Source organism: Hyaena hyaena, unplaced genomic scaffold, assembly GCF_003009895.1.
Source record: "Hyaena hyaena isolate Hyena2069 unplaced genomic scaffold, ASM300989v1 scaffold_4, whole genome shotgun sequence".
NCBI lineage: Eukaryota > Metazoa > Chordata > Mammalia > Carnivora > Hyaenidae > Hyaena > Hyaena hyaena.
The window spans coordinates 1,771,749-1,915,927 of NW_024080636.1; the positions used below are offsets into that span (position 1 = coordinate 1,771,749).

Sequence of the window (144,179 nt, forward strand, 5' to 3'; positions counted from 1 at the left end):
TTATTGAGTAGTGCCACCTTCACTTTAACCACCTGAGGTAATCCTTGGTACATCCGATCAAATCCTAAGACTCAATCCATTTTTCCGTTCTGTCCTCAACAACCAGTTGCTATAAACTACCCTATATGTTCACAAGCATTCATTTCCTCCAACCCTTAACATGTTTCCCTGGCCTATTGATTTTTGGATTTTGCCACATGATACATTCTGGCCAACGGGATGTTGAGTATTTGTGACCTTTGTCACGCTCAACGAGAGCTTTAAATGCAATTGTGGAACTTGGCCGGAACTTTTGCTCCAGCCAGCCCTTCACCATGAAAAATGTCCCAGAAAGTGGGTATTCCTTCAATCTGGATTCCAGAATGAAAAGATATGTGTAGCTGAGTCTAGCAGAGAGATAGCCAACCTAAAACCTTCTTATTATATGAGCAAAAATATAAGTATACGTTGCCATATGCCATGAGACTTTAAAGCTGTTCATTATACAGCCTAATTTAGAGAAAGCTGAGTAATACATAGACATCAATTCAGGTCCTTAATATTACCGCCTGGATCACTGCAAACATTCTTTCCTTACTCTCCCTGCAACATCCTCCTAGCCACCCTCCTAGCTCGTCGTCTGGTCACCTCCTGCCCGTGCTCCACACTCCGGTCACAGGGATCTTTCTAATGGGCAAGTCTGATCACATGATTTCCCTGCCTACTTCGAAAGTCTCACCACTCTTTTCAGGATAAAATTCAAACTCCTTGTTTAAGAACGCTTCTTTTCAGGGGCGCCTGGGTGGCTTAGTTGGTTGAGCGTCCGACTTTCGCTTAGGCCATGATCTCGCGGTTCGTGGGTTCGAGCCCCGCGTCGGGCTCTGTGCTGACTGCCAGCTCAGAGCCTGGAACCTGTTTCAGTCTGTGACTCCCTCTCTCTCTGACCCTCCCCTGCTCATGCTGTCTCTCTCTCTCTCTCCTAGAAATAAAAGTAAAAAAAAAAAAAAAATTAAAAAAAAAAAGAATGCTTCTTTTCAGCAGCTTATCTAGATCCCCAACCGTTATCTCTTTCCCTTCCCCACACATCCACCCAATGCACCAGTCTCACTGAACCCCTTTGCAGTTACTGAAGGTGTGATTTTTTTTAATTAAATATTTTTATTTATTTCTAGGAGAGAGAGAGAGACAGAGTGAGCAGGGGAGGGTCAGAGAGAGAGGGAAACACAGACTCTGAAATAGGCTCCAGGCTCCGAGCTGGCTGCATCAGCACAGAGCCCGACGCGGGGCTCGAACCCACGAACCGCGAGATCATGACCTAAGTGAAAGTCAGATGCTTAACTGACTAAGCCACCCAGGCGCCCCTGAAGGTGTGATTTTAAGTTAGCAGTACCTTCACCCATGCTGCTGGCTCTGACTGCAATGCTCTGCCTGTTACTCATTTAGGGAACATTTAGTTTTTCACCAAGACTTACCTCGAGGGGTGACGCCTGGGTGGCTCAGTTGCCTGAGCATCCAACTCTTGATTTTAGCTCATGGCCATGAGATCAAGACCCGTGTTGGGCTCAGCAAGGAGCATGGAGCCTGCTTGGGATCCTCTCTGTCTCCCCCTCTTTCTCTGCCCCTCCCTCTCTCATTCTCTTTCTCAATACATAAACTTAAAAAAAAAAAAAAAAAAGACTTACCTCCAGCCACATCTTCTACTGAGGAACCTCCTGCCCACGATGGATTTAAGTCTCCTCTCCTTCCTCTGTGTTCTCCCAGTACCCTGTGCCCATCTATCCTTCTGATAAGTCTGACTAATCTTACTCCTCCCTGGCCCTACAGTTCCACAAGTTCAAGAACAGGATCTGATTTGTCTCTGTGTTCCCTGGGCTCAGTGGTAACTCACACAAACACACAAGTATTGGTGATGCTCCAAATCAGCCAACCTTCCACACTGTTGCCAGGCTTCTCCCGCTAGGAACAAGATTCGATCATGTGACTTCCCTGCTAAGAAAGCCTCTGTTGGCTCCTCTTAGTTTGTCACTGTCTAGCTTCATCCACTCCTTTGGCCTCAGGCATTATATGCATGCTGATGATACCCAAATGCCAGCCCAGAACTTTCTCTAGTTTTAGATATAAAACTGCCTATTTTGCTTACTTAGTCCTGTGTCTTGAAGGGACCTGAAACTAGAAGAATCAGATGCGTGCTTTCCTCCGTGAGCTGTCTTCTTCTTGTGTTTTCTCTCAATAAATACTATCATCCACCACTTGGTTGCCCTAACCTGGAAGCTGGGAGTCACCTTTAAGAAACGGGCTAAGGACACCTGGGTGACTTATTCAGTTAAGCCTCCAACTCTTGATTTCAGCTCAGGTCATGATCTCATGGTTCATGGGATCAAGCCCCACATTGGGCTCTGCACTGACAGTTGGAGCCTGCTTGGGATTCTCTCTCTCCTCTCTTTACTATTCTGGCCTGCTCTCTCTCTCTCTACCATTCTCTCTCTCTCTCTCAAAATAAATAAACATTAAAAAAGTGAGACAGACAGGTTAAGAGTATGAATGTGGTAGCCAGATAAATGTCTTCAAATAGTGGCTCTGCCACATAATACCTGTGTGACCTGCACCCTCGTAGACTTTAAATCTGTACTCTTATCACGGCAGTATCTACCTCCCCAGGTCATTGAATGATAGATAGAATCACATCAAGTGTTGGGGAGGCACTTCCACCTAGAAAATACTTACCAAATATCAGTCTTTATTATTCTAAGGACCCTGTCCCCCCTTTACCTCACCATCCAACCACTGAGTCTGTAGATTCTACGTTCTCAATGTCTCTTGAATCTGTCCCACCCTTTCTGTCCCCACTGCCACTCTCTTCATCCAGCCTCTGGTCCTCTAATGAGTACAGAAGCTCCCTAACCAGTCGTCCTGACTCCGCTCTTGTCCTCTTTCAATCCTTTCTCCAGATTTCTAGTGTGGCTTTTTCTAAAAACCGACTCAGCTCATGTCAACTTCCGGCTGAGCTGAACTTCTTTCAGTTCCTCAAATGGACAGAACTCTACTCTCCCTCCACAAATGGCGTTTCCTCTGCCGGGGCCTCTGCTCTCTGTGAGCTACCTCCATGGCCTGGCTCCTTCTTCTTTCTACTCCCCATGTAAACGTCACACTAGCTTCCCACCTCCAAGACTCTGACAGATGTCCCTGCTATGCGTCACCTTCCTCCAAAGTGCCTCAATGTCCCCTGTTCTAGCACCATCACATGTCACCACAATGGTTCTAGTGACTGTCTCTCATCCCTGGACTGGGAGCTCCATAAGGCAAAGTCTTTATTTTGTTCACTACTGTGTCTCTAGGAATTAGCATAGGTCTGCCCCATTATAGGAGCTCAAAACATTTTTAAATTACTTAATTTACTTTTAATACGTAATACATGCAACTAGTAGAAAATCCAAAAGTTGCAAAGGAACGTACAATAAAAAATGTCTCCCTCCACCTTGATTCCCCAAACATCCACTATAACTATTTTCTTGAGGATTCTTCCAAGATATTCTATACAAATACAAGTATATATGCATATTCACCATGGGTGTGCTAGCATATTTTACACAGTATGCGACACCTGCCTATTCTCTCACTTAACAATATATCTTGGACGATATTCCTTTTCAGCCTGTATAGAACTTAAAAAAAAAATCTGGGGTGCCTGGGTGGCTCAGTTGGTTAAGTGTCTGACTTTGGCTCAGGTCATGATCATCTCACAGTTTGTGGGTTCAAGCCCCGTGTCAGGCTCTGTGCTGACAGCTAGCTCAGAGCCTGGAGCCTGTTTCAGATTCTGTGTCTCCCTCTCTCTCTGACCCTCCCCTGCTCATGCTATTTCTTTCTCTCAGAAATTTAAAAAAAAATTTTTTTTACTCTCTTGAAAAAAAACAACCTACGTTAGTGTTCCCTTGTAAATTTGTATCATAAATTACTTAAGCAGTCTTCAGCCACTGAGTATATAGTTGTTTTCAACCTTTTGCTATTATAAACAATGTTGCCCTGATTATCCTTAAACACGTCATTTCACATACAAGGGAATATATCTCTACAATAAATACACAGAAATGAGATGGTTGAATCAAAGTGTTATGTGCATTTCATAGTGAGTTAGACATGCCAATCTGATCTCCGTAGAAGCTCACCCACTTATACACCCATGTATAATGTACAGTATAGTACATATACTGTACTATAGTACATATACTAATACATACATATATCCACATATATACCACATAGTACATATAGTACATATACTAATGTATACTACTATACATTCTTCACATGCTCACCAACACAGTATCATCAAGCTCTTTGATTTTTGGACAATCGAATAGCGATTTAAAAATGCCATCAGTGTTTTGTCACCTCTTTGAATTGAGGCTGAGCATCTTATATACTTTTTGCAAAGTTAAAGGACAGGTGACAAAGTGGGAAATTATAAATCCTATCAGTCAGACAAAGATAAACAAACCGATGGAAAGTTGAAACAAAAACTTTAACTGACACTTCATAAGAATTCCAAATGGATATTGAGGGAAACACAAATTAAAATCACACTAAGACTAACACATACCACTGGAGTGGTTAAAATGAAGAAATCTGAGGTCTTGGGATGCGCACTAGGGGTTATATGTAAGTGATGAATCACTAAATTCTACTCCTGAAACCAGTATTACACTATATGCTAACTAACTTCAGAATTTAAATAAATTTAAAACATTTTTTTAATTAAAAAAAAAATCTGGTGGTGCCTGGGTGGCTCAGTTGGTTAAGCGTCTGACTCTTGGTTTCAGCTCAGGTCATGATCTCATGGTTCATGGAATCAAACCTTGCACTGGGCTCTGTGCTGACAGTGTGGAGCCTCCTTGGGATTGTCCGTCTCCCTGTATCTCTATGTCCCTCTCCCACTCACATGCAAGAGTTCTCTCTCTCTCTCTGAATAAATAAATAAACTTAAAAAAAAAAAAAGGTAAGAAATCTGACAATACCAAATGGTGTCAACCAAGCAGAATGATAGGAGCTCTCATCCACTGCTGGCAGGAACATACATTGGGTAACTGCTCAGCGAAACTGAATTTATGAACACTCTGTAGCCCAGCAATTCCAGTCCTCAGACCTATACTCCTTGAGAAAGCCTTGCCCATGTGCACCAGTTCAGAGCAGAACTTTCTTTCTTTCTTTCTTTCTTTCTTTCTTTCTTTCTTTCTTTCTTTCTTTCTTTCTTCTTTCTTTCTTTCAAGACACAGAGAGACAGAGCACAAGTGGGGGAGGGGCAGAGAGAGAAGGAGACACAGAATCTGAAGCAGGCTCCAAGCTCCGAGCTGTCAGCACAGAGCCTGACTCAGGGCTCAAACTCACAAACTGTGAGATCCTGACTTGAGCCTAAGTCAGAGGCTTAACCAACTGAGCCACCTCAGAGCCCCCAGGGCAGAACTGTTTCTAATAGAATGAAAATGAAAAGCCTTAAATGTCCATCCACAGTAAAATGAAAAAATAAATTGTGATTTATTAATAGAGTAGAAAACCACTTAAGCAATAGAATAGACAAATCACAAGTTCATGCATCAGCGTGGCTGGATCGCATAAGAATGTTCAGCTAAATAAGTACATCACAAAAGAAGAGTATGATTTCTTTTATATAAAGGTAAAAAATGAGCAAAACTATGCTACAGTGTCTGATGGTGCATACAATGGAGGGAAAACTATATTAAAAAGACAAGGGAATGGTGATGGCTGAAATCAGTGTAGTGGTTATGCTTCTGGGAAGCAAGGGGTATGTGATAGGAGAGGCCACACAGCCATGGGCAGGGCTGCTAAACACTGGCTATATTTTATTACGTGGTCTGGATGATGATTACACAAGGGTTAGCTTTGCCTTTAAACTGTACATGTATGTTTCACACACTCTTCTGTATGTATGATGTATACCAAAATTAAAAAAAAATAATTTGAAAGTTCAGAAGAACATACACATACCATTTACATGCAAAGAAAAAAGTTGGGGCCCTGGGTGGCTCATAGGTTAAGTGAGTCTTGATTTTGGCTCAGGTCAGGATCTCAGGGTTCGTGGGATGGAGTCCCACATTGGGCTAGCAAAGACAGCTTGGAGCCTGCTTGTGATTCTCTCTCTCTCTCTCTCTCTCTCTCTCTTTCTGCTCCTCCCCCACTCTCTCTTTCTCCCTCTCTCAAAGAAACATTTAAAAGAAAATTTAAGGAAAATATAAAGAAATATAAACATACTTGCTCAAATATATACTCCTTAGGTCTGGAAGCATATGGGAGAAAGTGGTAAAAAGATTGTCACTGGGGCGTGGCACTGACTAGGAGACAGAGTAGGAGAAAAAAAATACTTTTTTTTTTTTTTAGCATTTTACTTATTTACTTTAAGTAATCCCTACAGCCAACATGGGTCTCAAACTCATGACCCCTGAGATCAAGAGTAGCATGCTCCATCAACCGAGTCAGCCAGGTGCCCCAAAATACACCTTTTAAAGTGTTAAAATCTTGTTAGGGGCGCCTGGGTGGCTTAGTCGGTTAAGCGTCCAACTTTCACGTAGGTCATGATCTCACGGTTCGTGGGTTCGAGCCCCGCGTCAGGCTCTGTGCTGACTGCCAGCTCAGAGCCTGAAGCCTGTTTCGGTCTGTGACTCCCTCTCTCTCTGACCCTTCCCTGCTCACGCTGTCTCTCTCTCTCTCTCCTGGAAATAAATAAAACATTTAAAAAAAAATTTAAAAAAAAAGTGTTAAAATCTTGTTAGTATATTACCTACTTAGAAATACATTTGCATTTTTGAAAAAGTAGTCCCATTTGTATTATTTTTCTATGGCTATATAACACGTTACCACCAATTTAGTGGCTTAAAGCAATAGACATTTATTATTTCACAGGTTATGCAGGTTAGGAGTCCAGGCATAGCTTAGCTGGGTCCTCAGCTCAGGTTCCCCCAGGGCTGCCATCAATGTGTTGACTGGTCTCTGTTTCATCTGGAGGCTTGAATGAGGAAGGAACTGCTTCCATGTGTGTTCAGATGGTTGGCAGAATTCACTTCCTTGTGGCTGTATGACTGATGGCCACAGCTTTGCTGCTGCTGGCTATTGGCCTCCTATAGTTCCTAGGGACCACTCACAGTTTCTTGCCACTTGGCTTCCTCAAGGTGAAGGAAGAAGAGAATCTTCTCCTTCTTACCAGCAAGGAGAATCTCTTCTTCTGATTCTCCAATCTGCTAAATCTTGGTGCAGTCTTATAGAACACAATATGATCGGGAGGTGGTATCTCATCACCTTTGCATGTTCTCTTGGTTAGATGCAAGTCACAGATTCTGCCCACACTTAAGGGGTAGGGATTACACAGAGGCATGGACATCAGGAAGTGGGAATTTGGGGGAGTCACCTTATGGTTTGTCAGCCATGACTGTGCTGTTTTGTGAGGGGTTTTGTCCAATTTCTTTTCTATTTTTTTCCCTTATCCACATTCAAGAGCTTGTGGATTAAATACATTAACCCTTTGTTTGCCAAAGTGCTGATTCTTTTAAAAAATTTTTAAAGTTTATTTATTTATTCATTTATTTAGAGAGTGGGAGGAGCAGAGAGAGAGAATCCTAAGCAGGCTCCACACTGTCAGCACACAGCCTGATGCAGGGCTTGAATTCACAAACCATGGGATCATGACCTGGGCCAAAACCAACAGTTGGACGCTTAACCAACTGAGCCACCCAAGTGTCCCCTTAAACTTATTTTAAGCAATCTCTACAGGCAACGTGGGGCTCGAACTCGTGATCCTGAGATCAAGAGTTGCATGCTCCACTGACTGAGCCAGCCAGGTGCCCCTTTCTCATTTTTGACAAATTAAAAAATGACTTCATGAATCTCCTACCAGCTTTTCCACACGCTTTTAGCTACAGCAACAGTGACTTCATCAAACCTTTGTATAGTCTGTTTACCTTACGTGGAAAGCTGATCTGGGTCAAAACACAGAATTTAATCGAGGTTCAAGGATGGGTAAGAATGTTGATTTGGACTTGACATGAAACTGCTCTGATTTTGATTTATGCCAAGATGAGTCAAGGTAGTAGTGCAAAGAAGCCTGTAATGAAGCTGCAGGTAGGAAGACAAGGCAGATATTCCTCCTGTGTCTCACGGAGAGGCACCTGAAGTCCTGTGGAAGGAGAGATGCTTTTCAGGGTGGCAGAGTGTGGATCGCTAGTTTTGCTGCTTTGTATGCCTCTAATGATCTCAGCACCCCAAGATATCTCTTGTCACCAGGTGATGCCATACAGCTAGCTGCCCAGTAAACCACAGTGTCCATAGTCCAGGGTTCAGGCTTTATGGTATTTGCTGTGCCATCTCTGGGCACTCTCCCCTTACCTGTGCCTGGACTGCAGAGCCAAAGAGTTGTTTGATTATTTCCTATAGGGTTTTTTGTTTGATTGTTTGTTTGTTTTGTTTTGTTTTACCAGGATAGACACTTCGATTCATTCAACACTCAGCTCCTAGGCTGTCTCCTAAAGAGACATCAACACTTCCAGGCCAAGGTAGTTGTACCATCATCTTTGTGTGAATTATGACTATTGTAATTGATCTTTGTATTTACATTTCTGTCTATTTCACTCAATACCAAGACCCTCCAGGGCGGGGACTGAGTCTGATTTCCATATAGATCCGTATATCCATCTGTCCACGGGAGATGTCCATCTGGGTGTCCCAGAAGCACATTACCATGTCCAAAGCTGAACCCATCTAAAGCATCCATCTGAGTATTCATATAGCACCCAGGATTCTATTATTGCATCTTTTTTTAAAGTTTATTTATTTATTTTGAAGGGGAGAGAGAGAGAGAGCACAAGCGGGGACGGGGCAGAGAGAGGGAGAGAGAATCCCAAGCAGGCTCCATGCTATCAGCACAGAGCCCAGTGTGGGGCTTGATCTCACAAACCACGAGATCATGACCTGAGCCAAAATCAAGAGTTGGACACTTAACTGATTGAGCAACCCAGGCACCCCTCTATCTATCTAATAGATCATAGTTTCCTGTTTATAAGACTATCTCTACTAGTAGATAGTGATAAACTGAGGGCAGAAACTCGGTGAATTTTATTTATCTTTACATTGCTGGAGCCCAGCCAAACACCTCCATACAGGAACTATTCAGTAAATGTTCAGTGATCTGAACTGGATATCTGTATCTTCAGGACCAGGTACCATGAGAGCACCTAGGAAATTCTCAGAACACATTTGTTACATTAGATTCTAGGAAAGATGCTTCTCCCAAAGCCCTCTGCCCGCCCTCCTTCTCTGGCAGGCTTAGATTAACAGTGAGAGCCAATAGTTTGTCACATAGCAACAATAGTAAAGAATGAGCTACTGCCGAATAGAGCAGACGCTTGCCTGCCGCAGAGAGCAGAGCAGAGCTATTTTGAGATTCTTTAGGTAAAGTCACAGTCTGATAGGCCCACACATTGTGGCGATAGTTACCATCAGCTTAGGGGTACAAGGCATTGAAAACATCTTATTTGCATGTCTGTCTTTTTTGCCATCCTTTGGAGAACCCTTTTAGAATACAAAGGACCAAATTTTAAGTCATGGTTTTCTTATTTTGAAGTCAACCAGATCTTTATTTATAATACTGCTAACATATTTTAATATCCCACTGAATTACTGTACAGATGTTCTAATTTGTAGATCAAATGACCAAGTATTAAAAAAAAAAACAAAAAAAAAAGACCAGTCTCAGTCCAAATTTCCCAGTATGGCACACATGGTCCTTTGTGGCCTGGCCAGGCCACTTTTGCAGCATCCTCTCCTGCCCGGGGCTCTCTCATTAGCATACGCTCCAGCCTTAGTAACCAATGTAACAAGTGTTTCGCTTATGAATTATCCATCCTTGTTTGCCTTAAGAGAGCCTTCATCACTCTGTCGGGTAACTATTTATCAGTATGGGTTTCTCTCCAACTGGATGGTGTGCTCAGAGGACAGGATTACTGTCTTCTCCATCTTGGACTCCATAATACCTACCAAAATGCTGGGCACAGAGAAGATGCTCAGGAAAGGTTGGCTCAGGGTGTAAAAATGACAAGTTCCTGCTTGCTGGCAGTTAGGCTCTACTAGTCCACTTCAGTCCTTATGGTGGGACACCATGCCTAACATCGTGGAAAGGCACAAGTTCTGTGGCTGCTTTGGTGGTTTTCGCACTGTGTGTTCAAATTTTATAGAAGAGGTTTTGTGAATGTATGTGTTTGAGTATATGTTTATGAGTATAACTTTCTTCTTCCTTCCTTCCTTCCTTCCTTGCTTCCTTCATTCAACAGACACCATTGGCTATGAATCCTGCAGCAATTCCTGTACTAGGTCCCAGAGGCATGAGGAAGCATAAGACCCACTTGCTACCCTCCCTGAGGATTCAGTGGTAAGAGACCTGTATGTGATGTTGGAAAACCTGAGTTCAATCCTTCATTTTGCCTCAGTTTGGGATCTCATGAAGGACATTTTGTTTGCTTTACAGTCTCAGTTTCCCAGATCATTAATGAACACAAACACTTATTCTCCTTCTGTTATAAAGAACCTGGGTCAAGATATTCAAGAATCCAGGAGAGAGGAAGATTGGCTATACCTGATGGACAGGTAAGACAGACCTTGTCCTTTTCAGGGCCAGATAGACTGTGTCCTTGTCGCTGCAGTTGAATAAAAGGATGGGCAAGGAGGCCCACTCACTCAGACCAGACTGACAGATTGATGGTATTTATTAGTTTGTTCAAGAAGTTTGAGTTGAGGGGCACCTGGGTGGCTCAATCAGTTCAGTGTTCGACTCTTGACTTCTGCTCAGGTCATGATCTCACAGCTTGTGAGTTCGAGCCCCACATTGGGCTACAGATCCTGCCAGGGATTCTCTCTCTCTGCTCCTCCTCTGTTTGTGTGTGTTCTAAACAAACAAACAAACTTAAAAAAAGAAGTTTGAGTTGAGCTCCTACCATGCATCAGGTCCTGAGTTAGGAGCTGGGAGAGAGAGATGAACAGCACGGTCACCCTTCCTGATATCACCCGAAAAGGCCAACAAGGACTAGAACACAGTGCAAAATGGAGGCAATTCAGAAGTGTAGGGGGCTTGCCATGGAGGGCAGGGGAGAAGTCTGCAACCAGGATTTGAGGAGATCAGGAAGGGCTTTACAGGAAAAGGGTGCATCAGCTGAGACCTGAAGTGTGATTGGTAATTAGGTGGATAAAACAGGTGGGGTTTGTGGGTGTTTTCAGACAGAAGGACTCTATGTGAAGGTCCCAAAGACAGAGAGCATGGCACAAGAAGCACAGAAATAATTCCACTTTGCTTCAAGGAGGGAAGTTGAAAGAAATGAGACAGGCTCAGTTGGTTGAGCGTCTGACTTCGGCTCAGGTCATGATCTCATGGTTTGTGAGTTGGAAACCAGTGTCAGGCTCTGTGCTGAAAGCTCAGAGCTTGGAGCCCACTTTGGATTCTGTGTGTGTCTCTCTCTGCTTCTTCCCCCACCCTCAAGAATAAATAAACGTTTAAAAAAAAGAAAGAAAATATCCAAAAAAAATAGTGGGATTTTCAAAATCTATAAGCATTTGGTATGAATCTAAGTATTTGTTCCATATTCTATTCCCACTAACAGTATGAATATGCCAATTCTCCACGTTCTTGCCAACATGGGCTACTAAAATTTTTTTCAAGAACAGATTTTATTAAATGTAGAACAGAAATAAAAATGTTTTCTTGTAAACACTGACAACATTTTAGAAGAGTATATAAATCAATAATTCCTTGCCACAGATATGCAGCCACTTTCAAAACCCCATCCACATTCACATTTGCAGGAGCAACCCAAGTTTGTGAAGCCTTCTTCCCTCATTGACAAGTGTTTGGGAAAAACTTTGTTGAGGCCACACCTAGAAGAGCTCTTTTCCATTTAATTTTAGAACAAATTAAATACAGCTAAGCTGTATTGGGTATTGAGTGCTACTATGTGCCAAACGCTATGGTAAGCGTTATCCACAAATTGTCACGTTTAATCTTTGCAATAAAGTAGGTCTAATCAAGAAATCCATTGTACAGGGGGCGCCTGGGCGGCTTAGTCGGTTAAGCGTCTGACTTTCACTTAGGTCATGATCTCGCAGTTCGTGGGTTCGAGCCCCGTGTCAGGCTCTGTGCTGACTGCTAGCTCAGAGCCTGGAGCCTATTTCGGAGTCTGTGTCTCCCTCTCTCTCTGACCCTCCCCTGCTCACGCTGTCTCTTTCTCTCTCTCCTAGAAATAAATAAAAAAATATTAAAAAAAAAAAAATCCATTGTACAGATTAGGAGCCGGCCCGCCTCACACAGTTGGTAAGTGACAAGGGCCAGAATTTAAACCCTGGTAGTCTTCAGTGCCTCTGTTCTTACCTGCCAGTCAGTCTCTGTTCTCTCCTGTGTCTCCCCGTCCCACCTGTCCCCCTCCCACCTACCAGCTAGTGACTGACAATTCCTCCTTCATGAACACACTCCCTAGCACTGCACAATTGGTTAGATTTTCATTTGATTAGGCTAGATATAATCCAGCTGACGATTCAATTCTGCTTTTTTGAAACAATGAAGTCTCATCTTGATTGTATTTATGTGATCTGTATTTCTCCAGCCACTATCAACGTGACTGACTTCCGGGTCCTGGGCAAAGACCCCGAGGAACAAATTCCAGGAAGGAGAAGCAGCAGGCATTAGAACCCCAGGTTTACTGTGGAGCCTTCCCTTCTGGGCAGGTCCATGGCCCCTGATTCTTGTTTTTGCAGAATCTTCTCTTGAGATGGTCCTCCAATCTTCTTGGACAGGCTTTCTGTACCTAGTCCTCAAATAGTTTGGGCCAGGCAGGCTGGGTTAGTCTGAATGCAGCATAGACTCAAGTTGGCTTCTCTGCAAAAGGAGGCAAATCTTTTTCCAAAGGTCAGAAAGCTTCAAAAAGTTGGGTGAGCAACCTCCCAGAAGGAGACCACACGCCAAGTTTCCAGGTCTTGTCCACATATCTTTCTTACGTCTTTACTGCGAATGTGGGTATTAACCATTAAAAATACCTGAATCATTCCCAAAGGCCCGTTTTGACCTTACTCCCACAGGCTGAATCCCTCACAAACAATGCTAAGAAAAGACTGTCCTTCCCAATTTGCCTGCTTCTCCACTGCAGTTGGGGTGAATTAGGCCCGAACATCATAGGACAGAAGTCATCCCTGTTGGCAGCCTCGATTGCTCCTCTAACACCTGACTCCTGGCTTATTGATCCTCTTCCTCATTCGTTTGAAAGAACGTACAACAACAACAACAACAACAAAAACTAAACTCAACCATAAGCAAACACCAACTAAGGAGCATGAGATTTGAAATGAGTGAAAAAGCTTTTAACTATCTCCATAGATACTGGTTTGGGGGTTTCCTTGGGGAAACACTAACCACCTTGCCACCTCCTCAGGTACCGATTTACCCAGGGCCAAACAGCGGGATCCTGTGGTGTGTAGGAACGTGAAAGCGTGCTGGAGAGGCCCTCCTCTGCAAAACTGTGTTGTCACACACACGTTAGTTATATTCAAGAATTTTCCTGTAGTTACATTTTTGCTTTTGTCGGTGCTTACATTGTCTTGAGCACATTACTATGGTCCTTGTCCATATCTACATGATCTTTAAAGTACTACCTAGACGTGGGCTTTTATTAAGCTAGCCTACTGGAGGGGGGCGGAAAGAAGTACCATAAAATGTCCTCAGGTCTCAGATGTGTTCAGAAAAAGAATTCACGTCTCCTTTGGTGAGAGTGCAACCCTGTAGGGGCGAGTAGACACGTGGTGGGCAAGAAACACATTTAGGTCTGGTCCTAAAGCATCTTCCCACTGCTGCGATGTTTTCTGATTACCAAAATAACATAGGCTTATTGTAAAACAAATTGTAAAATTCGGAGAAAGAGGAAACAACTCATCATCAGTGTGATTTTTGGATGTGAGACGTTCCCTCTGAAAAGCGACGGAGGAGAGAGGATGCACTGGGTCTCTGGCCCTCAACACTGGCGGACGACAGAGCACCCCCTGCCCGGTTGATTCAACCGGGATTCTGAAGACCGCCCAAGGGCCCGGGACACAGGGCCATCCCCACGGCACTCCCGTTCGGCCACCTGCGCGGTGACTTGGCGCCTTCCCCGGCGTAGCGCCCGGACTCCGTCACCCCCAGTTCCCACCGCTCCCCTAAGCAGAGACCCAACCCAGGAACCTTCCCCCGCAAGTGTCCACCGACTGAAAATAGATCCCGAGTCGGCTCCCGAACCGCCTCCCCCCCACCTCCAAGTCCTCCCCTTTAAAGGGAGCCACCGGGTGACGCCGGGGGAGTTTGCGGAAGCGCCAAGCGCGTTGGGGCCTTGGGCGGATCCCGTGATTGGAACTGGCCCCGCCCCCGGGTCCTCTTCCCCCATTGTGTGAGCGGCTCGGGCCAAAGCCCCGCCCCCTCGCCACCTCCCTCCGGAGGCCCAACCCCTCCCCTTTTTTTCACCCCCCCTTGGCTCATTTCCGGCCGCCGCTGCTACCGCTAGCCTGTAAGGAGGATTCGGCAGAGGGAAGAAACAACAGCCGCCATCTTGTTTGTGTGCTAGGCTGGGGGGGAGAGAGGGCGAGAGGGAGCGGGCGAGAGTGGGCAAGCGGGACGCCGGGCGGAGTGCGGACTGCGGGAGCCGGAGTGCGGAGGCGAGCCGGGCCGGAGACAGGCGGCAGGGGCCGAGACAGTGGCAGGGGGCCCGGGGCGCACGGGCTGAGGCGACCCCCAGCCCCCTTCCGTCCGCACACACCCCCACCGCGGCCCGGCAGCCGGGCCGGCGTCGACGCCTAGGGGGGACCATTACATAACCCCGCGCCCCGCGGCGCCTTCGCCCGCCGCCGAGGGCGGCCCCGAGCGGAGCCCCGGGGGGCGGGCGCTCCCGGCACCTGGCCGCCGGGGGTGGGGGCCTTAGCGGCGGCCGTATTTATTTCTGTGCCGCGGGAGAGGAGGGCGAAGGAGGAGAGCGCGGCGCGAGGAGAGGCCGCCTGCGCCGCCCGGCGGAGCGGGGCCTCCTCGGTGGGCTCGGCGTCGGCGCGGGCGGGCGGCGCTGCTCGGCCCGGCCCCCTCGGCCCTCTGGACCGGCGAGCTCCGCGCCCGGCGTCCTCGCCGCGCCTCCGCCGCCCGCCGCGCGATGTGAGGCGGCGGCGCCAGCCTGGCTCTCGGCTCGGGCGAGCTCTCTGCGGCCATTAGGGGCCGGTGCGGCGGCGGCGCGGAGCGCGGCGGCAGGAGGAGGGTTCGGAGGGTGGGGGCGCAGGTCCGGGAGGGGGCACCGGGAGGAGGTGAGTGTCTCTCGTCGCCTCCTCCTCTCCCCCCTTTTCGCCCCCGCCTCCTTGTGGCGATGAGAAGGAGGAGGACAGCGCCGAGGAGGAAGAGGCTGATGGCGGCGGCGGAGCTCCGAGAGACCTCGGCTGGGCAGGGGCCGGCCGTGGCGGGCCGGGGACTGCGCCTCTAGAGCCGCGAGTTCTCGGGAATTCGCCGCAGCGGACGCGCTCGGCGGATTTGTGCTCCTGTGGTCCTCCGGGCCTGGGCCCAGGCCCGGCCCCTCGCACTTGCCCCTACCTTTTCTATCGAGTCCGCATCCCTCTTCGGCCACCGCGACCCGGCGAAGAGAAAAAGGAACTTCCCCCCCACCCCCTCGGGGGCCGGCGGAGCCCCCCAAGCCCACCCCAGGGAGCGGGGCGGGGAGCCCCGGCCGAAGAAGAGATTTCCCGAGGATTCTCGTTTTCCTCGCCTGTATCTCCGAAAGAATTAAAAATGGCCGAGAATGTGGTGGAACCGGGGCCGCCTTCAGCCAAGCGGCCTAAACTCTCATCTCCGGCCCTCTCGGCGTCGGCCAGCGATGGCACAGGTTAGTCCCGGGAGCCCGGGCCTTCCACATCCCCCCCCTCTCCCCCCCGCTTCATCTTTTTTGCTCGGTGCACCTTTCCTCTTCCATATTTTCTCCCTTTTCCTCGTCTTAGTTCTCTGCCTTTTGGTTAATTTTAAAGGTGTTTGAATGAGCTGGTCGAAGACGTCCAGTAGCCCAACCATTTTCTTTGCTTCCTAATACATTCGTTGCAACACTATGTCATATCGATGTGTGTTCTGGAATTAGAGCCCTTGAGTGGTGCTATGGAAATAGCCTTTATTGTTGCCTCCGTGCAGTTTAATTTTTGAAATGCCAGTGCATTTGCGTGTAAGGGCTTTCTATGCAATTTTACTTTGAATTTTTTTTTGTTGTTGAGAAACGAGGAATTGCGAGTCCTTTCTCCTTGATTGCACTTAATTCTGTTTCCTCTACTTTCCACTTTTCCTTTTCAAGATTTTCTCCTTTTGGCCCAAGATTTTCTGTTGAGGATGAGGGTCTAACAAATCTTGGCTTTATTTGCGTGTGTGTGAGATCCAGGATTTCAGGTTTGGCGTGATAAGGTTTAACGTCAAAGCTGAAATTTGGTTCCGATTTTTACCTACCATTCCTAGCCGCCCCCCCTCCCTTTTTTTTGTTTTATTTGTCTTAAGAATCAATATGGAGCGCAGTTCATTTTACATCTCCCGTTTCTTTCGTGTGTGACCAAAATGTCTGAAACTGGGGTTTTAGGTTGGGAGAGAGCAGAGGCATTTTCTTTGCAGTTTGTAGTCACTTTCTCTTTGGTGGGGGGGAGGGGGGAAATAACCGATTGTGTGGAGTTATGTAGTTGGAAATCAAAATTAGAAGTTGTAAGCCTCCCAGTCATGAACTGCAAACATACAAAAGTTTAGGTTCTGTAATTGTGTGTTTTTGTCTTTTTATGCTTTAAATATACTTGGAGATCCATACTTCAGCGGGAAGAAGCTCTACAATTCTTAACTTTACTCAGTTGTGGACTAGCCCTTTTGTCAAGGGAAATTCAGGGAGACTTCTCTCCGTCATCCCCTTCTTATAATTAATTTGGTGCTGTCCTTATGGCCACCAACCTTCCCTTTGCTGTCGTAGTTGTTTGAGGTGCTAGGATAATGAAGAGGAAGAATGGCTGGCCATCTGACAGTCCACACGATGTTCCCCCTTACTCCAGAGCATCTCTTTAACTCAACGTCATCCCTCCATCTGCCAGTGAGAGTGCATAATGGAGTTAAATGTACCCTGTGAGTTTGTAGAGAACTTCTAAAGCAGGTTTCTAAGTAGACTTCGTTTCAGAAGGTGAAAATGTAAGGATATGGCAGATGCTTTGGGTGTTTTGCTTTGATGGGAGAAAATGTGTCCTGAGTTTCAGGATAACCTGCAGAGATTGAGGATTTTTGCACAGTTCTCTACTTCAGACTTGTAAAATTGGCAGTGCGAGAACTTTGATCTCTTCTTATTCCCTGGACTTTCTGTATAGTCTTCGTGGATTTTTTTTTCTCTTACTTGCCTTTTCCCCCCTCAGCATTATTACACATATCAAGTGTCGTATTCCTTTGCAGTTAGTGAAATGTACGGAAGGATTTTCTTATCACCTTTAGACATATTTCCACCTGTAGCTTTTGTGTTGTTTCTTTAGTTTTTGTCTCATGTGGTAATGGGTTTTACATTTGAGTTCATCAGAGGCTTGGGATGTTGTAGAGAAAACTTCTTTAAAATGTGTGTCATTTTGATGATTCCTGGTTTGAGCTGCTTAGTCTTGGAGTAGCACAAGGCCTGGAAGGCAGGCTGTGCTGTGTTGTTAGACACCTCTTTTGAGATGCAGTGTTGCGTTCTCCATATTTGATCTGCGCTAACTCATCTTGGTAGTAGCTCACCTGTCCAGTACACCAGAACAAAACAGTTTTGCTACTTGATATATCTTTGGATAATTATGAGTCCTAAATGTATCAAGTGGGTTTTTTAAAGTAAAAAACCCTTAACACTGAGATGAACTCAGTCAATTTTAGTACTAAGAGTTTATGTTAGTATTACCTTTCTCTAAATTTTGTGGGGAGGGTTGAAACCCCTTTCCCCCCAATTAAGGTACTCCAGGAATTCTTTGGTGTCCAGTTTTTAATCCTAATCAGTCTGGGTTTTTTGTTGGGGGGTGGAGGGAGGTGGTTATTAAGAAAATACTGTCACTGTTCCCTTGTGAACTTAATTCAGGTTGGTGACTTTTCTTTTTTTTCTTGTTTTTCCTCTGGCCAGCAGTGTGTAGTATAAGCTTGCAGGGAACTTTTAACAGAGACACTTCACTTTAAATTTTCAAACATGTAACTTTCAACATTTTGACTTTTGATTTATTACCTGGATATTTTATACATGTGAAAGTAAGTTCTTTGGTACTTGATTATGACTTTTATCTAGAACTGGGTCAAAATGATCCTGATATTCTAGAGACATTAAAAACCTTTTAATGATTAGGGCTTGCAGTTCTAGAAGCATAAGTGTATCTGACAGGAGTGTGTGCCAGTTTCATAGGAAAGAAAACTGGAGCCCAGTTGGGTTGACATCCTACAGTGTTAACAAAGCAAATTAGTGTTTGAATTTCAGCTTCCAAATTTTTTTTTAAAAATTTTTTAAATTTTTTTCCCCCTAGGGGGGAGAGAGAGAGACAGCGTGAGCAGGGGAGGGTCAGAGAGAGAGGGAGATACAGACTCTGAAATAGGCTCCAGGCTCTGAGCTGGCAGTCATCACAGAGCCCGACACGGGGCTCGAACCCATGAACCGCGAGATACGACCTAAGCGAAAGTCGGATGCTTAACTGACTAAGCCACCCAGGCGCCCCTCAGCTTCCAAATTTTTAAGGTTAGCCACTGATGCAGAATAAAAAAATGACTTCAGATTAGATAGTCAGAGATTCTTCTAAAGCATTTCCAGATTGATTCAAATATTTTGAATTAAGTTCAGGTTTTATGTGTTGGAATGAAGAGGAAGAGACTTACTTTTTAGCTTTTGCATTTTTATGTTCCTGTTTCAATATTTGTACTTGATCCATTGAAAATTTTATTTAAGTTGGTATAGTTATGTCAGAACTATTTGATAAATCAAATGACTTTATGACCCCCGCCCTCAAATGATAAGCCATTTGTAAAAATATTTTGCTAAAATTATTGAACAGGAACGTTGACAGGTAAGTCCTGAAAATATTTCTTGAACCTTTTCTAATACCCGAGGAATGGGCGTGATGAGGGTGATATGTTGCCTTCATTGTTCACTGGATATATTCTGTCACTGTTTTGTAACACTTGCTGCTATATGCTCTGAAAGATCAGACTCTGGGAAGAAGGACAGCATTAAGGTCTGACTGGCATTTAAGTGAAAATCCTTCTGGTCTTGATACAGTTTTGTGGCCCTACTGTGTACTCAGGTGTCAGAATTGGCTTGAATTTTATGCCTGTTCTTCGTTTCAAAGGCACAGGGCAGATAGTATATAAAATATATCATTTTGACCATTAGATTACTGTACATAATAGAAAAGTGGCAAGGATTTTCTTAAACGTCAGTTACACTTTCTCAAAAACACTCATGTGAATTGGTGGTTTATTATCCCGGACCACGATATTTTGGGTGGAGGCCATTTCTTTTCCAGCTCTTAAACCTGCGATACTATGTTTTAATTTTATTTTTTAGGCATGCATATTTACATTAGAGTTTGGCTTCTGGAGTTCTTCAGTTATGGCCCCTTGGTTCAACGAGGTATTGCTGACCTCGGTGTTAAGTTGCAAAACACTTTATTATGCGCCTTGAACTCTGGCAATTGCTTATTCTCAAGGCTTTGTAAGTTCATTTATAGGGCTTCAGGAAGGCTATCTGTGGTTGATAGTGAGATGAAGTGACTTTTGTTAAGTTGTAAATCTTGTGTTACATACAATATGGGTGCCCTTTTCCAGCAGAAATTCGTGTTCTCTCATGGAGCTGAGAAACGTATTGGCGTGTCCAGTGAGTGTATAAAGGAGGGAGAGGAAACGGTTTCTGCCTTGGTTGTCTTTTGGCATTATGCTCTGTTTTAGTTTTACTTTGCTTTTCCACCTTCTCCTTAGTCTATTCTATAAAAAGCGAGATAAGTTGAAACAAGAAGTTGAAAATTAGTGCCTCGTGGTGTTTTCAGGGACATTAAGCGGTAAATAGGAAAGGGAAAAAAAAGAGTAGGAAGAATGTTGCAGATACAAGTGGGAGTGTAAAATACCTCTTCCTGGTATATTTACAAAAACAGTTTAGGAGCTGTTCTGCCAATTCATCCACCCAGCAGTTAATAGAAAAATAAGACAGCTTCTTTGTGTTTTCTGATTTTAGTGTTTTGTCCTTTGAGAATTTCTGAAATTGAGATTTTTTTAGTGTGGCAAACATTAGAGAAATTAATGGGCAAGTTGAAACTGAAATCATACCAAGTGAGAAAATTTTAAAACAATTTTGCAGATGAGTTTTTATGTGATGGGTGGTAGATTTTTTTCGAAATTTTATTTTTTTTTTCATTTTTTTAAAGTTTGTTTTTGAGAGAGACAGAGTGTGAGTGGGGGAGGAGCAGAGAGAGAGAGGGAGACACAGAATCCGAAGCAGGCTCCAGGCTCTGAGCTGTCAGCACAGAGCCCAACATAGGGCTTAAACTCATGAATTGCTAGATCATCACCTGAACCGAAGTTGGCACTCAACTTACTGAGCCATCCAGGCACCCCTTTTCTGAAATTTTAGTAGGAAACGTTTTATTGCTCACTTCTCAAAGGTTTAAGAGAATAAATGTTGAGTTGTTAAGCCTTTTCTGAACAGTTTACATATAGATCTTATTTTATAAATGCTTCAAAAGGCAATTAAGAATAATTTAATTGAGAGAAAGGAAAGTTAAAACTACAGGGAAAAAAGTGACCGGTTAAGAAAAGGAGTTTTGGAGTCTGATTACTTTGGAGTTCAGATCCCAGACCTGCCTTTATTAAGTGTGAACCTTGGGCCAATTACTTAACTTCTTTTTCTCAGCTTTCTCACTTGTAGTACCCGCCTTCCAGGGTTGTGAGGGAGGAATAAATGAAAATTCTCTTTATCATAAATGCTTAGGATAGTGCGCGTTGCACCATAGTATGTGCTCATTGTATTCATGGTTTTTAACCTTACTACTAAATATACAACAACAAAGCAGGGGCAGATTTTTTAATGGATTTATAGATTGGATAAAGAGAAAGCCAAATCATGAAGTTCAGAGAGGAGTAGCCTTAGAAGTAAAGCTTGTGGCGCAGTTAGCCAATAAATCCACTCAAAGGTTAAATTTCTAAAGAGTATAAGAATATGGTAGCGGAGATTAAAATAAGAGTAGAAGCACTGTTATGTACTGTGTCATAGGGTGTCTTGTATATGTAAGTAAATGGAGATCAAGTATTTAAAGCATAATGAGAAATCAGTAAGTAGATTGTTCTTACTGGAAATGCTCAAGTTAAGAATGGCTTTTGCTAAAGAACTGTGTGATTGAGCACCATTTTTTTTCTGTTTTGGATTTGCTTATCTTAAAAGACTTTCTTAAAAAGGAAGAAGGAGAAGAGAAGAAGGGGGAGTGCAGTACTTTTCACATTTTTTGACCACCACCAGTAAGAACTGTTATTTTCCATGAGTATCAGAGACCCTGTCTCGGCAAGTGGACAAACTTACCCGTACTACTTGTAACATACCATGATCTTTCTGTTATATTTCTTTCTTTCTTTTCTTTTTTTAAGTGCTGGTTGTGATCCACGATTGATTTCATGACCCACTATTGGCATGTGACCCACAATTTGAAAAATACTGACAAGCTGGCACTTATCTGTATTGGACCAACACTTTTCTGTATACTAGGCGTTTATCCTCAGTGCAGGGAATGCTCTGGTAATCCAGACAGACATAGACTCTTCCTTCCGTAGCTCATAGATAAGGGGACGAGAGCCACATTCAAGACTGATGTGACCAGCATTATGTTTGGGAAGTCCTGTGTACAGTGGGAGAAACCAGAGGGCCTGTAACCTGTAACTGCTGTTCCTCTGGTGGCTGAGAGGAATTGGTGTCTAATCTTGAGATCTGAAGGATAGGTAGTAGGGTTAGTAAGAGTGTGCCCAGGCTGGGAACAAGAAGATGGCCTGTTCAGGGAACCTATTAAATTCCATCTGGCGGGGCGGGGGTGGGGGATAGCAAGAAATATGACCATAGAGGTGAATATGGGGCCACCTACGCTTGTCTTGTAATGCTTATTGGCGTTTAGACTTTACATTTTAGCACTTTTAAATGGTTGGGGCAGAATTATACCTTGATGATTGATTAAAGTGAGGAATGGCTTGGAAAGGAACAGGGAACATATGATGCAGGAACACCAGAGAGATGGCTGTTTTAGGATTCTGGCTGTGATGACGGTGGCCTGAGTTAGTAGATGGAAAGCAGTGAAAAGATTTGAGAAATGTGGGTGACCAACAGAAGTTGGTTGATTAATTACAGGTTAGGATATTGTGATAGAGAGGGATCGAGAATAATTCCCAAATTTCAAGTTTGGGTAGTTGGGTTGGTGAGGTTGCCATTTACTGAGATAGCAAACATACAAAGTAAAGTATTTGTGTGTGGATATAGCGGGGAGGGGTTGTGATGAGTTAAGTTTTGAATATTTTGAAGTTGTATGATTTTCATTTGGTGTGCCTTTCTCTCCTTTCAGCCAACAAACATTGAGGACCCACCAAGTTTTAGACACTTGGAAATGTAAAAATGAATCAAGGTGCATGCCCTAAAAGCATTTAGGATCTAGTGAGGTTGCCATACTTGTCCACATAATTTTCCTGAGTTCTATATACTCTGATAAATGTTTTAAAAAAAAAAAAGTTGTGGATAGGGATGGTTTCTGACAGGGTGGATTTAGAGGACTGGGGGAAAACTTAAGAGAATGCATATTTGAACAGAGGCAGGAGAACTTGAAGATAACTTCCCTTAGAAGAAGAGAAAGTTGGAAGAGTATTTCTGTTTCAGGCAGAACAAATACAGGTGGTTCTGGTGCGACCATAGACCGTGGTGGTATATTTTCAGGCAAGACAGGTGGAAGAGAATTTGGTGTCCTATTATGAAAAGACAGAAATGTGGTAAAAAGTCTGACATTTTTTACCATCGGGAAAAAAACGTATGAACGAGAGAGTGACACGGTCAGGGAAAGGGGAAAGATGAATTCTGGTGACACTACAGGACCCAGTAGCAGGGATGGCAGGAATTCTAGGGGTATGTTATTTATCTCTGAGTGCACTTCCATTTGCCTTGGAAGTTTTTTGATAGATTCTGATTATTGATGTGAATTGTTTACTTATGGTCCAAGTTTTGTTTACCAGTTGTCCTAAATGTAGAAAATACAGCAGATAACTCAAAATCCATTCACTCTTCCCTTTTTCTTTACAGATATACAATCTTTCAGAATTTTTTTGTTTTTGTTTTTTTGGAGAGATGGTAGGATAGCTCTGTCATCTAGGATCCCCTATAAGCATTTCATTCCGTTGGAAGCAAACCTCAGTCAAGCAAACAAATTCTAGCCTCACCACAAAGCTTCTCCCAAGATGTTACCACTACTCAAAATCAAGAAATGGTTAGGGGCTCAGTCAGTTAAGTGTCTGACTCAGGTCATGATCTCACGATCTCTCTACCGCTCCTCTGCTCCTGTGCACTCCCCTGCTTGCGCTCTTGCACGCTCTCGTGCGCGCGCTCTCTCTCTCTCAAAAATAAATAAACATTAAAAAAAAAAATCGATCAGAGGTAGTTAAGTGAGCATATGTGTTTAGGTTTAATATGAACATGTTGTTGATTTGATTCTTAAGGTAGGATTTTAATAAAAGCGTCTTCACCTTTGAGTTAATTTCACACCAGGAAGTGTCACTATATTAATAAATTGATAAAGAGCAAGGCAGGCCACACATCTGATCAGTCATAGCACTTCATCTCTGTTTAAATTTCGAGACCTAACTTAAATAAATGTGTTGGGGTTAAGAATCAACTTCAAGTCAGTCAGTCACTTGCCAAAGTATAGGTGTACCTTTTTTTTTTTTTTATTTCTACGAGAGAAAGAGAGAGAGAGAGAGAGAGAGAGAGAACATGAGCAGGGGAGGGTCAGAGAGAGAGGGAGACACAGACTCTGAAATAGGCTCCAGGCTCTGAGCCGGCAGTCAGCACAGAGCCCGATGCGGGGCTCNTCTGAAATAGGCTCCAGGCTCTGAGCCGGCAGTCAGCACAGAGCCCGATGCGGGGCTCGAACCCACGAACCGCGAGATCATGACCTAAGCGAAAGTCGGACGCTTAACCGACTAAGCCACCCAGGCGCCCCAATATAGGTGTACCTTTTGATGTCATAGTGGCAAGACAATGTTAAGAATGCATATTTTGAAATTTGCTTGCACTTCTGCCCTTTGAGTCTGTTGGATTTCAAAATTTAACAGTTGCTAACTTGCATGGCTTTGTGATCCTGTATAACCCAATATTATCATCTTCAATCCAGATTTGTATACAGCCCACATGTAGTTTTCAGTTGTTTTGAAAAGTATTAGAAGTCATATCTGTCTTTCCAGCATGGATATTTCATATAATTTTCTTAGTCTTTCAAAAGTAGTTTTAAGTGTTTCTGCATCTTTCTCAATAGGTGGGCTCTTTGTGATTAGGTTAAGTCTGCTGCATTTACAGAGTATCAAAATACTATTTTTAATAAAGTACCGAATAAAGGTTAGGAAAGTTGTTTCAACCTAATTAATTCATGAAGTTTGCAAATTTTCCTCATTTTAAAGACTGCAGTGTTTTAAAATGTCATGCTTCTTCAGCATCCAAAACAGCTGAGTTAATAATGTAGGAGTGTTCTAAACCAATAAGAATGAGATATCTTTATGAGCTTGTCAGTGTCTAGCCAGACCGTTACCACATTTTTTAAAGTTCTATAAAGTTCATTTCCATTCTTATTTTTAAAGTCCCAGGTCCCTCACCTGGAATAGTGGCTCTGAGCATTCTGATGTGTCCCCACCTCGTCATTTACTTTCCTTTCCCTACTTTGAGTTCTTTCAGTTACTGAACTGGCTGAGCTTTCCGTTGTTCACATCGTATTCTCTTTCTTTCCACAATTCACCTATCCATTTCCTTCTTATCCTCTGGCCTCACCAGTGGGTTAGAGGAAAGAAAGGTTTTGAGCTCTGGAATGTGCGTTTTTATTTATCGTTTTCTTAATGTTTGTTTATTTATTAATGGTTAGTTTTGAGAGAGTGCACGTGGGGACAGAGAGAAGGAGACAGCAGAATCCAAGTAGGCTCTAGGCTCTGAGCTGTTAGCACAGAGCCTGATGCAGGGCTTGAACCCACTAACCATGAGATCATAACCTGAGCTGAAGTCAGATGCCTAACCAACTGAGCCACCCAGGCGCCCCAAATGTTTATTTTTGAGGGGGGAAGTGAGAGAGAGCATGAGTGGGGAAGGGGCAGAGAGAGGGAGACAGTATCTCAAGCAGGCTCTGCTCTGTAGAGAGCCCTTTGTAGAGCTCCATCTCACCTGAGCTGAAGTTGGATGCTTAACCAACTGAGCCACCCAGCCACCCAAGGAATGTGCATTTTTAAAAAAGCATTTTAATGCTATAGAGAAAACAAAATGAGAGTCAGTGGATGAATTCTGTCTTCTACGCAGATACTTGAGAGTTGACTAGTTTCAGAACACTGTGGGTATTTTGCTTAATGTGTACAGTTTAAGAGCAGAACTGAGTTTTTATTTGACTTCAGTTTACCTAAAACACAAAAATGTGACTGTTTATTCAACAAATAATGTTTGAGCTTTCTAAATGGGGGAGGGGGACATATAACCAGGAAGAGGTGCTATTCAGTAGAATTAGATTTTGAGCCAAAATTATTTCAGTTTTAAGTTCCACATCCTAGTTAGTAACTTTTTTAAAAAAGCCTTTTATTTATGCTCACAGCGCAGTGTGTGGGATATTATTAATAATTCTAAATTTTTTAAATTTCTGAGAGAGAGAGAGAGAGAGACCATGTGAGCAGGGGAGGGTCAGAAAGAGGGAGATACAGAATCTGAAACAGGCTTCAGGTTCTGAGCTAGCTGTCAGCACAGAGCCTGACACGGGGCTCGAACCCATGAACCGTGAGATCATGACCTGAGCCAGAGTCAGATGGTCAACCAACTGAGCCACCCAGGTGCCCCTAGTAATTCTGATTTTGAAGACTATGTTTCATTTCTATATTTTGTGATGGGTAATAGTCTAATTTCTTATATAAGGGATCATCTTGATTTTTGGAAAGGCTAATAAGTAAGGTATTCATTTTACAAGAGATTATATGGCTAAATCCATATACCAATATAGAAAACACCAAGGGTGACCTACAAAATCAGTATGTAATAATGAAAGAATATTTTTACTCAACACCAGTTTCCCACATAATCAGTCCAAATTCATTTTTGTTTAGATTGTAGCATTTCTAATACGTGATCCATTGGATACACCTTATGTATTCTAAACTTTGCAAGTCAGATTTCAATATATCCTGTCAGTTACATTAGTATCACTGTGTTTGGATTGAATGTACACTGAAGCGAAGAAACATTTTACTCATTTTACTCTTACTCATTTTACTCGGAGTGCCTGGGTGGCTCAGTCAGTTAGGTTAAGTGACTTCTGCTCAGGTCATGATCTCACAGTTCCCCACATCGGGTTCTGTGCTGACAACTCAGAGCCTGGAGCCTGCTTCAGATTCTCTCCCTCTCTCTCTCCCTCTGTCCCCCCCTCTCTCCCCCTCTGTCTCCCACTCCTCCCCTCTCTCCCTCTCCCCCACACCCTCCCTCACTCCATCTCAAAAATGAATAAATGTTAAAAGAAAAAGAAACATTTTATGTTACAAAGTTATTTTGTATTTGAGCATCATTAAAGGTATATGGGAACTTGTCAACAAACTATTTGGTAGAAATAGCCCACTAATGATGTTGATTGGTTGATAATTTTTGTAAATAAGGAAATGTCTTACCAGAGATAGTGTGAGTTCATTCAACAGTTAGGATACTGTTTTGTAATATTTGCCTTAGGATAGTGTAAAAGGTAATAGAATAAAGTTCAGATTTATAAATTTCTAATCATAGAGAAAGGGGGAAATTAAGCAAATATTTACAAGCTTACTTTAATATCTAGAAAAGGTAATTGTTGTCTTTTACGTCTTTTACTTTCTTACTTGCTGCTTTACAACTGCACTGAACAGCTCTTACCTGGTTTCCAAGACCGTATTCCTGGTGGAAGGGCTGGGGAATGTTGGGTTTTAACGTCTTCTGGTGGTTAAGATCATGGTCCCTTAAATACTTGTGTATCTGATGACCCTGTTCATTAATGTCCATTGGGTCCACATTTCTCTCATATCACTGAGTGTTTCTCCGGATTGCCCATCTGGATAGCAGTACCTCTGTATCCTCTTAGGTTGTCTAACCCCAGAAACTTGGGAGTCATCCTTGTCTTTTTCCTCAACCCACTACCTGTAGTCCAGGAGTTCTTTGCCGCCTCTGCCCATTTAGTACTTCTGCCCCAGGATTAACTGCTGGGTTTTGTATGTATGTGGGGTTTTTTTTACATTTATTTATTTTTGAGAGAGAGAGAGAGAGAGAGAGTGAGAGACAGATCATGAGCAAGGGAGGGGCAGAGAGAGGGGTACATACAGAATTGGAAGCACAGAGCCTGATGCGGGGCTCGAACCCACAAACTGAGAAATCATGACCTGAGCCGAAGTCAGATGCTCAACCGACTGAGCCACCCAGGCGCCCCGTCTGCTAGTTTTTGTTACTTCTCCAGCAGCAGCCCCCTAACTAGTCTCTCTGACTCTAGCTTATTTGTCTAGTTCATTTTTCATTCTGTTTGCCTGAGTGGGCTTTAATAAATACAAATCTGTTCATAATCATATTTGTGCTTAAAAATTCTTCAGTAGCTCAATTTTCTCTTTAGAATAAAAATCCCAAACTCTTCTGTTAAAGGACTCTCTAAATTTCTTATGTTTGTTGAAAATCTAAATTTTATGCCACTAATCTGAACTAATCCATATAAAGGGCAAGTTGAGATGGGGGGTTGAGAAGATGATTTATTTGAACCTTTATATTTTCCCTTTCCTTAAAGGAAAAGAAAGAACTTGAAGAGCTCAGCAAGTGGCATGAAATTGAGGCTGGTCAGTACTAATCCTGCTGTTCAGTAGGATTTCTTTAAATCGTGACAGTAAATTTTTGATAATTTTCCCCCCTTGCATCTTCACACATACCACTTTTAGTTTGGAACTTGCTTTTCTACTAGCTTTAGGACTTAGGTTTCATTTGTTGTTTATGTGGCTAAGGATACACCCTGGAAGTTACCTTGACCCTTCCCTCTAGACAGAAGGTTCTGAAATCTCTCACCAGGCATTCAGATTTTGTATCACTCAGCTGGGGACACCAGAATCTTCTGTGTGAGTTCACGTTTCTCAGTAAACACTTGCTAGCCCTAAAATCAGAACAACAACAATAAAACTCCATGAGGGAGGTAGATGTTTTACTATCTTTTGATGTAACTGTAGCTCACAGTTGGTATATGAAGTCAGCTTATAGAATTGGGTTTAAATCCAGGTATTTGGACTCCTTGAGAAGTGCCAAGTTATTGAAACTAGTGATAGCTAATGGCATTTAGGAATCATTAATGACAGCTTTGAGGCACAGTCAAAATAGCTTAGGAATAATAATGATAGTCAATGATATTAGATGAAATAATAGGGTCTGTTTGATCAGAGGTCAAAGTATATATGACTTTTACATAGTATTGCACATTTAGTCAGTATAGCTGTTGAAAATGTTTTAAGTAGAAGTAAGAGAACTTTTTGTAAATACCTGGGGCACCTAGCTGACTCAGTGTGCGACTTTTGATGTCATGGTTGTGAGTTCGAGCCCCATGTTAGGGGTAGAGATTGCTTAAAAATAAAATACATATGTTTTTAAAAAGTTCTAAATACCCAGTCAGATATAAATAATTTAGGATGCAATTTTAGAATTGCTGGTCTGTGAGCATATGCTAGATCCTGTGGGAATGTAAATATTAAGTGCAACCCTTGTCCTTCAGTTAGTCATAATTTGGTAAAGAAGTAAGATGCACACAAATATTTAGCCTTAACAAAAGATAGAAGATAGGAAGTGCATAGTTGAGGTTGAGAGCTATCTTGGGAAACAGGAGTATTGGGATCAGTCTTTGAGTTGAAACCTGAGGAATCTCTTGTAGTAGTAACTACAGTTTAGGTCTGTTGGAAGTACAGGATTACCGTTAAAAAAAGAACAGTCGTAAACTTTTATTTTCAGATCCTACCAGTGTATAAAACCTATCTGATTTCACAGTGGAGTTTAATGTTTTATTTATTTCTGAGAGAGAGAGAGACAGTGTGAGCACAGGAGGGTCAGAGAGAGAGGGAGAATCTGAAACAGGCTTCAGGCTCTGAGCTGTCAACACAGAGCCCGACATGGGGCTTGAACCCAGAAACCGTGAGATCATGACCTGAGCCGAAGTGAGACGCTTAACCGACTGAGCCACCCAGGTGCCCCAGGAGAGAGAATCTTAAACAGACTCCGTGCTCAGTGAGGATTGATCCCACACCCTGGGTTCATGACCTGAGCCAAAATCAGGAGTTGGACGCTTAACCAACTGAGCCACCCAGGGGCCCTAAGACTTCTGTATTACTGAAGTTGATTTCTCCTCCATTAATCCTGTATATATGGCTATTATCTACTTCTGAGATGGCTGAGATGATTAGTGAAAATACACAATTAATAAGGTGCCAAGAAAAATGCTTGACATGTTGAAAGTGTGTGGTAGTTTGCTTTCATTATTAGAAGACTGCTGTGTCTTCTAATAGGGTAATGATTCCATTGAATAATAATAGATAAAACATTTTCATGGTGTTTACTGTGTCAGGTATTATTCTGAATACATACATTAACTCATTTAAACCTCACAAATAACCTATGAAATAGATACTTTCCTGCTATACAGAGGTGGAAACTAGGCTCTTTGGTATATACTTCAGAATTACCTTGTCTGGTTCCCTGAAAAGCTTTTATAATTTTGATTGACACTGTATTGACTGCAATTTGTCTTGTATTATTGCTTTTGCTAGATTCTCTAGGACAGCATTGAATTAGAAGTGTTTGTCGTGGGTTATCTTTGTCTTGTTCTGATGCTAGGGAGACTTCTCATGTTGGTTGTTTAGTGCATATTTGCTCTCAGTTTTTAGGTTTTGGAAGAAATCTCATCAATATAAGGAAGTTGCCATCACTTTCTCGATTGCTGTCATTTTTGTTGTTGGTGGTGGTTTGTTTTGGGTTTTTGGTGTGATTGGGCACTGAATTTATATATTGCTTTCCTTATAGCCCTTGAGATGAATCCTGTATTTTCATTCTCCTTTGTTAATATGATGACATTTATCGATACTCTAAGCTTCTAATGCAAACCTGTCCCCCCTAGATTCCTGACATTATTCCAACTTTATTATATTACATTAAAATTTTTTATTTCATTTATTTTTATTATTATTTTTTTTAGAGAGGGAGAGCGAGCACGAGTCAGGGAAGGGGCAGAGGGAGAGAAAGAGAACCTTCAGGCTCCATGCTCAGCACAGCCCAACATAGTGTCCGATCCTATGACTCTGGGATCATGACCTGAGCCAAAGTCAAGTGTCTGATGCTCAACTGACTGAGCCACCCAAGCACCCCCCATTACATTACATTACATTACATTACATTACATTACATTACATTACATTACATTTTAAAGACACTAATGAGTTTGATTTGTCTATGTGGTTTGTTGTTGTTTGACTCTTCTACGTTCATGATTTTCTTTTCTTATACTGGCCATAAATGACTTTTAGAGTATTCTATTTTCTAGAAGTGTTTGTAAAAGGTTGAATTGTCCTTCATTTGAAAGTTCAGTAGGACATGGTATAAAAACATTTAGATCTGGTGTTTTTTTATGGGAAGATTAACCAATGATTAAGACTGACTGTTTTCTTTAATAGTAGTAATAGGATTATTCAGGCTATGTCTCCTTCTTTTAAATTTACTTAAATGGGAAATTTCTTTTTTATTTTTAAATTTTTTTTAGTGTTTTATATGTTTCTGAGAGAGAGACAACGTGAGCAGCAGAGGGTGAGAGAGAGAGGGAGGTACAGAACCTGAACTAGGCTCCAGGCTCTGAGCTGTCAGCACAGAGCTCGACACGGGGCTCAAACCCATGAACCGTGAGATCATGACCTGAGCCAAAGTCAGATCCTCAGCCGACTGAGCCACCCAGGCACCTCTAAATGGGAAATTTCAACTTGATAGAATAGTGTAAAGGAACTCCCCCTGTGCCTTTTACTTTAAGTTACTCGTATTTTTGCACACACATTCATACTCCCTCCTTTCTTTTTTGCTGGAGAGTTTTATAGCAAATGCTAGACCAGTCATTTCACCAGAAATACTTCAATATGTATCTCTTAATTTAAAAGATTTGTTTTAACATAGTAACTATGCTGTTATCACACCCAGCAAAATTGATGATTTAATGTTACAACTCAGTCATATCTTTTTTAAAATGTGGGGGGGGGGGTATTTTTTATTTTTTGCTTATTTTTTACATTTGGTTTACAGGATCCAAATAAGGTATATCTTACTGCTGGATCTGATATTTTTCCTTTTGTGTCATTGATTGGTTGCAGAAACTGGGACATTTATCCTACTTAAAATTTTTTCAATTAAGGTTTGGTGAATACAGGAACATATCTATTTTGGGGTCTTTTCAGTTTTTTATTACTTTTCTTCAAAGAACCAACTTCTGGAGCACCTGGGTGTCTCAGTCAGTTAAGTGTCCGACCTCAGCTCAGGGATCGGGAGTTCAAGCCCCACAACGGGCTCTCTGCTGTCTGCACAGACCCAGCTTCAGATCCTGTCTCCCCTCTCTCTCTGTTGCTCCCCCGCTCTTTCTCTCCCTCTCAAAAAGAAATAAACATTAAAAAAATGGGTGCCTGGGTGGCTCAGTCAGTTGATTGACCATTCGATGTCAGCCCGAGTCATGATCTTGCAGCTGGCGAGTTAGAGCCTCGCATCTGGCTCTGTGCTGACAGCTCCAAGCCTGGAGCCTGCTTCAGCTTCTGTGTCTCAGTCTGTCTTTGCCTCCCCCCTCCCCCGCCCCCCAAGTTCCCTGCTCAGTCTCTTTGTCTCAAAAATAAACATTAAAAAAAAAAACACCAACCCACTTCAGGTTTTGTTGGTACCCTCTCAGCTGTCTTTCTCTTCTGTTGATAATTGCTTTTATCTTTGATCATCTTGCTGTTGATTTTTTTCTAACATAACTTACTTAGCTACTTAACTCATTAATTTTTAGCTTTGTTTTTATTTAAGCTTTGAAAAGTATTTTATTATTACTTTTTTTTGTGATTTCCTCTTTAACTTCCCACTACGTGTGTGTGTGTGTGTGTGTGTGTGTGTGTGTGTGTGTATGTTTAAATGAACAGGTATGTATTTTTTTAATGTTCAACACTAAAACTAAACTGATGACGGGCTATTTCCTTGTATACTCCAGGGGAAAAGTAGAATGCAAAATTGTTCATAAAATGTGTACGGTCTTAGTTTTGTGAATTATCTAAATGGAAACAAGGAACTATATCCATATATTAAGCAGTTGTCTTTTGGTAGTGCTATATTAGAGAAATTTTATTTGAAACTTTATTTGTATTCCAAAACACCTAAGATACATTGTGTTTTTATGATGGTGAAGAGCACAAAATGATTTTTCAGAAGGAAAGAATAATACTGTAGAAGTCTGGACTCTGAATCATGCCCTGAGATCCCGGGGTGTGATTCAGGGCAGTTAAAATATGACCAGATGCTTGAGTGTGTTGGACATTAGGCAGAGAGTTGAGTATAAGTGGTGAGACTGTCCTTCCCAGAGAGTTATAGTCTGGATGCTGGGGTAGGGTGGGGTAAGGGGTCCTGATAGGAAGAGATAGCGGGGCGGGGGGTGGGGGGGGAGAGAAAGAGATGGACACACAGCGAATTTCAGTGCCGTGATAGAATGCTGTAAGAACAAGAAGGGCACATAGAGGAAGAGTTGTGCTTAGGAACCAAGATTAATTGAACCAAGTAGGTCATTTTTAAGTGGTATCTTGTCTTCAAGGGATGGACTATTTTTTAAGAGTATAATCAATTGTAGATTTAAGTATATCTAATTATCAAATACTCAATGATGCCTTGTTAATGTGAAAACTACTTAGAGAATCAAGAGGAAAGAAAACTCAAAACACCTCATATATATATTGAGTTAATACTATTAGTCCACAAATCAGCCAAGGACAATTTTTTTCCTTTCGGGGGCCGTTTGGTAATTTCTGGAGACATTTTTGGTTGTCACAAAATGTAGGGGTACTCCTGGCATTGACGGAGACCACAGATCTGCTGAGTATCTTGCAACGCACAGGACAACTCCCCTTTCCCCCACAACAACGGTATCCAGCCCAAAAATGTTTAGTAGTTCCAAGATTGAGAAACCCTGGGTTAATCCATAATTTGCATCCTCTTTTTGGTGGGGGTGATTTTATGTTATTGAAGGAGCTAGAGGCACGGTTTTATATCCTATTCCAGCTAGATTTTGTTGGTTAAGGAAAAGTAATTTGTAGGCTCAGGTCAGGTGAAAGTGAATTCAGTCAGATCAAGGACTTGGATTATGGCAGGCACTGTGATAAGACACGGTAAAGAATGGCAGACAGCCTGTGTCCTTATGGAGCTCACTTTGTATACTCTGCAAATGGTGGGTCTTTTGTATCTGTTGTCTTTATTATTATAATATTTAAATTTTTTTCATTCTGAACTTAGTTTCTAGATAAGTTTGTTTCTAGATAAGTTATTTTAACCTCTTCTAAGGAATTCTAGAATATTAAATAATTGTACATCTTATTTTCATGGTTATCAGTACAAACTCAGGAACTCACATTAATGAGTGTTGTGCTAAGATTTAGTCCTTTTTCCTTGGCTTTACTTCAGGTACAGTTCATAAGTGTTTAAACTTATCGGCGTAATCAAATATTCTCTATAAATATATACGTAACAGTTTTTTTAGTGTAATAATGAAAAACGTCAATATAGGTAGTATCCCATGGAGTGAGGTTTGGAAATACTTAATGTTTATCAAGAAAAAAAATAGAGCAATTTGTAATTTTGATTCTGTCATACTTTAACCTTTACCTTTTTTCTTTGCTTTTAGATTTTGGCTCTCTATTTGACTTGGAGCATGACTTACCAGATGAATTAATCAACTCTACAGAATTGGGACTAACCAATGGTGGTGATATTAGTCAGCTTCAGACAAGTCTTGGCATAGTTCAAGATGCAGCCTCTAAACATAAACAACTATCAGAATTGCTACGGTCTGGCAGTTCCCCTAACCTCAATATGGGGGTTGGTGGCCCAGGCCAAGGCATGGCCAGCCAGGGCCAACAGAACAGTCCTGGATTAGGTTTGATAAATAGCATGGTCAAAAGCCCAATGGCGCAGGCTGGCTTGACTTCTCCCAACATGGGAATGGGCACTAGTGGACCAAATCAGGGTCCTACGCCATCTGCAGCAGGTATGATGAACAGTCCAGTAAATCAGCCTACCATGGGAATGAACACAGGGATGAATGCTGGCATGAATCCTGGAATGTTGAATACAGGCAATGGACAGGGGATGATGCCTAATCAAGTCATGAATGGTTCCATTGGAGCAGGCCGGGGGCGACCTAATATGCAGTACCCAAACCCAGGCATGGGAAATGCTGGTAATTTAATGACTGAACCACTGCAGCAGGGCTCTCCTCAGATGGGAGGACAGACCGGCTTGAGGGGCCCCCAGCCTCTCAAGGTAAGTAAATTTTGGTTTGTATGCACTGTCAGTATGTTTTTGATTGTCCCAATGATGCTTGAGGGGCTTGAGGTCAGTTAATCACTTATTCTGTACTATTCATGTTTAGTCTTCTTACATGGTATGCCATTTCCCACATATACGCTAAGGATCTACTTTGTTATGGATTTTATGAAGCTCTTAATTTTCAGTAAAACAATTCTTTGACAACTCAGGGGTATTGTATATAATACTTCACTGTTCCAAATGATAGCTAGATAATTCCTGTTTTCTCAATATTAGAATAAATTCTAGAATATTTTCACAAATACTAGAATATTTTCATATTTCTTTGTAATTATTTTATTTTATTTTGAGAGAGAGTGATCAAGCAAGCGTGAGCAGGATAGGGGCACAGAGAGAGGGAGAAAGAATCCCAAGCAGGCCCCATGCTGTCAGTGCAGAGCCAGACCTGAGCTTGAACCCACAAATTGTGAGATCGTGACCTGAGGTAAAACCAAGAGTCAGATGCTTAACTGACTGAGCCACCCAGGCATCCTGTATTTTCATCTCATTTCTAAGCCCACTTTAGCCTGCACAGCCTTCTTACAAAAATACAGTTTGGGGGCGCCTAGGTGGCTCAGTTGGTTAAGCATCTGATCCTTGATTTTGGCTCAGGTTATAATCTCTGAGTCGTGAGATGGACCCCCTTGTAGGACTCTGCTCTGAGTGTGGAACCTGCTTAAGATTCTTTGTTCTTCCACCACGTGCACATGCTCTCAAAAAACCAACCATCCAAACAAGCAAATAAATAAAAATAACAGTTTTGAGCTAGCTGGCCTTATACTGTTGTCAGATAGGCAGTACTTATTTCCACTGCTTAGAATGTGTGTCCCTGGTGCTCAAGAGATATTCTGAATGACTTATTAAATGTTACTTTTCCTTGCTAGTTGATGACTGTTAAGGTGCGTTTGTTTACTGTGAAGCCTCAACTGACATTTCAGGTGTCCAGTTAACCTGATTTTGGTCATTGTTTGAAAGGGTTTTCTTTAAAAAGCCTACTTTTTTATTTTTAGCTTTATTAAGTAGAGCAGGCTAAATGTATTTTGTAAAACTTTTTAAATGTTTTCTTTATAGAATTAATATACATAAGCATATATTTGATGCTTATTCCTTCATATTTTTCCTACATTTTTATTTATTTTTTTCTTGAAGTGGTATCACACTATAGTTGCCAGCACTTGGCATGTGGCTGGTAAATATTTGTTGAATGAAAGAAATGGCTTTGCTTGCAAGGGGATATTGAAGATAAGCAAGATTTTCACAATGAGTGAGGAGCAAGCTTTCACTGTAAAAGGAATAACTGAGCAGGCATTGGGACTTTTGTGTTCCTGAGAATTATGATGAGAAAGATGAGAGAGAGTTCAGGAGTGAATTGAGAGTGAGGAGACTGAGGTCATGTTAGATACATGAAAGCCTTTTTTTTTTTTTTTTTTTTTTTTTTTTTGCTATACAGCAAAGAATATCGACCTCTTACCTTAGGGAAAGATTCTGTTTGTCATTCCTACCTCCTCTGTAGATTCTCCCTTTTTGTTTTGTTTTTTATTTTTTTATAATGACTATTTTTTTTAATGTTTTATTTATTTTTGAGCGAGAGATAGAGACAGCGTGAACAGGGGAGGGTCAGAGAGAGAGGGAGACAGAGAATCTGAAGCAGGCTCCAGGCTCTGAACTAGCTGTCAGCACATAGCCAGACGCGGGGCTCGAACCCACAAACTGTGAGATCGTGACCTGAGCCGAAGTCGGATGCTTAACCGACTGAGACTTCAGGGGGTTAATATTCTCTAAGTTTGATGGAAGATTAACTTTCTTTGGAACTAAGGACTTTTTATTTAGGAAGTGTTCATTAATATTCTGGAGGGTTTTTTTGTTTTTGTTTTTGTTTTTTCCCTTAGCAAATAAAAAAAAAGTTCTATGAAAACACTTGTTATGATTAAGGAGACAAGATCCAGAATATTATCAAATAGCAACATCAGACAGTATGTTCGTACCTAAATTAGCATTAGGTTCCAAAAGCTAAGGAGCTATTACTGAATTTTAATAGGTATTTGATATATGTTAGAGTCATTAATTCCTAACATCAACCCTATGATTTTATTCCCATTATACAGGTTAGGAAACAAAGTCAGGGAGTGGGTATTACAGGGAACTCTCGTCTTTCTGAGTTAAAAGTGCATGTTGTGTATCACTGTAGTATAATGTCATTCAATTATTATGATTCCTGTATTGATAAAACATCCACAGCTAAAAACAAGTAGAATCAATGCTTTTATGTATCTTACAGCAATGGTCACCTCCTCACTTGACTTGTAACCTTACATAGGGGTGATCATTGCTAGACTAAGATCTCTGAGCACGGGAACTATGCCTATTTTCTCTAATTCTGCCTTAGTGACACAGATACAACATCAGAGCATCTTTATGTACTGCTTTTTAGTTCTTTTCTGTAGTCCTAGATCTGAGGGTAGCCTCCTTTCCTGTGACTCTGGTTACTTCACATACTAGGAAGAGTTATGTATTACTTGCTATCTGGATAGATTTGTATCCAAATTTTATATGCTTTGTGACTGATGAAATTCATATTAAAAAAAAAATTCTGAACTTCCTTCAAATAAATATTGGCCTTGGGAATAATTCCCTTTTTCCTTCTTTTCTCTTAAAAAAAAGACGCCTGGCTGGCTCAGTCAGAAGAGCATGCAACTCGTGATTTTGGGGTAATGAGTTCAAGCCCCACATTGGATGTAGAGATGACTGAAATAAAAAAAGAAAAATTTTTTAAAACAAATTTTTGAGGAGGTAGGAGCAGTAATGTCATTTTTAGAGCTCTTCATTTAAAATTAAGATCAGGGGCGCCTGGGTGGCTCAGTTGGTTGAGCGAAGCTCAGGTCATGATCTCGCAGTCTGTGGGTTCGAGCCCTGCATCGTGCTCTGTGCTGAAAGCTCAGAGCCTGGAGCCTGCTTTGGATTCTGTGATTCCCTCTTTCTCTGCCCCTTTCCTGCTCATGCTCTGTCTCTCAAAAATACATAAACATTAAAAAAAATTTTTTTAGGGGCGCCTGGATGGCTTAGTCGGTTAAGCGTCCGACTTTTGCTTAGGTCATGATCTCGCAGTTCGTGGGTTCGAGCCCCGCGTCGGGCTCTGTGCTGACTGCCAGCTCAGAGCCTGGAGGCTGTTTCAGTCTGTGACTCCCTCTCTCTCTGACCCTCCCCTGCTCACGCTGTCTCTCTCTCTTAGAAATAAATAAAACATTTAAAAAAAATTTTTTTTAATTAAGATCAGTTTGTGATGATCTTTGGCATATGATATTAAAGACTACTTAACCTATGAAGTTTCAGAGTAAGAGCAGTGATTGAACTGTCTTAGAACTTGGATTGGCAAGGAAGGAAGCAGGTAGGAAGGACCAGTTGGGCAGCACCTAGTAAGTGTAAGGCAAGGAAGAAAAGAATCCATGTTGAGAGGGAGACTGTCTTAAATGCTGTAGTCTGATGGGTTTTAAATAGAGCTTATACCCAAATTTACAGCCTAGGTGGATATGGTTTTAGGTATGCAATATGGTATAAGAGTAATGGGAAAAAATAATGAAAAATAATGTTTAGGATTTGGTGTAGGTTCTGAGAGATCCCCGTCCCCCCTGTTTATCATCCTACCCTCAGTGATTGACTAACTTAATGTCTGGCGTATAACATATACAGATATATAACATGGGCATTTATTAAATCCAGTAGATAATAGGAAGTGTCTGAATGTAGTCTGTTTTTATTATTTGGTGAATTTTGGAGTCCCCTTATTTGAGGTACCACTTTTTATTTTTCCTATTTGTCAATGATTGCCACTCTCAGGTGTTTTTTTTTTGTATTCCTGTGCTCTCTAAGTTTCTGCTTTTAATATACTGAAAACTTAGAAACAGCCTATAGAGTCAGATTTTTTTTTTTTTTTTTTTTAAAGAAAGAAAGAAAAGCTAATCCCCTCAGGTGCTTTGTGTTTTAGTTGCCTAGAGCTGTTATAGCTTCCTGATCTCCTGGTCCTCTGCCTTTTGTGGTTAGTTACCTGTTCCTTGTGTTGCAGGTAAGTTTTGGGTAGTTAGACATCTGGATCACTTTAGGTATAGAGAAGGGGAACTAGATCAAATAACGAACTACAGTGTAACAAAAATTAAGTACAGTATAGCCTCTTCTTGTTACATTTGGTGGGGGAGAACTGATGGTGGGGGGAGTGAAAGGGTAAGGGTAGGGAGGTTGGTTGTATGTTAGCCAGCACTGGCAGGACTCTGACGCGGACGGAAAAACCAAAAGACTGCAAGTCCTTGTTGGTCAGAGTGTCCAGAAGTGTCAGGAATGAATTGCTGCTAGCTGACCCGTAGTCAGTGCAGTCTGTTTGAGGCCACAGTCCATTTTGGAGTTCCTAGCTGATGCATTGTGGTTGAGAAAATAAGCAATGTCAGGAACTGGTTGAAACTCGGTTGATGTAAGCAGGTAGGGCAGTGTCTGTGTGAACAAACATGAAGGACCAGATTCTACTCTGATATATTTGAGTGGAGACATCATGCTTATTAAGAGACCTCAATAGAGCTTATAGATCCCCGTATTTTATTTCTTTATGTAAATAATGAACTCCTAAAAGCTTAGTTTATTGTCTTTTGGTCTTTTATGGTCTGTCATGCAGATTTTGTGTTAGAATGACTTTCATTTTATGTCTACCATGAATTTCCACGCTAATTGGAAACACAGTTAAGTGAACTGTAACTCCCCCAGATACAGACTCAGTGTATTATTGCAACTATATTCGTATAGTTGCAGTAAGTATATTGCAACTAAGTATAAATATTAGTACTTGAAAAGCATATGGAGTCCCTGCACCTGCAGCCACACTTGAAACTAACAAAAGAAACCTGAACTTGTGTTTAAGCCTGTTTCTGTATTTGATCGTTCCTGTAGTTTTATTGGCCAGATTCACTTAGGAAATTCAGTTACTGAAGACTCAGGCAGTAAATTTTTTACTCTGGGTACTTCCCATGCAGGCTGCCCCCTTTCTTTTATGCTTCTCCCCCAAACTTTGCTACTTTTTTTTTTTAATGTTTATTTCAGAGAGAGAGAGAGGCAGCGTGAGCAGGGGAGGGTCAGAGAGAGAGGGAGATACAGAATCTGAAACAGGCTCCAGGCTCTGAGCTGGCTGTCATCACAGAGCCCGACTTGGGGGCTCAAACCCATGAACCGCGGGATCATGACCTGAGCCGAAGTCGGACGCTTAACCGACTGAGCCACCCAGGCGCCCCAAACCTTGCCACTTCTTTCAGGCTCATTCCCTGAGTTACTGAACTCTTTCCTAGTCTCTGAAAAATTAAATGTTCTTTAATTTTTCTTCATTATTTTGCCTCTCTACTATAGGCAAACCTTTGAACTGATAAAGATGTTATGTTCTTATAAATTTGCCAGAGAATAGTTACTACATATGATTTAAAGAACAATTTTATTTACAGGGGCTTGCTGCTGTATTTTATGACTTTTATATTTCTGTTTTCCTGAGTCAAGGGGCTCTTTTTGTGGGTCAGATTTAGGACAATGGGGTTACAAAGATAAATGAACTAAGTTCTTTCCCTTACTGTGCAGAGTCTTGGGAGATAGAAGGGGCATGCATTTTATCTTACCATCTATGTTGTATTATAAATAAAGGCATTTTATTTATATAAACATTTATATCAGAGTAGAAAAAGAGCTCTTTAGCTGTCTAGGACTATAAACAGATGCTTCAAAGGATGGTAGCTTTTGAAATGTATCTTTAAGTAAGGCAACAAAAAGAAAACTTGGACTGCCTCTTTGTGAACTTAGTATTTTATTTCCTTCACAGGTTATCATGCAGGAATCAAATAGGAAGGGAGGGTGTGCCACTGTCTAGTTATAGGGAAAAGGAAAATCTTTAAGGCAAATGCTAGGGATTCAAGAAGCGAGTTGCTTCTCAGATTTGCAAGTCAATTGGTACAGGATCTAGTAGGAGACCATGGATAGATAAGGCCTCATGAAGATCATGAAGGCTCTGGGTAGAAAATAGACAGAAGGTGAGAAAACCTGTTGGACACAGTCTACACAATCTGTGATGAAGGGCTTGAATTAAGACAGTGACAGTGGACTGGGAACAGTTTCAGGGTGTGTGTGTGTGTGTGTGTGTGTGTGTGTTTAGAGATAGAATTTGAAGGCTCCTCTGATAGAATTGGATCTAGTTGAGAAGGATGAAAATCTAGTATGACTCCTTTTAATTGGGCAGTAGCGGTAGTCTCCCTACTTTTCTGAGAGCTTTGCTGTATGTTACAGTAGGTGGTGTTTGACTTACAGTGGGTTCTTACATGGAAGAAGAGGATTATAAGTTACATCATTGTGGGGTGCCTGGGTGGCTTAGTCGGTTAAGCGTCCGACTTTCGCTTAGGCCATGATCTCGCAGTTCGTGGGTTCGAGCCCCACGTTGGGCTCTGTGCTGACTGCCAGCTCAGAGCCTGGAGCCTGTTTCAGAGTCTGTATCTCCCTCTCTCTCTGACCCTCCCCTGCTCATGCTGTCTCTGTCTCTCTCTCTCTCCTAGAAATAAATAAAAATATTTAAAAAAAAATAAGTTACATCATTGCTATCTGTAAAAAATTTAGTTTCTGAATAATTAATAGTCTGTTCTTTAAATTGATAACTGTCCAGTACTCTAGGTTGACTTTCATAAATACAGACAAAAACCTACTTTTTTAAGTATGTAGGGATTGCAAAGAAATTCAAATTACTTTAAGATCCAAGTAGATAATTTAATGAGTAACGCAGCTAGGTTTTCTAAAAATTTTTTTCCTTTTATTTATTTATTTATTTATTTCTAGGAGAGAGAGAGAGACAGAGTGAGCAGGGGAGGGTCAGAGAGAGAGGGAGTGACAGACTCTGAAACAGGCTCCAGGCTCTGAGCTGGCTGTCAGCACAGAGCCCGACGCGGGGCTCGAACCCATGAACCGCAAGATCATGACCTAAGCGAAAGTCGGATGCTTAACCGACTGAGCCACCCAGACACCCCTTTTTTTCCTTTTTTGAGAGAGATGGGGAGAGCAGCAGAGGGAGGATGAGAGAGAATCTTAAGCAGGCTCCACACTCAGCATGGAGTCCAGCGCGGGGCTTGATCCCACTATCCTGGAATCATGACCTGAGCCAAAATCAAGAGTCAGACACTCAACCTACTGAGCCAGCCAGGTGCCCGAAAGCTGCTAAGTTTAAGACAGCAAGGAATGACAGCATGGGACTCTGAAGTTTACATGTTCTGTCTAAAGGATTCAGATTCCTTTTTGAAAATCACTCTGCTACTGTGTCCCTAAATGAAAAAGAACATATCCCCAAAAGTATCAGTTTTCTACCTTTTATGTAAACAAAATGTTGAAACAAGCATTCAGATGCTTTTGATATATCAAACTCTATCACACATTTAGGGATTAGGTCATTTATTGAATTAAATTTATTAAGCTATATTTTGTACATTAAATAAAAATATATTTAATGCATTAAAAGTGAAAATGAATGGCAAACCTTAGCAGATACAGATTAATGAAGGTGCTCATAAAATTTTATAAAACACATTAGATCAAGTATTTACAGAGAATATCTGTAAATTTACTCTACCTGAGCTGAAATCTTGAAAATGTGAGTATTTTCATAAACATACTTCTTTAATCTTGTTTATAATTGTGGAGGATTTCCTTTAAAATTGTTTTTATAAATTAGGAAGTGTAAAAGGAAAGAGGGTCTCCTGGGTGGCTCAGTCAGTTAAGTGCCTGACTTAGGCTCAGGTTGTGATCTTAAGGTTTGTGGGTTCGAGCCCTGCCTCGGGCTCTGGGCTGACAGCTCAGAGCCTAGAAACTGCTTCTGATTCTGGGTCTCTCTCTGTCTCAAAAATAGATTAAAAAGGAAAGGGAATGGTTATGTTCTGTTAATGTAAAGAATAAGATTTAATTTCTCATCTGTTTTTTTATTTTTAGATGGGAATGATGAACAACCCTAATCCTTACGGTTCACCGTACACACAGAATTCTGGACAGCAGATTGGAGGCAGTGGCCTTGGTCTCCAGATTCAGACAAAGTCTGTACTACCAAATAGCTTACCTCCATTTGCAATGGACAAAAAGGCAGTTCCTGGTGGAGGAATGCCCAACATGGTGGGTAGTAATCTGTCTACAGATTTGTCTCTAAACTGGCATTTTGACGAAAGAACTGTGTTAAACTTTAATGCTTTCTGCTGTACACACTAGGATGTCATGCATGGACCCTGTGATCCAGGACGCTTGTGCCTTCCTTTTATTTCCCATGGGTTCTTATTAGTAGTCAGTAAGGGTATTGGGCCAAATGGGAGCAAGTGGGGCTGCTATAGTGAAAATGTTGTGGCCTGCCATATTGCACATCTTCTTATGGGCAGTTCTATAGTATATGAGAGTAGAACTCTTCTCCTCTTGGGAAGTACTCTCTGGCAAAGGATGCCAACTCTCAGTGACCATATCTACACATTTGTATCTGATATTACCACACAAAAGTCATTTCCCTCTCAAAGTTAAACATTGTTTTAAACAGTGATTTTGTTTTGAGTAAATCTCCAAAGCTTCTAGCATTGCTATTTTTCTAAAAATAAAACTATTTCTACTTACAAATTTGTTAAGTAGTCTGTGTTTACCTTTGGGAAATACTGTCCTATAGAAATGGCATTTCTCTTTCAGATTTTTTATTTTTTGCCTGTATTTCAGGTACTTTAAGTACCCCAGATATAAAAATGAATAAAATTATGTCATCTGTGACCCCAGAAATATTTCCTTTTTTTTTTATTTAGGGAAGAGAAAGAGCTTTCTTCCATAATTACAAAAACTAACTTTTCACCCACCTAAACGACCCCTACTCAGTTTCCCGGGAAGTTCTTGTTACTGTGTTTCAGAACCTAACTTGGACTTGCTCTTCACTACAGATTCCACACCTTTCCCTCTCCCACCCGAACTTATCGTGTCCTCTTTATTTTGTTATCTGTATACTACATATACTTTGATTATATTATTTGGTAATGTAATTCTTACTGAATTTTTTTTTTGAGGTATTCTTTGTTTTAATCATCCCAATTAAAAGACATTATGGCCTATACAATTAAGGATGCAGAAATTTTCCTTGATAAGTTAGTTAAATAGCTGCATATAAACCTGGTACAAGAAATCATTTGCTTTTCTTAGGAATAGAAAAAAACCCTTCTTTTCAGATGAACAAATCTCTCTCTCTTTTTTTTTTTCTTATTGAATTTCTTGATGGTAGGACCATTGTTTATCTACCTTGGAATTGCCTGTGGCACATGGGAGATGTCCTTGAAGGTTTTAATTGAAATTGTCCAGGTCTGTGTTTCCTAAAGAGCACACCGCGACACCTAACGTTACATGTACCTTTGTTGTTGTCTCCTGTAGGGTCAGCAGCAGGCCCCACAGGTCCAGCAGCCAGGACTTGTGACTCCGGTAGCCCAAGGGATGGGTTCTGGAGCACACACAGCTGATCCGGAGAAGCGCAAGCTCATCCAGCAGCAGCTCGTTCTCCTGTTGCACGCTCACAAGTGCCAGCGCCGGGAGCAGGCTAATGGGGAGGTGAGGCAGTGCAACCTTCCCCACTGTCGCACGATGAAGAACGTCCTAAACCACATGACACACTGCCAGTCGGGCAAGTCCTGCCAAGGTGAGGGACCCAGAGAGTTTTTTCTGCTCAGCAATTAATGTTTACAGTCCGAGAGAAGAGCGAGAATGTGAACTACTACTCTGTTTTGAGACTTCTTTACCAATGACGTCTTACTCCAGATTAAGATGTGATAAAATTCAGTATCATTTTGTGATTATGTAGGGATATGGTAGAAATTTTAAAGGATTTTCCTTTTGTGATGATCCTTACTGACTTTGCCCCAGTGTAGCACAGTTTAAATATTACTGAGGATTTGCTAACTGTCATATAGGCAAACACTAAAACAATGTTACCCAACTTACTACAATTTATATATGGATGAAGTCATTAGAAATTTGTTTTTATAAAGTACATTGCATGTCTCGGTGAAAAATATGGGCTTTGGAGGCAGATTGCTTAAGTTTGAATCCCATTTTGTATGCTCTGACTTTATTATAAAATGTGAGTGCTAATGGCTACCCTATAGGGATATTCGAAGATGAAATGAGTGAACATTTGTAGCATTTGTTAAGTGATCGACAAGTTAGCTGATACTGACATAAAAAGTATAAGCTGCATTTGAAAAACCGTTGTTTTTTTTCTTTTAGTGGCACACTGTGCATCTTCTCGACAAATCATTTCACACTGGAAGAATTGTACAAGGCATGACTGTCCTGTGTGTCTCCCTCTTAAAAATGCTGGAGATAAAAGAAATCAACAGTGTAAGAGATTAAATCTTTTAAAGCTTTTATACCAAAAATACTCTGAAGACTCTTCACCAGTGCAGTTTGGTGGGATTTTGACTACATACTTCTTGGTTATGTGAAGTCCCTGTGACTGTCCTGTGCTGTCATCCTAGGTTGTTTCCACTCCCATTAACTTCATATTAATGAGGTTAGGATTGAACTGCTTATTACCTAAAGTAAGACCCAAAAACTTTTTAATAGTTATTCTGTATAAAAATGGGGAATTAATGCTCTATTTTTATATTCATGAAAACTTAAAAGATCATTGCTGTGACATTGGGTAAGTTACTGTTTTATTACCTGTGGTCTAAATATTTAGATACTTTGAAATTATTTAAAGAGAAAGGGGGAAAGTTTGGAATTATTTTTAGAAGCCTAGGATGGTGAGCTTTTCTGAGAGAAAGACAAAAGTGGAAAGATCTAAGTGCAGCTACCACACCTCCTTTCTAGAAACAAAATATTGAGCACTTAGGGTTGAATGACAGATTTGGAAACATATGGGCAGCATGTTAAGAATGAATTAAGTGCCATAAATTAAGAAATCATAAATAGCCCAGTAGAAAATTGGGAGAAGTCAGTAGAGGGAGGACATTCACTATTAAAAAATTAAATAAGGTGCTGTTTCTTTCTCATCACTTGAGCAGAAATGCTACCTGGTATTGGCATTTGTCTGATTCTGAGCCATTCATACACTGTTGGTGGGAACACTGATAACAACCTGTAGAAAGGCTTTGGTCACTCCGGATCAAAAGCCTTTCCTGCCGGTGATATTGACCCTTTGACTATTCGGTTCTGCATCTAGACATTTTTTCAGGGAAATAGTGGGAAACAAGATGCATGTACTGACATGTTTCATAATCACATAACAATAATTTTGTATCTTCTGAATTCATGCAGATAAGTTAGTCCTATTTTTCTCAGATCTTTAATGTTGTAATCCCATTTCTTTTGTCTCCTCTAGCAATTCTGACTGGAGCACCAGTTGGACTTGGAAATACTAGCTCTCTAGGGGTGGGGCAACAGTCTGCCCCCAGCCTCAGCACTGTCAGTCAGATTGATCCCAGCTCTATAGAAAGGGCCTATGCTGCTCTTGGGCTGCCCTATCAGGTAAATCAGATGCCGACTCAGCCCCAGGTACAAGCAAAGAACCAGCAGACTCAGCAGTCTGGCCAGTCTCCCCAAGGCATGCGGCCCATGAGCAACATGAGTAAGTTTATATCTCCCCTTGTGAAAGATGTGATGTCAGTTATGTGTATACATGCCATGTGATGTGCAGAATTATCTCCTTGGTTTATTTTAGTCTGTGTGTGTGTATTTCTCCCCATCTCTTAATGGTTTGTTTATTTATTTATTTATTTATTTATTTATTTTGGTTACATGATTAATTTCTTCCACTAATTTTTTAAAGATTGATTGTAGTGCAAAGGTCTCATCATAATCTGATGAGATTATACCAGAGCCAGCTGCTTGTCTTTGGTGGTTAGTTCTTCCATAACTTTGTAGAAAACAGTCTGGTTCTGAATGATACATCATATCTTTTCATATGAAGTCCATTATCATCCTTCAGGTAATATTTGCAATAGCCTTTAGTTTCTGCCCATTATTGTTTGATTCTAAATGAGGAAACAAAATTGGGCTTGCTACTCTTAGAAAAATGTAATCTTGTTGATTTCTGTTGTTTTTAACTTAAATGTATATGGTTTCTTGACAAACAGTGCTAACTTGTTAAATAATTATGGAGTGAGGGGATCATTAAAAACCAGACCAGAAACTAGGATGAAGAGCTAATCTTACCCTTTCAGGCTGGTTTTCAAACTCTTTTGTATTCAGGTACATGAAAAGGGCTCAGAAATTGAGAACTGAGAACACCATTCCCCCCTTCACCTTTTTCTACTTAAGATTGCTTATTTTCTTTTCTCTTTCCATGTTTTCCAAAGTGTTACCCAAAATCTTCCTTGAGTTTTAGGACCTTGACCCAGTGTAATTGTCTACTCCTGCCTGGCCTGGATTTTCATTTTTGTAATTGGTTATTTCCTGTTACTTTTTCAAAACTTCTGTTTTGATTCCTAGTTTTGTTCTTGTTGTCTCCTTTGTATCATCTGTGTATATACATTTGTTTACAGCCACAAAATTATTTAAAAGTTAGTTTCTTGAGATTTCTTTTTCCCCTTTTTTTTAGCACCTTTATTTTAGGATTAAAGATTGATCAAGTTTCCATTTGTTTCTTGTTAATTCAATCAATGGTGCCTTTTTAGTGATAATCATTGTGAACCAAAACTTGTAGAATACCTCATTTATTTCTTTTGTATTCAATCCCATCTTAAAAACTAATATGAATACATTCTTTTTGGCATGTTACAGCCTCATGGTTTCTATTCATCAGGCTCAACCCAGATAGGCAAAGGCTTACATATGAAGTGTTTTTTCTTTCATACAAAAGCCCTTTAATTTTTTGTGTTTTGTTTTTCTTTAATTTGCTTTTTGAGAGAGAGAGAGCCGCTTGCGTCCACACGTGTGCCCATGAGTGGGGTAGAGGCAGAGAAATAGAGGAAACAAGAATCCCAAGCACTGTCAGCACGGAGCCTGAGACAGGGCTTGAACTAACTAATTGTGAGATCATGACCTGAGCTGAAATCAAGAATCGGACACTTAACCTATTAAGCCACCCAGGTGCCCCATATACAAAAGCCCTTTTAAAAATAATTAGTCTTGCGTGTTTATGTTGAAAGGGGTGCCCTCTATTTTCATATTATTTTTTTGAGTTCCCTAAAACTTAGATAATAAAAGAAGTGAATATCAAAATGGAGTCACCATGACTAAGGCATGTAGTTTTCTCAGCAGTCTTTGAGTTTTAGGAAAGTATTTTATTGCATATTATGAACTTGGGACTGCTTTTTCACTTTACACCAAAATCTTAAGAAATTTATTAGTTTAACCAAAACTTTATACTTCTGAGTGATGTTTGGACTAAAGGTTATTACTGTAGACTGTTGTGTTGGGTCTTTAAAGTGATCCTTTAAGGCTTCTATCATTATTAGAGCTTTTATCATTGATTTTACCTAGGAATATAAAAATGTTGGTGATGATCAGAAATATGACTCTGGAGTTGTATCTTGGCCTTAGCCTAGTGCCATATTATCAGAAAGAGTAAAGAAATACACAGTTCAGTACTCAAATTAGTGTTAACTGTATTTTCTTACTTTTTGGATATCTCCTGATTTTGAAATCACTAAACCAAGCTCTTCACTTCTGTTTTCTTCCACTAACGGTCTTTACTTCAGGATATTTTAGGTTCAGAACTGATGTGGTAGACTATAGCCACAAACGGGACTATGTTGTGTCCCCTAATAGTGTAAGATTTTTATTGCATTTATAAACAAAAGCAATTTACTTGGGTATGTTTCCATTTACTCAGCAACCTAAAATGTTTTTCTTTTGTTTTTTTCAGATAGGACTCCCAAGTGGTTAGTGCTGTCAGGTCTCACCCATATGTATTTTTTTTAATTTATGTATTTCTTTTTTAAGTTTATTTTTGAGAGAGAGCACAAGCAAGGGAGAGGCAGAGAGAAAGGGAGACAGAGTCCAAAGCAAGTTCCAGGCTCCACACCATTAATGTAGAGCCCTGCATCGGGCTCCAACCCATGAACCATGAGATCAAGACCTGAGCTGGCTTAACCAACCCACCCAAATGCCCGTATGTATTTATTTTTGAGAGAACCAGAGACAGCGTGAGTAGGGAAGGGGCAGAGAGAATCCCAAGCAGGCTCCATGCTGCCAGCGCAGAGCCCAGTGCAGAGCCTGAACCCAGGAAATTGCGAGATGATGACCTGAGCTGAAACCAAGAGTCGGATGCTTAACCAACTAAGCTACCCAGGCACCCTCACCCATATTATTTTAATACTAAAGTATTGTTGGGGACCCTATCAAGAAGGCAGATTGGATATATAATTAGAAACCCAGGGGAAACCTCAGGAAATTTGGGACATAAAAACAATTTTTGTGGGGTGCCTACATGGCTCAGTTGGTTGAACATTCAACTCTTGATTTTGGTTCAGGTCATGATGATCCCACAATCGTGGGATCAAGCCCTGCATTGGGCTCCACACTGCCCTTCTCCCCCATTCACATGCTAGTGTGCTCTTTCTTGCTCACTAGCTCACTCGTTCCCCATCCTCTCTAAAATAAATTGAAAAAAAGTTTTTTTTAATTTTTTTATTTATTTCTAGGAGAGAGAGAGAGAGACAGCATGAGCAGGGGAGGGTCAAGAGAGAGGGAGACACAGACTCCGAAATAGGCTCCAGGCTCTGAGCTGGCAGTCAGCACAGAGCCCGACGCGGGGCTCGAACCCATGAACCATGAGATCGTGACCTAAGTGAAAGTCGGACGCTTAACCGACTAAGCCACCCAGGCGCCCCTAATTTTTTATATTAAAATTTTTAAAAAGCTTTCTTTTGCATCATCCTTTACAGTGATTTAAAATACTCTAGGTTCGGGCACCTGAGTGGCTCAGTTGAGCATCCCACTTCAGCTCAGGTCATGATCTTATTATGCACTCTTGGATTCTAGCCCCACGCTGTCAGCACAGAGCCTGACAGCCTGCTTGGAATTCTGTGTCTCCCTCTCTCTCTGCCCCTCCTCTGCTTGTGCTTGCTCTCTCTCTCAAAGATAAATAAAAAATAAGTATTCTAGATTCTTCTTTATAATCCTTGCAGATTTAGGGTAAAGGTAGTATTTTGATGTTTACTCCCATATGGATACTTTTTTTTTCTCCTAAATTTTAATTTGGAGTTTTCAAACCTACCTAAAAGTTGTAATAGTCCGAGTAGAGACCTTATACATACATTTTACTAAATTTATTTATTTTCAACATTTATTTTATTTCTTTGTGTGCTTGAGATATCCTGACACTTGACTACTATTTCAGTATGCATTTCCTAAGAATAAGAAGGACATTCTTCTCCATAAGCACAGTGCTGTTACCGTGCCTACACAATTTAATATTTGTTAATAATGTCATCTAATGTACAGTCTATAATTTAATTTCTCCAGTTGTCCCCCAAAGTCATTCAGGGCTTTTCCATTTAGTTTGTTACATGCCTTTTGTCTCTTTTAATCTAGAAGTCATCTCCCTTCTCTTTGTTCACCACACATTGACTTTTGCTGAATACTGTAGATTGTCCTGTAATTTGAATTAGTCTGATTGTTTCCTTATAATTAGATCCAGATTAAACATTAGTGGGATGAATATGCCATGTATGGTTGTGTGTATGTGATTAGGCTTTAATAATTTCAGCATAAAAATGTTTTAGAATTTTTTATTTGCCTTTAACTGGCCTATTGTTTTATTACTGACCTTCACATTTATTGGTTAGCTAACTTTCAGCTATGTTATGGAAATTCTGGACCTATTACTGTCAAGAACTCCTGGGTTTTGTTTTTTACTCTCTTCTGAAAGTCTTAGATCTTTTAAAAATTTTTTTTTTTTTAATGTTTTATTTATTTCTAGGAGAGAGAGAGAGAGACAGCGTGAGCAGGGGAGGGTCAGAGAGAGAGGGAGTCACAGACTGAAACAGGCTCCAGGCTCTGAGCTGGCAGTCAGCACAGAGCCCGATGCGGGGCTCGAACCCACGAACCGCGAGATCATGACCTAAGCGAAAGTCGGACGCTTAACCGACTAAGCCACCCTGGCGCCCCTGAAAGTCTTAGATCTTACCTGTTTGGTAGATATAAGTGCTAGTTTGTTTTCCCAGGCTGTTGGATTTTTAGAAAAAGTAGTATTTATGTTTATGGGTCTGTGTCATACCATCTTTACCTGAGGTGTGGAGTACTCGGTAGGATGAAATACCCTAAGCAAACGTTTATACTAATGCCTGTAAGCATACGAAGACATTCACAGAACTCCCATTGTGGCAGACCTAGCTGTAATGCTGGAACATTCTCAGTTATAAATGTGAGGTACCTTTGATTGATGCAGACATTTGAATAAATGAGAAATAGCATTCATTCAGATATGCCATATGCTGGGGGGAAAAAATAGGAAAGTGGTATGGCCTTTACTTTGAGACATCTCTAGTATGGATGGGCAAGTAAGCAAATAAGTAGACAGAACTGCAGGATCTGTTAACATATATCAGATTATAGAGATTCTGTAGCCAGAAGAGAGAATCCTTTCTGGAGCCCTAGAGTGTTTTGTTTTGTTTTTTGTTTTTTGTTTTTTGTTTTTTAAACTATAAGACTTCCTTGACTGTATTTGACCACATTGTTAATCTAATACTGACTGAGTTCACGTAGTCTTTAAAGGTTTTATTAGTATGAGATTCCTCCTAGGGCTTAGAAAACAAAAAACACATTTCCCCCCCTAAGTTTGCTTGTTTATTTTCAGAGTAGAGGGGAAGGACAGGGAGAAAATCCCAAGCAGTCTGTGTGCCTTCAGCACAGATCCCCGGGCTCGCGCGGCTTGAACTCGTGAACCATGAGATCATGACCTGAGCCAAAATCTAGAGTTGGAGACACTTAACCAACTTGAGCCTTCCAGGCACCCCAAAAAATATATTCTTGATGAGTTTTAGGTGTTAGGATTCTTTTTTTTCTTTCTTTCTGATTTATTCTCTGGTAGTGCCAATATTTTCTGACTTCTGTAATTTTGGTACTCAAGTGAATGCTCCCTCTTAGGATCTTAAATACTTACCTGTGTAAGGGTATTCCTTTTCAAGTTGGGCCATTTCTTAGAGTCAATGCCACATATTAAATGGACCTGGAGACTTCACAGAGAGTGCTTTGCTGTTTTCATATACCATCAGAATTGGCAGTGAGATAAGAAAATTGGTGTAGAATGTAATCACTTTTTCTTTTACCTCTTCATACTGTTGCCATCAGTAAAGCAAATCAATGTTACAGGTATATAATGTCTCTAAAAAGGAGTATTTTTACACACAACTGTTTACATTGACAAATACAGAATTAGGAACAGTACAATTCTGTTTTAAAAGACCACTTCCAGTAATTACATTTCAGAGCTAGCTGATACTGTCAGAAGCAAATTTCTGCCTAAGTATTTAGGAAACCTGATGAAGGAAAGCCAGTAGCATTTTTTTCCTTTAAGTGTTGTTTATAGATCTAGCCAATTGTTGGCATTTTAGTGGGAAGTTTTGTTTGTTTCCTTGTTTTTAGCTAAAATACCTTGAGAGGCATATTAATAGAATTGTGTATTTTAACAGATTTTTTTAACCACCCAAAAATCTGGTTTAGTTTGAATATTGCTGTTGTTTTTTGTTTTTAAAGAAATGGACTATTCGTTAAGCTTACTAATGGAAGAGGTAATATATGCACATAGAACTATTTAGGGCAGTTTGAAGGAGTATTCAAAATGTTTTACCAATACATAGCCTTTGAGTCCCCTCTTCAGGGATCATTGCACATAGGTTCCTAGTGTCCTCATATAAGCTGTGCTTAAGAAAGGATGTGTGCGTATATAGTTACTTAAACAGTTGTGGTTTTAGTTTTTGCTCCATTTAACATCACTGTATGTGTGTCCATACACGTATGAGTAGTACACCTATGAGACAGAATCTCTCACAGTTGGAGATACTAAGTCAAAGAGTGTACGTGAGTTTTGTTGTTGTTGTCAGCATTTGCCATACAGCCCTCCTGTTTCCCCCCTTGGGTTGTCATTTGTCTCTTTGTTCATGGTGATTATTTTATTTTATTTATTACTCCAATTTCTAAGTCTTGTCCTTACTGCTTCTGGGTTTTGGGTCTTTGAAAGGATAAACAGTTCTTGTGATAAGTTCTTCTTATCTTGTCCTAGGTGCTAGTCCTATGGGAGTAAATGGAGGTGTAGGGGTTCAAACCTCGAATCTTCTTTCTGACTCAATGTTGCATTCAGCCATAAATTCTCAAAAGTAAGTTTTTTTTTCTTGGTGTGTGCCCTGTGTCATGTTTCATACTCCTGTTCAAATTCCTTTTCTGAGTTTTTTTCCCCTTGATTTGAAGCCATCCTTGATGGACAAAGACAAGTAGTGCCCAAAAGTATGGAATCCATACTTTTGGCTTTCTGCAATCTTACTTGAAATTGTGTCAATTATCTGGAGTAACCTACGCCTTCCCCGAATATAGTAAGAAGTTGCAAGTATGCAGCTGGTTAAAAAATGAATTTGCTCTATCCCCAGTGTTATGAATTAATCCATTACCTAGTGATTCTCAGGAATAAGCTGTGTCAAAATAAGTTTAGCCTTACAACATAACACTTAAGTCTTCTAAACCCACGACTTCATCCCACCTCCACATGATGAAGTGTTGTGGGTTAACTCTGCCTCACACAAGTACACACACACACAATTTCCCCAGGATTTCTTTATGTAACGAGATTTGTCGTAGTATGTTGGACCCATTGTAGTAATCACTGTCAGCTATACTTTATTTTATTTTATTTTTTTTAATGTTTTATTTATTATTTCTAGGAGAGAGAGAGAGACAGCGTGAGCAGGGAAGGGTCAGAGAGAGAGGGAGTCACAGACTGAAACAGGCTCCAGGCTCTGAGCTGGCAGTCAGCACAGAGCCCGACGCGGGGCTCGAACCCACGAACCGCGAGATCATGACCTAGGCGAAAGTCGGACGCTTAACCGACTAAGCCACCCAGGCGCCCCTTTCTAAACTTTTTTTTTTTTTTGTCAGCTATACTTTAAATGAGATCTTTTTTCTCCTGCCTTCTTCACTAAACTATTTCACAATATCTTTTTAAAGCCCAATGATGAGTGAAAATGCCAGTGTGGCCTCCCTGGGTCCTATACCAACAACAGCTCAACCATCTAATACTGGAATTCGGAAACAATGGCATGAAGATATTACTCAGGATCTTCGAAATCATCTTGTTCACAAACTGTAAGATTATAGGCATGTCTTATTCATAAAGAGTTACCATGTCAGCTGCTTCTAGTCTGCCAGGCACTTAACCGCAGGAGGAGGAGTATTGATTTTTCTGTAGTCTGGCTGTTGCTGCTAATGCTTCTACTCCTGTGACTGACTTGCTTCCTGTTCTGCTTCTCAGCCTTTCCACCATTGTTTGTAGGAGTATTTCAGCTTTAACAGTGTGTGAACTATTTTACCTAGTGACAGTTTTCAATATGTTAGATAAAAATTACTCATTTTAGTGTCACTGCCTTTGCAAAAGTCAAATTTTAAAAGGAAAGCCAGGTCTCAGCTCTTTAGAATATGATGGTGGCAACACTTTTCTTTTATCCCTATTAAAGCTTTTATGATGTTGACAAGTTTAACCTGGTAGAGTGGCTGCTCTGTGGTCTTCTGGCCCTCTAGATGTGCATGTCAGTAGTTGGTGAGATACCTCTGCATTGTTTGTTGTAGAGTTGGTAGATGCCAGCCATTCAGCCTTACCAACTTTTTTATAAAGAGGTCTTGTCCGGTGAAAAGGGGAAGGGATAGAGGGCAGTAAAATGTAATGTGTCCAGTATTATAAAAAATAGAGCTTGGACCTTGCCCATTACAGAGCTTGCACTTTGAGCGACATCCAGCATCTTTTTCCTCAGGGAAAGCCTTTTTTCATTTTTCCTCCACTTAGTAGAAAGGTCTCTTTTCATTCCATCCATATATTTTATTGGCTTAGAACTGTGTGGTCTATTTTTTATCTAAACTTATTTTTATGTTACATTAGCATACCAGTTATAGTCGACTTTGATTTAGGAATTCAAAAATGATGCCACTAGAAGCAGAATTTGATGAGAAAGCACTAAGATTTTAATAAAATGAATTCAAGAGGAATAAGCAAAACAAACTTACCTTGTAATACTCAAATTGTTTAGCAGCTGCTCTCATAACAGACAATAGATTATTTGGGATTCATCATCTGACTTGACTTTATATGCCTGAGAATTTTTTACCAACTCAAAATATTCTTCTAAATTTCCATTTATTTCTTCCCCATCTGGTTTTTTTCAAGTCCTACACAAATGAATGAGACCTCCTTGTAAGATTTTGTAGTGATTATTGGGTTTTATTTTATTAAGCTGAATACATTGAGAGTAGAAGGATCTGAAGGCAGTTCTACTTGCCTAGTTGTCATGATATAATGACAAAGGTCAGGTTTCCTCACTTTCTTTATGCAAATTCCACCATGTAATTTTTTGCTCCTATGTTAGCATGACAAGAACCCAAGGGGATTATTATTACGGTGTCATTTTTTATGTTCTGATTGGGGAGACCCTTTGGTTACTGCAGAGACCATTTCGGTCCGTATCATTTAATATTTGAGCACATCCCACCATTTTTTGTTTCACTTAATGTGTACATTGCATAAAAATGAGGAGATACTAACCAGGAAACAGTTTAAAGTGCTAGACATTTCTATAACAAGAATGAAAAGTTTACATGATATAATAGTGGTAGAATTTTCTGTTCCTAGTGTTCAAGCCATATTTCCTACTCCGGATCCTGCTGCTTTAAAAGACAGACGGATGGAAAACTTGGTTGCATACGCCCGGAAAGTGGAAGGAGACATGTATGAATCTGCAAATAATCGAGTGAGTGTCTATTTTTCTACATAAAGTCAGAAATAGACCTATTCTAGTTGTTTGTTCCTTTTCATAACATGTACAGACAATACTGTACTTTAGAGGATACCCTTCAGCTGTCCTTAGTCTCACTGCACAGTCAAGATAACAAAGCAATTTTCTTCAAGCATATGTCATCAAGAATCTTACGTTTTTCCTCTTAATAATCCAGTGTACTCGCGTGCCACTTTATCTGCGTTGTCCTTCTGTCAACTTTAAAAGTGGTTGAGCTGTTACCAGCTCTGTGCTATTTTCACTAGAAGATGGTGAATCAGCTGCTTACTCTGTTCATCTCAAGTAGTATTCCATTTTCTCTATATCGGTTGAACTTCTCTAAATTGGCACTTTTCCACAATGTTGCATATTCTTTCCATGTGCCATAAATTGCCAGTACATATTTTGTTAACCTACTTTCAGAAGTGATACTTTACTATGTAGCTTCACAGTAAAGCTGCTTTTCATGTGAAGATTCCAAACATGAGCCCCCTTTCGGGATGATTTAAGAAAGTAGATTTTTATGGTGCTTATCAGAAGAAAGAAGTGGGGGGAATATTTGTTGAGGACTAAGGTATTCACTGGTGATAAGCACCAGATGACTTATGAAGTATTGGATCACTGTGTTGTATGCCTGAAACTAATATAACACTGTATGTTCACTAACGAATTAAAATAAAAACTTTAAAAAGTAAAATAGATTTCCCCCCCCCCTTTGGGTTTCTCCTTATCTCTGTAAATGAAGCTAATATCTGTTCTTTGTTCATTTTTTCTGTTACCTAATAGTAATTTCTTTTTTCCTTATCTCTGTTTTATTTCCAAAATTCAAAAAGGCTGAATACTACCACCTGCTAGCTGAGAAAATCTATAAGATCCAGAAAGAACTAGAAGAAAAACGAAGGACTAGACTACAGAAACAAAACCTGCTACCAAGTGCTGCGGGCATGGTGCCGGTTCCTATGACTCCAGGGCCTAATATGGGGCAGCCACAACCAGGGATGACATCCAGTAAGTGCTCTTTGTTATAGCTACTTTCGGGGAGAAAATGTTTTCTAAGCAAAGTCATTAATTTGCATTAGCTGGTATAACTATTCTAGAGTTTCTGAATGGCCCTTTTGGCCTCTGCAAAGAAAATAATTCAGCCCTTAGTAAAAGCAGTAATTAAACAGTATGTTTAGGATTTCTGGTCATAGTGCTTAATGTATTTTGATCATCTGGCATCATTTTTAGAACCTAAGATACTGTTCTCTCTTACTGAACACCTAGAAAATGATAGCCCACAAGCTTATACTAGCTTACATGTGGTAGGCAGCCAGTGCTGAACAGGATCAGAGGTGCTGCCAACCTAAACACACGATCAGTGCCATGTTACCTAACATTGTCACGCTTGCTTCTTGATACAGTATGTTCAAAGGCTAAGAACTATTTATTTCTTAGAAGCATTTAATTAAAAATTTTTTTTTAATAGTTTATTTTTGAGATAGCATAAGTGGGGGAGGGGCAGAGAGAGAGGGAGACAGAATTGGAAACAGGCTTCAGGCTCTGAGCTGTCAGTACACAGCCTGATGCAGGGCTCAAACCCACAAACCATGAGATCTGACCTGAGCCAAAGTTGGACGCTTAACTAACTGAGCCACCCAGGCGCCCCTAGAAGCATTTAATTTCTGTTTGTTTATAGTTCAGAGACAGAGCATGATCAAGGGAGGGACAGAGATGGAGACATAGAATCAGAGGAGGTTCCAGGCTCTGAGTTGTCAGCACAGAGTCTGACGTGGGGCTCGAACTCATAAACTGCAAGATCATGGCCTGAGCCAAAGTCAGATGCTTGACCAAGACCGAACAATCTAGGCTCTCCTAGAAGCATTTAAAAATTCATCTTGACAGTTTTAGTATTCTAGGTGTAGCAGCCTCAACCTAATGAATTAACCAGATAGCCAAGATGATTATGCATTACCTTATTCACTGACTCGTGATGAGGTTCCAAGCAGTAAAATGAGTTAGGTACACAGTGGTGAGGAAGAACACAGGCTATTTTAAATGATGTGAGAAAGGCTGTGATAGCGAAAATTCTGTATTTCTTGAGTCAGGGAAAGCTGACTACCTGTAGATAGTGCCAGCTGAGTGAGGAGGTACCAACTCATGTGCCAGGATTTTCAGTGGGCTCAAATTCATTTCCCGCAGGCCTTTAAGTAGTATAGTGGAGAACTGCTGATTGCCACTTGCCTTTAGCAGCCCCGTTTGTTAACTGCAGTGTTCTCATTGGGCCACAACGGGAGAAGAATTGAGAAGAGGAACAGCATTTTTGGCAGAGGAAGAGTGTACAGGAAGCCCACTGGCAAAGGAAAAGCAGCTGTGTTTTGAGTATGTAGGAGAATAAGTGTTCAGAAACAAGAAAGTCAGGACTAGAACTGTGACTGATTCAGTGCTAATGGTCTAAACCAGGACAGTAACTAATGTATAGAGACAGGTGGGCAAACCTGAGACACTTGGGTAGAGTAGAGCTTTCTGGAGTTCGTTTTCTGGTAGTTTTTGTCCGGTGAAATTTGAGCCAAGTCTAAAGTCTACAGGTATTAATTGTAGTCTTACGTGAGAGTGGAAGCAGCGTGGTAGGGAGTGCAGGCAGGAATAAATGTTAATAGAGCTGAATAGCCCTAAGGATATGTTGACCTTCAGCTTATACTAAATCTGGCGTTTTGTCAAATGAGATCCCTACCCCATCCCATATGTGAATTAAAGAAGAATCAAAAGTGGTTTGTTTTTTTTTGTTGTGGTTTTTTTGTTTTTTTTTTTTCTTTCTGTTTTTACTTTTAAAATTTGCATGTATTTTATGTAGAATTTACTCCCAGGCCATAAGTTTTTGTTTCTTCAGCCTCTTCTGGGATATCTTTTTCTTCTGTGCAGCTTCCTCTTCTGGTTTAGGAACACTCTGCTCTTTTTCAGTGAGGATCATCTCAATGTGGCAGGGAGAGCTCATGTATGGGTTAATCTGACCATGAGCCCTGTAAGTTCTACGCACATCTTGGGGGCTTTGTTCACCTGGATGTGGTCTTATGACCAGAGAATCTCCATCTAAACCCTTAAGTTCAACATTACTCTCTGCATTTTTAAGCATGTGCAGTAAAAATTCACTCTTTTTGGACCACCGACCCTGTGTCTAGCTCCACTGTTTGGCCTGGGCACACCTACCAACTCCACCGTTGTAGCGTTGGAACGGCAGACATTGATTCTGCAAAGTGACATCTTTAAGATACTTAGTGGCTTTTTGGATATGCATACCCTTGATGGCCTGGGCAGTTTCATGTATGTTCTTAAAGTGAACACGAAGATTTGAACATCTTGATTTCCATGATTTTGTCGGTTTTTCTGGGTCAAGTGAATAGCGAACCATTTTCAGAGATCACCTCAGGCCGCTCACGGGAAGAGGAAGAATCAAAAGTTTTAAATTTTAAACCAAAAATTAAAAGTAGTACACAAAATGTATCAAAGAAAATATAAAATGAAACAAGAAATGTCTTTAAACTGGATACTGCCTAGAAGTTTTAAAGAAAAAAAAATGACAACAGACGATACCTTAAACAGAAGATACCATAGACAGATCAAGGAAAGAATTTTCTTTTTTTTCTTTTTTTAATGTTATATTTATTTCTGAGAGAGACAGACAGTGTGAGCAGGGGAGGGTCAGAGAGAGAGGGAGATACAGACTCTGAAACAGGCTCCAGGCTCTGAGCTGGCAGTCAGCACAGAGCCCGATGTGGGGCTCGAAACCACAAACCGTGAGATTGTGACCTGAGCCGAAGTCGGACGCTTAACCGACTGAACCACCCAGGCGCCGCAAGGAAAGTATTTTCAATATTAAAGATCTAGTTTCCTTAGTATATGACTTGGGAGAAAAGATGAAAAATGGGAAAAGGAAATGAAAGAACAAGTAAAATCAATATGACCTTTTGGCGTCTCTAAAGGTTAGAGTGGGTGTTAATGACTGTATGATAACATGGCTCTGGAATATGCTGCTGGTGAGAATTTAAAATTTTTTTCCCTTAAATCCAGTTCTGTTTCTAGAAATTTAACTGTACAGTTGCATAGAAATATTCACAGTAACATAATTTATACTATTGAAAACGTCAGAAACATCCTAAGTGCCCCTAGTATTGCATTGCTAAAGTAACCGTACACTATACACTACAATATTTTAATTGAGGTTTCTCCAGAGCATCCCCTTTTTACCCAGGCAGTTGAAAGATTGAACAGATTTAACCAACCATCTGGAGCCCTCTACTTAAAGGTGAAGGGCAAGGTGTGGCTGCCAGAGAAACCCCTCTAAGATAATACCACCTATCCTTTTGAGCAAATAGCACACTCACACCCTGAGGTGATCGTTTCCTATACAGAGATAAAGGGATTCATCCTGTGGTCCTTGTGTAGATAATTAAAACTGCAGGAGAGAGTTATTACAGAAAAAGGAAATTTTCAAAAGAAAAAATTACACACACCCCCCCCCCCCACAAAAACATAAAAAGACAGCAGGGAATGGAAAAGGAACTGGGAGAGTTGACTGAGCTTAAAACCAGATTAGCAATAACAAAACAATATCAGAATTTAAGAACAGCTTAATTTAAAAAGTATAAAATATGAGGTGCCTAGTCCATGGATCATGTGACTTTTGATCTCAGGGTCATGAGTTTAAGCCCCACATCAGGTTGTAGCTCTTACATTAAAAACAAAAAAATTAGAGGCACCTGGGTGGCTCAGTTAGTTAAGTGTCTGACTTCAGCCCAAGTGATGATCTCATGGTTCGTGAGTTAGAGTCTCACATCGGGCTCCATGTGGACAGCTCAGAGCCTGGAGCTTGCTTCAGATTCTGTCTGCCTCTCTTTTCTGCCCTACCCTACCCCCTTCGTGCTCTGTCTCCCTCTCAAATAAACAAATATCTTTAACAAAAATCCAGTTGAGAGATATGATAGATCTATAGGAAAATGATTTGAGAGATCCAGAAATCTAATGTTAGGTACTGTTATCCCCATTTTACAAGTAAGGAACTAAGGCATAGAAAGGTTGTCTAATTTGCTGTGGTCACACAGTGAATGGCTGAACGAAGAGTGAAACCCAGGCATTTTGTCTTCCCAGTCGGCTGTAAACAGTTAAGATATGTTAAATAAAGTTGTAATTAAAAAGTAATAGAAGAAAGTTTTCCTGAAAGAAAAGGCTGAATTGAATTACCCAACCAAACCTAGCTCATCACTGTCTTAAAGTGCATGATGAAACATCCAGAAAATAAAATCAAACCATAAAGAAAAGGAAGGATTAATTTGATTAGGTTAAAAGGCCCAAAGTGCACCATAAGAAAGAAACTAGTTTAGGGGTGCTTGGGTGGTTCAGTCGGTTAAGTGACCGACTTTGGTCATGATCTCATGGTTTGTAGGTTTGAGCCCTGCGTTGGGTTCTGTGCCGGCAGCTCAGAGCCTGGAGCCTGTTTCAGATTCTGTGTCTCCCTCTCTCTCTGCCCCTCCCCCGCTCATGTTCTGTCTCTCTCTGTCTCAAAAATAAATAAGAACTATTTAAAAAAAAAAAAAGTTTAATAAGGTAAGCATTAAATGCACCCCGATGTTCACTGTAGCATTATTTACAATAGTCAAGATATCCATCGATAGATGAAGAAAGTGTGTGTCACCCACACCCACAAGTACTATTCAGTCATTAAAAAAAGGAAGTCTTTCCATTTGTGACATGTATGGACCTTTAAATCAAAAAGACATAGCATATGGTTTCCCTTGAATTTGGAATCTTAAAGAAAATGAGCTCATAGATAACAACAGTTTCGTGGTTGCCAGAGGTGGGTTAGGATGGGTGTTAGTGGCATGGGGTAGCTGAAGAAATGTGTAAAGGAGGTCAAAAGGTTCAAACTTCCAGTTATAAGGAAGTCCTGAGGATGTGTAATATACAGCATGGTGACTGTAGTTAATAATGCCGTAGGGGAACCTGGGTGTCTCAGTCGGTTAAGCGTCCCACTTTGGCTCAGGTCATTATGTTGTGGTTCATGGGTTCAAACCCCGCATTGGACTCTGCTGACAGCTCAAAGCCTGGAGTCTGCTTCATATTCTGTGTCTCCCTCTCTCCGTCTATCTCTCATTCCTCCTCTATTGTGCTCTGTCTCTCAAAATTTAATGTTTTTAATTAAAAAAACACTGTATTTGGACTTTTGAAACTTGATAAAAGCTTATCTTAAACGTTCTCATCACAAGAAAAAAAACTTGTAATGGATGTGGACTAGACGATGGACTAGAAGTACTGTGGTCATCTTTTGTAACATACACAAATATCGAATCATGCACACTTGGAACTAATAGAATGTCATGTCAATTATATCACAGTTTTTATACTCCTTTAATGTGATCTATTGAGTATGATTTATTTCTCATTTATATATTTACATGAGAAAATGATTAGGAGTAGGAGGAAGGAATATGGAAGACATGAACTTTCCAATTTTTACATTTCTGTAAAGTTTTTTTTTTTACGCAAAGGGCATGCATTGTATAATCAAAGGGTGATTCTGGTAGATATCCGTATTGGCTTAGAAAGATGTTTATAGGGGCACCTAAGTGGCTCAGTCGGTTAAGTGTCTGACTTCGACTCAGGTCATGATCTCGCGGTCCGTGGATTCGAGCCCTGCATCAGGCTCTCTGCTGACAGCTCAGAACCTGGAGCCTGTTTCAGATTCTGTGTCTCCCTCTCTCTCTGCCCCTCCCCAGCTCGTGCTCTCTCTCTCTCTCTCTCTCTCTCTCTCTCAAAAATAAATAAACATTAAAAAGAATTAGATGTTTATAAGTGATTAATATAAACAGTATATATTATGTGCAGTCTGCAAATGATGTACCTAATTGTTAACGAGTTTGAATAAGGAGCTGACCTCTCAATTTTTTTTTTTTGCAAACATAAAAATTTTAAGAGAAAGTTGACAAGTATGTATATTATCTGTGTGGGGTGTTTTTTGTTTTTTGAGAGAAAGAGCATGTGCCAGTGTGGTGTATGCGGGGGGTGAGGTGGAGGGCAGGAGGGTAGACGGAGGGAGGGAGGGAGAATACCAAGCAGGCCCCCACACTCATTGCTGAGTCCAGTGCGTGACTTAATCTCATGAACCACAAGGTCATGACCTGAGCCAAAATCCAAGAGTCGGACACTTAACTGACTGAGATACCCATATGTCTCAATGCTAATTTGTTAATATGGGTTGCTTGTGGTGGTGATAGGCTTACTTGGATATTTTTGGTGTTGTGTGTTTTGTTTTGTTTTTTTAATTTTTTAAGTGTTTTTATTTATTTATGAGAGAGAGAGACAGCGTGACCAGGGGAGGGTCAGATAGAGAGAGGGAGACACAGAATCTGAAGCAGGCTCCAGGCTCTGAGCTAGCTGTCAGCACAGAGCCCGACGCGGGGCTCGAACCCACAAACGGTGAGGTTGTGACCTGAGCCGAAGTCGGACGCTTAACTGACTGAGCCACTCAGGTGCCCCTGGTGTTGTGTTTTTTAAGGAGTCTGTTCAGTCTATGTGTGTATTTTGCCTTGGGAATATTTAAATGTGAATGATAAACATTTTAATTAATAGTTTTATATGTGTCTCTGTATATATACATATATTGTCATCAAAATATCCCTTCAAGGGGCGCCTGGGTGGCTTAGTCGGTTAAGCGTCCGACTTTCGCTTAGGTCATGATCTCGCGGTTCGTGGGTTCGAGCCCCGAGTCGGGCTCTGTGCTGAATGACAGCTCAGAGCCTGGAGCCAGTTTCAGTCTGTGACTCCCTCTCTCTCTGACCCTCCCCTGCTCACGCTGTCTCTCTCTCTCTCTCTCTCTCCTAGAAATAAATAAAAAAACATTAAAAAAAAAAAATATCCCTTCAAATGTTCATCAGATGTTCCTTATGACAAAATGTAAGAGCTGCCTACTGGGCCCACAGTAGGTTTTATTGCACGTGTATACTGTGCAGTCAGTAAAACCATCATGTGCATTGTAGTTTTAAATGAAAGTGAACTGGCTGTAAGCAGTATAATTAGGTTTTTGTTTTTTCATTTGATTATTTTCACACATTTGAAAAGATTTTGCATTAGGGGGCACCTGGGTGGCTGCTCAGTCACTTAAAGTATCCTCCTCTTGGTTTCAGCAGGTCATGATATAACTGTTCATGGGTTCAAGCCCCACATTGGGCTCCACACTGACCATGTGGAACCTGATTGGGATTCTCTCTCTCCCTGTCTCTCTCTACTCCTCTGTCCACCCCCCCGCCCCCAAATAAATAAACACTTAAAAATTTTGATTTCTGGTTTCCTTAAAATGGAAGGATCTAGCAGCTTTGGCCTTCTTTTCCCCACAGTGGCACCACAGTCTCTCGCTACAGTCATGTCTACTTATCATCAGAGTTGTGCTTTCCCCATTTCATCCCCATTGCTCCCTTTGCCCTGTTGAAAATGCCTGCTCTTTCCCATTGATGGATACTAACTGCCTGGTCTCTGCTGGGATTTAGCTTGCAACACTTATCCATGTTATTGACAGGGGAAAAGTTTCTTGCATATTAGATGGAAATCTTGCTTTCATATAAAGTATAGATGAATATACACGTGGAGGATTAAAAGTATAGAGATTTGGGGCGCCTGGGTGGCTTAGTCGGTTAAGCGTCCGACTTTCGCTTAGGTCATGATCTCGCGGTTCGTGGGTTCGAGCCCCGCGTCGGGCTCTGTGCTGACTGCTGGCTCAGAGCCTGGAGGCTGTTTCAGTCTGTGACTCCCTCTCTCTCTGACCCTCCCCTGCTCAAGCTGTCTCTCTCTCTCCTAGAAATAAATAAAAACATTAAAAAAAAAATTAAAAAAAAAAAGTATAGAGATTTATTATCTCTGTTCTCTAATTTTTATATTATGAACATAGGGTATACATGTAATTTTTAGAAATCTTGCACAGCTGTGAGTAAGAGTATATGAATAAATGTTCAGAATTCTCTGCTGTATTCAATTTGTATTATAGCTTTATTAGGGGCAGTATTAATGGTAAATCTTGATGGATTTAGTTAACTTGAACTGCACAAAACCAGTTAGTTGTGTGATCATTTCTATTACTGCACACTGTAGGCTTCTCTTTAGAGCATAGTCAGTCACAAGTGTGTCTGAGGCTTGAGTGCATAGCACTTTGGATGAGGGCATGTCCAGGGTAGATAGAGTTGGCACTACAAGCATCCTGTCTTTTCTCATGATGCTGTAGAAATATTATTTGATCTGCACAATGATGTGTAGAAAAGTTGCAAAGTACTATGCTAGAGGATGTGCAAATAATCCAAGAATGCACTAGAATTACATATAGTTGACCCTTGAACAACCCAGGGGTTAGCGGCGCCGACCTCTGCCCAGTTGAAAATTTACATAAAACTTTGACTCCCCAAAAAAACTTATTGACCAAAAGGCTTAGGGATAACGTGAACAGTTAACACATTTTGCATGTATATATATTAAATACTGTGTTCCTATAGAAAAATAGGGTAAAGAAAAGAATCATAAGAAATATACATTTACCAAAAAAAGTCCACATGTAAGTGGACTTGCAAAGTTCAAATGTTGGTCAAGGCTCAACTGTATTGACATTTTGATGTCTTGTTTAGTTCTTCCTACTTTTGGTATTTAAGAGATGCGCGGTGCCTGGGTGTCTCAGTCGGTTAAGCGTCCAACTTTGGCTCAGGTCATGATCTCACAGTTTGTGAGGTTGAGCCCCGTGTCAGGCTGTATGTTGACAGCTCAGAGCCTGAAGCTTGCTTCAGATTCTCCGTGTCTGTCTGTCTGTCTGTCTATCTCTCTGCCCGTCCCCTGCTCATGCTCTGTCTCTCACAAGAATAAATAAATGTTAAAATAAAAAAAACTTTTAAGAGATATATGTACAATATGTAGAGCAGTAGAATACCTGAGTTATTTAAAGTGGGTTTGTGTGCATAGAAACCTATATTCTTGGGGTGGTACACTATCATATCTGGTCACTGAATAAAATGTGTGGCTTTCTGTTGAAGGCATTCTCCCAGATACCAACCAAAAACTCCAGCTTAGTCAAACAGTAGCATATTAAATGCTATAGTAGCCTTTCTCTTTTTTTTAAATTTAAAGAATTTATATTTTCATGTCAACACGGAAAGTATAGAATATACTGTAACTATTTGGAGGCTTTTCTTATATTCCAGAACTAACATTTTCTTCAGGTTCTTGTCAAAATTTATAGCTTTATTCTTTGGAGATTCAGGCTGAATTTTTCAAGGTATTACTAAAAGTATTTTGTGGGTTTTTTCTTTTTTTTTATCTTTTTTAATTTTTATTTAATTTTTTTTCAATGTTTTTATTTATTTCTGGGAGAGAGAGAGAGACAGCATGAGCAGGGGAGGTCAGAGAGAGAGGGAGATCCAGAATCTGAAGCAGCCTCCAGGCTCTGAGCTTGCTGTCAGCACAGAGCCCGATGTGGGGCTCAAACCCACAAACCGTGAGATCATGACCTGAGCCGAAGTTGGACACTTAACCGACTGAGCCACCCAGGCGCCCCCCCGCCTTTTTTTTTTTAAACAGAAGTGCCACTGGCTAAAGATGATTTTCTAACCATTTCTCTATTCTACTCTAGATGGCCCTCTCCCTGACCCATCTATGATCCGTGGCAGTGTGCCAAACCAGATGATGCCTCGGATAACACCACAGCCTGGTAAGTTGTGAACGAGTTTCATGTATTTTACCATGGCTTTTTTTTTTTTTTTTTTTTTTTTTTAATAAGCCCTACATCCAACGTGGGGCTTGAATTCATGATCCTGAGATCATAGAGTCCCATGCTCTACCAGCTGATCCAACCAGGTGCCCCTCACCATGACTTTTGAATTTTTATTTCTAAATTTATTTTGAAAGAGAATCATAAGCAGGCTTCACACTGTCAGTGTGGAATCCGGCATGGTGCTCAAACCCACAGACTGTGAGATCATGACCTGAGCCAAACCAAGAGTCTGATGCTCAACCAACTGAGCCACCCAGGTGCCCATCCGTGACTTTTTAGAAGAGTCTCTGGTGTACTGCAAGATTAGTCTTGTTAACCTAATTCCTGCCTCAGGCTAGCAGTGTGTGTCCTACTTGAGAAATCAGAAAATATTTTGGATTTGGAGCCCAGGGAAAAAGGAAGGGTGTGGAATACAGTTTGGCTGGTAGGTGGAAAAGACATGAAATGATCGAGCATCCTTTGAGAACAACCGGTCCAGGTACCTAGATGGCTTAGTTAGTTAGGTGTCTGACTTCAGCTCAGATCGCAATCTAACGGTCTGGGGTTTCAAGCCCCATGTCGAGCTGTGTGCTGACAGCTCAGAGCCTCGAGCCTACTTCAGATTCTGTGTCTTCCTGTCTCTCTGACCCTCCCTAGCTTGTGCCCACCCGCTCGCTCGCTGTCTCTCTCTCTCTCTCTCTCTCTCTCTCTCTCTTCAGTAAAAACAACTGGTCAAGGCGGGTTTTAGTTTAAATTGTAAAATTTTATTCAGAGACCGTATGTTAATTAACAGTGTACTTCTGTGGCTGTAAATGGAACCATTTCATTCACAGTTAAAAACAGGTTCCTTTATTTGTCCTGATAAAATGTCACAGCATCAGAAGAATTCTTCTTTTAGTTCTCCAGTTCCATGAAGGTATTCAGATCTAATATTTTGTACTTACTCACAGGTTTGAATCAATTTGGCCAGATGAGTATGCCCCAGCCCCCGATTGGACCCCGGCAAACCTCTCCTCTTCAGCACCATGGACAGTTAGCTCAGCCTGGATCTCTCAACCCAGTAAGTTTGACATCTTTGGGTAATCATTTGGCCTTTACCTAACATTTAAAAAATCCTTATTATCTGTTTCTACTTTGTAAACAAAACTTACAATTGCTTAAATAGCTAATTATAAGTGAGTAACCTTTAATCTTGATTTTTATCTCTAATTCTATTGTATTTGGCCTTTAGTTTACACTTAATAAATGGTTATATATGTGTTTTAGAGTTGAGGGTAGATATTTTTAAAGTGGAATAGGAAAAAACTAAATCATGTACCATAATTAGGCAGTCAGTAAATACTAAAATCCCTAATTTTCATATATCTCATTTACCTATAAATTATTTTTAGAAATTTATCCTAAAGAAATCATCACTAAGATACCAAAAGGATATCATTTGGAGAAAATCCATGTTAAGGATCTTGTATTATGTACTCTGTTTTGGGGGGAAAAAGGCGATATCGTGAATGTACAGTAAGGGGTTCTTCATGGTTAAATGGTGGTATATTTATAAATTGTAATGCTCTTTAAACAATAATTTCTGAACTTGTATGGTGGCGTAAAAGCTGTTTACAGCTTGGGATGCCTAGGTGACTCAAGTTGGTTAAGCGTCCGACTTTGGCTCAGGTCATGATCCCATGATTTGTGGGTTCGAGTCCCGCATCAGGCTGGACATCTATGCTGACAACTCAGAGCCTGGAGCCGGTTTCAGATTCTGTGTGTCTGTCTGTCTGTCTCTCTCTCTCTCTCTGCCCCTCCCCCACTCATGCTCTGTCTGTCTCAAAAATGAATCAACTACAAAAAAAAAAAAAGCTGTTTACAACTTTAAATGAAAAACCAACTTTCTAAAGTATACATATTATAGGATCCAATATAGTTGACTCTGTGTCTGTCTGTCTCTTTTCCTCCCTAGCTTGCTCTTTCTCAAAAAAATAAACATAAAAAAAATTTTTTTAAAAACTCATAAGAGCATCCAGTCACCTTTCCCTGGAATCTCATTGTTTAGTAGTCTGCACACTTTGATAGTCCTCTCTCTTTTATAATGCTCACCAAACACACAACTATCACTTGCAAGAGTGAAGGAGGAATGGTTGCTTGGTTCTAGACATTGGAGAAGAGGGACTCTGAGTATCTCACTGCTCCTTATGCAATCCACCTTTCCATGTTAACCCCAGTCCTTACCCTTTCATTATTAGCTAGTGCCTCCAGTCCTTGAGCCATTTTGGAGTGGTCTAGCATAATGTCTTGGCACCATACTGCCATGTTTAGAAGATAAATACAATTCTTAGATTATGAAGTTTGGGCCTTTGGTATTTCATAATTCCTTCCTCAAAGGCCTATGTTTGTTGGGAATTTTATAAATGAAATGTAACAGTCCTCAAGATAAAGCACATTTCTGCTAAAGAGTACCCTCATGCCCCGTTCTACTCCATTCCTATCTCCTTTGACAATCAATACCATGATTTCTGTAACTTGGATTCGCTTTACCTGTTTCTCAACTTCATACAAATGGAATCATTCAAATATACTGTATTGTGCCTTACCTTTTTGGCGCAACATAATGGTTTTGATGTTCATATCACTAATTTATTCTCTCTTTTTTTAATGTTTATTTTTGAGAGAAAAACAGTATGTATGGGGGAGGGGCGGAGAGAGAGAGGGAGACACAGAATCCAAAGCAGGCTCCAGGCTCTGAGCTGTCAGCACAGAGCCTGACATGGGGCTCAAACTCAAAAGCTTTAAGCATATGACCTGAGCCGAGGTTAGACGCTTCACCAACTGAGCCACTCAGGCCCCCCAGTAATTCATTATTTATTGCTGAGTAATACTCAGTTTTGTGAGTGTGCCACAATTTGTTTATTCTTTTCTATTGATGGACTTTTTTATTTTTTTATTTAAAAAAAATTTTTTTTTATTTTTTTCTGAGAGAGGGAGAGACAGTGTGAGCAGGGGAGGGTCAGAGAGAGAGGGAGACGCAGAATCCGAAGCCGGCTCCAGGCTCTGAGCTGGCAGTCAGCACAGAGCCTGATGCGGTGCTTGAACCCATAAACAGCAAGATCATGACCTCAGCTGAAGTCTGACACTCAACCAACTGAGCCACCCAGATGCCCCTATTGATGAACATTTTTAATGTTTCCAGTTGTTGGCTATTATAAATAAATCTATAAACATATTTTCACCAAAAAAAAAAAAAAAAGAAAGAAATGTAACAAACCTCAAGTATTTGTGGACCATGAATGCTACCAAGTTCAGCCACAACTTTTGTAAGATTTTAATTGAACCGAATATGGAGTCTTAAAATTTGTGATGTTACAGGGACACCTGGGTGGCTCAGTTGGTTGAGTGTCCGGCTTTAGCTCAAGTCATGATCTCACAGTTCGTGGTTTGCGCCCCGCATCAGGCTCTGTGCTGACATCTAGCTCAGAGCCTGGAGCCTGTCTTTGGATTCTGTGTCTTCCTCTTTCTCTGACCCTCCCCTACTCATGCTGTCTCTCTCTCTCAAAAAAAAAATAAAATAAAATAAAACATTAAAATTTTTATAAAAAGAATATTTGTGATGTTACAGTATCATGACATGAGCAAAGACCTTGTGAAGTTGTAGTTCACGGTCACTTAACAAACAGTATGCAAAAGCAGTTACTTCTGTACCTTGTCGGGTGCATTTGTGTATCAGAGAATTGGTTTGTGTATAAGCTCCTATAGTTGCTTTGGACTAGGCCTTGGTCAGCTGTGAGGGTATTCTCCATTATCTTTGCGTGAGAGTCTGTTGTTTCTTCCTTTCCTACCCCACTGTCCCCTCAGCAGAACCAGAGTAGTTGGGGATTCTGGCCGTATTAGAATAACCATAATGGAGCAATCTGGTGCTCTGTGTTTATTGTTTTCCCCTCTGCAGCCTATGGGCTATGGGCCTCGCATGCAGCAGCCTTCCAGCCAGAGCCAGTTCCTTCCCCAGACTCAGTTCTCAACACAGGGAATGAATGTAACGAATATGCCTTTGGCTCCGTCTGGTGGTCAGGCACCGGTGTCTCAAGTATGTCTCGTGGATGGGTTTGTTTGTTTTTATGATCTGGAAGCAAATATTGGGTGAAAATAGATGATTTTTTAAAGTTTTTAATAACAATTAAGGACAGATGGTATTATGAACATGAGATTATAGTGACATAGCAGTGCTACTGTTATAAACAAGAAAATAGATTAAATTGATAGTTGTAACCATTTTTTATCGTAGTAAACACTTTTTAAAATGAAATTTTAGAACTATAATGTAGAAGAAAGAACTGTGACTGAAGAGACCATAGCTGGACAGAAAATACTGTGGACTTAACTGTCTCGTGCCCCTACAGGGGCTGTGGCCATTCTGGTGGATTTTTTTGGAAGCCTACTTAATTAAGTACTATATTGCTCGGATTATCTAAAGACACGCCACAAATAACAAGATTTTTGACATATTTTGAAGTGGAAGCATGTTGCGTATATAGCCTGCCTATATAATTACTTCTTTCGTGAGTTTTAAATTGCCATCTTGTTATGTTTCTCATTTACCAGGCACAGATGTCCAGTTCTTCCTGTCCTGTGAATTCTCCTATAATGCCTCCAGGGTCTCAAGGGAGCCACATTCACTGTCCCCCTCTCCCTCAATCAGCTCTGCATCAGAATTCACCCTCTCCAGTACCTAGTCGCACCCCCACGCCTCACCACACTCCCCCAAGCATAGGGGCTCAGCAGCCACCAGCAGCAGCAATTCCAGCCCCTGTCCCTACACCTCCAGCCCTGCCACCTGGGCCACAGACCCAAGCTCTCCATCCGCCTCCAAGGCAGACACCTACACCACCACCAACGCAACTTCCTCCCCAAGTTCAGCCTTCACTTCCTGCTGCCCCTTCTGCTGACCAGCCGCAGCAGCAACCTCTCTCGCAGCAGAGTACAGCAGCGTCTGTTCCCACCCCAACGGCGCCGCTGCTGCCTCCCCAGCCTGCAACTCCGGTAAGCAGAGTCCTTCCAGTTGTACCGTCATGTTAGATTTTTTATGTGCTGTTTCTGTTCTGTATTGTGTTGTCTCCCCCGGTAGACCAGAATCTCTTTGTAGTAAGGAACTTTCTTTTCCTTTCCTGTTCTTTCTTCCCCTGCTAGTACCTAGCATGGAGGGAGCTCAAAGGTTTTGTTTAGGTCTGATGTGGCCCATGGTGTGTTTTGTGTTCCGAGGCTTAAAGGCATATAAGTGGGATGACAAGCAGAAAGCATCTGTAGTATGTTTAGTACAATATATAAATTTTATATATTTTGAAAGAATCTTTTTCAGGCAGCCTGAGCTGTAATATTTGAGGGCAAATGAACAAAACCATGAATTTATGAATGTCCGTGGTCCGAGCCATGGTTAGAAAATCATGACCTGGGGTGCCTGGGTGGCTTAGTCAATTGGGCATCTGACTTCAGCTCAGGTCATGATCTCACGGTTCATGGGTTCAGGCCCCATGTCGGGCTCTGTGCTGACAGCTAGCTCAGAGCCTGGAGGCTGCTTCGGATTCTGTGTCTCCCTCTCTCTCTGACCCTCCCCTGCTCATGCTGTCTCTCTCTCTCTCAGAAATGAATAAAACATTAAAAAGAAAAAAATTTTTAAAAAGAAAAAGGATCATCAGTAACTTATACTAAAAAAAAAAGAAAGGAAGAAAATCATGACCTAAGATGAGAAAAGTAGGGGCCTGGAACAGTCTGTAGCTTTCTTGTGAGAGGCTCATTATGTATGTAGTGGAAATCTAAGTTCACATCTAATAGTTATATCTTTACTAATTCTGTGTGTCAAGGTATAGAACTTTCTGCTTGTTCACTGATACTTAATATTTTAGTTCTCTGTCATGCTGGTGAGCCAGAAAGTCCCATGAGTAATAGCTACTTCATAAAACACTATAAGTAAGCGGCCTCTGATAGGCAGGGAACGGCAGAGTGCAGAAAGGAAGCTTTTGATTGGGGTAGTTCCTGAAAATACTAACTACTCAGTATGAGGTATTTTTATTGGAAGACTTGGGAAAAAGAAATTGGTAGTTATCCCATTAAAATGTGGTGATACAAAGCAGCCACTGAGTGTGGGAGTTCATTTTATTCTCTGTACTTTTTCTGTACATTTGCGGCTTTTCCCATCGAAAAGATCAAAACAAAACAAAATAGTCATCCTTCTCTTCTTTCCACTTTGTAAACGTGAGCTCTTCAGAGCTGTCATCTCTGAGACCCCACCCCTCCCACGCTGCCACAGAATGACAGCCAGTGCAGAAACTGTTGCTGGCTTTCTTCTTTACAGCAGCCAGTCCGTATTTGCAAGTCCTCAGTCTCTTGTTCTTAAGCACGATTTAGTTCAAGGGAGGAAAACGGGCCAAGTACATGAAAGCACCATAAATGAATAGAGTGATACTATAGCCTCAAAATAGGTGGTTAATCATACCATCCTGACGCAGAGCTTCAATTCTAGTTGTATAAATGGCAAACTTTTTTTGTTTTTTCCCCCCCTCTTTCTGCCCAGCTTTCCCAACCAGCTGTAAGCATTGAAGGGCAGGTATCAAACCCTCCATCTACTAGTAGCACAGAAGTGAATTCTCAGACCATTCCTGAGAAGCAGCCCTCACAGGAAGTGAAAATGGAGGCTAAGATGGAAGTGGATCAACCAGAACCAGCAGATACGCAGCCAGAAGATATTCCAGAGGTGAGAGTAGGGCAGTGACTGCTGTTATGTGGGTAGGGCCTCCATCTAGGTACCCCACTAAACATGTTACAGGAAAGTAGTCTGTTAATTAGGTCTCATTTCATTGATTTCCACGTGAGAAAGGGTCTTCGGATATGTCCACAGGAAGGAGTAAATAAGACCGTGATCTTACTGCTTCCTGGTGATGAGTCTTTGGAATAATAAATATTTTACCTTGTCTTTCAGACTAAAGCAGAAGACTGTAAAATGGAACCTACAGAAACAGAAGAGAGAGGCACAGAGTTAAAACCTGAAACAAAAGAGGAGGAAGACCAGCCGAGTGCTTTAGCTACCCAGTCATCTCCAGCCCCGGGACAGTCAAAGAAGAAGAGTAGGTCTCTTAGGCTCTATGTTCCTGGAGGTAGCAATTAAACCACAGACTTGGAGTAGGATGGGGTCAGCCTTCTTGGGTCTCAGAAATGGTCTTTGATGTGATTTCATTAAGCTTGAGACACTTTTGGTCTGGTCTCTGTGTTATTACTAATGTTGGAGAAGACTTTTTCTTTCCTGTGGTGGGTATATTTTCTACCTACACTTGCCAGGTCAGTCACACCCATCATTTCTCCAGGATTGGGTGCCCCTCAAAATCTTTTCCTCAGAGCAAAAAATTTCTCCAGGATTGGGTGCCCCTCAAAATCTTTTCCTCAGAGCAAAAAATTGTTACTTATCGTTGACTAAAATGCAGGAAATAGTAGCAGTGATAATAGTACTATTTATTGTCAACCTATTGTTGACACCAGGCACCGTGCCACACACCTGCCCTGTCTCATCTCCTAACGTGACAATACCTCTGGGACGTTACTGAAAACCTGAGGCTGGGCAAGGTTAAGTAAGTAGCCTGCCCTGGCTTTACTCGGCTGGTTAAGTGAACCCAGGCAGGCCGATTCAGTCTGCTCCCAGCCAGCTCCTATATAGTAGTGAGTCAAACCAAGCAAGCAGCTCTGCTTAATACAAAGTGTTAAGTTCTGTTTAATTCCCTCAAATGATTTACCAACTTTGGGACTAGAACTTATAGCTCTAGTGACACCCTCTATGGCACAGGTAGGGCTTCTTTAAAGGGAGCAATCTGCTGGCTCCTAAAGACGCTGTATATATATACAACGTAGCTTAAAATGTTGGGGTTAAAAATTTACTTGATTTAAATAAGGTTTCTATAATCGAGGTGTATTAATGTAGGCTGCAAGAAACCCAATCTTACTATTAGGAATCCGTCTTTAAAACAGTTAATTTCACAAATTTGTTCGAGTTTGTTACTTTTGAGTACACCCAGATATGATATGAGAAACAAAGAATCCTCTCTCCTGTTTTTCTCATGGCTCCTCCCACCATGAAGTGAAAAATAATCTAAAGTACTAACAAATATGCCCTCTTGAAGATACAACTAATTTGTAAATAGAAGAAGTAACAAAGCCTTTGCTTAGAGTGTTTTAAAGCTCAAACCTGGACCTTTAATGAGTAGCTTCTTAAATAATAGCTTAAGTTAATTCCATTTGGGATACACCAGCAATCTTTCCTGACCTTTAGGAAACATGCTCAGCACATTAGAGTGAAATTTGATCAATTGAGTCTGTTGTTTTGGCAATAATAATTTAGTTCTCGCTTTATTTAGACTTAAACCTCACGTTTGCCATTAAGGTAATCTGTCCTCCTCCTAATCCTCCTAAGCTCTAAAACATCAAGCAGTTTAATGAGGGATTCCTCCCTGCAGAGGTTCTGATTCCTTTAGCGTTAAGACCATACCAGGTCTTCTGACTTGTTATATACTGTTCTCATGAGTGAGGACTTCTTTCTGTTCTTCTTTGACAGCACCCACCCCACCCCATCCCTGTCATCACTAGTATCTTTTGGAAGGTTTTTTTGACCAGAGTCTTCATAAATTTTTCAAATGCTTAGGATTCTGTTTCTGCTTGATCAAGACTATATTAACTGAATTTCTGATTGAAAAGGTAACTGAGCTTTGAAGGGTATTTAAAGCTGACTAGGCATGGTGTTTTAAAGGCACCACCTGATGTGGACCAAGAATTAGAAAGTGTGCCCTAAGGGTTATTTCCATGGAGACCGTGCAGGCAGTTTTGTGTTTTGTGGCCATTGAGATTTTTTTAGAGCTTCAGCTTGAGCGTTTTCTTTTTCTTTTGCTTAATTGATAACTAATTTCACATATGCTTTTAAGTTTTCAAACCAGAAGAGTTACGACAGGCACTGATGCCAACATTGGAGGCACTTTACCGACAGGATCCAGAATCCCTTCCCTTTCGTCAACCTGTGGACCCTCAACTTCTAGGAATCCCTGTAAGTATGTGGTGGCACTTTTTTTTTTTTTTAGAGAGTGTTCATGAATGTGAGTGGGGGAGAAGCAGAAAGAAAGTAAGAGAGAATCTTAAGCAGGCTCCACACCCAGCACGGACCCCCAAAACCATCCCGTGCTCGATCTCCTCACTGTGAGATCATGACCTGAGCCAAAATCAAGACTCAGATGTTTAACCAACTGAGCCACCCAGGTGCCCCTGTGTTGGGACTTTTGGTTTTTTGTTTTGTTTTGTTTTGTTTTGTTAACAGCTTTATTCAGGTATAATTCACGTATTATACAAGACACTTAAATTGTACAATTCAGTGATTTTTGTGAATTGACAGAATTGTGCAGCTATTACCACAGTCCATTTTAGATCATTTTCATCCCCAGAAAAGAAGCCCTGTGTCCATGAACACTCATGCCCATGTCCGTCCCCATCCAACCACTAGTCTACTTCTGTCTCTGTGGATTTGTTTATTCTGGATGTTTCATTAAATGGAATTCTGTAGTATGTGTTTCTTTGTGACTGACTTCTTTCAGGGTTCTTCCATATTGTAGCATGAACCAGTATTTGATTCCATTTGTATGACTGACTCTACCACATTTTCTCTACCCACTCATTGGGTGATGGACTGAGTTGTTAAGCTTTTTGGCTATTGAGGATAGTGCTGCTGTGAATGAACATTCATGTACAAAATTTTTGTGGGGCATATGTTTTTGTTTCTTTGGGGTATATACCTAGGATTGTGATTACTGGGTCATAGGTTTGTTTATTTTTATCACCTGAATAGCAGTTGCTGCGGTAAAATCAGCTTCCTCTGTTTTTAAAATTGCCTTTACACATCAGGCTGCTGGCAGGCTGCATTTGACACTTATCAGTGGTTTTAGAGAAGGCAGTGGAGTACTTGCAGGGACAAAATCCTTTAGGAACTTCTTTTTTCCTGTTTTTTTCTGAGGCCTTAGATCACTGATGTTCACTGGGCTTAGTTTTCTCAAGAGTAGGCCCCTTTTAATACTAAAATGTTAAGGCTGTTTTACTTCTTGGTCTTTAAATGGACTGCACATACACTACGGTAAAGAATCTGGGGTTTCAGTAGATCATCAGCCTGCAGTCTGGAAAGTTTTAACGCTGTTATTTCTGCCTTCTGAGTTGCTTCATTATCTTTGTAGCCCAATAATTTAAAGAAGTGATAGGCATCACTTAATTCCTTGGACATATAGTCAGGTCAGAGACTTAACTTTTCTGGAAAATTAATGATTATAGGAAGACACCGCATTCATCTTAAATATACTGAGACTCTGGGGCGCCTGGGTGGCTTAGTCGTTTAAGCGTCCGACTTTCGCTTAGGTCATGATCTCGCGGTTCGTGGGTTCGAGCCCCGCGTCGGGCTCTGTGCTGACTGCCAGCTCAGAGCCTGGAGCCTGTTTCAGTCNAGCCCCGCGTCGGGCTCTGTGCTGACTGCCAGCTCAGAGCCTGGAGCCTGTTTCAGTCTGTGACTCCCTCTCTCTCTGACCCTCCCCTGCTCATGCTGTCTCTCTCTCTCTCCTAGAAATAAATAAAACATTAAAAAATATATATACACTGAGACTCTATAATGTTGCTTGGTGTCACTTAACCCTTCTAGGATTACTTTGATATTGTGAAAAGCCCCATGGATCTTTCCACCATCAAGAGGAAGTTAGACACTGGACAGTATCAGGAGCCCTGGCAGTATGTGGATGACATCTGGCTTATGTTCAACAATGCCTGGTTGTATAATCGGAAAACATCACGGGTGTACAAATACTGCTCCAAGCTGTCTGAGGTCTTTGAACAAGAAATTGACCCAGTAATGCAAAGCCTTGGATATTGTTGTGGCAGAAAGGTAAGAAATTTTTGCATGGATAAGAATTATTGAAAACTTGACTGATAGAATCCTGAATCATCAGATTGTAAACTCATAGTCGGGATTTGGATCTTACTCATCCATGGGTGCACAGTGCCTGGCGTGTACCAGTTTTTCCGTGCATACCAGTTCCCGTGCAGCTCCTGTTGTCCTGCTGAGTTTTTTGCTAAGTGGCTGAAGGATATGACTGCTAAGCTTACCTCGGAGTGATGAAATAATACAGTACCGTAGTTCCTCCATACCTGTGATTTCACTTCCCACCATTTCAGTCAGCCACAGTCCAGAAGCAGAGATCTACCTTCTGACATATTGTCAAAAGGTCAATATCCTTTATGCTACATCACAATGCCTTCATCTCATCACCTAGGCCTTATACCTTCTATCATCACAAGAGGGATGGGTACAGTACAGTAACATATTGAGAAGAGGCCACAATCACAGAGTTTTTATTACAGTATGGTGTTGTAATTGTTCAACTTAATATTAGTTATTAATCTCTTACTGTGCCTAATTTGTAAGTTAACTTTGTCATAGGTACAAAGCACAGTATGTATAGGGTTTGGTGCTGTCCACAATCTTAGGCATCCACTCATGGTCTTTGCTTGTGGATCAGTGGGACTGCTGTCATATAGTAAACTAGAGTGGCTGTGGTTCTGCATATTCTCTTGGAAACTAAAATAGCTTGTTATATAAATGAGAACTTTCACTGACTTTTGTTTCTGATTTGCCAGTATAAATACTCTAGCTTGTCTTTCAGGCCTGTGTACTATTTAACAAATGGTTTCTATTGCAGTTGGAGTTCTCTCCACAGACACTCTGTTGCTATGGCAAACAATTATGCACAATCCCTCGTGATGCCACTTACTACAGTTATCAGAACAGGTAAGCTCAGCTGTTGTGGACCGTGGTCCGCGTATCCGTGTGTCCAGGGAGTGCATGCAGATGGACCAGCACACATACGTTCATGGTCATGTGTACCTTGCTTGAAAACAGCTGTACAGCACAAGTTCTGGTCCTAACACTCTGCCTTTGTTTGCAGAATTAGTGTAGTTTTCTAGCAGGAAATGGCCTTGTGTCAGTTGTTTGGCCCCTTATTATTTGTAAGGCAGAACTCAAAGCCTTGGGAGGTTAAGCAGCTCACAGAGTTGGTGGCATAGATGGGATTACATCCTGGCCCCCGCTATTTGTGAACCGATTAGTGTTTTTTTGTCCATGAAACTACTGCTATTGCCTTTCCCAAAAACTTTTAACCAGAAATTTGTTAGCCAGCTATATCATTTGGGAAACGTTTCGTTTTTGTGTGCAACATATCAGTATATTATTCTTCTCAGAGCATTTGAAAACAGGATTTCAGAGTTTCTGCTTTGCCCCTGTTAAGCATATAAAAAGGGGTATCTATAAAAATAGGTGTGCACCAGACTGTTACATGAAAAGACTTGCATATGACAGCGGATGGTAGGGTTCTGATGAATTAGACTCCCTGCCTTATTTTCTCCTGCCCAAACAGTGGCTGTGCCCCCACAGACGGCATTCACTAATCTATCTTAACCACCATCTCTCTTATATTCATTAATCAGCTCATAGTATAACTTGCGCAGAATGTTTACTTGGGGCTCTGAAACGGTAATAACAAGGCTGGGCAGTTAATATCCTGTACTAAAACCAAGCTAGTGGTGGTAGCTTTTGCTGAACTTGTGTGCTACAGATGCATTTCAGCTTTGAAAAAGTCACTTAAACTTTTTGTTTTGTCAACAGAAAGTTAGGTGCGCTCTCCTAATGCTTTGTTGTAATCATTAGAATCCATAGTTTTTCACTCTTAATACTCCAGAGAAAAGCTCAAGTTGTTAAAAGCACTTTCGTTAAAAAAAAGTTACCAACTGGCATGAAGCTTTTCTCCTGCCGCAGTCTTGACATTTATACCTGTTTGAATTTTTAACATCAGTCTACATTGTTTATAATCTTGTACCCAAAGAACGTGTTGTCATGTGCCCGCACATACCACTGCCTTTCTTTTTTGCCTTTTAAACTTCAGTTGATGACTACAATCCATATTTAAGCTCTTGTGCAGATTTTTCATTGAAAAATAAAGAATTTTTTTTAACTTACGTGATTACCTTGGGAATCAAAAAAATTTTTTTGTGTTATTTTTTCAATCCAGGGTTTTTAGGTGATTGCTTTCTGGTCTTATATTGTAGTGGATTTTTTGTCATTTGTTGTTAATTGGAAATGGGGAGAAGTGTGTGATTGCTATGTTTCAGTAATAGATTAGCAATTCTCTCTCCAGTATATTTTTCCTTCCCCTTTTTGATTATTTGCATCAGATAACATTAATTAGTAAAATGAAAGGGTGTAGGTCTGTGTAAGTGAAACTTTTTTGTTTTATTTGCTGTAATCATTTGCTACTTGTGATCCCATTTGAGATATTTAATGCTAATCTGTGCTTTGCCTTGGCTTTCTGCTTTGTGTTGTCTTGTCTTGCTTTTATGTTTTTTGTTGTCCTGCAATCCCTCATTTCTTCGTTTGTTTTGTGTTTTTTTTTTTCTCCCTCATGCTTGTCGTTGTCCGCACTTGGCTTTGATTGCAAAAAAAACAAAAAACAAAAACAAAAAAAACCCAAACTGTGGGGCCCATAAATCTGCATCATTGAATGTCCTTGTCGCCGTTGATGACCTGCTCTCTGCTCCCGTTCCCCTCCTTGGCCTGCTGTGATTGGTGGCTTCGTTGCTTGGCTTGGGCTGTGTTGTGTGAACGGAACAGTTCACCCCAGTATGGCCTTCTTGCCGACAGGTATCATTTCTGTGAGAAGTGTTTCAATGAAATCCAAGGGGAGAGCGTTTCTTTGGGGGATGACCCTTCCCAGCCTCAAACGTAAGTAACTGCATTATTTTGGCAAGTGCTATCTTGGAGTGTTGTCCAGTGACTGTGCTAAAGCTCTTAAGTGGTCTAGAGTTACACCACCAGTATAGTAGCCATTAGCCACAGTTTGCTATTTAAATGCAAATTAATTTAAAAGGAAATAAAGTGTAAAATTCACATTTCAAGTGCTCAATAGACAACTGTGGTTAGGGGCTGGCATGTTGGTCAGCACACAGAGAGAAAATTTCCATCACAGCAGAAAGTTCTGTCAGTGCTGATCTAGGAAATCTATCAACACTGGATGGTCATTTTAGATCTCTGTTTAAAAGGGAACTTCATTATTAACTGGTTTAAGTTTGAGGGGAATTGAACAAATAACTACCTTAACAGCCTCATCACATAGGTTCACAATAACAAAATCACTATAACCATGAATATAATTTAACACCGGGGGAATTAGCCACTTATAAGAGTGACCTAGAAGAGAGAGACTTGCTTGGGCATTTACAGCCTCACAAGCTCTTGGTAAATGCCAGGACAAATTTTCAGACATAGGCTAAGTTAGTTAATAGTTCTTCTGATCCTTAAGAAGTAGTGAGACACTGTGTGTCAAGTATGTACTGTTTTAGAAAGAAAACTCTTTGGTGTGCTTTTAATATGCTTGCGTTTCTTCTTTCCTGGTTTAATGTATATTAAACAAAAGCAGTTCAGAACATTCCAGAAAGTGTGGAATTGTTATAATACTAGTATATACTATATATGGTATATACTAGTACATATAGTATATAGTACTAGTACTACTAAAAATAGGGCTTCTGAGGAAAAACTGGTTCATTTCTCCAAATTAAGTCTTGAAGTTTGCACTTTTCCTTCAGTCACTATTGACATATGGTGTGGTAGAGTCTGGTGCTGGTCTGGAGAGTGGATGCTGGCTTCCCTGGAGCCTTATAGAACCATGTTTTCTGACCCTTGGCTACATTAGGCTGACAGCTCTATTTGTTTGTTTTTTGTTTTTAATTTTTTTTTACGTTTATTTATTTTAGAGAGAGCATGAGTGGGGCAGGGGGTGGGGGGAGAAGGGCAGAGAGAGGAGACACAGAATCCGAAGCAGGCTCTAGGCTCTGAGCAAGCGTTCAGCACAGAGCCCAACGCGAGGCTCGAACCCATGAACTGTGAGATCATGACCTGAGCCGAAGTCGGACACCTAACCGACTGAGCCACCCAGGTGCTCCTAGGCTGACAGCTCTTAACTAGGTTTCTCTGATGCAGGAAAGGAAGGCAGCCTTACCACTGGTAGCACTGATGAGTGCCTTCCCCCATGTCCTAAACCTTAGGACAGTGCATCTCTTAACCGAAGAGTATAGAAACCCCCATCCAGTTCTGCAGGTCTATAGTGGGCCTCACAGCCTGCATTGTTGACAGGCTCCCAGCTCTTTCTGTCCTGCTGGTCTTTAGAACACACTTTGAGTCACAATGGCTTTGGCCATTACAGAATAATGTCTAGACTGTAACTTGTAGGAAAGGGTTTAAAAGTGGAGATGTTATCATTTTTGTGAAGAGGAATCACAGTAATCAAAGTTGGGCCTCCTGAAGTTTATTCTAGATAGAGAAGGGATAAGACTGTTGGCTTCTATATTCGTGAGGCTTGGAGCCATGTGGTATGCTAGATTTCAGGATAGGAGGCCTTGTAGTTTTAAAATGAATACTATAAAATGAAGACTTTTTACTCTTTAAAATTACCCTTTCTGGGTAACTATAAGTAACCTGAAAAATGTCTTCTTAATACTGAGATTTTTTATTAATAGAAAAAGTTGTTTGACTTGAGCATTAATTTTTTTTAATCTATTTTTAGAGTATTAATTTTAAATAGTGGCTTAGCTCCTTCCGTATACACTATCTTTCATAGCCCAGTCTAGGAACATTAAACTATTAAATGATACATATACTGGGGGCACCTGGCTGGCTCAGTCAGTGGAGCATGTGACTCTTGATCTCAGTGTCGTGAATTCAAGCCTCAGGTTGGGTGTAGAGATTACCTAAAAATAAAATCTTTAAAAAAGAAGAAAAGGAATAAATACCTAATATTAAGAGTGGTAGACAAGATTTAAAAAGGAAGAGGGGTGGCTGAGTTAATTAAGCATCTGACTCTTGATCTCAGCTCAGGTCATGATATCACAGTTCATGAGTTCAAGCCCTGTGTCAGGCTCTGCACTGACAGTGTGGAGCCTGCTTAGGATTCTCTCTCTTTCCCCCTCTCTGCCTCTTCCCTAATCCTTGCTCATTTGCTCTCTTTTCAGAATAAATTAAGTACATACATGCATACATATATAAGGGGAAATAGATTTACTGCAAATTCCTTTCCAAAACCAAAGACATTCCTTTATGTTAATATGTATTTTGTGGGAGCCAAGAATATACTTGTTTAATGTATGTGTTCTCAGTATTTTCTTAGAAGATTTAAATAATCCATTTACAAGATTTGTTCCTTTGGTTAGAATAGTGATCAGATTACTCCTGTTTCCATGTCACTTTTTCTCATTGTGTCCCTCTTTTCTCCTTAGTACAATAAATAAAGAACAATTTTCTAAGAGAAAAAATGACACACTGGATCCTGAACTGTAAGTAGTTTCCCTTGAATAGTCATTACGCTTTGATTTTCCTTCTTCCTTTCGTTTTCTTAGTTTGCAGAGGCAGTGAGATGGTTCTGTATCCTGAGGATAAATATATATAACATACATGCAACTTAGATGGTAGAAAGGTGGAAGTTTGCTCTACAGTCCATATTCATTTACATTTCACTAAATCCAACTAATAGTTTGGTGTTTTATGGGCCCAAGTGAAGCCACAAGGTACCTCTGCTCAGTGTCAGGTGTTCTGTCCCTGTTTTCCGGTACGTTTTCAAACAGCTTCATGCTCACTTTGCAGTGAGGCTATTCAGGGTACTGAACTGTGCCAGTACTCTGGCCACGCCTAGAATGGGGAAGATGGCGTCAAACCTCTTTGGAAGTTTAGGCAGGAATGAGCTTTCACTTACTACTCCCTACCCACAGTCTACTGAAAACGGTCACATTCAGGGGCACCCACCTAGCTTAGTTGGGTAGAGCATGCAACTCTTGATCTCAGGGTTGTGAGTTTGGGTGTAGAGATTACTTAAAATCTAAACAATTGAAAAAATAAAACTCACATTTAATAACTAAATTGCTTTTGAATTTTGCTCTGTTAACATTACAGAGCTTTTGAAAACTAAAAAACTTTTTTAAGAACTGTTCATTCATTTCTTTGAATGTGATCTTTGGCTATCTTTTGAATTGTTCAGAAATCAGGGGGAAATGTTGGGATTTAATCTTGACTTTTTGGCTTTTCATTTCCAGGTTTGTTGAATGTACAGAGTGTGGAAGAAAGATGCATCAGATCTGTGTTCTCCATCATGAAATCATCTGGCCATCTGGGTGAGATGGCAGTATTTTTTCTAGAGCTATGTTTCATCATATTTTTAGCAAGTTTTTGTTTTTTGCAGCAGGAATGGGAAGAGATAATCAAAATTCACTTTTAAAACGTTTAGTAAGCTAGAATCAAAAATATGGGTCTTTTAATTTGCACGCATTGCTTTAATCCATATACAAGTAACTACTCTGTTGGTTTTTTAAATTTTGGTAAAAAGTTTATATCAAAAGTAAATGTTTTTTGAAAAATCAGAGATAAGAAATCTCTAGCGTCTGGAAACTAGCAAAGACGTGTTAGAAGCAAGTAAAGTTGCCAGATTTTGAATGCTACTTATACTGGCAATGGTAGAAAAATTAGAAGATCTGGAGGATGTCAAGGGGGCAGCTCTCTTGTTACCTCAGAAAATGTCACACTGTAAATGATAGGCTAAATGGTGACGCTGGTTAGGATTTGATGTTTTGGGGGTTGGACAGTAAGTTACATGGTTATTGTCCAGTGAAGATAGAGTTTCATAGAAATGATTCGATACAGACTTCAGTAAACGAGCTATTCTTGAGCCCCATGTTTGGTTTCTGAATATTCCCCATGTATTTAGTCAAGCTGCATATTATCAACGAGTTTGTCAGCAGTGAGTGGATTTTTGTCCATTCTGACACTTGTCTACTACTCTGGGTCTCCTTTTACTCTCCAGGAATGGAGTTGATCCCAGCTCTGTTCCAAGGTTGAGAGTGTCCGAGCATGAAGTGATTCATTCAGATGGGATCGAGGGGTGCCTGGCTGGCTTAGTCAGAAGGGCATGTGACTCTTGATCTCGGGGTCATGAGTTTCAGCCCTACATCAGGGATAGAGACTACTTCCATGAATAAATAAAAACTTAAAAAAAAAAGATGGGATTCTGCACTGCCCTCTGCTCCATACTTTGTTAATGCTGGTTTGGAGGTCACAGGATAGAGGCAGCTAATCAACACATTTCTAGAAAATAACACAGGGAAAAATCACAGTCCTTTGATGTATATGTGGCTTGTCTTCAGATATGCCTTTTTCCTGCTATCCTTAATTACAGAGCAGGTGAGGATAGAGATTCACAGTGCCTCTTGCAGTTTATGTCCATCAGTCACCTGGTTAATGAACGCATGTGTGTTCTCAAGTTTTTGAAAGAAATTCTACTTATGCACACATCCTTATGTAATTGGGACAAAGAGAGGGTACTTTCTAAATCTGTTGGTACCGGGGCTCCTGGGTGGTTCAGTTTGTTAAGTGTCTGACTCTTGATCTCAGGGTTGTGAGTTCAAGCCCTGCATCAGGCTCCACACTGGTCATGGAGCCTACTTAAAATAAATAAATAAATAAATAAATAAATAAATAAATAAATAAATAAATATTATACATATATACATACATATACATATATACATATCTGTATACGTATTCCTTTCAAAGTATACTTACTTACATTCCTGCCAGTAGACATTTGGACTTTTGCCAGTGTGATTGGCCAAAACCGAAATTCCTATTTCCATTTGTAATCCATCATCATTTCACATGTTAACCAATTTCTATGCCCTTCATATTTCCCCATGGTTTCTTGCATGTTTTTCACTTAGGGTTTTTTATGCTTTTTTTCCCTTAATTTCTTAATGCTCTTTTTATATTAATTATATTAACTTGTTAAATATTTAGAAATATTTCTCTCAGGTTGTCTTTTAGATTTTAACTTGGTACATGTATATGATAAATATTGTGGCATATTTTAAATGTTCCTCTAAGCTCGATAAGCAAAGTTTTGGTTTATATTTTAGATTTGTTTGCGATGGCTGTTTAAAGAAATCTGCACGAACCAGGAAAGAAAATAAATTTTCTGCTAAAAGTAAGTTTCATTCTCAGAAGCAAAGCTTGGCAATACTTTACTGAAGCATAGTTAAAAATAACCATTCAAGGGACACCTGGCTGGGTCAGTTGGAAAAGCATATGACTCTTGATCATGAGTTCAAGTCCCATTTAGGGTGTAGTGATTACTGATAGGTAGGTAGGTTAGGGTTAGAGTTCAAGCCCCATTTAGGGTGTAGAGATTACTGATAGGTAGGTAGGTAGGTAGGTAGGTAGGTAGGTAGGTATAGGTAGATAGATTAAACCATCCAAAATGAATTATTTTCTTCCCTCAACCTTATTTACAATATTTAAGCAGAGTAAAAAACCAAAACCCCCAAATTTTTCTATATTCTACCTAAAGGTAAATAGTAATGTACTTTGTGGTGTAAACTTCGTTAGACCTGGGGCTCTTGGGTGGCTCAGTCAGTTAAGCTTCCAACTTCCGCTCAGGTCATTATCTCATGGTTCATGAGTTTGTGCCCTGCGTCAGGCTCTGCATGATACCACAGATGATGACGATGACGACGACGACATTATTTAAGTGTTTAAATAAACATTAATGATATTCATTAGACCTAAGGGGGGAAACTTCACATGTGGAGGATATGTGCTTTTCTTGTTTGTTTGTTAATGTGTCTTAGAGGGATGGAGGGAGAGAGTCCTCGAGTTGGGGCATGGGGGCAGGCAGACAGGGAGAGTGAGAATCTGACATAGGGCTCAATCCCACAAAATCTGAGATCATGACCTGAGCCAAAATCAGGAGTCCAGTGCTCAACCAACTGAGCTACCCAGGTGCCCCAGATACATATTTTTCTTTTTCCTACATTTCTTCATATTTGGAGAATTTCCTGACCGGGGCCACATGTGGAAATATTTGTCCAGAATTGCCATCCCATGAGTCATTACCTCGAATTTATCCATACCATTAGTTGAGGCTTCTTTTAGACCTGTCTCTCTTGGTGGTTTGGGGAGTGAGTCAAAGATTGTATCATACAGTTGGTGTTATCTCCTGATAGTATTTTATTTAATTCTGTAGGTGCCTTTGCAGTTTTTTGCTGACTTATAGGTTGCTTTTATTCCTGTAAGGTTTTTGCTAATACCTAGCCATTGTTATTTTTAAATATTACTGCAGTCAAGGAAGTGCATATAGATATTCTATGTTTTAACTTCTGAGATTGGAAATTTTTCCAACTAAAGGGGGAGAACATTTAAAAAGTATTGGCTACAATGCCTGCCTCCCCTATACTAAAATTGAAATGATACAGAGATTTGCATAGCCCCTGTGCAAGGGTGGCACACAAATTCGTGGAATATTTTTTTAGAAATTGTTTTCAAGAATTGACCACAAAAGTATTCCTAATCTTTAACTAAAGTTATCCTATTTGTACCCAAAAAGCAGAAATGATATTTGATATTGAAGTCTAAGACTTGACAGTAATAAATTTGCACTGTGGTTACTGCTAACTTTTCACTTCTACATTCCCAGGGTTGCCATCTACCAGGCTTGGCACCTTTCTGGAGAATCGTGTGAATGACTTTCTTAGGCGACAGAATCACCCTGAGTCAGGAGAGGTCACTGTTCGGGTAGTTCATGCTTCTGACAAAACTGTGGAAGTGAAACCAGGCATGAAAGCAAGGTATCTATCAGTTTTCCCGTTTCTTCTCTTACGGTTCTGCAAATGTTTATATAGTTACTGCTGACAATTTTGATCTGAATGAGGGTTGTGGTTTTTCCCTCCAATCTGAATTGTGCAGGTTTGTAGATAGTGGAGAGATGGCAGAATCCTTCCCATACCGAACCAAAGCCCTCTTTGCCTTTGAAGAGATAGACGGTGTTGACTTGTGCTTCTTTGGCATGCACGTTCAAGAGTATGGCTCTGACTGCCCTCCACCCAACCAGAGGTAGGACTTAACACATCTGCCTTCCAATTTAAGTGGGAGTTTGAAGCTTAATAGGCAAAAAGCATCATGGGCAAGAAGCTGATATACTTGGTTTGGAAATGGAAATGCAGATTCTCACTGCCCAAATACCACTCTTCGGTGACCATAGTAATCAGGAAGAGGATATGAACAGGTGCCTCACATTGGAAGTGGGAAACAGTGGACTTAAACATAGATTGTGTTAAAAAGTACCTTGCCTGAGAGGTATGTGAAAGAATGTCACACAAATAAAGTTAGGATATGGTTTTGAATTTCTTGTTTCAAATAGTATAAAGGCCAGAGTAAGAATACTGCCAGGAAATTTGGATCCATAAATACTACTTCATATACTCTGCTTCAGGCTCTCCTGGGTACTGAGACTAGAATAGAGCCATAGGCTCACAAAACTCCCCTAAAGTGCTCACAATCTAGTCATTTTCCTAACTGTGACTACATGATGTGCATTACAAATGAGGTGAAAAAAGAGCCCAGAAGAGAGAAAATGTAATGTAAGAACTCCTTATGTGACCTGACTTGGTTTCTGTCTCTCCACTTGGTATAGGAGAGTTTACATATCATACCTCGACAGTGTTCATTTCTTCCGTCCTAAATGCTTGAGGACCGCCGTCTATCATGAAATTCTAATTGGGTATTTAGAATATGTCAAGAAATTAGGGTAAGTATATTGATAAATACTATTTCTACTTTTTAATGTTCATTTATTTTTGAAAGAGAGTGCACGAACTGGGGAGGGGCAGAGAGAGACTGAGGATCTGAAGCAGGCAGTGACAGCACAGAGCCCAATGTGGGGCTAGAATTCACGAACCAGGAGATCATGACCTGAGCCAAAGTCAGATTACTTAACCAACCCAGCCACCCAGGCGCCCTGATAAATGCTTTTTTTTTTTTTTTTTTTTTTTTTTTTTTAAAACAGCTTAAACTAACCAGGTTTTAAACTGTTTATCACTGTGTTGTGGTAAGACCTAGGTTAAAATGTACAGATATGTGACTTTTTGGCTCCTCTTCTCAGTGTTGCCAGTCTGACAGAAAGTGATATTTTGACCCTAGTTGTACTTGTCCTAGATTGGTTTTATTCAGTTCAGTTAAGCTATTGGGTAGTTTGATTTGAAGGCTGATTGTTACTTATTTAAGGCCAGAACCTTAAAACTGCAGTTGGTATCTGCAAACCTGGGGTTTAGAACCAAAAACGGACTAAGGTCTGGAGATAAACAGATTGGACTGGTTCCTTACCTTCAAGGTATTACATGTGCTTAACATTATTCACCACCTCACCTTGCAAGTTATTCCTCCTAATGTTTTGCATCTTGTTTAGCTCTCTTGTTGTAATGGATCCATGTCCTTTGCATTGTATCTTTTGTTTGGTTTTCAAATGCAGATTTGGGATTTTTAGATCCAGGGTTAGCCTCTAAGAAGAACAAGGCAATGTGAGACCGCTGTAGATGCTATGGGTTGAATTTGGTCTGTTGCTAGATTGTACACTTTGTATTATCTTGTTTAAAAAAAAAAAAAAAATCATTGGTTTCTATACTGACTCCACCTTGTAGCATTCTTTCTGGAGGGGATGATAAATTTTTCTCTTGAATATTCCCTCTATTTGTGTTGTTAGATATACAACAGGGCATATTTGGGCGTGTCCCCCGAGCGAGGGAGATGACTATATCTTCCATTGCCATCCGCCCGACCAGAAGATACCCAAGCCCAAGCGACTGCAAGAGTGGTACAAGAAAATGCTTGACAAGGCCGTGTCTGAGCGGATCGTCCATGACTACAAGGTAAGGGGGAATGAGGGGCGATGACAGAACTGGAAATTTACTGATCCTGCTGTTCAGGATTCTGCCATTTGGGTATCTTAACAAAAATCTTCTGTTTGTTCTCCTTTTTTGAAAGCTAGAAAAACTGTTTTTAAAAAAGATTTAGATCAACAAATCTCTGTTTTAAAGATGTGAAAAATGTATTCTTAGCCATTCAGGATTAGAGAGCATCTCCTGATAAGAAACGTATCTGTTCAAGTTCTATCTGTGGTTACTCCTGGGGAGAAAAGCACCAACTGGATGTTTTCAGAGCAGCATAGAGAGCAGTCTGTAGCCATGCAGTTGCCCGCGTTTGTAGTTCAGGTGGTTTTGAACACATTCCTCAGGGGATCGGGGATGTGTATAAGGCAGGCATTCCTCACATTACACTGCCGTGTGTTATCGGGAGTAGTAAAGGCCACGGTGTGATTGAAGATGCCTCTGCCCCTGCCATTGGTCCTCGCAGGATAATTTCCTACGTTGTATAAAGGCAGGTAATCTCCCTGTCCTCACAGGCAGAGGAAAGACAAGACCAGAAATGCTGACTTCAGACCTTACTTTTTCATGGTTTATGACTTGAATGTCTCCTCGGGCCATGGGGCTTGGGTATAAAATCTCTGCCAGCTTTCTTTCGGAAGACATTTTAATCCTTCATGTTTCTTGTGTCCATTAGCTGTGACTGTTTTTGTATGAGAAATGCTTTTTAAAAAGGAAATTATTTGTATCTGGGTATTTTCATAGGATATTTTTAAACAAGCTACTGAAGATCGATTAACAAGTGCAAAGGAGTTGCCTTACTTTGAGGGTGATTTCTGGCCCAATGTTCTGGAAGAGAGCATTAAGGAACTGGAACAGGAGGAGGAAGAGAGAAAGAGAGAAGAAAACACCAGCAACGAAAGCACAGATGTAAGGGCTTTGTATTTTCCTTTCAGCCTCTGCCTTGATTCTCCTGTGTAATCAGGAGTGGGCTTCAACTCTTGACTTGGTCTTAAAGTTCTCAGGTGTGAAAGAGCTCCCTAAATTGTTCAAGAAGTAATTGGCTTAGATAAATTACTAATGTTCTCTTTCCAGGGTTTTAAACCTTTTTAACTTCAGACATCACCCCCCAATCCCTACCCCCACCTTTTAAAATGGAACATTGCATCATTACATTTCCAGTAATGGAAAACAGAAGGAAGGAAACCCTGAAAAACTGATAGGAAATCACCTATGTAGAGCAGGGGGTGGCAAAGGACTTCCTGTAAAGATCCTGATCGTGAATATTTGGGGCATTTTTTTCTAACACTACTTTATAAATGTACATACCATCCTTAGCCATATGAAAACAGGCCTGGGCCAGAGTTTGCCAGTCCTCCACCCAGCACCGGGCTTTGTTGAAGGACCAGCTGAAGAGCTTTTTCTGGTCAGTCATTTCCGCATAGCGCAGCTAGAATGATCTTCGTTGAGTCCAGACTACTAAAGTCACCCTTTAAGTAGCCTGTTGAACTCTTCCTAGCCTTGCAGTTCGAATTCATTGTTTTTTCAAGCTGTTTTATTTTGTTTTTTTTACAGTAGGCTCATAAAATCCTAGAATGTGAGTGGAAGGAAATGAAGCCAAGGTGTTTGGCTCCCCACTTCCACTGTGCTCTTCAGTATCCCACACTGCTGCTCCTTTTTCCCGGTCCTCAATTCTGGAATAGGATGGATAGATCTCAGGGGTCTCCAAACTGTGGGGCTCTTCTGGTCAAAAAGCTAAGGCTGCCATTTCCTTATTGAGGGATCTTCCTGTAGGGATTCTTCATTGGGAGAAAATTAGTACGTAAAGAGGGTATGTGAAGAAGTTGGTAGAATGCAGAAGATTAGAATCTCTAGTGTCAAAGGGAAGATCCTTCTACCATTTATATTATTTAAATCACTTCTTAACAAAAATGTTAACATTTTCTTGTCCCCTCTGCTAACCTGCAGGTGACAAAGGGAGACAGCAAAAATGCTAAAAAGAAAAATAATAAGAAAACCAGCAAAAACAAGAGCAGCCTCAGTAGGGGAAACAAGAAAAAGCCCGGCATGCCGAATGTGTCCAACGACCTCTCGCAGAAGCTTTATGCCACGATGGAGAAACACAAAGAGGTGAGGTGTGGCCATTTGGGGGGGAAAGCAGAGCAAGAGTTCTGAAACACTGCCTGCCATGGCTGGCATTTAACACAAGCGCAACAGACCATTTGAAATTCAGAAGGAAGAAATCCTTTGAGGAGTAAGGAGGAGGAAAAGAGGCCAGCTAGAGTAGGAGGTAAGAACAGGAAGTGATATGGATGCTTTGATGTGTTAGAAATCTTGATGGCTTTGGACCATGCCTCATACATTAAAAGCATAAGCATAGTCTATCCAAGCGTGGTCAGGTTTTGTTTTGTTTGGGGCAGAGAGAGGGAAGAGGTGGAGGTTCTGAAGCGGGCTCTGTGATGACAGTAGTGAGCCCAGCATGGGGCTCGAACTCAGGAACCGGGAGATCATGACCTGGACTGAAGTCGGACAATTAACAGATTGAGCCACTCAGGAGCCCCCTGTCCAACTCTTGTTTTGTAATCATTAGGGCTTCTGCGTTCTCGTGGGTGCCTCATTAGGTATTATCAACAATTAATAGTTATTATTTCAAACTATTTCATGTCACAAGATCCTAGCATAACAGAATAATTGGGAAAGACAGAGTACATTGTAATAGGTTTGAGTTAAATTGTGAATACGGTCTATAACTATGTTTAGCTTGAAGATGTAAGTAGTGGACCCCTGTGGGGAATTAGAGTCTGAGGTCGTCAGCTCGGGTTAAATGTGTTGTCTTAGCTACAGGGTAACCAAGTGGAAGTAGTCACAATCGTCATTAGAGGGTTGGCCATAGTAAAGATTTCCAAGGGAGTCACAGATGGTTTTGCCTGTTTTGAGTGATCTGTTACAGGCATTCCCCACTTGTTAGATTCGATGCTTTGAGTGCATCACATTTTCAAAATGCTCTTCCTTGCTTTATGAGTGCTTTCTTTAGCCACAGTATTACGAGGTCTAGTGCACGTCCCAGCTCTCCTTTGATGCTAAAACTTTTGGCATCTGTTTGAGATGTTTGCCTACTCATTGTGCTCTCTTGCCATATGTTCCGTTTCCGGAAATGTGTCTTAAGGCTCTTATTTTTTGCAAACATTGCTCCCCAAGTATATTACAAGTGTTCCTGCCAGTTTGCCAGTCTCTGGGAAACTGGTAGAATATAGTGGCAAGTACCCCAGTTGCTCACAAGTCCCTGATCTCATAAAGGTACCATTTTATGTTTTTCAGTGTAATGAGATGTCACAGTTAGAGACTAGTTAATGTAAAAGAGACCTGCACTATCAGCTTCCTATTGCAACCTTACACTAATGGTAATGGGAGTTCATGGTGGTTGTGTCTTTTCAGAATTTAACGAACAAAAATTTTGCTTTTTTTTTAAATATCTCTCCCACCCCCACCAAGTTTTTAACATTTCGAACTTGCGGAGAGTTGCATAGTGGACCCCCTGCCCAACCCCTCATTTAGATTCACCAGTTGTCCGTGTTTTGCTACATCTTCTCTTTACCCCATCCAAGCTCAGAAAGAAGAGCTCCCCAGTGCCACCATCTAACGTCTGGCTCTTCTGCTCCGGTTAAGGGTTGTGTGTTGGGTTGAGTTGCCGCGTCTCGGCTCCTGGCTTTCTTTTCTTTCTTAACATGGCTGTTTTGTCGTGAGTCAGGGCCAGAAAGTGTTTTGTAGAATGTCCCTTAATTTGGATTTGTCTGACGTGTCCCCTCTTGATTAGATTCAGGTTCAACCATGGATTACGTCTTAGAGTAGACCACTTTGAGGCAAAACGTGCACTTTACGTGCACTGTGCCTGCTACAGACCCTTCTTGTTTTTACAGGATCCCCCTTAACGAGAAGGTGACAAACAAGATGTCAATTTTAGGCCCATTGCAGTCGTTCTCAGAGAAGAGACGAGAGGCTTGTGGGCAGGAGAAAGCACAGGCTATACTGTGGACCTTGTGTGGTTGTAAAGCTCCTCCAGCATCACGGGCGTTCAGCTCAACTCCTCTGTTCGCTGCCTTTGACCCGGCGCCATGCAGCGCCCTTGTTCAGAGTCAGACTGAAGTGGTCTGTTTCACAGGTCTTCTTCGTGATCCGTCTCATCGCCGGCCCTGCCGCCAACTCCCTGCCTCCCATCGTTGACCCTGACCCCCTCATCCCCTGCGATCTGATGGACGGGCGGGACGCCTTCCTGACCCTCGCGAGGGACAAGCACCTGGAGTTCTCTTCACTCCGCAGAGCCCAGTGGTCCACCATGTGCATGCTGGTGGAGCTGCACACCCAGAGCCAGGACCGCTTTGTCTACACGTGCAATGAATGCAAGCACCACGTGGAGACGCGCTGGCACTGCACCGTGTGCGAGGTAGGCCCCGGGGGTGGGGAGCGGAGGGCGCTAGAGCGTTCTGGGCTCCTGAGAGGCAGTACCAACTGCTGTCACGTAGGTCTGCTCTCCGCGCCAGTGGTGAGAAGTAGCACAGAGTAGGACGGGCCTGCGCTCAGAATTCTGTAGTAGAGCAGAAGAGTCTTTCTAGAAAAGGAGGCTTTGGGGCCCCAGCTGAATACACGCAATGTTTCTGAATGACTTAAATCTAGGAGAGTTGACTGTGCCTGTTTCTCCCCCAGGATTACGATTTGTGCATCACCTGCTATAACACTAAAAACCATGACCACAAAATGGAGAAACTAGGTCTCGGCTTAGATGACGAGAGCAACAGCCAGCAGGCTGCGGCCACCCAGAGCCCGGGAGACTCCCGCCGCCTGAGCATCCAGCGCTGCATCCAGTCCCTGGTGCACGCCTGCCAGTGCCGCAACGCCAACTGCTCGCTGCCGTCCTGCCAGAAGATGAAGCGGGTGGTGCAGCACACCAAGGGCTGCAAGCGCAAGACCAACGGGGGCTGCCCCATCTGCAAGCAGCTCATCGCCCTCTGCTGCTACCACGCCAAGCACTGCCAGGAGAACAAGTGCCCGGTGCCCTTCTGCCTCAACATCAAGCAAAAGCTCCGGCAGCAGCAGCTGCAGCACCGGCTGCAACAGGCCCAGATGCTCCGCAGGAGGATGGCCAGCATGCAGCGGACCGGCGTGGTGGGCCAGCAGCAAGGCCTGCCCTCCCCGACGCCTGCCACGCCCACCACGCCCACTGGCCAGCAGCCCACCACCCCGCAGACGCCCCAGCCCCAGCCCCCCTCTCAGCCGCAGCCCACGCCTCCCAACAGCATGCCGCCCTACTTGCCCCGGACTCAGGCTGCCGGCCCTGTCTCACAGGGTAAGGCGGCGGGCCAGGTGACCCCTCCAACCCCCCCTCAGACTGCTCAGCCACCCCTTCCGGGGCCCCCACCTGCAGCAGTGGAAATGGCAATGCAGATTCAGAGGGCGGCGGAGACACAGCGCCAGATGGCCCACGTGCAAATTTTTCAAAGGCCGATCCAGCACCAGATGCCCCAGATGACTCCGATGGCCCCCATGGGTATGAACCCACCCCCCATGGCCAGAGGGCCCAGTGGGCATTTGGAGGCAGGGATGGGGCCCACAGGGATGCAGCAGCAGCCACCGTGGGCCCAAGGAGGCCTGCCTCAGCCCCAGCAACTACAGCCCGGGATGCCAAGGCCGGCCATGATGTCGGTGGCCCAGCACGGTCAGCCCTTGAATATGGCTCCCCAGCCGGGACTGGGCCAGGTGGGCGTGAGCCCTCTCAAACCGGGCACTGTGTCTCAACAAGCCTTACAAAACCTTTTGCGGACTCTCAGGTCTCCCAGCTCTCCCCTACAGCAGCAACAGGTGCTTAGTATCCTTCACGCCAACCCCCAGCTGCTGGCCGCGTTCATCAAGCAGCGGGCCGCCAAGTATGCCAACTCTAACCAACAGCCCCTCCCCGGGCAGCCGGGCATCCCCCAGGGCCAGCCGGGGCTGCAGCCACCTACGATGCCGGGCCAGCAGGGGGTCCACCCTAATCCAGCCATGCCGAACATGAACCCCATGCAGGCAGGCGTCCAGAGGGCCGGCCTCCCGCAGCAGCCGCCGCCGCCACAGCAGCTCCAGCCGCCCATGGGAGGGATGAGCCCGCAGGCTCAGCAAATGAACATGAATCACAACGCCATGCCTTCACAGTTCCGAGACCTCTTGAGACGGCAGCAAATGATGCAGCAGCAGCAGCAGCAGGGAGCAGGGCCCGGAATTGGCCCCGGAATGGCCAACCACAGCCAGTTCCAGCAACCACAGGGCGTTGGCTACCCCCCACCGCAGCAGCAGCAGCAGCAGCAACAGCGGATGCAGCATCACATGCAGCAGATGCAACAAGGGAACATGGGACAGATGGGCCAGCTCCCCCAGGCCTTGGCAGCCGAGGCAGGAGCCAGTCTTCAGGCGTATCAGCAGCGACTCCTCCAACAACAGATGGGGTCCCCTGCGCAGCCCAACCCCATGAGCCCCCAACAGCATATGCTCCCAAACCAGGCTCAGTCCCCACACCTCCAAGGCCAGCAGATCCCTTCTTCTCTCTCCAATCAAGTGCGTTCTCCCCAGCCCGTCCCTTCTCCGCGGCCGCAGTCCCAGCCCCCCCATTCCAGCCCGTCCCCGAGGATGCAGCCTCAGCCTTCTCCACACCACGTTTCCCCACAGACCAGCTCTCCGCATCCCGGACTGGTAGCTGCCCAGGCCAACCCCATGGAACAAGGGCACTTTGCCAGCCCGGACCAGAGTTCAATGCTTTCTCAGCTCGCTAGCAACCCGGGCATGGCAAACCTCCATGGTGCAAGCGCCACGGACCTGGGACTCAGCACCGATAACTCAGACTTGAACCCAAACCTCTCACAGAGTACACTAGACATACACTAGAGACACCTTGTAGTATTTTGGGAGCAAAAAAAATATTTTCTCTTAACAAGACTTTTTGTACTGAAAACAATTTTTTTGAATCTTTCTTAGCCTAAAAGACAATTTTCCGTGGAACACATAAGAACTGTGCGGTAGCTGTTTGTGGTTTAAAGCAAACAGGCGAGACGAACCTGAGGGATGATAGAATACAAAGAATATATTTTTGTTATGGCTGGTTACCGCTGGCCTTTTTTCCCCTTGTGTGTGTGGTTCAGGTGTGCACTGGGAGGAGGCTGAGGTCTGTGAAGCCAACCACATGCTCCTGCCTTGCACCTCCAATAGGTTTTATTATTTTTTTTAAATTAATGAAAATATGTAATATTAATAGTTATTATTTACTGGTGCAGATGGTTGACATTTTTCCCTATTTTCCTCACTTTATGGAAGAGTTAGAACATTTCTAAAACCAGAGGACAAAAGGGGTTAATGTTACTTTAAAATTACATTCTATATATATATAAATATATATAAATATATATTAAAATACCAATTTCTTTTCTCTGGGTGCAAAGATGTTCATTCTTTTAAAAATGTAAAAAAAAAAAAAAAAAAAAATTCTCCTTTCCTCCCCTCAAGTCAACTTTTGTGCTCCAGAAAATTTTCTATTCCGTAAGTCTGAGCGTAAAAACTTCAAGTATTAAAATAATTTGTACATGTAGAGAGAAAAATGACTTTTTCAAAATATACTGGGGCAGCTGCCAAATTGATGTATTATATATTGTGGTTCTGTTTCTTGAAAGAATTTTTTCGTTATTTTTACATCTAACAAAGGAAAAAATTAAAAAGAGGGTAAGAAACGATTCCAGTGGGATGATTTTAACATGCAAAATATCCCTGGGGTTTCTTCTTTGCTTGCTTTCTTCCTCCTCACCCTGCCCCCACCCCATACACACACACACACACACACAAACACACACACTTTCTGTAAAACTTGAAAATAGAAAGCAAAAACCCTCAACTGTTGTAAATCATGGAATTAAAGTTGATTACTTATAAATATGAACTTTGGATCACTGTATAGACTGTTAAATTTGATTTCTTATTACCTATTGTTAAATAAACTGTGTGAGACAGACACCTGACCTTGTTTCACTTCTTGCCATCACATCTTGGTCTTGCACACATTGGTCTGATTGAACTGTCTGATAACACAGGATTCGGAGGAAAAAACAAAAGCACTAGCTTGCAGCCTTGCTACACTGTGACATAAAGTGAATTCACAAATAGAGTTTGGTAAATTTCTCCAGCGTTTAGGGGAAAACCCAAGTACCTGCTAAATGTCCTTTTCATCAATTTTAATTGATAGTGGCCTTTCACAGCTTGACATAGGACCTTCTTACAGGGATGAGTGAGCACCTCAGAGGGATCCTACCTGCCTCAGTCGGAAGTTACTCCTTGACAAAGCACTCAATGCCACGGCAACATACCTATTCTCTGTTACACTTTGGTTTTGCTACCTGCTGACCAAGAAGTCAGTGCAGGGGATGGAGGTGAGGATGTAAGAAAGGAAAATGTGTGGAAATAAAATCTGGAAACCTAAGAGATTACGAGGCCAGTACTGTGCTAGGTGTTCAGAAAATGAAGAGGTTACTGGTCTCCAACTGAAGAATTCAAAATTTAAAAACAAGAACACTATTAGCTTTGGAGTCATTGGGCAGGCCTTGTTTTTGTCCTTGAGCTTTATGCTATGATAGTCCACTGAGGGCTAAAGAAAGATCTTCAAGTAGCTTAATTCAAACACCTATTCTACTATCTTACATTGTCTTCAAAAAAATAACCAGTATCTTAATGTGAGATGAGCTTGCGATCTGAGCACTAACCAGAGGCCACTCCAGGAAATGTGGAGGCCACTCCAGGAAGTGTGTCAAGCACCTACCTGCCTTGGGTCAGTGGTCCAGCAGATACACCTGGAGCACCTACAGTCTGTGCCAGGCAGGGTGGCACACAAGGGGACGGGACGCAGACGCAGCCCTGCAAGAAGAAAAGATGCTTAAGGGAGATGAAAGTGCTTGTCCTACAAGCAAGGAACAGGTGCAAGTTGAAAAAACATGCTGATGGGAAAGTCTCTGGGAAGTATTCAAAATGGATCTTGGAGGGGTGCCTTGCCCGGCTGGTTCAGTCGGTAGAACACATGACTCTTAATCACAGGGTCCCAAGTTCAAGTCCCTGTGTGGTGGTGTAGAGTTTACCATACATACATACATACATATATACTAAGCTAAAATTAAAAAAATAATCTTGGAGGAAAGATGGAAAAAGGTGGGAGAGGAGAGAGAAGATTCAGACCCTATTGGAAAAACAGCTCCAAGGTCCATTTGACACCAGATTATAGAGGAGGGTGGACACCTGCTACAGAAAGACATCCCCCCCATTTTCTCCCTAGTTCTAGGGGCCCAGGATTAATCAGATCTTCCAAAATGGAAATACTCTGAATTCTAACCTATTTCCAAGCAGTAAATACTAGCCTCTCTAGGTAAAGACAGCTAGGTTGAAGTGTTCAATCATTTTCCCTACAATGTTGTAAAGCAGAAGTAGGGGCAGAAATAAATGGGGCGGGGGAAAAGCTGTCCTTGCCCAGCCCAGAGGCAGTGGTAGGGAGGGAGTAGATTAAGGATGGATCCAGAATTGGGAATACAAGAAGCTGATTTCAATGTGGTTCTTGAATATTCTCACCATGAAAAGTTGGGAAGAGCTGAAAGGCACAAGTCTCTGGCTGGGCTGTTAATAACACATCAGTCCAGGAAATGAACCCATGGGGGTGAGCAGTGTTCCAGGCGCTTCCATTTACCTTGCTTACAAACAGCCCCAACCAACCAACAAAAAGTTGCAACTCGCTCAAGGTCATGCAGCCAGTAAACGGCTTTCCAGAGTCAAAGGTCTGTGGGGCTCCAAAGCTTCTCTTCATATCATTCATCTTCCTTACTTTGGAGAAGCCCTAGTGATGGTATCAAATTAACAACTACATATGACACACAGGACCCGTTCCAAGCAAATGCAACATACAGACTAAAACCCGAAAGGACTGGGGGAGGGGGGGCAGCAGGTGTTGCAGAGAACAAGGAATCATGAAGGTAAGGTCCCCAGGCTTCTTTTACAACCAGACAGATGGTGTCCTGGAATGTTAGGTTCATGATGAGGTCACCCTGGTTAAAGAACACATAGACCAGCATCAGAAATAATAAAATGTTTAAGAATAAAGTTAACAAAAGAGGTGTAAGACTTGTACACTGAAAACTGAAAAAAAAAAAACTGAATGAGATGAAAGAGACAAAAAAGCGTTCATGGATCAGAAGACTGACCTCACTAATGTGGGAGAAAGGGTACACTCCAAATCCATCTAGAGATTCAATGCAACCCCGTACCAAAATATCTGCTGGGGTTTTTTTGGTTTTTGGTTTTTTTTGGCAGAAATTGAGGTGCTGATCCTAAAATGTATATGGAAATGCAAAGGAGCCAAATAGCCAAAACAATCTTGAAAAAGAAGTATAAATTTGGAGGAGTCATACTTCCCAATTTCAAATTTAAACTACAAATCTACATTTCACAAAGCTGGCACTGAAGCAAAGAAGAAGTCCCACCCCTCCCAAAGCTGAACCCAAAGCAAAGGCTTTGAAGCCCAAGAAAGTGGTGCTGAGAGGTGTCCACAGTCACAAAAAAAAAAAAAAGAAAAAGAAAAAAAGGAAGGAGAAGAAGAAGAAGAAAGAAGAAGATCGGGTCCCCTGTCTGGCTCAATCGGAAGAGCATGCAACTCCTGATGTTAGAGTTAGAAGTTCGAGCCCCATACGGGTTAAAGATCACTAAAAAAAAAATAATAAACTAAAACAAAAAAAAAGAAGATCCACACATCACCTACATTCCAATGGCCCAAGATACTGCATCCCCCAGGGCGGCCCAAATGTCCTTGAAAGAGCCCCCCGGAGAAACCAGCACTACCACTATGTGGTCATCAACTTCCCCCCACTACAGAGTCAGCCATGAAGAAACTAGAAGACAACAACACACTTGTGTTCATCGTGGATGTCAAGGCCAACAAGCAACAGATCAAACAGGCTGTGAAGACGCTCTATGACTGACGTGGCCAAGGTCGACTCCCTGATCAGGCCCAATGGAGAAAAGACAGCATATGTTCGACTGGCTCCTGATTAGGATGCTTTGGATGTTGCCAACCAAATTGGGATCGTCTAAACTGAGTCCAGCTGGCCAAATCTAAATTTTTTCACCATAAAAAAAATGTAATAAAAAATAAACTATAAATCTAAAGTCATCAAGATGACAGTAGTAGCATAAGGACAGACATTTAGATCAATGGAACAGAGTCCAGATATTTATGGTTGAGTTTTGATAAGACCCAAATATTTATGGTCAATTGAGTTTTGATAAAAAGTGCCTAGAGAACTCAACGCAGAAGAAATAGTCTTTTCAACAAATGGTACAGGGACAACGGGATATCCACACATGAAAGGAAGAAGTTGGACCTCTACTTTATACCAAATACAAAAATTAACTCAAAATAGATCACAGACCTAAATGTAAGAGCTAAACCTACAACAATCATGGAATAAAACAGGTATAAGTCTTCATAACCTTGGATTAGTCAAAAATTACCTAAGACACAAGCAACCAGGAAAAAAAAAAATTGGACTTGAACAGAATTTAAAACTCTTGTACATGAAACAATACTATCAGAAAAGTGAAAAGACACCCCACGTAATGGGATAATGTATTTGAAAATCCTATCAGATAAGGGTCTGTGTATCCAGATTATATAAAAACTCTGATACCAAGGGGCTCCTGGATGGCTCACTTGGTTAAGCTCTAACTCTCCTGGTTTCACCTCAAATCATGATCTCACAGTTTATGAGTTCAAGCCCCACGTTGGGCTCTATGCTGACAGTGTGGAGCCGACTTGGGATTCTTTCTCCCTCTCTCTCTGTCCCTTCCCTTCTCTCTCTCTCTCTCTCAAACTTTTTTAAATATTTATTTTTAAGAGAGAGAGAGTGAGACAGAGTGCGAGGGGGGGGAGGTATGCGCAGAGAAAGAGGGAGAGATAGAATCCGAAGCAGGCTCCAGGCTCCAAGCTGTCAGCACAGAGCCCGACGCATGGCTCAAACCCACGAACTGTGAGACCATGACCTGAGTCAAAGTCGAACACCTAACCAACTGAGCCACCAAGGCACCCCTAAATACACTTTAAAAAATGGAATCAGCATGATGTATCATCTTTTAAAAAAAACACACAAACTCTGATACTCTATAATAAACAAAGATAACTAACCCAATGAAGAAAGGGGCAACAGATCTAAATAGATGTTTCCCCAACGATGAGATATAAATGGTCAATAAGCACATGAAAATGAAACTGCTCTAGAAAAGTACAGATGTTGGGGTGCCTGGCTGGCTCAGTTGGAAGAGTATGCAACTCTTGATCTCAGGGTTGTGAGTTCAAACCCCACGTTGGGTGTAGAGATTACTTGAAAATAAAAACTTAAAAAAAAAAAGTACAGATGCATAGAGATGAAGATGGACACACTAATGCTTCAGCAAGGCTGACTTTAAACTGAGGAATTTTTCTCTTCTTTATTCTTGAGTCCTCCTCCTCCACCTTCACTTGTTTTTCTGTAGAATCCTTTGTTCTAGGAACTCCTTATCAAGGTAGACATCTTGGTGACCTCAGTGTATACTTAGTAACAGATGGCTGTTGCCAGGGCTGGTCCTGAGACCACCTCGAAGACATGACGAAGGATCGTGGCTGGTAGCACATACCAGATTCTTATCAAAACTACCTAGATCCTGTATTTTCCTATAAAACCCTTCAGCCTTTTACCCCAGGCAGATCTGTAGATTTTTTTCCCCCAGGTATTTCCATACCCCTTGTGGGGCTTGAACTCTCAAACCCAAGATCAAGAGTCGCACGTTCCACCACTGAGCCAGCCAGGTGCCCCTGGGCTACACTTTTTTTTTTAATGTGTTATTTATTTCTGAGAGACAGAGAGAGAGACTGCATGAGCAGGGGAGGGACAGAGAGAGAGTGAGGCACAGACTCTGAAATAGGCTCCAGGCTCTGAGCTAGCTGTCAGCACAGAGCCCGATGCGGGGCTCGAACCCACGAACCGTGAGATCATGACCTGAGCCCAAGTCAGACCCTTAACTGACTGAGCCACCCAGGCGCCCCTGGCCTACACTTTTGAAGACATTAGCTTGTTGCAGCCTCTCCTGCCTGGCAAAGTAATAAAATTATCGTTGCTCTTTAGCACCAAACTCTCTGTGTTCTATTTCAGCTCCAGAGCAGGAGCAGAGGTCAGTTGTCAACACCAAAAAGATCCTCAACATCATTAGTAACTAGGGAAATGCAAATAAATCGATGAGATACCACTTCACACCCACTAGAATGGCTATAATCAAAAATACAGACAGTAACCAGTGTCAGTGAGGATGTGGAGAAAGTGGAATCTCACCCACCGCTGGTGGAATGTAGAATGGTGCAGCCACTTTGGAAAGCCGTAGTAGTTAAATATTTGGGGGCGCCTGGGTGGCTCAGTTGGTTGAGTGTCCGGCTGGCTCATGTTATGATCTCGTAGTTAGTGAGTTCCAGCCCTGAATCGGGCTCTGTGCTGACAGCTCAGAGCCTGGAACCTGCTTCCGGTTCTGTGTTTCCCTCTCTCTCTGTGCCTCCCCTGCTCATGCTCTGTTTCTGTCTCTCAATAATAAACAAACACTAAAAAAATTTTTTCCAAATAAATAAAAAATAAAAAAGTTAAATATCTGTATGTGTATGAGTGATTTGTACCCTGAAGAAAATTTATCTCAGTAAATGTCTGTCCATAACATAAAAAGTAGTTCTAAACAGAGTTACGATATGACCTAGCAATCCATCTCCTATTTTTTTTTTTAATGTTTTATTTATTTCTAGGAGAGAGAGAGAGAGACAGACAGCGTGAGCAGGGGAGGGTCAGAGAGAGAGGGAGACACAGACTCTGAAACAGGCTCCGGGCTCTGAGCTGGCAGTCAGCACAGAGCCCGACGTGGGGCTCGAACCCACGAACCGCGAGATCATGACCTAAGCGAAAGTCAGACGCTTAACCGACTAAGCCACCCAGGCGCCCCAACAATCCCTCTCCTTCTTACATACCCAAGAAAACTGAAAACATATGTTCACAAACACTTGTGCCCAAATGTCCATGGCAGCATTATTCATAAAGGCTGAACTAATAAGCAATTCAAATGTCCATCAACTGAGGACTGGATGTCCATCCAATGGAACAGAATTCAGCCACTGGGAGCAAGGAAGGAGTGATTCACACGACAGTCTGGCTGAACTTTGAACACATCATGCTCAGTGAGAGGAGCCAGACACAAAGGACGACAGACTCTGTGGTTCTATTTATATGAAATGTCTCAAACAGGCAAATTCATGAAGAAAGAGAGTAGATCATTGGCTGCCAGAGGCTCAGTAAAGAGGAGGATGAGGAGCGACCCTTGACGTGTGCAGGGTTTCTGGGTGGGGTGGTGAAAAAGTTCTGGAATTAGACCTCAGTGACGGTTGCACGGGCCAGAAAATACTAAAAACCACTAAATTGTAAGCTTTCAAAGGGTAAATTTTATGGTATATGAATTAGATCTCAATTAAAAACAAAAAGGAGGCCCCAGACAGCGGGAGGGCCAGCCGGGACAGTTCCAGGGGGGTTCAATGGGCAGACGGGAAGTCTAGAAAGTCAGAAAGGGGGAATCAGCAGGATTATTAAGAGGAAGACCTGATCTCAGGTGCAGATTTGGGCAAAATATGTCCCAGGAGAAGCAGTTGCATGGGGGTTTCCACTCAGTGGAGGAAGCAGAGAGACAGACCTCTAAGATCTCCTGAGTCTTTTATTAAAAATACAGATAGAAGAATGGGGCGCCTGGGTGGCTTAGTTGGTTGAGCGTCCGACTTTCGCTTAGGTCATGATCTCGCAGTTCGTGGGTTCGAGCCCCACGTCGGGCTCTGTGCTGACTGCCAGCTCAGAGCCTGGAGCCTGTTTCAGTCTGTGACTCCCTCTCTCTCTGACCCTCCCCTGCTCATGCTGTCTCTCTCTCTCTCTCTCTTCTAGAAATAAATAAAACATAAAAAAAAAATACAAAAAAAAAAAAAATACAGATAGAAGGGCTCCTGGCTGGCTCTGTCGGTAGAGTGGATGACTCTTGATCTCAGTGTTGTGAGTTCGAGCCCCACACTTGGTGTAGAGATAACTTACAAATACAATCCTTAAAAATATATGGAGAGGTAGAAAAAAATGAATACTGTACTTTATAAATAAATGCTCAATAGGGGTACAATGATTTTACCTAAGCCTGACATTTTTGAGAGGGAAATTTGACATCCTTCTTCCTGGATGTACAGAAATTAACCCAAAAGTGAGAATAATCAGCAGGTAACATCTCCCAGCTAAAACCCTAAAAACTTAAGTCACTGCCCATTTATGAAGCACTGAAGCCCTGCCATGTATGATAACTTCCGGAGACAGAAGAAGGAAGAGCCAAAACAAAAACAAAAACAAAATGAAGCTGGGGCGCCTGGGGGGCTCAGTTGGTTAAGCATCCAACTTTGGCTCAGGTCATGATCTCACAGTCTGTGGGTTCGAGCCCCGTATCGGGTTCTGTGCTGACAGCTCAGAGCTTGGAGCCTGTTTCAGATTCTGTGTCTCCCTCTCTCTCTGCCCATCCCCTGCTCACGCTCTGTGTGTCTCTCTAAAAACTAAAGATTAAAAATTGGAAAAAAAATGAAGTGATAGCCAAAGTAAACCAGAAAATCAAAAGGTTTGGGAAACAACCCAAGTGCCAATAGATGAAGGTGTCAAGGAGTCCTGGTATAGGTATCCATGGGGTGGTGTTCCGCCTTGAGAAAGAAGGAAATCCTGCCATTTGTTACATCGGTGGCCCTGAAGGGCATTATGCTGAGAGAAGCCACACAGGAAGGCACAAATACTGAAGGATCTCAGTTACATGGGGAATCTAAAAAAAGCCAAATGTGTAAAAACGTAGTCGAATAGTGGTTACCAGACCCTCAAGGGTGGACGGACATGGGGCATCTGGTGTTTAAGGCTATAAACGTGGAACTAGGAGACACGTGGGCCCTGGGGGCCTCATGTATGACATCGTGATTATAGTCAATGATACTCTATTACCAACTTCAAAGGTTCTAACAGGCTGGCTCTGAACTGTTCCCACCACAAAGAAGGAAATAATTATGTGACATAAGAGGTGTTAGCTAAAGTGGTGGCAATCATATGACCATAAATAAATGTAGCAAATCAACACACTGCCCACCTCAAACTGACACAGTGTTACATGCCAATTATATTTCAATAAAAAAATATCAAAGGTTTGGGGGCAACTGGCAGGCTCAGTCAGTTAAGCGTCTGACTTGGGCTCAGGTCATGATCTCATGGCTCATGGGTTCGAGCCTCGCATTGGGCTCTGCTCTGACGGCACAGAGCCCGCTTCAGATCCTATGCCCCCCTCTCCTTGCCCCTCCCCCACTCACGGTCTCTCCCTCTCTCCCAAAAATAAACATTTTTTAAAAATTTTTTTAATGTTTTATTTATTTCTAGGAGAGAGAGAGAGAGAGACAGTGTGAGCAGGGGAGGGTCAGAGAGAGAGGGAGTCACAGACTGAAACAGGCTCCAGGCTCTGAGCTGGCAGTCAGCACAGAGCCTGACGCAGGGCTCAAACCCACGAACCGCGAGATCATGACCTAAGCAAAAGTCGGACGCTTAACCGACTAAGCCACCCAGGCGCCCCCAAATATAAACATTTAAAAAAATCAAAAGGTTTGGACTAATGACTATGGAGATGACTCACCAGTCTGTAACCTGAGGCAAGTACCTTGACCTCAGTGGTCTCAGCTGTGCAGTGGAGAGAATATGGTCCATACTCCTCACCAAGCAGCTGTAAAGATAAATGAGCACTGGCGAGGATGTGCAGAGACCAGAACTCTTGCGTGTTGGTGGTGGGAACGTAAACTGGTATAGGAAATATGGAAACAGGATAGCAGATCCTCAAAAATTAGATATAACATTATCCTATTAGCCAGCAATTCCAATTCTGAGTCGATACACTAAAGAATTAAAGGCAAGGACTTGAACCAACATGTGGACACCCATGTCCATGACAGCATTATGCATTATTCACAATAGCCAAGAGGTGGATATAGCCCATGTGTCCGTTGACAGATAAAGAAAATGTGGTATATCCATACAAGGGAATATCGTTCCTTAAAAAGAAAGGAAAATCGACAAATGCTATGATGTAGATGAATCGTGAAGACATTCTGCCAGGTGAAATAAACTAGATACAAAAGGACCAACTTTGTATATTTACACTATGTGAGGTACCTAACTTAGTCAAATTCACAGAGACGGCAACTAGGATGGTGGTGGCCAAAGGCTGGGGACACAGGGACTGGGAGATTACTATTTAATGGGTACAGAGATCAGTTTGGGTTCTACAGCAATGTGAATGTGCTTAATGCCACAGAAGTGTACACTTGAAAATGGCTAAGATGGTAAATTTTGTGTTATGTATATTTCATCACAATAAAAAGATTACATAATATGTTAATGAAAGTATGTTACAAACTATAAAGCCCTGACTCATATACTATTTTCTTTCTTTCCTTCCTGGATGCTGTCAATCAATTAGCCAAAAAGGAGCCAACTATATATTATTACCTGTGAGGATGATGGTGAGATTTCTGGCCATGAATTCTAGTCCTTCCTCCCAGTTCACACCAGCGACAGAGGCCAACAGCACAGCACTGCAAAATGGAAGGGGAGAGATGGCTGTTTGTGTCCTGGGGCCAAAAGCAATGGGATAGGCACCATTTTCCATATGTGGCCTGGTGACGAGAACCACAGGAAATGAAGCAGTAGGTGGCGACATCCTGGAATACGACATGCAGAAGGTACCGCCGATTTTCAGGGCTACCAGGTGGCCAAGGAAAGAAGAAAGAAGACACAGCACAAACGGAGTGTATGATCGGACATTCCTATACACACATGTACGTGCATGCTGCATGCTGCACTTGAGTGCTGTCCTGAGCGGGGAGCCACTGGGAGAGGGAGAGGTCACTCATGCCAACAGGTGGCCCTTCCAGAGATGAAAAACACAGTGTCTGGAATGGGAAGTTAATGAATGGGTTTAACAAAAGATTAAATAGCACAGAAAATTATGATTGGTGAATTAGAAGATACAACAATAGAAACTATCTAAAATATATAGAGGAGAGAAAAAAGACTGAAAAAACTGAACAGAGCCTCTGTAGAACAATATCAAGCATATGTGTAATTACAGTTCCAGAAAAAGGGGAAGGGAACTTTTTTAAAAAAATTTTTTGAGAGAGAGAGAGAGAAAGAGAGTGAGAGAGAAAAACACAGTGCAAAGCGGGGAGGGACAGATAGAGGGAGACACAGAATCTGAAACAGGCTCCAGGCTCTGAGCTGTCAGCACAGAGCCCAATGCAGGGCTCAAACCCACAAACCACGAGATTGAGACCTGAGCCAAAGTCAGATGCTTAACCAACTGAGCCACCTGGGCACCCCAGGAAAAATATTTTTTGAAAAAAATGATAGAAAAACTTGCAACTTTGATAATAAGCATAAGTTTACACATCCAAGAAGCTCAATGAACCCTAAACAGGATAAACACATAGAAAATAAAACCAAGACACATAATAGCAAAACTGCTGAAAAGCTGTGAGTAATAAAGAAAAACATGTTGAAAACAGTTGGAGGAGGAGTGCCTCGGTGGCTCAGTCAGTTAAGCATTAAGCGTCCGACTCTCAATTTCTGCTCAGTTCATGGTCTCATGGTTCATGAGTTTGAGCCCCTAGTCGGCTGACAGCAGGGAGCCTGCTTGGGATTCTCTCTCGTGCTCTCTCTTTGCCCCTCTCCTGCACACTCAGGAGCACTTCTCTCTCTCGCACAAAGATAAATAAATAAAATTTTAAAAAATAAGTAAATAAATAAACATTAAAAAAAAAAAACAGCCAACATATAAAAAGACACAGTATGAAACAAAGATGACTATAAATTTCTTATCAGAAGCTATGCAGGTCAGAAGTCAAAAACAAAACAAAACAAAACTCTCAGGGCACCTGGGTGGCTCAGTCAGTTAAGCGTCTGACTTCAGCTTGGGTCATGATCTCAGGGTTCATGAGTTCAAGACCCACATTGGGCTCTGCACTGTCGGATTCTCTGTACCACTCTCTCTCTCTGCCCCTCCCCCACTCATGTGCACTCTTTCTCAAAAATAAATATTTTTTAAAAAATGGTCAACCTATAATTCTTTTTTCCCCAATGTTTGTTTTTGAGAAAGAGAGAGTGCATGTGTGTACGCGCACAAGTAGAGGAGGGGCAGAGAGAAAATGCAGATCGAAAGCCAGCTCTGTACTGAGAGCAGACAGCCCAATGAGGGGCTCGAACCTACAAACCATGAGATCATAACCTGAGCTGAAAGCAAACACTTAACTGACTGAGCCACCCAGGCAGCCCAATACAGAATTCTATAAAAGAGTAAATAACCTTTAATTTAGTAAAAAGCCCATTTGAAGTCTATTTGCCTTCATATTTAAAGGTTTAATCCTAGATTTCTAAAACTAACAAAAATAACCTTTAAATATGAAGACAAGTAGATTTTTTAAAATGGACTTTTTTTTCCTCGTTTATTCTTTTTTTTAAGTTTTTATTATTTATTTTGAGAGAGAGACAGCATTAGCAGGGGATGGGTAGAGGGGGAGGGAGAGAGAGAACCCCTAGTGGGCTCTGCACTCAGACAAAACCAAGAGATCATGACCTGAGCTGAAACCAAGAGTTGGATGCTTAACTGACTGAGCCTCCCTGGTGCCCCTTTCTCATTTTTTTTAAAAAGTAAATTCTACAACCAACATGGGGCTCAAACTCATGACTCTAAGAACAAGAGTCATATGCTCTACTGATTGATCCAGCCAGGTGTCCCTCAAATAGACTTTTAAAAGTTACTAAATTTGGGGTGCCTGGGTGGCTCAGTCGGTTAAGCATCTGACTTGATTTTGGCTCAGGTCTGATCTCACAGTTCATGAGACTGAGCCCCACATCAAGCTCTGTGCTGATAGTGCAGAGTCTGCTTGGGATTCTCTCTCCCTCTCTCAGGCCTGCCCTTGCTTTCTCTCTCCCTCTCTCTTAAAATAAATAAACTTAAATTTCTTTCAAGTTACTAAATTAATGTGAAAGATAATAAGAGAAGAAAGGTTTTAAAGAACAAATACAAGTCCGACATGCAAGTCTGACATGGGGCTCGAACCCACGAACCGTGAGATCATGACCTGAGCCGAAGTCAGACGCTTAACTGACTGAATCACCCAGGTCCCCCAAATTTTGAATCATCAGGTGAGGGGGACCTGGGTGGCTCAGTTGGTTAAGCATCCGACTTCGGCTCAGGTCATGATCTCACGGTTCATGAATTCAAGCCCTGCATCGGGCTCTGTGCTGACACCTAGCTCAGAGCCTGGAGCCTATTTCAGATTCTGTGTCTCCCTCTCTCCCTCTCCTGCTCACGCTGTCTCTCTCTCTCAGAAATTTAGAAAAAAATTTTTTAAATCTGTGTGTAGATTTTGTGGCATTCTATTATCCTTTTAATGTCTGCAGATTCTGCAATGGTATTTCCCTATTTCATTACTGATCTTAGTAATGTGGTTTGTCAATTTTGTTGATCTTTTCAAAGAACCAGGTTTTGTTTCATTGATATTTTTCTATTTTCCTATTTTCAATCTCATTAGTTTTTTAGCTTTATTATTTTGTTCATTCTATTTGCTTTAGAGCTTTTAAAATTTTTTTAACCTTTATTTACTTTTGAGACACAGAGAGAGACAGAGCACAAGCTGGGGAGGGGCAGAGAGAGAGGAGAAACACGGAATCTGAAACAGGTTCCAGGCTCTGAACTGTCAGCACAGAGCCCAACACGTGGCTCAAACTCACAAACTACGAGATCATGACCTGAACCAAAGTCAGATCCTTAACTAACTGATCCACCCAGGCACCCCAGCCTTAGGGCTTTTTAAATCTCTTTCTGGGGGCACCTGGGTGGCTTAGTCTGTTAAGCGTCTGACTTCGGCTCAGGTCATGATCTCACGGTTCGTGAGTTTGAGTCCTGCATCGGAGTCTGTGCTGACAGCTAGCTCAGAGCCTGGAGCCTGCTTCAGATTCTGCATCTCCCTCTCTCTGACCCTCCCTGTTCACTCGCTCGCTCTCGCTCTCTCTCTCAGAAATAAATAAAACACATTTTTAAAAGTTTTTAAATAAATCTCTTTCTGACTTCCTGAAATGGGAGAATAGATCATTGATTTGAGACATTTCATCTTTTCCAATATAAACGGTAAGTGCTATAAATTTCCCTCTCCATTCTGCTTTAGCTGCATCCTACAAATTTTGATACATTGTATTTCACTTAAATTCGGTTCAAATTTTTTTTAATTTTCTTGAGAATTCATCTTGGAGCCATGAACTATTTAGCAGTGTCTTGTTTAATTTCCAGGTGTTTGGAGATTTTCCTATTGTCCTACTGTTACTGATTTCTAGTTTGGTTCCATTGATTCCAGTGGGCAGAGATTTTATTTTGTATGATTTTAATCCTTTCAAACTTGTTGAGATTTGCTTAATGGTCCCAAATATTATCGATCTTGGTTCCATGGGCACTTGAAAAAAAAATGTCTATTGTGCCGTTGTTGGGTAGATTGTTCTAGAACATTTGTAATTTCCATCAGATCATGTTGGTTGATGGTGTTATTAAATTCTATTTTATGTCTAACTGTTTATCAGTTGTTGAGAAAAGGGTGTTGTAGTTTCCCAACTATGTGGAGATGTCTATCACTTTATGCTTCACATATTTTGCAACTTGTTTTTTGGTGCACATACATTTAGGATTTTGTCTTCTTGGCATATGGATTCTTTCATCATTACATAATACCTCTCTCTGTCCCTAGTAATTTCCTTTGTCGTAAAGTCTATTTTATCTAATGTTAACATAGCCACTCCTGCTTTCTTTTTATTAATGTTTGCATATATTTCTTTTCCTATCATTTTACTTTTAATCTATAGTTATTATATTTAACATCCTTATGTGATATTTAAAATGTATTTCTTATAAACAGCATATAATTAGGTCATGTTTTGGGGTGCCTGGGTGGCTCAGTTGTTTGGGCGTCTGACTTCGGCTCAGGTCATGATCTTACAATTCATGGGTTCAAGCCCCGCGTTGGCGTCTGTGCTGACAGCTCAGAGCCTGGAGCCTGCTTTGGATTCTGTCCCTCTCTGTCCCTCCCCTGCTCATACTTTGTCTCTCTGTCTCTCAAAAATAAGCAAATATTTTTAAAAATTAAAAAGAAAAAGACTACTCTGTGCTTCCCCAACAGTGCCTAGATATGGACACATATAAATAAAACATATTTTTAAAAATCGGGTCATGTTTTTATGTTATTATTTTTTAATGTTTGCTTATTTATATTTGAGAGAGAGAGAGAGAGAGAATAAGCACACAAGCAGAGGAGAGGCAGAGAGAGGGAGAGAGACACAGAATCTGGAGCACGCTCCAAGCTGTCAGCACAGGGCCTGATGCAGGGCTCAAACCCATGAACCGTGAGATCATGACCTGAGCCACGGTTGGATGCTTAACCAACTGAGGAATCCTGGTGCCCTATTTTTAATTTTTTAAAAAAGATTTCTCAGTAATCTCTACACCCAATGTGGTGCTCTAACTACAACCCCAAGATCAAGAGTCACACACTCTACGGACCAAGCCAGCCAGGTAGGCCTAATTGGCCCATGCTTTTAAACCCATTCTGCCAGTCTCCTTCCAATTGGTATATTTAGAAGATTTCCATTAATGTAATTGTTAGTATGTTAAGGCCTCAGTTTGTCATTTTGTTTCCTTTCTGTTCTCTCTGCTTTTCATTTCTGTTTTCTTTTTCCTGTCTTAATGTGCATTAACTGAATATTTGTAGAGTTCCATTTGAATTTATCTATAGTGTCATTTAGTGCATTTCTTTGTAAAGTTTTTTAGTGTTTCCTCTATTTCATTATTTATACATAATCTATAAGGTCTCCTGGTGTTAACATTCTACCAGTTTGAGTAAAGTACTAAAATCTTCACACCCCTTTATCCTGTCTCATTCTAGTATCTTCTTCTACAAATGCTGAGAACCACATTAGGTAATACTAAAGTTTTTGCTTCAACTGTCAAATACAATTTAGAAATCTGAAGAAGAGAAGTCTATGGATTTACCCATATTTTTGCTCTTACAGTGTTTTTTTCTTTTCTGATGCTGTAAAATCGCATTTCTTTTGTTATTTCCTTTCTGTTTAGACAACTTTTTGTCATTCTTTTCGAGTTGGGCTGCTGGAGACAAGCTCTCTTAAGTCTTCCTCCACCTGAGAATGCCTGGATTTCCTCTTTATTCCTGTCCTGGAAGGCTTCCCATTTCTTGGGCCATTGTCTTGAGGATTTGTTTTTGTCTGTGCCTGTTGATGGTTTCAGGTTCCAGATTCCGGACTTCTCCGGATCCCGTCTGGGAAGTGTGAGGCAGAAGGAAACTTGGGAACTCACCACCATGTCATTCTTTGTGTCCAAACATTCCTATCTGGTCCACCTTCCTCTCTCCTTTTAGAATCTTCTTGCTTGTTCAGTGTATAGTCGTCTTCATATATAGACTGTCCTGGAGCTTTTGTTTTTTTTTTATTTTTTATTTATTTCTAGGAGAGAGAGAGAGAGAGCGTGAACAGGGGAGGGTCAGAGAGAGAGGGAGACACAGACTCTGAAACAGGCTCCAGGCTCTGAGCTGGCAGTCAGCACAGAGCCCGACGCGGGGCTCGAACCCACGAACCGCGAGATCATGACCTAAGCGAAATTCGGACGCTTAACCGACTAAGCCGCCCAGGCGCCCCTGTCCTGGAGCTTTTAGTTGTACTTAGCAGAGGAAATAAGGAAAACTATGTCTACTCCATCTTCCTGGAAACAGAAGCCGAGGAAATTATTTTTTAAATACTCCTATTTCTAATGGCAATTTCTAATAGTGAAAGAAAATTTAAAAGCCTAAGTAAATGGGGTGACATACCAAGCCCATGAATTGAAAGGTCCAATATTATTAAGTTGATACTTTCCCCCCAATTGAATTACAGATTTACTACAATCACAGTAAAACTTCCAGGGTTGTTTTTTAATTGATAAGCTGATTATAAAACGTATAAGGAGATGCAAAGGATATAATAGCCAATTTTGAAATGTTAGTAGCAAACAATTTTTTTTTTTTTTTTTTTTTACAAATAGTTTATTGTCAAATTAGTTTCTACATAACACTCAGTGCTCATCCCCAAAGTGCCCTCCTTCATGCCCATCCCCCCCTCCCCCCCACATCCATCAGTCCTCAGTTTTTGTCAGCATTCAAGAGTCTCTCATGGTTGTAGCAAACAATTTTGAACAGGGAAACTCAGTCCAAGGACTTCTACCTGCTAAAGACATACTATAAGTTACAACAGTCAAAAGAGTAAGACGTTATTGTAAGCATGAACAGGCAGATCAATGGAACAGAATACAGTCCCCAGAGAGACCCACACATTCATGGACAACTCATGTGCAACAAAGGTGGCAAGGTAATTCAACAGTGACAGAATAATCTTTAGAATAAGTAAAAGTAGAACAACAGGGGCGCCTGGGCAGCTTAGTCGGTTAAGCGTCCGACTTTCGCTTGGGTCATGATCTCGCGGTTCGTGGATTCGAGCTCTGCGTCGGGCTCTGTGCTGACTGCCAGCTCAGAGCCTGGAGCCTGTTTCAGAGTCTGTGTCTCCCTCTCTCTCTGACCCTCCCCTGCTCACGCTGTCTCTCTCTCTCTTAGAAATAAATTTAAAAAATATTAAAAAAAAAAAGTAGAACAGACAGGATCAACAAAACAGCAACAAAAACCCCTTTGACCTACACACCAAACTACAAAAATATTAACTCAGACATATAGGTGGGTTTTTTGTTTTTGTTTTTTGAGAGAGCATGAGCAGGGGAAGGGCAGAGAGAGGGAGAGAGAGAATCTCAAGCAGGCTCTGCACTGTCTTCTTCTACCCCTCTCCCACTGGTGCATGCACACACATGTACACTCTCGCTTTCAAAATAAATAAACTTAAGGGCACCTGGGTGGCTCAGTCAGTTAAACAGCTGACTTCGGCTCAGGTCATGATCTCGCGGTTAGCGCTCTGTGCTGACAGCTCAGAGCCTGGAGCCTGCTTCGGATTCTGTACCTCCCTCTCTCTCTGCCCCTCCCCAACTCGTGCTCTGTCTCTCACTCTCTCAAAAGTAAATATAAACATTAAAAAATTTTTTTAAACAAAATTAATAAATTTTAAAAGAAAGAAAAGTGCTTAGCAGCATTCATATTCAGGGGAATGCAAATTAAAATGACAATGAGATATATTATACACCTACTAAAATGGCTCCAATTAAAAAGACCTGCAAAACCAAGTGTCGGTGAGTGTACAAAGTGTTGTTGCAATGAAACTTCTGTTTGGCATGTAAAACGCCAAACTCTGGAAAACAGTGTGATGGGTTTTATAAAGTAGATCATACACTTACCATAAAACCCAGAAATTCTATTCAGAGGTACTTACCCCACTTGTTTGTCCATTGTGTACACAGGTTCACTGAAGCTTTATTTCCAAAAGACCCAAAGTGGAAATAACCTACATGTCCATCACCAGGCAAAAAGATATCCATACCCTGGAATACTACTCAGCAATGAAAAGAAACCTAATACGTGCAAAACTTTGAATGAATCTCAAGATCTTTATGGTGGGGGGAAAAGCCAGATAAAAAGGTATATAATGTATGACTCCATGTGTGTGAAATCCCAGAAAAAGGTAAAGCTAATCCATTAGTAGCAAATACCAAAATGGTGGTTGCCTAGGGCCAGGAGAGTGGGGATCAAGTGGGAATGACTGCCAAGTGCATGTGAGAACTCTTATTTGGGGTGGTTGGTGGCTATGCATCAAACTGTATGTTTAAAATAGATGCATTTTAGGGGCACCTGGCTGGTTCAGCTGGTAGAGGGTGTGGACTCTTGATCTCAGGGTCATGAGTTCAAGCCCCATGTTGGGTTTGGAGCCTACTTAAAAAAAAAAGTGGATGCATTTAATAGTATATATGTCACATCAAAATAAAGTTGATTTAAAAGACTTTTAATTTTTTTCCTTATTTCTTTCAATCTTTCTGCAAGATGTGATGCTTTCCCCACTCCTTGCTTCTAAAAAACTTTCTTTGACTTTATTAATACCATCTCTCCTGATTTTCCACCTCCTTCTCCAACCACACACCTTAAGCCTTTCCCAAACAGGTTTCACAATGTTGGCCAATTTCCCAAGTACTTTTTCCCCCCTAGATTACTGCTGCTCTCTCTACACACTTTCCTGGCTGACCTCTCCCACTTCCCAAGTTTTATATTAGTCAATAACCTCTATTTGGGGCCCAGATCTGCTCCCCTAAGCCTCAGGTCCATACTTTCCCCAAAGGCAAGGGAAACAGTTTCACCTTGAATACACTAGATACCTCCAACTCCACATGCTCTATAACTGGGCTCATCACCAAACGCCTTGGTGTCTCTTTAAAGGACCACTGAATCCCAGCTACTCAGGTAAGAAACCATGGGGTCTTCCCAGTTCCTCCATCCTATTCATTTTCTATGCAGTGCGAGTCTTGGCTATTCTACCCCCCTAAGTTATTCAAGAACTTGTTTCCTTTTGGTCACCCCCACTGGCATAGGTCAGGCCCTCAGGGACTCTTTCCTAGTCTATCACAGTAGCTTCCAAACTAGTCTCCCAATCTCTAGTCTTTCTCCCTCAATGCATTCCTCTAACCACAGCCAGATTACCTTTATCATCCTCTTGATTAAAAACTTCCTAGACCACAAATTATCCGTAGGTCAGATTCCAAATTCCAAATTAGCATGGCGTTCACAATCCAGTCCTGCTCCCTTCTCCAGTATCACCACCTTGCAGCACCATCTTGTGACAACTCCAACATGCAGAGTGTCACACTATTTCTCATTAAACATGCTTTGGACGTGTCCTCTCTTCCCTGGGCTCATGATATTTTCTGTCTGGAATTCCCACTCATCATTCAGGATCCAGCTCCATATTCCTGCTCTGTGCATATTCTCTGGCCTTCCCTTGATGTCCCTAAAGAACTCAATTTCTGCCCAGACTCCAGTATATGAGCACATATTACACTGTATCATAACTTTTTCCGTTTGAGTGTGTCTCCCACTGGACTGAGCTCCTAGAAAGTGTCATTCATCTTTGTGTCTCCAGGCCTAGAGCACAGAGTACAGTGCTCAGCACAGAGCAGCTGCTCAATAAATCTTGGATGGATGGATGGATGGATGGATGGATGGATGGATGGACAGATGACTAAATGAAGAAAAAAGGAAGCTCTTTGGCCCAATGGTTTCTACTCTGTAATACTACGCATCCATATGTATACATTCACATCCATCTCTGATTCATTCCTTCTAAATATTCCTGTGGTTTTCTTTTCCTTCCTGTTATATTTTATGAACAACTGAAAATTCTGGTATGAGCCAACACAAAGTGTTGGCCTGGTCAAGCAGTTGTCATGGAAACAGGAGACTTACTGCACAAACAGTTCTAGAGACCCCTAGTGCTCTTTAGATCATCGCGGTTTCTTCTCCTCCCTTACCTGGTGGGAGTGCCGAGAACAACAATGAGGGCAGCCAGGGAGGTTCAGAACTTTGAGCCCTAATTTTCCCTTGCAACTCATGAATTCTAGGAAAAATCCTGAAGTCAGAAGGAGCAACAAAGGAAGAGGAGGCAGTACAAGGACAAGTTTGGAGGGTTTCCTTCTCAAGGAACTGAAGTAAGGCCCAGCTCCAGGTTCAGCATCCCCATGGAGCCTAACTCTACCTCACCCCTCAGTACACTTTCGCAGTCCTTCTTGGCTCTCCTCAAGTTTCAATGAGCCTACAAGGAATTTTTCAACTCACATATGCTCCTCCAGTCTGCTATGAGTTTATCATGGGTTGATTCATAGATATGTCCCATCTTATCTAGACAAACCTCCTGGCCAGTGGCCACTTCTTCTCTAGCCTCTCCCACTGCCCCAGCACCAGGCCACCAATCCCAACAACCACTTGAACTTGGCACCATGCACTATGCTTTATATACATCATTTCACTGAACTCTCCAGGCAGGACACTTGTGATGGTGGAAATGTTCTAGCTCTTCACCATCCAGTACAGAGCCGCCAGCCACATGTGGCTACAGAGCAGATGAAAGGTGGCTGATGCAACTAGGGAACTGAAGTTTTATTTCATTGTAATTAAACTTAGTCATATGTGGCTAGTGGCTGCTGTGTCACACAGCACAGCTCTAACTGTCCCTGAAGTGGGGATGATAATCCTCATTTAACAAGTGAATAAACCGGGGTTCCTATGAGGTCTCTATCAGCACACAAGGGAAATATTAGGGTTCTCCCAAACACTCGGGAGACAATGGAAAGGTGAAATGCAAGGACCCGTAATGGAGGAGCTCAACAATACAAAGTCACCACAAGAGAGAAAGCAGGTCCCAAGTCTACAATGATGTCATGACTGGTGTTAACACATCAGAAGAAGGGCCAGACAACAATGGCAATAAACGAAAAGGATAGTCAGATACACGCTCCCTGCTCCATCCGGATATGGCAGTGTCATCTCATGTACATACCCCAGCCCTGGCAAAGGGTCAGCCCAGACATGCCCACAAGTCTTCAGGCTCCCAGAGTTTAAGGACACTCACTGCTAACCAACTCCCCCCGCACAAATCCCACGTCTCCCAGCAACGGCCTAATGATGATCGGGTGTCCCATTCGGCCTGTCTCCCAGAAGAGTGTGCTCAATCGGTTCCCAATGTCTCCACTAAGTCTATGAGATTGGGTTTGTTCCATCAGCCACTGCACCCCTGCTGATCATGGCGGGGGGTGGGGGGGCCGCCGAGGACAGGACATGCACTCCCCATGCTGAGTCTGCAGGCGGGGATCCCGGCTGACTACAGCTGGCTGGCTAGCGAGATGCATGTGTGTCTAGGGCCAGCCGGTCTCTCCCAGGCACCTTCCCCAGCTTTCCTCCCAGTCTCATTTCCAAGTTGAAATGCAACTATCCATGGCACTCAGCACAGAGCCAGGGCACACAGGAAGCACTCAGGGGTGGTTCAAGGCCCTCCTCTCCTAGAAAGCTGCCCTGATCACTGGCCCATATAGACTCCTTTCCTTTCAGCTTACAGAGACCTTACTCCCACAGCACATTTGAGCTCTGGTCACACACTGTTCCCACTGACTTGCACACGCTGTCACATTCCCGGTCACCCTGTGCCAGGCCGGCCTGTCTTCCTGGCTCACCATGCTCCCCCACGTCAAGGCGTGTACAAACTGGCCCTGCCTTGCCTGTGACCGTCGCGTGACAAGCTCCTTCTGATCATCAGCTCTCAGCTAAAGTATCACCTCCTCAGAGAGGCTCTTGGGCTTCAGAAGGCACACTCTTGCCCTCCAGCTCACTGCCCTGGGTTCAAGCTCCCCGGAACCTTGTCACAGAACCCAAGGAAACGTTTCCTGTTTATTATGTGTTTCAACCTTGTTGACTGGATAAAGTCTTGGTCTACTACCCACTAGGCTCTGTGATTTTGGTCAATAATACAAATTACAGCTCAATGTTCCTGAAATGCTGTGACCTGTCAGGCACTGCTAACCTCTATTAATACTCCCCAAACCATGGGGCGCCCGGGGGGCTCAGGTGCTAAGCACCCGACTCTTGGTTTCAGCTCAGGTCATGATCTCACAGTTCATGGGTTCAAGCCCCAAGTAGGGCTCTGTGCTGATAGTGTGGAGCCTGCTTGGGATTCTCTCTTCCCACCCTCACCCCCTCACTGCCTCTCCCCTGCTCATTGCCATGCTTTTTCTCTCAAAATAAAGAAACTTAAAAAATACTCCCCAAACCCCAGTCAGGTAAGTGCTACTATTACTCCAGTTTTATACATGAGAAAATTGAGAACCAGGAAGATTGAAGAACTTGCCCAAAGTCATGGATAGAACTAGTGATAGAATTACAAATTCCTCTGGACCACAATGCCCTCATCCAGAACAGGAGGCTCACTTCTCAGATGAGTAAGAGTAGAGAAGACAGTATCTCATAAAATTCCCATTAGCTTTTCCTTTCCCACTAGGTACGGGATGTCAGGGCTTTCTGGAAGCCAGGGAGCTGGTGGGGGGCCTGCTGACATGTCCATCTCTATAGGGAGGGGTTCTCACTGGTGGAGGCCTTGCTCTGCTGACAGCGGGGATCACGCACGTGCTAAGACCACATCCAGTGCTTGCTTAGGGATGACGGAGGCCCACGGCCCTCTCAGATTTAGCGTGGGTGGTACTTTAATCTGTACCTCTGTAGACAACGTTATTACATGGACAAGCAGATACACTAAACGCTCCCCCGGGGAGAAAATCGGGCGGGAAATGTGAAGTCAACTCCCGCTTCTGAGTGCGGGGACAGTAAGCTGACCAGGACAGAAGCCCGTGCGAGAGAAACAGAGCTCAGGAAGCAGGAGGAAGCTTGCAGATCAGGTCCCTCGGGGACAAAGGGGACTGGCGCTCGCCACACATATCCGACCGCTGTGGCCCGCTGGCTACAGGGCCAGGTCACAGAAGAAATTGTGTGTCTTTATCTCCACTGCTTACGGTATTACTGCTTAAGCATCTGTTGAGTCCCGGGAAAGAGGTTCTCAGGGAATGATAAGAAAATAGTAGAAGGGATGGGAGGGAACCAAGCTCTGGGGACGTCCTGCTGGGAGGAGGAAGAGAATCCAAGAGCCAGGAAAGAAGAGCTTAGTGGCTGAAAGGGAACTTGAGAGAGAGCTACGCAGACCACAGGCATTTCAAAGCCAAAGCCAAAGTGAACCTGAACCGTGGCTCGCAGGCCATGCTGCAGCCGCCGCGCGAGGAAGAGAACTCCGACAGGGATGCGGCAAGGACAGTGGCCCAGGTGGGAAACCGGGAATGACTTCAGGGGGCTGAAGTCACAGCCGAGGCCCGGATGGACACTGCCTCCTTCGGAGTTCGTCACAGAGTATCTAGGACGATGTCCTGTCAGCAGGGAGCACGTGCCAGATGGCATGCTTATTTTTAAATGTGTATCCTATCTTGTCCCCAAAATGATGAAATACTTTATAAAGAGACACAGAAGAGGGGTGCCCGGGTGGCTCAGTTAAGAGCGTCTGACTCTCAATTTCGGCTCAGGTCATGATCTAATGGTGGGGAGATAGAGCCCCAGTCAAGCTCTGCACTGACAGCGTGGAGGCTGCTTGCGATTCTCTCCCTCTCTCTCTGCCACTCCCCTGCTTGCGCTCGCTTGCTCACTCTCTCCTCTTTCTCTCTCAAAATAAATAAATGTTAAAAAAAGAAGATAGAGAGAGACAGAAGATTAAAATAAGTGAAGGTTCCAGTTGTTAGTAATGGCAGTGTATCTTATATTAGACTAACCCTACTCTCAATAAGAAAAAAAAAATTTTGGGGGCGCCTGGGTGGCTTAGTCGGTTAAGCGTCCGACTTTCGCTTAGGTCATGATCTCGCGGTTCGTGGGTTAGAGCCCCGCGTCGGGCTCTGAGCTGACTGACAGCTCAGAGCCTGGAAACTGTTTCCGAGTCTGTGACTCCCTCTCTCTCTGACCCTCCCCTGCTCACGCTGTCTCTCTCTCTCTCTCCTAGAAATAAATAAAACATTTAAAAAGTTAAAAAAAAAAAAAAGAGATTTAAAAAAAAAATTCTTTTAAGTTTACTTATTTTCAGAGAGAGACAGAGTGCATGTGCAAGCTGGGGAGGGGCAGAGAGAGATGGGGAGAGAGTCCCAAGCAGGCTCTGTGCTAACAGCTCAGAGTATGATATGGGGCTTGAACTCATGAACTGTGAGATCACGACTTGAAATGAAACCAAGAGTTGGGTGCTTCACTGACTGAACCACCCAGGCGCCCCTACAATAAGAAAATTCTAACATATATATATGTATATGTGTGTATACATACACGCTTATATACATTTATATATGTACACATGTATATTATAAATATATTTATATTATGTATGTGTGTACACATATATAATATGTATATACTTTTTTAATTTGAAGATGCTGAAGAGGAAAAAAAGCAGGCAAATCGAAGAAAACCCTGCCCTTTGAAAAGAGACCACCCCTTGGTGGCTCAGTCAGTGAAGCGTCTGACTCTTGACTTTGGCTCAGGTCATGATCTTGTGGTTCATGAGTTTGAGCCCCGCATTGGGCTCTACGCTGACAGCATGGAGCCTGCTTGGGATTTTCTCTTTCTCTCCACCTCTTTCTATGCCCCTTCCTCATTCTCTCTCTCTCTTTCCATCAAAAATGAATAGCCTTTTAAAAAATAAATAAATAAAAATAAAAATAAGAGAGACCAGCCGTGGGTGAAATCCACCTTTATGAGACTTTTCCCCAATAGTGCTCTGGTCCATGGAACAGGCAGGAGCTAGAGTTCCTACTCAAAGTGGCCATCTTAATGGCCTGAGCAGAGGTCAGAGGTCAGAGTCTGGGGCTACCAGAGAAGCTAGAAATCAAGGGGTTGGGGAATCCTAGAATTGGGGGAGCTGGAGAAGGAGCCCCGGAGTCTGGGAACAGCTCCCTTCCAGCCCCCGGGTGACTCCTGAGCTCAGGCACACTCGCTGGTGAGACGCCCAGATGCCCAGGGCGACGCTGGAAGGCCAAACCGAGGCTATAGCGGCCACCCCCTGCAGGGAACAATAATTTGGAGCCTGAGCCCTGCCAGAGTTGGGGGGGGTGCTCAGTAAACACCTTGGCTTCTTCTGACACCCCAAAAGAGCTGCACTGGAAGGGTAAAAACGTCTCGGGGCTAAGGGGTTGCTTCTGCCATTAAAGGTAAAACCATGACAGGCTGCCCCAGGGAATGCTAAACCCAAGCCACAAGGTCAAAGTGTCTGCTAGGAATTCAACCACCCCCGACAGCTGACAACCTGTCCGGAGTCACTGTGACCGGCCATCCAGCATGTCCAGCAGAAATTTAAATACTGTCAGACATACAGTAAATCGGAGAATGCGACCCACTCCACAAAGAACTGCCAGGTACCAGAAACAGGCACACAGACTAACACTGGAACTGGCAATCCAACTATTTGTTTATTCGACTATAATTAATATATATCATTACATTAGTTTCAAGTGGCAGCCAATCTTACGAGCTACGATATCTTTTACAGTACCATTTACAACATCTCCAAAAGAAAAGAGGAGGAGGAGAAAGATCTAGATATAAATCTAATAAACTGTGTACAGGATCTTTGTGCTGCCAGTACAAAATACCAGTGAGAGAAATCAAAGAAAACCTCAGCAAATGGAGAGAGATGCCATGTGTATGGATTGGAAGACACAACGTGCCGATAATGTCAATTCATTCCAAATTGATCTGTGAATTGAACAAGCTCCCAACGATTATTCCAGCATCGTTTTCTGTAGATACAAACTGATTCTAAAGTATATATGGAAAGTAAATATTAAAGAATTAAAAAATAAAAAAAAAGGAGCCTGGGTGGCTCAGTCAGTTAAGCATGTCCAACTTCAGCTCAGGTCATGATTTCACAGTATGTGGGTTCAAGCCCCACATCAGGCTCTCTGCTGACAGCACAGAGCCTGGAGTCTGCTTCGGATTCTGTGTCTCTCACCCTCTATCTCTGTCCCTCCCCTGCTTGCACTCTTCCTCTCTCTCAAAAATAAATAAACATTAAAATTTTTTTTTAAATTTAAGTGTATGTGGAAAGACAAAGGTACTAGAGGAGCCAATAATTTTGAAAGAGAAGAACAAAATCTCAGAACTCATGCCACCTGATGTTAAGACTCACTATAAAGCTACAGTAATCAAGACAGCATGCTTCTGGAGAAAGAACAGACATGAAGATCAAAGGAGCAGAACAGAGAGTTCAGAAATAGATCCACACAAATATGGTCAACTGATTTTTCACAAAAGACACTTCAGAGAACAAAGTATACTTTTTCAACAAGTTGTACTGAAATATTTGGATACCCACATGCAAACAACCTCAACCTCCACCTCACATCAACCATAAGAATTAACTCAAAGTATATCATAGACATAAGTGTAAAGAATAAAACTATAGGGGCCACTAGGTGGCTCAGTTGGTTGGGTATCCAACTTCAGCTCAGGTCATGATCTCCCTGTTCATGAGTTTGAGCCCCACATTGAGCTCTGTGGTGACGCTCAGAGCCTGGAGCCTGCTTCGGATCCTGTCTCCCTCTCTCTGTGCCTCTCCCCCATTCATGCTCTGTCTCTCAACAAACGAATAAACATTTACAATTTTTTTAAAAAAAAACTATAAAAATTGGGGCGCCTGGGTGGCTTAGTCAGTTAAGCGTCCGACTTTCACTTAGGTCATGATCTCGCAGTTCGTGGGTTCGAGCCCTGCATCGGGCTCTGTGCTGACTGCCAGCTCAGAGCCTGGAGCCTGTTTCAGAGTCTGTGTCTCCCTCTCTCTCTGACCCTCCCCTGCTCATGCTATCTCTCTCTCTTCTAGAAAAAAAAAATTAAAAAAAAATTTTTAAACTATAAAAATCACAGAGGAAACCATAGGAGAAAATCAGCAAGGCACTTTGGGTCAGACAATGAACTCTTACATAGGACTCTATAAACGGGACTCAAAAAAATGATAAATTGGACTTAACTAAGATTTAACTTTGCAAAAAGAATAAAAAGACAAACTATAGACTGGGAGAAAATATCTGGAAATGAGATTTATAACAAAAACTGGTATCCAAGAAAGTTAAGGCAACAAAAACAAAAGTGAACTTGGGGCGCCTGGGTGGCTGTCAGTTAAGCATCTGACTTCAGCTCAGGTCATGATCTTGCAGTTCGTGGGTTCAAGCCCCACATTGGGCTCTGTGCTGTCAATGCACAGTCCACTTTGGATCCTCTATCTCCCTCTCTCTCTCTGCTCCTCCCCTGTTCTCATCCACAATTACTTTTTTAAAAAGTAGACAAATGGATTACATCAAAGAAAAAAGTTTCTGCACAGCAAAGGAAACCATCAACAAAATGAAAAAGCAACCTATGGGGTGCTTGGCTGGCTCAGTCAGTAGAGCATGTGAGGCTTGATCTTGGGATCATGAGTTTGAACCCCACCTTGGGCATAGGGCTTACCTAAAACCAAAAAAAGCAGGGGTGCATGGGTGGCTCAGTGTGGAGCTGGCTTAGGATTCTCTCTCTCCTTCTCTCTCTGCCTCTCCCTGGCTCTCTCTCTCAAATAAATAGACATTAAAAAAACTTAAAAACATTTTTTAACATTTGTTTTTGAGAGAAAAAGAGACAGAGTGTGAATGGGGAAAGGCAGAGAGAGAGGGAGACACAGAATCCAAAGCAGGCTTCAGGCTCTGAGCTGTCAGCACAGAGCCAATGCAGGGCTCGAACTTGTGAACTGTGAGATCATGACCTGAGCCAAAGTTGGACAATTAACTGACTGAGCCACCCTGACATTCCAAAAAACTTTTTTTTAAGCAACCTACTGAATGGAAGAAATTATTTGCAAATCCTATGTCTGATAAGGGGTTATTATCCAAAATAGATAAACAATACTCATACAACTAAATATTAAAAAATCCGAATAAAAATGGGGAAAGCATCTAAACAGACATTTTTCCAAATCATACACAGAGATGCCAAGTCAAAACCACAATGAGATTTCCCCTCACGCCTGTTAGAATAGCTACTATCAAAAAGACAAGAAATAACAAGTACTGGTGACGATGTGAAGGAAAAAGACCACCTTTGTGTCCTGTGGGCAGGAATGTGAATTGGTACCACCACTCTGGGAAACTTTATGAAATAACTAAAAATAGAACTACCATATGATCTAGTAATTCCACTTTTTTTTTTTTTTTTAGTTTATTTTGTTATTTTGAGTAGGAGAGCTCACAAGCAAGTGGGGGAGGAGCAGAGAAAGAGGGAGAGAGAGAATCCCAAGAGACTCCATGCTGTCAGAACACAGCCCATCTCAGGGTTCAATTTCACCAACCATGAGCTGAAATCAAGAGTCACCCACTCAAAAATGAACTATTGGATGGGGCACCTGGGTGGCTCAGTCGGTTAAGCATCCAACTTCAGCTCACGTCATGATCTCCCAGTTCGTGGGTTTGAGCCCCACATTGGGCTCTGTGCTGACAGTGGAGTCTGTTTCTGTGTTTCCCTCTCTCTCTGCCCCTCCTCTGCTCACACTCTCTGTCTCAAAAATAAACAAAAAAACAAACAAACAAAAAGAACTATTGGGAACTCTTCTGCACAGAGAAGGAAACAGCAAAACTAAAAGGCAACCAGTGGAATGAGAGAAGATATTTGCAAACTACATATCAGATAAAGAGTTAGTATCCAGAATCTATAGAGAACTTATCAAACTCAACACCCAAAAAAAACAAATAATCCAGTGAAGAAATGGGCAGACGACATGAATAGACACTTCTCCAAAGAAGACAATCAGATGGCCAACTGACACATGAAAAAATGCTCAATATCACTCATCATCAGGGAAATACAAATCAAAACCACAATGAGATACCATCTCACACCCATCAGAATGACTGACATTAACCACTCAGGCAGCAACAGACATTGGCGAGGATGCGGAGAAAGAGGATCTCTTTTGCGCTGCTGTTGGGAATGCAAACTGGTGCATCCACTCTGGAAAACAGTATGGAGGTTCCTCAAAAGATTAAAAACAGAACTACTCTATGGTCCAGCAATTGCACTACTAGGTATCTATCCAAGGGATACAGGTGTGCTGTTTCAAAGGGCACATGCACCCCAGTGTTTATACCACTGTCAACAATAGCCAAAGTATGGAAAGGGCTCAAATGTCCCATTGACGGATAAATGGATAAAGAATGGATAAAGAATGTGTATATACATATATGTACACACACACACACACACACATATACATATATACAATGGAGTATTACTCAGCGATCAAAAAGAATGAAATCTTGGGGCGCCTGGGTGGCTCAGTCGGTTAAGCGTCCGACTTTCGCTTAGGTCATGATCACGCGGTTCGTGGGTTCGAGCCCCACGTCGGGCTCTGTGCTGACTGCCAGCTCAGAGCCTGGAGCCTGTTTCAGATTCTGTATCTCCCTCTCTCTCTGATCCTCCCCTGCTCACACTGTCTCTCTCTCTCTCTCTCTCTCTCTCTCTCTCTCTCTCTCTCTCTCCTCTCTCTCTCTCTCCCAGAAATAAAACATTTAAAAAATGTTTTTTAAAAATGAAATCTTGCCGGAAACTAATTTGACAATAAACTATTTAAAAAAAAAAAAAAAGGAAATCTTGCCATTTGCAACTATGTGGATGGAACTAGAGGGTACTATGCTAAGCAAAATTAGTTAGAGAAAGATAAATATATGACTTCACTCACAAGAGGACTTTGAAATACAAAACAGATGCACATAAGGGAAGAGAAGCAAAAATAATATAAAAAACAGGGAGGGGGACAAAACATAAAAGACTCTTAAATATGGAGAACAGGGGCGCCTGGGTGGCTTAGTCGGTTAAGCGTCCGACTTTCGCTTAGGTCATGATCTCGCGGTTCATGGGTTCGAGCCCCACGTCGGGCTCTGTGCTGACTGCCAGCTCAGAGCCTGGAGCCTGTTTCAGAGTCTGTGTCTCCCTCTCTCTCTGACCCTCCCCTGCTCATGCTGTCTCTCTCTCTCTCTCTCCTAGAAATAAATTTTAAAAAAAGATCTAAAAAAAAAATATGGAGAACAAACAGAGGGTTGCTGATGGGGCGGTGGGAGGGGGGATGGGCTAAATAGGTGAGGGGCATTAAGGAATCTACTCCTGAAATCATCATTGCACTATGTGCTAACTAACTTGGATATAATTTAAAAAATAAGTAAATTTTAAAGAGTCACCTACTCAAATGACTGAGCCACCTATGTATATATATACATACCACAAACACATACATACACACACATAATGGAATATTACCCAGCCATAAAAAAGAGGGAAATCCTATTTGCAACAACCTGAATAGAACTTGAGGCCATAGTACTTAGTTAAATAAATTAGATAGAAAAAGATAAATACCATATGATCTCACTTATATGTGAAACCTAAAAAAAACCAAGAACCTCGAACTCACAGATACAGAGAACAAAGCGGTGGGTGATAGAGTTGGGCGGGGGGCAAAAATGGGTGAAGAGAGTCAGAAGGTATAAACTTCCAGCTATAAAATTAAAAAGTCCTGGCGTACCTGGGTGGCTTATTAGGTTCAGCGTCGACTTCAGCTCAGGTCATTATATCATGGTCCCTGAGTTCAAGACCCACATAGGGCTCTCTGCTCTCAGCATGGAGCCTGTTTTGGATACTCTGTTCCCTTCCCTCTCTCTCCCTCCCTCACTCATGCTTTCTGTCTCTCTCAAAAATGAACATTTAAAAAACAAACAAAATTAAAGAGTCCTGGGAATGTAATGTATAGCATGGTGACTATAGTTAATAATACTATATTGCAGGGGCCCCTGGCTGGCTCAGTTGGAAGAGCATGCGACTCTTGATCGTGGGGTCATGAGTTCAAGGCTCAGGGCTCAGGTTGGGTGTGGAGATGACTTAAATACAAACTTTAAATAATAATAATATTAATAATATATTGCATATTTGAAAATTGCTAAGAATACAGATCTTAAAAATTCTTATCACAAGAAAAAAATTTAGTTATGTGTGGTAATGAATGTTAACTAGACTTATTGTGATGATTTCACAATATTTCACCATATATAAATTATATCAAATCATTATGTTGTACACCTGTAACTAATACTAATATTGTATAATGTTATATGTCAATTATATCTCAGTTAAAAAAAAAAAACTGGGGGCACCTGGGTGGCTCAGTCAGTTAAACATCTGACTTCAGCTCGGGTCATGATCTCACAGTTTGCAAGTTCAATCCCCCACATAGGGCTCTGTGCTCAGAGCCTGGAGCCTGCTTTGGATTCTGTGTCTCCCTCTCTCTCTGCCCTTCTCCCACTCATTCTCTGTCTTTCTCTCAAAAATAAAAAATAAACATTAAAAATGTTTTAAAACACCAAACTAGTATCCAAAACATATAAAGGACTTATATCTCAAAACTCAACAAAACCAAGCAAACCCGATTTTTCAAAATGATTAAAAGATCTAGACACTTTGCCAAAAAAGACATATAAATGGCAAATAAACACGGGAAGAGACTCGATATTATTAGACATTAGGGAAATGAAAATTAAAGCCACAGTGAGATATCACAACACACCTATTAGAATAGAGGGGGCAGGGGAACCTGGCCATAGGGTCCTGGTGAGAATGCGAAGGAGAGACCTTCATGCATGGGGGATGCAAATGTACAACCACTGTGAAAAACAGTTTGGCAGTTTCTTTTAAAGTTAAACATACCGGGGTGGCTCGGTCAGTTAAGCGTCCAACTTTTGATCTCAGCTCAGTTCTTGATCTCAGAGTTGATGGTTGAGCTCCACACTGGGCATGAAGCCTACTTTTAAAAAAAATAATAAAAATAGGGGTGCTTGGGTGGCTCAGTTGGTTAAGCGTCCAACCCTTGAACACAGCTCAGGTCATGATCTCACAGTCAGGAGTTTGAGCCCCTCATCAGGCTTCTTGCACTGACAATGCAGAGCTTACTTGGGATTCTCTCTGTCTCCCTCTCTCTCTGTCCATCCTGCACATATCCACTCTCTCAAAATAAATAAATAGACTTTTAAAAAAGAAAGAAAATACAGCACGTATTTTTAAATTAATAATAAAATAAAAATACAAATAGGTCTCCTGGTGACTCAGTCAGTTGAGCATCGGACTCTTCATTTCGGCTCAGGTCATGTTACCAGGGTCGTGGGACTGAGTCCTCTGTTGGACTCCACACTGAGTGGGGAGGCTGCTTGGGATTCGTTCTCTCTTTCCATCTCTCCCTGCTCTCTCTCTCTAAAAAATAATAATCATAAAATTAAATTAAAATAAAAAATAGAGTTAAACATACCCTTATTCACCTTATAACTCAGCAATCATACTCCTAGGTATAAATCCTAGAGAGAAGACAACTTCCGTTCACACAAAACCCGTACAAGAATGTTTGGAGCAACATTATTTATGATCACCAAAAACTGGAAACTTAAAGTAGTATTCTTTTTTCTCTCCCAAAGATTTTTAATTGTGGTAGGATATGCATAACATAAAATTAAACATTTAACCATTTTCATGTGTATCATGACTTGAGCCAAAGCTGGACACTTAACCGACTGAGCTACCCAGGCTCCCTGAGGTCTCTATTCTATTGAGTGTTAGTGTTTAATGAGTACAAAGGTTCAGTTTGGGAAGATGAAGAAGTTCTGGAGATGGATGATGGTGACGGTCGCACAACAATGTGAACATACTTAATGCCACTGAACTGTACAATTTATTTATTTATTAATTATATCCAAGTTAGTTGGCATATATTGCAACAATGATTTCAGGAGGAGACTCCTTAATGTCCCTCACCCATTTAGCCCATCCCCCTCCCACAACCCCTCCAGCAACCCTCTGTTTGTTCTCCATATTTAAGAGTCTCTTAAGTTTTCCCTCTCCCCGTTTTTATTGTATTTTTGCTTCTCTTCCCTTATGTTCATCTGTTTTGTATCTCAAAGTTCTCATATGAGTGGGGACGCCTGGGTGGCTCAGTCGGTTGAACGTCCAACTTCGGCTCAGGTCATGACCTCACAGTTCGTGGGTTCGGGCCCCATGTTGGGCTCTGTGCTAAGAGCTCAGAGTCTGAAGCCTGCTTCAGATTCTGTGTCTCCCTCTCTCTCTGACCCTCCCCTGCTCATGCTGTCTCTCTCTCTCTCTCAGAAATAAAACAATTAAAAAAAAATTTTTTTAAGTTCTCATATGAGTGAAGTCATATGATATTTGTCTTTCTCTAATTTCGCTTAGCACAGTGCCCTCTAGTTCCATCCACATAGTTGCAAATGGCAAGATTTCATTCTTTTTGATTGCCGAGTAATACTCTGTGGTATATATACCACATCTTCTTTATCCATTTATCCATCGATGGGACATTTGAGCCCTTTCCATACTTTGGCTATTGTCGATAGTGCCGCCATAAACACTGGGGTGCATGTGCCCTTTGAAACAGCACACCTGTATCCCTTGGATAGATACCTAGTAGTGCAATTGCTGGGTCATAGAGTAGTTCTGTTTTCAATTTTTTGAGGAACTTCCATACTGTTTTCCAGAGTGGCTGCACCAGTTTGCATTCCCACCAGCAGTGCAAAAGGGTTCCTCTTTCTCCACATCCTCGCCAACATCTGTTGCTGCCTGAGTTGTTAATGTCAGCCATTCTGATGAGTGTGAGGTGGTATCTCATTGTGGTTTTGATTTGTATTTCCCTGATGATGAGTGATGTTGAGCATCTTTTCATGTGTTGGTTGGCCATCTGGATGTCTTCTTTGGAGAAGTGTCTATTCATGTCATCTGCCCATTTCTTCACTGGATTATTTGGGTTTTTTGGGTGTTGAGTTTGATAAGTTCTCTATAGATTCTGGATACCAACCCTTTATCTGGTATGTCGTTTGCAAATATCTTCTCCCATTCCACTGGTTGCCTTTTAGTTTTGCTGATTGTTTCCTTCTCTGTGCAGAAGCTTTTTATTTTGATGAGGTCCCAATAGTTCATTTTTGCTTTTGTTTCCCTTGCCTCCAGAGACGTTCAAGTAAGAAGTTGCTGTGGCCAAGGTCAAAGAGGTTGTTACCTGCTTTCTCCTCCAGGATTTTGATGGCTTCTTGTCTTACGTTTAGGTCTTTTATCCATTTTGAGTTTATTTTTGTGTCTAGTGTAAGAAAGTGGTCCAGGTTCATTGTTCTGCATGTTGCTGTCCAATTTTCCCAACACCATCTCCTGAAGAGACTGTCTTTATTCCATTGGATATTCTTTCCAGCTTTGTCAAAGATTTGGCCATGCATTTGTGGGTCCATTTCCGGGTTCTCTATTCTGTTCCATTGATCTGAGTGTCTGTTTTTGTGCCAGGACCATACTGTCTTGATGACTACAGCTTTGTAATACGGTTTGAAGTCTGGGATTGTGATGCCTCCAGCTTTACTTTTGTTTTTCAAGATTGCCTTGGCTATTCAGGGTCTTTTCTGGTTCCATACAAATTTTAGGGTTGTATGTTCTAGCTCTGTAGAGAACGCTAGTGCTATTTTGATAGGGATTGCTGAACTGTACACTTTAAAATGGTAAATCTTAAGGATATATTATAACAAATAATAATTTTACATGAAATAGACATTTTCAGATAAACAAAGGCTAGGATAATTTGTAGCCAGCAGAGACTTACTCTAAGAAATACTACAGGAAACAAGGGTGTCTCAGTAGCTCAGCTGGTTAAGTGTCTGACTTCAAATCAGGTCATGATCTCATGGTTCATGGATTCGAGCCCCACATTGGGCTCTGTGTTGACAGCTCAGAGCCTGGAGCCTACTTCGGATTCTGTGTCTCCCTTTCTCTCTGCCCCTCCCCTGTTTGCGCTCTCTCAAAACTGAGTAAGACTGTTTAAAAAAATATTTTAAAGAAATACTATAGGAAATTCTTCAGTCTGGAGGGAGAGATGAAAATGCAAATCTTTTTTTTTTTTTTTTTAATTTTTTTTTTTTTAATGTTTTATTTATTTCTAGGAGAGAGAGAGACAGTGTGAGCAGGGGAGGGTCAGAGAGAGAGGGAGTCACAGACTGAAACAGGCTCCAGGCTCCGAGCTGGCAGCCAGCACAGAGCCCGACGCGGGGCCCGAACCCACGAACCGCGAGATCATGACCTAAGCGAAAGTCGGACGCTTAACCGACTAAGCCACCCAGGCGCCCCTGAAAATGCAAATCTATAGGAAGAACAAAAGGACACTGAATATGGCAAATACGTGTGTAAATATAAAATACAACTGTTTGTTTCAGAGGCGCCTGCATGGCTCAATTGGTTAAGTCGGTCCCAACTCTTGGTTTCAGCTCAGGTTCTCACAGTTCATGGGATCAAACCCCACATTGGGCTCTGCTCTGACAGCATAGAGCCCGCTTGGGATTCTCTCTCCCTCTCTCACTGTGCCTGCCCTGCTGGTGCATTCTCTCAAAATTAAAAAAAAAATTTTTTAATAAAAAAAAATTTTTTCAAAATTAAAAAAAAAAGTTGGCTGTTTAAAGTAAAAATAACAATGTATTGTGAAGTTTTAACATATATAATGTTAATATATAACATTAATAATTATTAATGACATTACAATATAATAATATTAATAATTATTTTATATAATTATATATTTATATAAATAATTATATATAATAACATTAATAATATAATGACAATAGTACAAAGGACAGTAGGGGTGCAAATACAATGACATTTAAAAATATATATTTTTAATGTTTTATTTATTTCTGAGAGAGAGAGAGAGAGAAAGAGAGACAGCATGAGCAGGGTAGGGTCAGAGAGAGAGGGAGATACAGAATCTGAAACAGGCTCCAGGCTCTGAGCTAGCTGTCAGCACAGAGCCTGATGTGGGGCTCGAACCCACAAACTGTGAGACCATGACCTGAGCCGAAGTCGGACGCTTAACCAACTGAGCCATCCAGGCGCCCCTACAATGACAGTGTTATAAAGGTTTTCATTAAATATAAATAATCTGTGAAAGATTAAGGACACATATTGCAATCATCAGAGTAACCACTTGAAAAAGGATCCAAAGAACTGGCTAAAAAGTCAGTAGAAGAGAAAGAATGAAATACTTAAAAACACTCAATTAACCTGAGGTGCCTGGGTGGCTCAGTTGGTTGAGCATCCGACTCTTGATCTCACCTCAGGTGTTGATCTCAGGGTCATGAGTTCAAGCTCCACATTGGGCTCCAAGCTGAGCATGGAGCCCACTTAAAAAAAAAAATCATCTCAATTAACCCAAACAATAAAGGAGAAAAAAACAGAGAGGACAAAGAGAAAACAAGTATCAAAATAGCAGATTTAAACCAATCTACTAGTAATTGCACTAAATGCAAATGGAATAAGCATCCAATATAATTGAAGAATCTCTTATTGAAGAGAGAAAACATAAATTACCAACATCAGGAATGAAAAGACATCTCTACAGAATAATAAAATCGTGAACAACTTTATGTCAACATATTTAATAGTTTCAATGAGATGGACACATTCCTTAAACAATATAATTTACCAAAACCTAAGAAAATATAAAATATATGAATAGTCTGTTATCTATTAAATAAATTGAGTTCATAATTAACAATATTCCCACTAGAAAACCCCACGCCTAGATGACTTCATTGGTGAATTATTCTAAATATTTAAGGAAGATATAACACCAATTTTATACAAACTCCTTCAGAATGAGGAAGTGAAGGGAATACTTCCCAACCTGTTTTATGAGGCAGGAAAACAGTATGGAGGTTCCTCAAAAGATTAAAAACAGAACTACTCTGTGGTCCAGCAATTGCACTACTAGGTATCTACCCAAGGGATACAGGTGTGCTGTTTCAAAGGGCACATGCACCCCAGTGTTTATGGCAGCACTATCGACAATAGCCAAAGTATGGAAAGAGCCCAAATGTCCCATCGATGGATAAATGGATAAAGAAGATGTGGTATATATACCACAGAGTATTACTCGGCAATCAAAAAGAATGAAATCTTGCCATTTGCAACTATGTGGATGGAACTGTAGGGCACTATGCTAAGCGAAATTAGAGAAAGACAAATATCATATGACTTCACTCATATGAGAACTTAAAAAAATTTTCTTAATTGTTTTATTTATTTCTGAGAGAGAGAGACAGCATGAGTAGGGGAGGGTCAGAGAGAGAGGGAGACACAGAATCTGAAGCAGGCTCCAGCTCTGAGCTGTCAGCACCTCGGTGGCTCAGTTGGTTAAGTGTCTGATTCTTGATTTCAGCTCAGGTCATGATCTCACGGTTCGTGAGATCGAGCCCCAAGTCAGGTTCTGTGCTAAAAGCATGGAACCTGCTTGGGATTCTCTCTCTCCCTCTCTCTCTGCCCCTCCCCTGCTCGGTGTGCACTCTCTATGAAAATAAATTAAACTTTAAAAAGAAAAAGAAACACACTACTGAAGGGTAGAGGTAGGGCGGGTAAAAAACAATTTTTTTTTTAATTTTTTCTTTTAATGTTTTATTTATTTCTAGGAGAGAGACAGAGAGACAGCGTGAGCAGGGGAGGGTCAGAGAGAGAGGGAGTCACAGACTGAAACAGGCTCCAGGCTCTGAGCTGGCAGTTAGCACAGAGCCCGACGCGGGGCTCGAACCCACGAACCGTGAGATCATGACCCAAGCGAAAGTCGGGCGCTTAACCGACTAAGCCACCCAGGCGCCCCAAAAAACAAACTATTGATAAACATAATATAGATGGGTCTCAAAATCATTATGCTAAGTGGAAAAAGCCAGATGCAAAAGACTAAATACTGGAGAAAATTCTAGAAAAGACCATAAAGAAAATAAAGTAATGGAAACTCTCATACCATGCTGGAACAGAGTAAAACCATCTTTAAAAAACTTGGCCATTTCTTGCTTTGTTTTTTAAGATTTTATTTTTTTTTTAAGTTTATTTATTTTGAGAGAGAGAGAAAGAGAGATCAGGGGAGGGGCAGAGAAAGAGGGAGAGAGAGAGAATCCCAATATACTGCCTGATGTAGGACTCAAACTCCCAAACCATGAGATCGTTACCTGAACTGAAATCAAGAGTCAAACAATTAACCTACTGAGACACTCAGGTGCCCCTAAAGATTTTATTTTTAAGTAATCTCTATACCCAATGTGGGGCTTGAACTCACAATTCCAAAATCAAGAGTCACACGCTCTAACAACTGAGCCAGCCAGGTGCCCTTGGCCATTTCTTATAAAATCAATCATATACTTTTCTTCTGACCCAGCAATTCTACCTCTAGTATTTATTCAAGAAAATGAAAATATCTGTCCACAGAAAGAATGTGTATAGAAGCTTTATTCATAGTAGCCAAACCTAGAAAACAGTCAATTGTCCATCTACAAGTAAATGGATAAATAAACTGATACAATGGAATAGTTCACAATAAAAGTCAATACATTGTCAGGGCACCTGGGTGGCTCAGTTGTTTAAGCAGCTGACTCTTGCTCTCAGTTCAGGTCATGATCTCATGGTTTGTGAGTTCGAGCCCCAAGTTGGGCCCTATGCTGAGAGCATGAAGCCTACTTGGGATTCTCTTTCTCCCTCTCTCTCTCAAAAGATCAACATCAAAAAAAAAAAAAAAGAAGACGACGACGACGATGACAACGACGACGATGATGGTATGTTTAAAAAAATGATAAAAATATATTGGATGAATGAATGAATGAAGTTGAAACAGGGATTAAGCTAGTATAGAAATGCATTCCATTAGTCCTATACACTTGCAAGAGGAGGGGTTACAGATTTGACATTTAGCTTGTGAGCCACAGAAACAAAGAACAGAAAACAACTCGTTACATGACTGCAGCCAAAAGATCAGAAAAAAATCCGTTCAGTATTTTCACAGCTTTTGGAACTGGGACGTGAGAAAAATTCACTCACTGATCCTCCTGGTAGACAAGATTCTCGACAATACCCTCAGTTTACATGTGGAGTTTCATTCCGCTGTAGTTTAAAAGGTCTTGAGAGGTAACAACAAAATGAAATTCAGTTCAAGCAGTTCTGAGAAGTCATGACACATCTCTAGTGGTCTAGATCATTCTAAGGGCAAGCATTTGATATCCAGGAATGAATGGCGTCAGGACAGATGTCACCTCCTCAGAGGGCTCTTCCAGCTCCTGATGCTGAGCAACTCAAGATGTCGTCACATGACCCCATTTTATTTTCCACATAGCCCTTACCCCTGGTTGGCACTGTTGACGCATTTACTGTCTAATTCTACTGACTAGAATGGTTGCTTCACGTGGATAATGACCTTAGCTTGTTTTTCTCATCATTGTATGCCTAACACGTAGTGGGTGCCCAATAAATACTCTGAATGAGAGAATTCAGAGTATTTCCCACAACCGTTATTTCCGTTATTTCCCACAACCACTCGATGCCAACCACGTCCCTCCAACTCAGGCTAAACAACATGGGGTCACCAAGCACGTAAAGAAAGACCGCAAACTTTGCTGGGCCCACTCTCACTGCCCTGCACCCGTCCCTCAGGAGTGAGCGCTGGCTTCTTAACATTTCCAGAATCAGCCTCTCCTAGCACCTCCCCTGAGTACTCTGGCCCCACCTCATCCTGTCCAGTTTTGCCAGAGCCTCTCGTCAGGTCTTCCTACTCCAACCCTTACCCCTTACTCCTCCCAGGTTATTCGTAATAACACACCAGAGAGAAAGACCCAATTTTGCTGTTCCTCTGCGAACCACCCATGTGGCTCCATCTCACGAGAGTGAAAGCCCAAATCCTCACCAGGGCCTCCCGGGCCTCATGTAAGCGGGAACACTTCCTTTCTAGCCTCTCACCCAACCCCAGCCCCAGGGTGTCTGTGATGCTGTGGAACGTGCCAGACTTTTGCTATGGCCATTCCTCCTGCCTGGAATACTCTTTCCTCAGAAACCAGTTGAGCAAATTCCCTCACCTGCTTCACATCTACTCCAATCTCACCACCCTATTTAAACATGCAGTTCGCCCTCCTCTTAACAGCTCCCACAAGCACACAGGACTGACTATGTGCCAGGGACAGCTCTGAGCCCTTTAGCTTTCTTCCTGGGTCCCCATGCGTCAAAACCATTTTATTTCTGCCCTTCTCCAGCCCAACCCCCGTGTGGCTCCTTCACCAAAACCCTGCATGTTGGTGAAATAATCACTAGCCACCTGCCCAAGTCTTAGTGGCATCTCTCTGGAAGACTAACCACTAGGAACTGCTCCAAACAAAGCTATGTTTTCATCTGCCACCGGGAAGAGGGTGTAACTATCAATATTACAGCTTCCTAAGGGACCGGGGGAGGGGAGGCCTGGTGGGGAATTGCATGCCTCCTGAGCGAACTTTCCTGAAGAATTCTTAGCCAAGGGAGCAACTCTTAACACTTACTGGGACCAGCTATTAGTAAAGATCCTCAGGGGCAAAGCTGGCTACCCTCGCCCCACACGACCCACCTTAAAAGCCTGGCTCTGAGAGCAGTTCTGTAGCCAGAATGGCTGTTCGAGCATATTCTAAAATTTTTTTCTAACATTTATTTATTTTTGAGAGACAGAGCACAAGTGGGGGAGGGGCAGAGAGAGAATGAGACACAGAATCCCAAGCAGGCTCCAGGCTCTGAGCTGTCAGCACAGAGCCCATCGTGGGGTTTGAACTCACAAACCGTGAGATCATGACCTGAGCTGAAGCCGGACGCTTAACCTACTGAGCCACCGGGGTGCCCCTGTCTGTGCATATTCTCAAGCAGAAGACACATCAGAAAGGTGACAGGGAGAACTAAGAAGGCCTTGGGCTTATTCCCAGAACCCAAATACGATTCCCAGTGTTCCCAGCAGTGACGGCAGAGAATCTTCCAGATGCCCTGGACCTATTTCAACACGAGACACCCCTTAGCTTTATCTTCTCAATAAATAAAGATACCTTTTCTTCTTTGGGCTTCACGGTCCTAATTCCTTCTTCTTTCTTCTTGGGCCCCATGTTCCAAAAACATTTTAATCTCTGTTCTTCTCCACTGGGCCATAAAGGCTCCCATCCGCCTCCTCCAATCTGAAATGTAGTGGAATTCTCATGTGACCAGAAGTGAAAATCCCCATGGTTCCTTTCTAATCCTTGTTCAAATTCTATGCCTTCTTTTTGTTTCACTGTATACTTTTTTTTTAATGCTTATTTTTGAGAGAGAGAGAAGGAGAGAGAGAAAGAGAGAGAGAGCAACAGAAACACAGAATCTGAAGCAGGCTCCAGGCTCAGCTCTCAGCACAGAGACTGACACAGGGCTTGAACCCACGAACTGTGAGATCATGACCTGAGTCAAAGTCAGAGGCTTAACCGACTGAGCCGCCCAGGTGCCCCTCACTGTATACTTTCAACAGGTACTAGAACTAAGCTGTTCATCTCACAAAGCAGCATTAATAATCTGTTTTTGTAAAGCAACTTATAGTTGACAGAGTATTTTTTCTTATATTCCTTGGGCCACTTGAGGCAAACAAGATGTCACGTATCTGCCAGAGAAGACACCATTAACAATGAACACTTTTTCTCAGCCTCTGAATTACAGACACAGAGTTGGAACAGAGTGGTGGGGGTAGGGGGGTGGTTTTAAAGTCCATTTGCATTATTGATTTATCACAATTCAGGACAAAGAACTGGACTTTTAACTTTGCAGGAACAAGGTTTTATTTTATTTTTTAAATGTTTATTTATTTATTTAGAGAAAGAGTGAAAGGGGGAAGGGATAGAAAGAGAGGGAGAGAGATCAGGAAGGCTCCACGCTCATAACAGAGCCCAACACAGGGCTCCATCCCATGAATATGAGATCATGACCTGAGCCGAAATCAAGAGTCGGCACTTAACTGCGCCATCCCCAGGTGCTCCAAGATTTTATTTATTGTATTTTTTATTGTGCTCACTTCGACAGCACATGTTTTATTTTTTATTATCTTTTTTTCTAAGTTTATTTATTTTGGGGGGGGGTGAAGAGCAGAGAGAGAGAGAGAGAGAGAGAGAGAGAGAGAGAATCCCAAACAGACTTCCCACTGTTAGCGCAGAGTCCCACACAGGGCTTGATCCCACAACCACAAGATCATGGCCTGCACAGAAATCGAGTCAGATGCTTAACTGACTCAGTCACCCAGATGCCCCTATTATCTTTTTCAGTGTGGGGCTTGAACTCATGACCCTGAGATCAAGAGTCGCATACTCTACCAACTGAGCCAGCCAGACGCCCCAGGAACATTTTATATGTCTCCTGTGTGTTCTCTGTATTGTCTTTCAATAGGCACATGGTCAATACTCAGTAAAATATTTCTTTTTACTTCACTGAATGGGTAGCGCTGCTAATGGGATACTTAAACTTGTTTATGGGCTTCTGGATACATTTTTTTCCACATCAGACACGTAATGTGCCAGTGCCATATAAGGTTTGAGGGAAGTACATCTCACACAGTAACAGCATAGACTACCAGTCACCACGTCCACGAACCACAAAAGGATCTACAAATAAATTTTTACTAGACTTCCAATTTTTAGAGCAGTTTTAGGTGGAAAGAGGGGCGCCTGGTTGGCTCAGTCTGTGAAGCGTCCCACTTTAGCTCAGGTCCGTGAGTTCGAGCCCCATGTTGGGCTCTGTGCGGACAGCTCAGAGGCTGGAACCTGCTTTGGATTCTGTGTCTGCCCGCCCCCCCCCACCCGCTCCTCCCCTGCTCACTCTGTCTCTCAAAAATAAATAAATGTGAAAAAAAAATTGTTGAAAATAATAATAGAGTGGAAAGTACAGAGATTTACCTACATTCATGGTGTCCCCCACTATCGACGTGCCCCACCAGAGCAGTACATTTGGTACAACTGATGAACCTACCAGAACAAATCATTACCATCCTAACTCCAGAGTTTAATTAGGATTTACCCCTGGTGTTGTACATTCTCTGCATTTAGGCAAACATATGACATGTACCCACCTTTACACGTGACATTTTCACTCCCTTAAAAATCCTCTGTGCCCTTGTCTCTTCATCTCGCCCTCCCCCTGGCCCCTGGCAACCACTGCTCTTTTACTGTCTCCATAGACACGTCTCCATGTCTCCAGCACGTAGTCTTTTCAGACTGGCTTCTTTCACTTAGTTATATACATTCAAGCTTCCTCCATGTCTTTTCATGGCTTGATAGCACATTTCTTTTTAGCACTGAACAATAGGCCATTGTCTGGATGGACCACAGTTTATTTCCCCATTCACCTTTTGGCAACTATGAAGAAAGCCACTTATGAACATCCATGTGTAAGTTTTCGTGCGGATGTTAAGTTTTCAACTCCTTTGAGTAGACACCAAGAAGTACAATTGCCAGATGGTATGCTTAGGTTATGCTTAGTTTTGTTAGAAACCATCAAAATGTCTTCCAAAGTGGCTGTACCATTTTGCATTCCCAGTACCAGCAAATGAAAGTTACTGCTGTTCCATATCCTCACCAGCTTTGTCGTCAGTATTCTACACGTTGGCGATTTCAATAGGTGTACACTGGCATCTCATTGTTGTTTTAATTTGCATTTCATTGGTGTTACACGATGTAGGGCATCTTTTCAATGCTTACTCACCATCTGTTCCATGTCTATTAATATCTTTGGCCCACTTTTTTTTTTTTTTTTAATATTTTTTATTTATTTCTAGGAGAGAGAGAGAGAGAGCGTGAGCAGAGGAGGGTCAGAGAGAGAGGGAGCCACAGACTGAAACAGGCTCCAGGCCCTGAGCTGGCAGTCAGCACAGAGCCCGATGCGGGGCTCGAACCCACGAACCACGAGACCATGACCTAAGCGAAAGTTGGACGCTCAACCGACTAAGCCACCCAGGCGCCCCACTTTGGCCCACTTTTTAAATCACGTTGGCTTCTTATCGTTGCATTTTAAGAGTTTTTTGTATACGGTGGATCCTGGTCCTTGATCAGATATGTCCTTTGCAAATATTTTCTCCCAGTCTGGCTCTTGATTCTCTTGACAATGTCCTTTGTAGAGCAAAAATCTTTAATTTTAATGAAGCCCAGTTTATCAGTTATTTCTTTCATGGATCACACCTTTGTTGTATCTAAAAAGTCATCACGGGACGCCTGGGTGGCTCAGTCGGTTAAGCGTCCGACTTTGCCTCAGGTCATGATCCCATGGTTTGTGGGTTCGAGCCCCGTGTCAGGCTCTGGGCTGACAGCTGGCTCAGAGCCTGGAGCCTGCTTCAGATTCTGTGTCTCCCTCTCTCTCTCTCTGACCTTCCACTGCTCATGCTGTCTCTCTCTCTCAGAAATAAACAAAACATTTAAAAAATTTTTTTTAATAAATAAATAAAAAGTCCTCACCACAGGGCACCTGGCTGGCTCAGTGGGTAGAACATGGAACTCTTGATCTTGGGGTTATAAGTTCAAGCCCTGCAATGGGTATAGAGATTACTTTAAAAAAAAAAAAAATCTTGGGGCACCTGGGTGGCTCAGTTGGTTAAGTATCCGACTCTTGATTTTGGCTAGGTCATGATGTCACAGTTGTGAGACCGATCTGTGCTATTAGTGCAGAGCCTGCTTGGGATTCTCTCTCTCTCCTTCTCTCTCTAACCCTCCCTTGCTCGTGTGCTTACTTTCTTTCACTCTTTCTCAAAAAATAAGAAACAAAAAGTTAAAAGTCATCACCATCTCCATGAGCATCCAGATTTTACCCTATGTTACCTCCTAGGAGTTATTTTATAGTTTTGTGATTTACATTTAGGTCTATGATCCATTTTGAGTTAAATTTTGTCAAGAATTGGGATGCCTGGGTGGCTCAGCCAGTTAAGTGTCTGATTCTTGATCTCAGCTCAGGTCATGATCTCAAGGTTCGTGGGTTCAAGCCCCGCATCAGGCCCTGTGCTAATGTGCAGAGCCTGCTTGAGATTCTAGCTCTCCTTCTCTCTGCCCCTCCCCTGCTTGGGCTCGCTCGCTCTCGCTCTCTCTCAAAATAAATAAACTCAAGAAAAATTTAAAAACTAATTTGTCAAGGATATATGGCCTATGTCTGGATTGATTTTTTTTTTTTTTTTGCATATAGATGCCTAATTGTTCCACACCATTTGTTGAAAAGACTACCTTTGCTCCATTGTATTGTTTTTTCTCCTTGGTCAAGGAGTCGACTATTTTTACGTGGTCTATTTCTGGGCTCTCCATTCTGTTCCACTGACCCATTTGTCTATTCCTCACCAATACCATATTGGCTTGATTACTGTAGCTTTATAAGAAGTCTTGAAATTGGGTAGTATCAGTTCTCTTGAGATAGGGAAACCAAAAGACTCCATAAAACTCTGCTTTTAGCGGGGCATGTGGGTGGCTCACTCAGTTAAGCGTCCAACTTCAGCTCAGGTCATGATCTCACAATTCATGGGTTCGAGCCCTGCGTCAGGCTCTGTGCTGACGGCTCTCAGAGCCTGGAGCCTGTTTCAGATTCTGTATCTCCCTCTCTCTCTGACCCTCCCCTGTTCATGCTGTCTCTTTCTCTCTCAGAAATAAATAAAACATTAAAACAATTTTAATTTTTTAATCTGCTTTTTACTTCTTTACTCACTTCCAATCTTGCCAGGACCTGCACCTCCACTTTACACAAGCTTCATAATGCAAATAGTGTACAACTTCCTTGTAAGGGACGAGGAGTTGATGATTTCTTTAGAACAGACAACATCTAAAGGAGGACCAGTTGAGAACGAACAACAGAGCCATCATATGGCACTAGACATCTCAACGCCAAAAACCTCTGGCGCCAAGGAGTAACACTTGAGCCTTTGTCTTTGTTCTAACAGGTTCCTCGATGCCTGAGAGGACACGTACACCAGACTATAATCCTCAGTCAAAACCCCAGATCCTGAGTAAAGATGAGACTCTCTCTCCTTTCCCTTCTCAGTCTCCCTGACACTGTACGTGCACTCTCTCTCTACCTTCACTAAACTTCTCCCGCCTCCTGCTGGCTGACATCGATTTATTTATTTATTTATTTATTTATTTATTTATTTTTGGAGAGAGAAATAGAGACAGCATGAGCAGGGGAGGGTCAGAGAGAGAGGAAGACATAGAATCTGAAACAGGCTCCAGGCTCTGAGCTGTCAGCACACAGCCCCAACGCGGGGCTCGAACCCACGAACGGTGAGATCACGACCTGAGCCGAAATCGGATGCTTAACCAACTGAGCCACCCAGAGGCCCCTGGCTGGCATCGATTTCTATCCTGTGAGCAGTGAGGGACCTTCTCAGCTGGTCCTGTGGGAACCCCTCTGGATCCTCGGACCTAGTCTGCCTGCATCACTCTGACTTTGCTCTTTTTTTTTTATGTTTGTTTATTTTTGACAGAAAGAGACAGAGTATGAGGGGGAGGAGCAGAGAGAGAGGGAGACACAGAATCTGAGCTGTCAGCACAGAGCCTGACGAGGGGCTTGAACCCAGGAACCATGAGATCATGACCTGAGCCGAAGCCGGATGCTTAACTGACTGAGCCACCTGGGTGTCCCTTTGTTCTTTTTCAGTATTGAGTTGGTTATTCTTTTTGCCTCTACATACAAACTTGAGAATCTGTTACCATCCACAGAAGAACTTGCGGGATCTTGATTGGGATTGAATTGAATCTATAGATCAAGTTGAAAAGAATGGACATCTTAAGAATATTGAGTCTTTCCATCCATAAATATGAAATAGCTCTCCATTTAATTCTTTAAAATCTTTCATGAGTTTCGCAGTTTTCCTCATACAGATCTTATACAATATAAATTTTTTAAATGCAATTGATGTACTCAATACGGAGTTTGTCCATGTAATTGCTATCTGTCTTTGAGGTCAGAGCCATGTGTGTTTTTAAGTAGCAGATGGCCATGACAACATCTGCAGGTATGGGTATGGGAAATGCTGGTGAAGAGGAAGAGAATCTGATGGATTCCCTTAGAATCTGGATTCTAGTCCCAGCTCAGCCACTAACTTGCTCTAGGACCTCTAGCAAAAGATTTCTTTTTCCAGGACTTAATGA

General features: G+C 41.9%; 1 protein-coding gene, 1 non-coding gene and 2 pseudogenes across 2 annotated transcripts; 2 read left to right on the plus strand and 2 right to left on the minus strand.

The window, feature by feature from the left end:
* Window positions 1–15,300: 15,300 nt before the first annotated feature.
* Window positions 15,301–97,440, plus strand: EP300 (E1A binding protein p300). Its single transcript, XM_039237097.1, has 31 exons — window positions 15,301–15,896; window positions 34,183–34,820; window positions 42,846–43,022; window positions 44,298–44,559; window positions 45,147–45,260; window positions 46,246–46,491; window positions 53,092–53,185; window positions 54,027–54,164; window positions 55,699–55,816; window positions 56,674–56,848; window positions 66,474–66,551; window positions 67,544–67,653; window positions 70,528–70,665; window positions 71,181–71,618; window positions 73,147–73,326; window positions 73,552–73,696; window positions 75,536–75,654; window positions 77,281–77,520; window positions 78,335–78,423; window positions 80,329–80,409; window positions 82,959–83,015; window positions 83,769–83,846; window positions 85,641–85,708; window positions 87,197–87,347; window positions 87,466–87,612; window positions 88,193–88,306; window positions 89,258–89,423; window positions 90,183–90,347; window positions 91,386–91,547; window positions 93,577–93,858; window positions 94,119–97,440. The coding sequence occupies exons 1-31, from the start codon at window positions 15,803–15,805 to the stop codon at window positions 96,324–96,326; spliced, it is 7,272 nt and encodes a 2,423-aa protein (XP_039093028.1). The 5' UTR covers window positions 15,301–15,802; the 3' UTR covers window positions 96,327–97,440.
* On the minus strand, window positions 58,677–59,245 carry LOC120235012 (annotated as a pseudogene).
* On the plus strand, window positions 86,931–87,030 carry LOC120235382 (annotated as a pseudogene).
* A 42,121-nt stretch (window positions 97,441–139,561) lies between the features above and the next one.
* On the minus strand, window positions 139,562–139,667 carry LOC120235412. Its single transcript, XR_005529405.1, has one exon. It is a non-coding gene; the product is annotated as a small nucleolar RNA U13 (small nucleolar RNA).
* Window positions 139,668–144,179: the final 4,512 nt, after the last annotated feature.

Coding starts and splice junctions, on each gene's coding strand:
- EP300 (XM_039237097.1), top strand. CDS start 15,803: ATGGCCGAGAATGTGGTGGAACCGGGGCCGCCTTCAGCCAAGCGGCCT. Junction 15,897..34,182: donor GTCGGCCAGCGATGGCACAG/GTTAGTCCCGGG, acceptor CTTTGCTTTTAG/ATTTTGGCTCTCTATTTGAC. Junction 87,348..87,465: donor AAACCAGGCATGAAAGCAAG/GTATCTATCAGT, acceptor TGAATTGTGCAG/GTTTGTAGATAGTGGAGAGA.